Genomic DNA, 144,179 nt, shown 5'->3' on the forward strand with positions numbered 1-144,179 from the left:
TCATAGCTAGCGCGTCAATATGACACATTGAAGGGACGAAGCGTTAAGGGGGGGGGGGCGTCTAGATGGACAAATATATTTATTGGATATTCCAAGGCAAACACGTTGCGACGCGTGATGATGGACAAATCGAAAATTGAAAAAGAAATCGAACAAGTCGGGCAAGACCACGGTAATGCCCTCACTTCGCGATAAACTTACATCACCGATTATTATGAGGTCCGTGCAGCGTTGCCAGATGTCTGATAATAGTTCTTTTTAGTGTTGTAAGTCGGAAGATTTTCCGTATTTTTCCGAAAAAAATTAAAAAAGTTTTAATTCCATGATTAGTTTACTATTGTTTGCAAATTTAAATAAAGCGGTATTTTCGCCTCATTTTTTCGAATCTTAAAGTAAAACTAAAACTCTAGACTAGTTTAAACTGATTTGCGGAAAATTTTCCGCATTTTATTTTTTCGGAAAATTAACAACACTAGTTATTTTTATAAAGAAACGTGGCATTATTGTTAAATGTGGCTCTTACGTCACAGTCTTACTTTTACATGTCTACGAGCGCGCGCTACAGTCGCCAGAGGAATATAGCTTATTCTAGCGCGCGTGCAAATCGCTCGTGCGAAAAATATACTAATGAAGCTGTGTTTAGTGACGTAAGAGAAACATTTTGACAAGTTGGGCAAGACCACTTTTTATTTTATAAAATCAACTATTGAGCCCTCGGTACGATATACGATAAAATACGATCCAAGGTACGATCCGTGTAACAACTGTTTTCTTTAGAGCGGAAATCTTTATATCTGTAAATATAATAATAATCAGCTAGGCTAATACCCAAGGCACCATCTTAGGCCCAAGTCATCTAGCAACTTTTAAAGCCATTAATTCAGGTGGCCGGGTTACAACGCGTAGGAGGGTGGTGGCATGCCTTTCATGCAACGCGAGCCAACAGCTCCCTACACCAGGGCCGTCTTAAGGCATGGGCTAAGTGGGCTACAGCCCAGGGCCTCCAGCCAGATTGGGGGCCCCGGAAAGGCCATCCATACCGACTCTACTCTAGGTATAAGGGATTAGTTAATTAAATATTATTTATACTCATTTAATATTATGTATCTATTAGTTACGTCTAAAGTAATTTGAAAAATCTTATTTTCAGTAGGACTATGTTATACTTTTGAAATTAAAAACTTTGGTTTGATTATTGTGTAGTAGAATTTAGACAACGGACATACAAAGGCTGACCGTTGGGGATCGCAAAGGTCTTAAGAAATAATTTAGCCCATGGCCCCAAAAGGTCTTAAGACGGCCCTACCCTACACTCACTATTGCTAAGGTTATCTCCCAGATTCCGGACTCCCACTTCCAAAAATGCTCTGTGGTTTTGTGGGGGCGTGATAATTGTCACCACGAATCGGAAATATTTACAAAATATTTTCCCAAGTGTTTCGTCGTACATAAAGGTGAGTAAACGACATAAAAGGTTATAAAAGTAATGATAATAATAAAAATAATCAGCTAGGCTAATACCCAAGGCACCACTTTAGTCATCAAGTGACTTTTAAAGCCATTACTTCAAGTGGCCGGGTTACAACGCGTAGGAGGGTGGTGGCAAGCCCTTCATGCCACACGAGCCTACAGTTCCCTACACTCACTATTGCCGTTAACCCCAACAAGTTTTTATGGAAGGGGGGTAGGCTTTTGGGCTTTATTAACCTGTTTCCAGCCTTCTTAATCTAATACGATTCAAATCAAATCTTTATACGATAGATCCAAATCAAATCTTTATGCAATAGATCCAAATCAAATCTTTAGACGATAGATCCAAATCAAATCTATATACGATAGATCCAAATCAAATCTTTATGCAATAGATCCAAATCAAATCTTTAGACGATAGATCCAAATCAAATCTATATACGATAGATCCAAATCAAATCTTTATACGATAGATCCAAATCAAATCTATATACGATAGATCCAAATCAAATAAATATACGATAGATCCAAATCAAATCTTTAGACGATAGATCCAAATCAAATCTTTAGACGATAGATCCAAATCAAATCTATATACGATAGATCCAAATCAAATCTTTAGACGATAGATCCAAATCAAATCTATATACGATAGATCCAAATCAAATAAATATACGATAGATCCAAATCAAATCTTGATTCGTACGATAGATCCAAATCAAATCTGTATACGATAATCCAGCGCTTGTAAGCTGGCATCCCTGGGTCCGTCAATATAACACGACCACAACTGGCACCATTTCAACACCTCCGTAATACGAAGAGGCGACCGGGAGAGTGTCAGCGAGAGAAGCTTGGAAAATTTTCATCATCTTTTCAGGAGGTAGCTCAGGGAGCGGCTGACAAAAACTCGATATATTGGATTTTGCTTTCTGATAGAAAAGACGGCAGAAAATTCTTTTTAATTTCTTTTCCCCGGCGTTCCCCGTTTGTATAAGGTGGCGCCAGTCCGAAATCAAATTCGATAGAGACTAGCTTGTTCGCTCTCTCTCTCTGAGCATTGGTCTTTAAGAGTATAGAAAACTTTCGGAACTACTGGGCACAAAAAGATGGCAGGGGATTTCGGAGAAGTACACGCGGAGGGTGGCTCCCCGGTAGAGGGTGGCTCCCCGCGGGACCCACGACGACCACCGCCGAAACACGCATTTCGTTTTTGGCGTATAACGGAATTTTCAAAAACTGTCCGTTCCACTCGAGAGTTCGGCGTCCTTGCGGGCAATATAGAAAAATACGTGCTATTCCCATATATTTTTCTCCTTATAAGCGATTTACGGAAGATCGAATTCGAATAAAAGATCTTTTCTACTTTTTCGGTTTATATTAAAAAATGGTACAATAACCCGGCGACGGACGAAACTCGAGAGGAAATTTGATGGAAAAGAAATTGCAAAATCTCCGGAGATTCCCAGATTTGTTTGGATGCCGTTTCTAGTCGTACACAAGGTTATGCCAAAATCCTTAGATCACGCACCCTGATCCCAGCCAAAAACATTCGTATTTTTACATTGAGCCATTGAACCAGGAGATTGAAAATCACGGGCACAACGGGAAAGACGGCTTCTCCTTGAACACCGGTGTTCCGCGTGTAGATCACTTTTACAGGCGCTTACACGCGTTTTTGGTTCGATTTAAGTACAAGATCTGGGGCGTGATTCTACTCTTATCGTTAGCTACTTAACGAAAATAATTATTCGTTAGCTAATATAATTTCAATGGAGCCAACGAAAATTTTCTTTCGTTAACTCCTAACGATAAGAGTAGAATCACGCCCCTGGGGTTCCCAAATGGGCGATATTTTATAAATAGCGATTTCGACCTGGAAAATGGTGATCTCCACTTTCAAATCTATGGTGTTAAATCTTACAATGATAAATAACCACAATAATTAGGGTTATCTTGACCTTGGAAATCTTTATCTAAAAATTTTTCTAAAATCATATAGTAAAAAATAACTACAATAATTATATCGATCTTAACCTCCACAATTCTGATATCTACCTTCAACATCTTTATCTAGAAAATATTATAAACTCTTTATTTCGAAAAAATTCTAAAATCTATATCTCGAAAATATTCTAAAATATTTATCTCGAAAAAATTCTAAAATCTCTATCTCGAAAATATTCTAAAATCTCTATCTCGAAAATATTCTAAAATCTCTATCTCGAAAATATTCTAAAATCTTTATCTCGAAAAAATTCTAAAATTTTTATCTCGAAAATATTCTAAAATCTCTATCTCGAAAATATTCTAAAATCTCTATCTCGAAAATATTCTAAAATCTTTATCTCGAAAATATTCTAAAATCTTTATCTCGAAAATATTCTAAAATCTCTATCTCGAAAATATTCTAAAATCTCTATCTCGAAAATATTCTAAAATCTCTATCTCGAAAATATTCTAAAATCTTTATCTCGAAAAAATTCTAAAATTTTTATCTCGAAAATATTCTAAAATCTCTATCTCGAAAATATTCTAAAATCTCTATCTCGAAAATATTCTAAAATCTTTATCTCGAAAATATTCTAAAATCTTTATCTCGAAAATATTCTAAAATCTCTATCTCGAAAATATTCTAAAATCTTTATCTCGAAAATATTCTAAAATCTTTATCTCGAAAACATTCTAAAATCTTCATTTCGAAAATATTTTAATATTTTTATTTAAAAAATATTTTAATATTTTATCTCGAAAATCTTCTAATATTTTTATCTCGAAAATATTTTAATATTTTTATTTAAAAAATATTTTAATATTTTTATCTCGAAAATCTTCTAATATTTTTATCTCGAAAATATTTTAATATTTTTATTTAAAAAATATTTTAATATTTTTATCTCGAAAATATTATAATATTTTTGGATCTCGAAAATATTATAATATTTTTTGATCTCGAAAACATTATAATATTTGGATCTCGAAAACATTATAATATTTGGATCTCGAAAATATTCTAAAATATTTTGATCTCGAAAACATTCCAAAATTTTATCTCGAATACATTCCACATTTTTTATCTTGAATCTTTATTTTGAAAACATTCTAAAATCTTTTAATAAAAAATAACTTGAATAATGAAGACATTCTTGACCTTGAGAAATAACAATTTTTAAAATTGGAAGCTTAGACCCCCTGTTTTAGACGCTTCATAAAGGAGGTTGGTTGTCATTAATCCACCACAATTCGTGATTTAAGTAAAATTTAGAGATAAATGAAAACTGTACTACAAAAGGCTGAAATCGATATTTGAACGGTGGTATGTACCGTCCTCTCGTTATAAATAAAACATTAGCTCTGACCAGATAGAAAGTCAGTTTCTGTCGGGGACGCCTTCCGTGGTCACCCCTCACCAAAAAGAGAAATAATGAAAACGCCCTCGCTGTCGTCCCTTTTTAACAATGTTATATCCATGCAGCGGTGGCCCTAGCGCGGTGCAATTCCACACTCGATCTAGCTCGGAGGTCTTCTTCTATTTGTTTACTGCCCCTGCTGTCCTGCCCCTGCCCCTGCCCCCATCACAAACACGAAAGGCCAAAATAAAGAAAGGGAATCCTCGGCGCACGTACAGCGCCATCGACGGATTCCCGGAAAACACTTTATTATTTTCCGCGAGGTGGTCTTCGCTTAGCGGCGGCGGGGTAAAGCCGGAAAGCCTTCCTAAAGGGAAAAATTCCAAATTCAATCAATGGGGAACTCCCGCAACTCAATTTAGCGTGTTTGCGGTATACGAAACGGGCGTCGTGGGCGACGCGAGCGCTCTAAAGCGATGCTCTCTTTTCCCGTCCTCCGAGCGACGCTCCTCGGCCTCCCGAGTCTACTTAATAAACATGCTAATGCTCCGACCGAAGGAGAGAAAAAAGGGGGAACATTTTCTCCTCTACAAGTCGATTTTCTTGACGTATTCACCGCGCAGTGAACCCCGAAGGTATTCGTACCTTCAGCCTACGCCGCCCGGTTCGCCCGATACGTCGTACCGTTTCCCAACAGCTCCGATCAAGCGCGGACGATAGCGCATTTCGCGAATACGAGCGACTTAGATCACGTTGAATCGACGCGGGTTCGGGAGCGGCCAAGCTTAAAGGTTAATAGCGAAGGATTGGGAGATTTTGAAAAGGAAGGGTGCGACCCTCCCCGCCTTTGTACAAACTGCACGGTGATTAACGTTCGTCGAGAGGCGGCGGACGTCTTGAACAAACCTATATATAGGCGTTCATTGTGCGCGCGGGTTAGATATTGGCTGCGAGGGAGGCGGTTATTAGTGTGCCGCTGGGATTAGATCTCGATCAAAAGGCGGCCGAAGAAAGCGGAGATCATTTGGTAAACAGCGCATTATTAAGTCGGACTTAAGGCGACCAGCGGAGCATTTATCAATGGAGAGTTATAAGGCACCGAAAGAGAGCGGAAAAAAGAGAATTACGCGGGAGGATTTAGCAATCCCTCTTCTCAACTGATTTCGAATTCATTTTGATTTAAATAGCGTCGTCGAATGTTTTCAACGCCAATTTTCGGGAGTGCTACTAGAAATCGGAGGCTGCTTTTAAAAGTATATTTTCTGACGATCTTTTCACTTTACAAAATCGTTCTTTATGATACATTTACCGTTTCTTATTAACGCTACGAGCGTAAGTAACGTAGTACGCGTAAGTATGACACTGAAAGATTTCACTTAATGACTGTCAGTCGCGGAGTGATTGCGTAAAACCGGTTAGTTTGATGACTAAAAATACGATATAGGTCTGAAATTGGAAAATAATTATACGCAAAAATCGAACGAAGGAGTCAATTTATGTTTCAATTCAATAATTTAACGTAATTAGTAACATAATATATTAAAATTAAGGCTCATTGTTTTTACTCAGAGCCCCCACTCAAATCTTCAATTTATTTATAGGAAAAATTGGATTATATTTCTGAAAATATAGGACTTTATAGGACTACTTTTTTAAATTATAAGATTTTATAGGACTATTTTTAAATTATAGGATTTTATAGGACTATATACGCCATTTCATTTACTAACTTTATGCATTTAAAACAAAATCTATATTTAGTGGAATAAATTTTTCATTTTCATTTAAAAAATAAAAACTATTTAATCATTTTATCACAAAAATATACTAGTAGCTAACCATATTAACAATAACAAAAGTATAGACTAGAATGACTTTGTATAAGAATTTATCCTATAGCTAAATCTAGCTATTTAACTGAGTGGCGGGATTTGAAATGGGCAAAATATCGAAATTATAGGATTTTTATACAACGTTTTGTGGATTTTGCTAAAAATATAGGATGTCATAGGACATTTTTGAAAATATAGGATTTTAAGAGAGATATAGGACCTCTGGGGACCCTGTAATTTACTTCTTAAAGGGTTTTCATTTTCATTAAGCCTTGGTTGACCCGTCAACGGAGATTTGTCAGATGCCAAGAATGCTAATGACTCCCGAAAAATTGTAAGACCTTAACCACTTTAGTATTTATACGGTCATTAGCGTTGGCAGAAGAGAGAGTGTCATACTTATGTTTATTACGTTACTTATGCTACGGGTTATATTGTTGGTTTACTAAAATCAGGGTTTATAGAATAAAATTGTAACAATTTAGAATTCTTAAATAATTGAAATGAAATAATAATAATATTAAAAATTTAATATTCCTAGGTTAGTAAGATTAAACCACAGGTTCCACCCGTATTTTTAGAGCTTTTTTCAAAATTCGGCAACGAATCTAGGGAGGGCGCCGCATTCGCTTCTCGCCATGACAGAGTGATAATCGACTTAATTAAATATTTTTCTATAAAATAAAATAAAATGAATTCCGTATATCCATAACCCAAAACTTACCGCATTAATCGACGTAATTATAAGGTAATAAAATAGGCCCACTTAAATATAATTTTAATAATCCACTTGAAAAGACCGGCCACTTATATTATTATAAGCAATTTGGTGAAAAGTGAAGTATTTACAAAAGGGGGTCCATCGTCTTGGACCATATTTATACGGCTAAGATTATTATATAACCCAATTAAATATCCATTATTTACGAGCCAAGTGCGGAAGGACGAACAAAAAGTGGAAAGATCTTCAGAATCATTTACAGCCTCGAACGAGGTAAAAAATAAAGAGCATCCACATATCAGATTAAAAGGGGAGAACATTTTTGTATCTTTTGCGGTACAGCAGCGAGAGGGTGGCGGGCGAGGTGGCGGCGGAGGTGGGAGAGCGGGTTGTCGATGGTCCTCCAGCGTTCTTCTTGAGAAATTTGATAAAAACACGCGTTTCCAACAACCGAGTGGCGAAAAGAATAGCGGAGTCCGACCATCGACCAAAGCGAGCCGGGAACTCTGAAGGAGAGACAAGGGCCTCCTAACCTTTTCGGTTTATTAAATGGTCCTTTTAACACCCCCCACCATCGGGAGGAGGGGCGTCACTGTTTACCCAGCAACCCCCCCCCCCACTCTAAGATAAGTTGGCCCCATTTAAGTGAAATTAAAGCCTTTGAGCGAACGCAATATTCTATTTAATATATTACTCGATACTCCAAAACGACAAATCCGGAGCGACGCTTATACGTGCCAAGAGCGAGAAACTACATTATACGGAACGGGACCGGGACAGTCGGAGAAGACGGGACCAGGCGTGGTACGGATTAGGTACGCTGGAAGGCTCCTTTAAAGACGTTCGTTTTCGGCGGAGAGTGTATAGGGTAGATAGCGGGCTCAGGTGATGCTACGAGGAGAAGCGGAGAGCTCGAGAAGCGCTTTCCGAATGCGACAAAAAGCTCTTCAGATTGTGAAAACGGCGCTTCAAGATCTCTCCGTTCGGTGCATACCCCTTTCAATTTACTTTTTCGCCGCTATCTTTTTACACGACGGTTCTTCGTTTATGCAAATATTTTTAGCGAAAGAAAGTTATTTTTAGCGCGACGGGAACGTACGGTTTGAAACACTACAGTATCAGACTTTCAAAAGCCGATAATTAAAGGTTTTGACAATAACGGATTCCTTTTCGAAGTAGTTTATTAACCAGTGCTTAATGAGAGGTACACAAATTGCTTTTAAGAAGTCGCTTAATACCCGAATTTATTTTTGTTTTTTGTAAAATTACAGAGTTGACTGATTTAAGTCGAGATTTACATTTTATTTTTAAATTATTGATTTAAATGTTGTAATGAATTTCAATGGACGAATAAAAAATTACAAAAAAATAGCAGGGTTCGTACAAAATTTCCGGAATGACATTTCCTGATATTTCTAGGTTTTCCCTGACCAAATTGACAAATTTTCCCTGACCATTTTGAAAAATATTTTCTTTCAAAAATTTGCCTGATTTTTTTGGGGTAATTTGAAAATTCCCTTAGATTTTGGGACCGTTTTTAAATTCCTTGACTTTTCCCTGACCTTTTGAATCATTTTCAAATTCTCTGACTTTTCCCAGACCTTTTGGAAACATTTTCAAATTCTCTGACTATTCCTAGTTTTCCAGGTCGTGTACGAATCCTGAATAGGTTCTAAACCAATTCCAACACAAACCAAACTAGGTAAAACTTAAATATTAAAATTTTATAACCTATATAACCTATAGAAGCAATGTATCCCATATATTTTTTAAAAGTCAATAAATGAAAAAAAAAAGAGAATTACATAAAAAACTATAAATTCGATTTTAATAAAAATATATGGAAACCGTTTACAAAATTTCATATTGAAAAATTTGACGTTTAGATCTACATAAACGAATATAGGCCTTGCGTGTAAATGAATATGAAGCTAAAAATATACAAGATGGTTAAAAAAATACCCCCTAACCAATTGAATATTCTCAAAATATTCCCATGGAGAGCGTACTTTTCGGTTAGGGGCGAGGGGGGGTATCCCCTCCTGTAAGCCTATAACACAACAGACAAGGCAGATTACCAGCGCCTTTGACAAAAAACGCGCCAGGAACCGTCACCAAAAGAGAACCGCTATTCTCATATTTTGATCGTCCGCGAAAATACTCGAAAATCAATCGATGCCCAGCGTAGAATAGACTAGATGGATCTCGGGAAATATAGTGGTCCGCATCTGGAGAAAGCGAGCCCGATATTTAAAGCGACAAAGAACGAAAATATAAAATCTCCTCGAGCCACTTGAAAAACAAAAGATTTCTTCCCGGGACACTTCACGGCCGAGACCGAAATCGCGACAAAGGGGTGCCACCCCGGAGGACCCACTTCGATATCCGACTAGAATTTCTTTTTTCTTTCGAGTGTCCGGTCCATCTGCAGCCGATATTTCACGCGGTTATAATCAATGGTCACACAGGGTGCCCCAGCAATAATATCATAAGGGGGTAGCCCCCAATCGCGTTACCCGGACGCCACAATGGAATGAAATGTGAAAAAACACTCGAAGATTTACCGTCCCGGCTAGAATATATTCCGTAAATATGAAAAAAACTTAAGCGAAGGTTGAGTAAGAATTTTAACCAACTATTTCGTCGATACGGCTGAAGCTCCGCCCCTTTTCCTTTTCGATGACGTGTTGACGCTTACTTTAAATCGCGTCTAATCGAGCTTTACAATTTTTTACGTTTTTCCCATCAATAGATTTACATTGTACATATAGTAAGGTTTCCAAGGACACTTTGAAAAATAAGTTTCGGGCTAACTTACAGGGATCGTTGGGATCGTATAAAAGCTTGGCGTACCACTAGATATCGAGTTTAGGTATCATTGGTAATGGCGGAGAAGGCTTTTTGCACTCAAAAATGCTTGTCGAATTATACCGGCATTTTACGATAGAATGATGGAACACGGTTTTTCAACTCAAAACTTGCTTGTCGCGATACGATAAAATGACCCGTTGAAACTGTCTTTAAAATGTCGGATTTACAAAAGTTGGTTGTTCGTAATAAACGTAATGTTTATAATTATAAATTTATCTTTATCACCGTTGGGCTAACGTTAAATCCTTTAAAATAAGTAAAATCGGAGCTTGAGAATTATTTAAAAAAACAAACCTCGGAAAAAAATCCATTAGATTTAAGCTCGTAAAAACCCTAAACCCAACGCGTACCCGCCCTCTACAACGCTTCATCTTCGCACGCGGATAAAACGCTAGTTTGGAAGAGAGAACGGCTTTCGTTAGGGAAAAGCAACGGGAGTCTGGATTTATTCCGCATCGGGTCTCGAGTGTTTGAACGAGAAAAGAATTATAAGTATTTTCGATAGTCCATTAAAAGGTTGTCGAGGATATTCTCCACATACACTCATTCGGATGGGGTTGCGGAAAGAACAACTTCGCGAAGATATACCGTCGCCATTGTTACTTTACGGCTATACGTTACTTTTGAGAAATTTCCAGCTTCAAGACGCCGAAACATATTCGTCTATTTTTAACCTAAAAACGCCTGTAGAAGTATTCTAAGCGCAGCGCGCCAGAGCTATACGTAAGTGCCAACAAAGGGGGCCTGCTGGCCAATTCGAGAAACAAATAACAATAGATTTCCGATGCCAAAATTGCGATTGTTTTTTTTTCATATTTCTTGAGATTTATCCAATAATTATCCAGAATTCTCAAATATTCCGATATTAGAATGATGTGGATCCAACATTTATAAGGATTTCTCGAACATTCCTATATTTCAATGTGTATCCAACATTTATCTGGTTTGCACAAATATTCTGATTTATCAATTTAATTTTTCCAACATTTATCCGGATTTCTCAAATATTCTGATTTATCAATTTAATTTTTCCAACATTTATCCGGATTTCTCAAATATTCTGATTTACCAATTTAATTTTTCCAACATTTGTCCGGATTTCTCAAATATTCTGATTTATCAATTTAATTTTTCCAACATTTATCCGGATTTCTCAAATATTCTGATTTATCAATTTAATTTTTCCAACATTTATCCGGATTTCTCAAATATTCTGATTTACCAATTTAATTTTTCCAACATTTGTCCGGATTTCTCAAATATTCTGATTTATCAATTTAATTTTTCCAACATTTATCCGGATTTCTCAAATATTCTGATTTATCAATTTAATTTTTCCAACATTTATCCGGATTTCTCAAATATTCTGATTTACCAATTTAATTTTTCCAACATTTGTCCGGATTTCTCAAATATTCTGATTTATCAATTTAATTTTTCCAACATTTATCCGGATTTCTCAAATATTCTGATTAATCAATTTAATTTTTCCAACATTTATCTGGTTTGTATCCAACATTTATCTGGTTTGCACAGATATTCCTATATTTCAATGTGAATCCAATATTTATAAGGATTTCTCAAATATTCCTATATTTCAATGTGTATCCCACATTTCTCCGGATTTCTCAAATATTCCGATATCCAATATTTATCTGTATTTCTCAAATATTCCTATATTTCAATGTGTATCCAATATTTATCTGTATTTCTCAAATATTCCGATATTTTTCTAATTTCCCATATTTCTCAAATATTCCGATATTTTTCTAATTTCCCATATTTCTCAAATATTCCTATATTTCAATGTGTATCCAACATTTATCCGGATTTCTCAAATATTCCGATATCCAATATTATGTGTATTTCTCAAATATTCCGATATTTTTCTAATTTCCCATATTTCTCAAATATTCCGATATTTTTCTAATTTCCCATATTTGTCCGGATTCTCAAATATTATTATATTTCTCCAATTGCCCATATTTCTCCACATTTCTAAAATAGTCCGATATTTCTCAAATTTCCAATTTTCTTGTAGATTTCGAGATTCCTGAAGTGACTAGCGCATTCGCAACGGCCGATCAAAAAGGTACAAATAGGAAATAAGCTTATAAAATCAAAGTGAATTAAAACTCTAAATAATGGGTGAAAGTGTTTTTAATAAAAACAAAATTTCGAGAGAATCGAAACATTTTGCTTCGTAAAAAAACGTAAAATACAATTCACGATTTGAGATGGCCCTTTAGATATTTTAAAGGGAATGAACAATTATCTTCGAATAATGATTTCATCAAAAGTATAATCGAAATTTTCCGGGCAATCGCGACGACACTGAGTTCATAAAATTCAGAATATACCCGCTTATATAAAAAACAGTCTGTCATCTTTGCCGTCGCGTTTGTTATTATACAATTATTTCATACATAGAAATTACGGTTGAACCGTATATTAAAATAAAAAAAGTGCTTCTTAACGACGATTCTGGTAGTGTGACTGGTACGAGTTGCCTCCACTCTAATTACATCATGGTACGAATAAATAAAAACAATTTTGCATTGAAAAATAATACGAAAATAGAACCAAATTAAAATTTCAAAGTGAATGTAGGTTATAACGTATTTAGGTAACCAAGAACGTAGAAGTCTACCTTCCAGGTCCACTACTATGATCTACTACCTAAGCCCCCCCCTCAAAAGGAAATCCGTATTTTTACTAATTGTATAGCGCCATCTCGTATCGATCCTAAGAAAGTTTTCATTTATTTTTGGAGAAAATTTGCACAATTTGTTGGGATAAATTTAAATTTGAGTCCTATTTTAGTTTGCGCAACTTTAAATTAACACTTAAACGATTTATTTAACCATAAAAATAAAAAATAGTTGACTTATTTTTAATTATTGCGGCAGGAAAACAATTTGAAAACAAATCCCTGGCAATTTTCTGACCTACGTAGTAATGATTTTTATACGTTCTCAGTAACCTAAATACGTTTTTGATAATAAAAGGCTTAAATATCTCCTTGTGGTACTACGTATGGATTAACGCGAGACGTTTAACGACAGCTTACCCCAAAACCTTGTCTTTGTTGTCCGCTGGAGTAGCCACCCTGTTGTTGTCTATGAGAACCTTGTTGTTGCTGTTGCTGTTGACCGCCTCTGTAGCCACTATGCGATCCTCCTCCTCCTCCGCCACCACCGCGACCCTGTCCCTGTCCGTGTCCGTGTCCCTGTTGAGGACCCCATCGTCCCGCATTCGCGTTATAATTCCCTTGACTGGACAGATTAAAGTTGTAACGAATTATTTGAACGTTGAAAGTTGAAATGGACTTACTAGTAAAGATCGCTGGCAGCTACGGGCGCCCTTCCGTACTGCTGGTATCCACCGAAATCTGAAAACATTTAAAATAAACGTCAATAAGTCTTCTTCATTTAACATAGGACCAAGTAGCGGGCACAGCTTATAAGTTCATAATCTGCTAAAAGCCAACGGAATCTCAAAAAAAAAAAAAATTATACGTCAATACGCCTTTTCAATTTAACTAATAGCCACGTATCGGCCAAAGCGAGAAGTTCATAAGCGGATGAATTTTCAGAGTTGCCACGGTTTTTTCTCATTTAAATTCCCTGAAAATCTCCGGATATTTTCGCTGATTTATGTTGTGCCAAGATTTGGTATTTCGTCACCTATATTTTAGAAAACGTTTCCTCTTTGCAGACGAAATTAAATTCTCCGACTTTTAGACTAATTTTTAAAATTCCCCGACTTTAGACTATTTTTTTAAATTCCCCGACTTTTAGACTAATTTTAAAATTCCCAGACTTTTAGACTATTTTTTTAAATTCCCCGACTTTTAAGACTAATTTTTAAAATTCCCCGACTTTTAAGACTAATTTTTAAAATTTCCTGACTTTGACTAATTTTTAATATTCCCTGACTTTTAAACTAATTTTTAAAATTCCCTGACCTTTAGACTAATTTTTTAAAATTCCCTGACTTTTAAACTAATTTTTTAAAATTCGCTGACTTTGAGACTGATTTTGTTAAGTTCCCTGATTTTTATACCCATATTCAAATTCCCTGACTTTTCCAGGAATTCCAAGTTTTCCGGGTACCGTGGCAACCCTGATTTTCGTCTGCTAAGCGGTCAATTTTCCATTAAAATACGCAAAGTTACCGCTTACCAGACGAATATCCATCAGTTGATTAATATCCCGCGTAGCTCAATGTAATCTGAAAAGCCCAATTAACAGTCTTCCAATTGAAGCCGAAATTCCGTGACGTATTCGAGGCAACTTTGACCGCGTTCGAGAATGATACGTTCGGGAATCGCGGCATCCGGCGAGCATTAAGCCAAGAAGAGAATCCGCGGAGAAAGAGAGAATGGCGGGCCCCGATATAAAAACAAACGAAGCCGATGAGAGAACGGGACCACCCAAGCGAGACGGTAAGCGCGGCCTAAGCTTGATCAAATCCCCCGCCAGGATTCCCATAGGTGCGCGCCTGATGCCCCTACCCTATGTATGTACTCTGGCTCTGGCCAGGAAGCCGGGGAGCGAGCGACTGGCTTAAGAGCAATACAAACAGACAACTGACGACAACAGATTTTCGCCGGGCTCGTATTTATTTATACGGCGGGCCGACCTGACATCGCGAGGAACCCCAACTTATATATATCGGCGAAACATCAAAAGGCTAGACGAATATACCTGGGCTGTAATGATTACGGCGTCTTCATTAAGGTATCGTACGGAACACCAAATCACCTGGAAGGGCTCAAATGAGACGCCGACGCGTGTACTAATTAATTTCCCACTTTTTGATACTTTGCGCGGGCCACGAACTCTGCTAGTTTCGGTATAGTGGCGTCTATTTATAAACTTATTTTCATAGAAAGCCGTAGAGAACTACGGAATAACAAAAAGGGTTGCCATAATATTTTCAGTTCCAAATTCCCCGACTTTTTACCCGACCATTTCTAGAGATTTTCCCTGATCAAAATTAGGCAATTTTTCCTGTTTCTAAAATTAATTTACTCCGACTTTTATTTTAATATGGAGGTTATGTTTTATATTTAAATATGAAGGTTATATTTTATATTTTAATACTAAGGTTATATTTCATATTTTAATACTAAGGTTATATTTTATATTTTAATACTAAGGTTACATTTTATATTTTAATACTAAGGTTATATTTTATATTTTAATATGAAGGTTATATTTTATATTTAAATATGAAGGTTATATTTTATATTTAAATATGAAGGTTATATTTTATATTTTAATATGAAGGATATGTTTTATATTTTAATATGAAGGTTATGTTTTTTATTTTAATATGGAGGTTATGTTTTATATTTAAATATGAAGGTTATATTTTATATTTTAATACTAAGGTTATATTTTATATTTTAATACTAAGGTTATATTTTATATTTTAATACTAAGGTTATATTTTATATTTTAAGGTTATATTTTATATTTTAATATGAAGGTTATATTTTATATTTTAATACTAAGGTTATATTTTATATTTTAATACTAAGGTTATATTTTATATTTTAATACTAAGGTTATATTTTATATTTTAATACTAAGGTTATATTTTATATTTTAATACTAAGGTTATATTTTATATTTTAATACTAAGGTTATATTTTATATTTTAATACTAAGGTTATATTTTATATTTTAATACTAATGTTATATTTTATATTTTAATATGAAGGTTATGTTTTATATTTTAATACTAAGGTTATGTTTTATATTTTAATACTAAGGTTATATTTTATATTTTAATACTAAGGTTATATTTTATATTTTAATACTAAGGTTATATTTTATATTTTAATACTAAGGTTATATTTTATATTTTAAGGTTATATTTTATATTTTAAGGTTATATTTTATATTTTAAGGTTATATTTTATATTTTAATATGAAGGTTATATTTTATATTTTAATATGAAGGTTATATTTTATATTTTAATATGAAGGTTATATTTTATATTTTAATATGAAGGTTATATTTTATATTTTAATACTAAGGTTATATTTTATATTTTAATACTAAGGTTATATTTTATATTTTAATACTAAGGTTATATTTTATATTTTAATACTAATGTTATTTTTTATATTTTAATATGAAGGTTATGTTTTATATTTTAATATGAAGGTTTAAAATATAACCAGAACTAAATAATAACCTCTGAATTTGTTGCAGAATATCCGATCTATCGGTTGTAGGTGGGATTCAAGGCGAAATAACGTAACCGCGAATTTTAATCTTTCTAATGTAATCAGAGGCGCGGGGTGGGTGGGGCGGCTTTTTAATATAACGGGAGATATAGCCGATATTATTTAATAATCTAAAAACTCGTTGAATAAAGGTCTAATATCAGACGCCGGTTGGTTGGTTGGTTGGTTAGAGACGCCGAATATTCTCGAGTGGACAAGCCGCGGATCAGAACATCTGCAGGGAGGGCTGACTTGGAGAGCCCACTCGAAAACGCGAACACCCCGAAACCCGCGCGCCACCCATCGCGCCCCCGACTGAGGTTACCCGGTAATGGCGACCAAGACGAGGATATGGTAAAGTCGGCGCGGGTCAAGAGTGGACCACGCTAGCGAAGGCGCACTCGGAATGGTACCATTTCTCTCTCTCAAATAGATGACGGAGTGTTCCTTTCTGGGCCCCTGGTGGAGAACGCCACTGTTTGACGATGTCCTATAACAATTGGGCGAATATGTCTAGGCGCAGTTTTACAGCCCAGAAGGCAAGCCCGTGTTATTATTCTAGCTGGCCAGCCTCCGAAATGCATCGCACGCTGGCACGGGCGATTTATTAAAGTTTATACGGCGGTCACTCTATTGATTGCAGGCCCACCACGAGCCCGATTCGGAAAGAACCGGCGAAAGTAAGTGTTACGTAATAAAATTTCTTATTATTTTCTAGCGCAGGAATGACCGGAGGAATGAATCGCGAGTCTTATAGGATAGATATAAGACACGTAATACGAAAAATAAAGGAAAATTAACGGAAAAATATAGGAAGAAAATTAACGGAAAAATATAGGAAGAAATTGATAGGAAAAAATGATAACAAACAATTAGGAAAAAAATTATCGGAAAAACTGAAAATAAAATAGGCAAAATAAAGGAAAATGCAGCAAGAAATATAAGTAGAAAATTATAGGAAAATAATATAGAAAGAAAATTATAGGAAAATAATATAGAAAGAAAATTATAGGAAAATAATATAGAAAGAAAATTATAGGAAAATAATATAGAAAGAAAATTATAGGAAAATAATATAAAGAAAATTGTAGGTAAATAATATAGAAAGAAAATTATATGAAAATAATATAAAGAAAATTGTAGGTAAATAATATAGAAAGAAAATTATATGAAAATAATATAAAGAAAATTGTAGGTAAATAATATAGAAAGAAAATTATAGAAAAAAATTAGGAAAAAATGATAACAAAAAATTAGGAAAAAATGATAACAAAAAATTAGGAAGAAAATTATCGGAAAAAATTAGGAGAAAAATTATAACAAAAAAAGAAGAAAATTATAGGAAAGAAATAGGAAAAAAATTATAGGAAAATATAGGAAAGAAATAGGAAGAAAATTATAGGAAAATATAGGAAAGAAATAGGAAGAAAATTATAGGAAAATATAGGAAACAAAATAGACGAAAACGAACACGAAATAGCCGAAATAAAGGAAAATATGAGAAACTAAATAGGAAAAAGGAAAATACAGGAAAATACAAAATAGGAAGGAAGAATATATAGGAAAATTAGGGGAAACCAAATATTAAAAAAGAAAATATAGGAAAATTACGGAAAACTAAATAGGAAAAATAAAATATGGGAAACATAATAGGAAAAAGGAAAATATAGAAAATTAGGGGAAACAAAATAGGAAAAATCAAAAGTAAAGGTAGCACAAAAAGTACCGAGGTCGTAGTGCAGAACAACCAATAAGAAAAGTAGCAGTAATGCAATGTGACATGTCCTTGAGATCAAGATAAAATTTAAGGCAAGATACGTATAATACGTACAATTCGTAGAAAATAATGGGACAGTAGATGAAATTACAGCAATTTAGAGCAAAATATTTTAAATATATTCAGGGTTCATACAGCTATTGGCCACCTGATTTCCCAAATAAATCCAGATTTTTCCACGGATATTTCCCTGATTTTTCCAGGTGCCAAATAAAATAAAGCTAAGATTTACAGAGTAACTCATTTCATGATTGTCATTTAAGTTAAATTGGTTCAGAAGAAATAAAGTCAAATCTTTAATAAGAAAAGCTTATTGATGTAAATTTGTATTAATTAGCGCAAACTTTCGGAACCCTCATAAATATCCCTGATTTTTTACTAAAAAATTGGAATTTCCCTAATTTTTTTTTTTTTTTTTTTTACAAAAAATTGGAATTTCCCTGATTTTTTAAATAAAAAATTGGAATTTCTCTGATTTTTTAAACTAAAAATTGGAATTTCCCCATTTTCACTAAAAAATTGGAATTTCCCCGATTTTTTAACTAAAAATTGGAATTTCCCTGATTTTTTAATACTAAAAAATTGGAATTTCCCTGATATTTCCAGGTTTTCAAGGTTTTCCAGGTCTGTACGAACCCTATTTCAAGATAAACAGGCTGAGAAATATAGCATTTATTTTCCAGCGAATGAACTAACACAAGAACCCTTTTTCACTCCTAGTTCGGAATATCGAAGTTATTTGTGACGAAGCGATCGAGGTCCGTGTTTGTATTCCGAAGTAGCGCGGCGGCCTAATGGATCGGAACGAATCGACCACCCAAAAAGAGGCGAATAAAGAAGCGCTCATTTCGAACGCGACATTAAGAGAGTCCGCGAATACACCGGCGCCCATTGTGCATATTCTCCGCAGCTGCGAGGGTGGAACGGACGAAAGGGGTCAGTCCGTTTGACCGTTCATCAACGACACGCGCAGAGAAGGGGTAGAAGATCATCGTTCAAATAAAGCGCGAGGATTCACTAGAAAGAGAGAGTGCCCAGAAGGAATGGAGGGCCAAGTTATTTTCACGCCCGCTCGAGTCTTTATTTCCATTATTCGGCCATTATTTCCCATTGACCACTGCAGCGGACTCAAGGGGTTTTGAATACCACGCGCGGGGGTGCAGACACGCTGGACGTAAGGGGTCGTCCCTATAAGTTACCTCTCACCCTAAATTGATACTTTCCTATTTAATCCGCGACTAATTTATTTATTCAACCTTATTACCGTAATCTCCGATTTGGTTCAAACCCGGGTGGTAAGTAGACCTTCGTGTAACTTGAAAATTCCTAAAAGGGTGGACAAGAATTGGCTTTCATTTTGCCATGGCAACCAAAAATGTTTTTCACAACTTAAAAACTGATTTTCTCTATGAAAATTAACATGGGAAAATCGAAGATTTTAAGGGTCCCCCCCTAACAATATTTTTCAAAAAATTAAAAAAGGTTCATCAATTAGATACATAATTCAGATCATGGCTAAATCTGGTACATTTGGACCAATATACGTCAATTTTGGTAAATATGGGAAAATATACATATATTGGGTAAATACGAGTAACCATTTTTTAAGTTGTTAAAAACATTTTTGGTTGCCATGGCAAAACTAAAGCCCATTCTTGTCCACCCTTTTAGGGATTTTCAAGCTACCACCCGAGTTTGAACAAAATTGGAGATAAACATATCGGGTAGTCTCCTTGTCAGTTGAGTTGCGGGTCAGCCGCGGGACGGTCAGTGTTGAAAATAGGCGGTTTCTTTTCGCTTGTTCCGGGATTTCGGAGTAGGGTAAGAAGAGTAAGGCTATGACGTCATTTTACTCCGATTCCGTGGTGGCGAATAGTTTGAAACGGAGTCCAAAATGGCTGCCTGTGGCCTTTTTATCAGATAAATTCTGGCTAGTTGACGACAACATCCAATTTACTCCTTTACACTTCCTTTTCGGAAGGAGTAAAAAGAGTACCCCAAATACTCCGGAACAAGCGAATAGTTTATGGGAACAGCCGAATAAAACGTTTTAGGGTAAAAAGAGCACGCTTTTAGTCCGAGAACAGTCGAATAAAACGTTTTAGAGTAAAAAGAGTACACTTTTAATCCGAGAACAGGCGAATAACACATTTTAGGGTAAAAAGAGTAAGTCCGAGAACAGTCGAATAAAACGTTTTAGAGTAAAAAGAGTACACTTTTAATCCTAGAACAGGCGAATAACACATTTTAGGGTAAAAAGAGTACACTTTAAGTTCAAAAACAGGCGAATAAAACGTTTTAGAGTAAAAAGAGTACACATTTAATCCGAGAACAGGCGAAACGAAACCACCTTTCTATCAAAAACTATAACGAGAAATGCCTATCCAAGATCAAATTTAAATTTACTTACAATTAACTTAACTATAAAGTCCCTTTACGACCAGGAAAAAAAACGCCAGTTCGAAATAGATGGATGGAAAAGGCGTCTATGCTAATATAATAGTCACTCTATAGAAGACGGAGAACGGAGAAAGATATAAAGTGATACATTCCACAGTCCATTAGGTCGAAAATCGGTGGACAATGGCCCCGTTCGCGTCAAAGAGAGCGGACCCTGGAGAGAGAAAAAAAATCTATCTTTTTGGGGAAAAGGTCCGCGCGGGCAAACAGCGCCTCGTCACGTGTCAATTTCTGACAGTCCTGTCAGAAAATGGCCGGTTGCCTCCGCGTTGATGCAGACCAAACAACCCACAAACTTCCAACCGTGAAAACCTTTCAATAGCCATTGATAGGCGAGCCCGTAAAAAGGGTGCCAAAAAGTGACAAAGTTGCTTATATCTCTCTATAGATTCGCTAATCGGCCTAGTTACTTTCGCGCCAATCCTATAGACGGCTCAGAACGGAATCCGACGCGTACGTTGAAACGTAGATTAACTTGTAAAAGTCTCCGAGGATAAAAACCTTTTTCTAACCCAATTTTAAATCGCTTTACCTTTTCACGGAGCACGTGCGAAATCACTCGCGTAAAGCAGCTGCGCGATATTCCGAATATTCAACGACCCTAACTGCTATACACTGACTCACATTTGACCAGAGAGAAGATTTAGATTTGCTCTATAGTTTTTTCAGATTCAAATTCCTTGACCTTTCCTAGCCCATTGTTCTAGATATTTTACCTGACATTTTTAAGTCATATTAGTAATCGTTTACCATTTGCAACCAAAAAATAATTCCGTGGCCTTTCACTAAGTTGTGTACAAGTTCTTAACATTTCCTGACTTTTCCCTGAGTTTTGTAAAAGTTCTTAAAATTTCCTGAGTTTTGTAAAAGTTCTTAAAATTTCCTGAGTTTTGTAAAAGCTCTTAAAATTTCCTGGCTTTTGTAAAAGTTCCTAAAATTTCCTGGCTTTTGTAAAAGTTCCTAAAATTTCCTGGATTTTGTAAAAGTTCCTAAAATTTCCTGGCTTTTGTAAAAGTTCCTAAAATTTCCTGGCTTTTGTAAAAGTTCTTAAAATTTCCTGGCTCTTGTAAAAGTTCTTAAAATTTCCTGAGTTTTCCCTGAGTTTTGTAAAAGTTCTTAAAATTTCCTGAGTTTTGTAAAAGTTCTTAAAATTTCCTGAGTTTTGTAAAAGCTCTTAAAATTTCCTGGCTTTTGTAAAAGTTCCTAAAATTTCCTGGCTTTTGTAAAAGTTCCTAAAATTTCCTGGATTTTGTAAAAGTTCCTAAAATTTCCTGGATTTTGTAAAAGTTCCTAAAATTTCCTGGCTTTTGTAAAAGTTCCTAAAATTTCCTGGCTTTTGTAAAAGTTCTTAAAATTTCCTGGCTCTTGTAAAAGTTCTTAAAATTTCCTGAGTTTTCCCTGAGTTTTGTAAAAGTTCTTAAAATTTCCTGAGTTTTGTAAAAGCTCTTAAAATTTCCTGGCTTTTGTAAAAGTTCCTAAAATTTCCTGGCTTTTGTAAAAGTTCCTAAAATTTCCTGGCTTTTGTAAAAGTTCCTAAAATTTCCTGGCTTTTGTAAAAGTTCCTAAAATTTCCTGGCTTTTGTAAAAGTTCCTAAAATTTCCTGGCTTTTGTAAAAGTTCCTAAAATTTCCTGGCTCTTGTAAAAGTTCTTAAAATTTCCTGGCTTTTGTAAAAGTTCCTAAAATTTCCTGGCTTTTGTAAAAGTTCTTAAAATTTCCTGGCTTTCGTAAAAGTGGTTAAAATTTCCTGGCTTTTGTAAAAGTTCTTAAAATTCCCTAACTTTTCCCTGATTTTTTTTCTAGTTCTTAAAGTTTAAATTCATTATCAAATTATCTGATTTTTCTATGTATCTTGATCTTCAAAATGTTAAAACTGAAGATATACTAAAATAATAGTAATAACAACAATAAATATGACAATTAGCAAAATGTTATCACTAAACTGATTTTCAGAGCTTTTGCGCAATCTAGGTTTAGTTCAAAGCACAGAGCCCCCTAGTGGCTAAATATACTACTAACAAGTCCAAGTCGGAGCTTTTGGTACCCCTCAGATTGTTTCACAGGGAGTACGTCATAAGAAACAGACTTTTTAAATACCGTAAGTCTAGAGCAGATGGCGCCAACAGTTTGATAAGTCAAAATTTGAAATTACCTAAAAACTGCCAGAAATATTAATTTTCTCTCTCCGAATTTAAATTTTATCGTATTTACATAAAATACCGCTTAAATAAAGTTTTTTTAAAATAATAAACCGGCAAAGTATTTATTAGCTTCGTACCACAAAATGTAAATAGGCGCCATCTAGTATAAATAAACGCATTAAATTCGAACCTCTAATGGCTTAGCTATAACAGCTTGTTTATCCCCGTTACACGCAATTTGTAGATAGTTGATTTTATAAAATAAAAGGTGCTCTTGTCCAACTTGTTAAAAGGTTGCTTTTACGTCACAAAATACAGCTTTATTAGTATTCTCTTCGCACGAGCGATTTGCACGTGCGTTTGAAAATGCTATATTCCTCGCGAGTGTAGCGCGCGCTCGTAGACTTGTAAAAGTAATAGACTGTGACGTAAGAGCAACATTTAAACAAGAAGTACCCGTTACTTTATAAAAATAACTATTCTATTATTACAGCAGGTGCATGTCGGAAAATTTTCCAGATAATGACCGAGACCTTTTTTCCCGTAAATATTCCTATTTTTCCGAAAAAAATAAAATAAATTTAATAGTTGATTTTATAAAATGTCTTTACGCTTGCCCAACTTGTTGAAATGTTGCCCTGGAATAGTTCAGCCAAAGCCTAAGAATGAGTTCATAAGCTCTTTAGTGGGAGAGAAAACGGATCCGCAGCTGAAGCGGGGAGGCAACATTTCAACAAGATGGCCAAGGTTATTTTATTAAAAGAACTATTCCATGATTAGTCTAAAATATTGTTTGCAAATTTAAATAAAGCGGAATTTTCGCCTCATATTTTCGAATCTAAAAGTAAAACTAAACCTCTAGAATAGTTTAAAATGATTAACAATGTATTAATGTTTACTGTTATTAGACATTTTATATCGATAAAAACATTAAAAACGCTTAAAAAGTAATTTATGTTTCAATTTTTTATTTTTCCGATTTTCGGAAAAGTTTCAGCCTTTTTTTGTAAAATTAACAACTCTGGTTTTTTAGGTCAAATAAATTCAATAAGAACGGTATAAAACAGCGTCGAACAAACAAAAAAATAGCTTGTTTCTCTATCCTTTCGATATATTTTCAATTGGACAATTACGGGAATAGGAATTGTCTCTGGGTCGAACTACGAGAAGGAGAAATAGTAAAAGGAGCGCTCCTTTTAATAATCCGTGGATGCAGTTCATTACTCGAGCGAGTGCTCCGTCGAGTGCTGCCCCGAAAGGGATCCAATTTCGCGACACATTCCACCTCCAAAAAACCGAAGAAGAGAGGCGGAGAGTCTGTCGGCGCAGCGCGAGCCGACGGCGCGTGTCAAAGGAATCGGCTAACAAGAGGCCGCGACATCCGGCGCCGTAGGAGAAGCCCGATTCTATATAGCGTCCCAAAAGTCGGACAAGAATGTCGGATAGCGAGGATAAATTGGCTGGATCTCGTTATACCGCGCGGGAACCACTTCAAATTGGGCACTAACTCCGTACTCTTCACTGATGATTCATTACAATTGAAAAAAAGGCCTTTTGTATTATACGTTGAATGAAATAAAAAATATAATATAATCGCGTTATTATTTTTCGGAGGTCCGACGAATAGAGCACGTATTTGCCGGACCAAAGTGGCCATTGGGGTTGGTGGGGTGGCTTCCCGATGAACACGATCTTTTTCCCATCCATCTGTGTTTATCCACGTTCACGGTGACATTTGAATGAATTTAGCGGGATTGTAGGACCAACCATCCCCTTCTCGTTTGCTTACTATTTTTTTGAGAGGAAAACCGGGTTGGGTTGGATGTACCCCGGGCGGGATAAACCCCGTTGGTGTTCCCTCCGCCTAAATAAACAGCTCTAACTTGACTGATAGGTGTTCTTTCCCACAGGTATAACATTACTTTATTTTTTATTGGCAATTCTCAGACTTTTCCAGAGAAGCGTCAATAAAGAGAAAGTTCGCCCAAATAACAAGGTGGTCTCTATATAGTTAACCGACATTGAAGCATCATTTAAGAAGCCTATTTTTCGCGTGTTGTTGAAAACTATTCGCTAGTTTTGGAGTAATTTTTAGGAAACAACGAGCAACTTCAAAATACAGTTTGGCTGTTATTGTATGGAAGAAGTTGGTAGTTTGGGGTAAAAGGTGTACTATTTTCGTCCCAAAGCGAACGGATAATTTTGGCCTTTGGACTACATACATAATAATAATGATAATAATAAGCACCACCTTTTGCCCAAGTTATCTAGCCTTTAATACAGATGGCCGGGTAACAATGTGTAGGAGGGGGGTGGCAAGCCCTTTATTCCACGCGAACCAACAGCTCCCTACACTCACTATTACCGTTAACCTCTACAAGTTTTAGTTAAAAGAACTCGATACCACGGTGGATCTAATTACAATTAAAATTCCAATCAAATCGGTTCACTTTTACTACGCCTACAACGCTGACAAATATTTCGGCATTTAAGATAGTGATAACTAAATTATTTATGTAAAAGAATACTCGACTTTTACACAATTAAAAATACTTTATTACAATAAAGCACTACATGTTTCGACGTGCTTTATTGTAATAAAGTATTTTTAATTGTGTAAAAGTCGAGTATTCTTTTAAATATCTATATACACAAGAAAAAACGCCATTTTCAATTTGACTAAATTATTATTATGTAAATTATTGGAAATATAATTGAGCATTTCCTGTTAACAGGGTTCATACAGCTATTGGAAACCCGATTTCCCTGATATTTTTAGGTTTTCCCACGAATATTTCCCCGAATTTCCCAGGTGCAAGATAAAATTAAACTAAGATTTACAGAGTAACTCATTTAATGATTGTCATTTAAGTTAAATTGGTTCAATATTATCATATAAAAGAATCTTTAGTAAGAAAAACTTATCAGGGTTGCCACATGTCGTTTTTTCTCATTCAAATTCCCTGACTTTTCCAGGTTTTCCCTGACTATCTCCGGTTATTTTCCCTGACTTATTTTGTGGCAAAACTTTGTATTTGTTTACTCTAAATTTTAGTAAAGGTTTCCTAATTAAATTCCCTGACATTTCCCTGATTTTTAGACAAATTCTTAAACTTCCCCGACTTTTCCCCGATTTTTAGACCCATATTCAAATTCCCTGACTATTCCAGGAGTTCCAGGTCTGTATGAACCCTGGATAAATAAGGGGGGAAAGTTCTACTTACAATTAAAATTTAACGGACTTAATTAGCGCGCAAAAACGAATATTAAAAAAATCTGACAAATTAAATTCGTTTTTCAGTAAAAATAAGTAAACGGAAAAAAAAACGTACCGGTTACAAAATGGGATGGAATTAAGAGGGAATTATAGCGGATAATTTTCCCCGCGTAATCCGACAAAATTCGGGTGAATATTTGGGTTAGCGGCGTTGGTCTTCTCCGCTTCGCCAATGACGTCCCATTTCTGGTTTGTGGGAGGAGCTCCGATCAAGGGCCGACACGTCACGCCTCCGACGCTCCCCATTGGTCGAGAGCGGCGGCACCGATTGAAAAGGGGAATCAACCGGGATCCGCTAAGGGGGGGGGGGAGGCGTTGGAGAGAGGAATAAAAGAGGGAGAGGGAAACGACGCGTCCCCCCTTCTCGCCGACATTGTTGATGTTCGCGAGATTAATGAAAAAAATTAGATCTTGTGATAGCAAAGAGTAATTATGAATTCGAGGGAAACAAAAGCTAAGATATTTTTTTATATCTCTGAATTTTAATAAAAACGTCGAGATAATGAATACAGACCAAACCAATCAAACCTAACAGCGGCCGTACAGCGTCAAATCTAATTAGTATCAAGCTAATTATCCAACCCTCACTGCCTACGACATTGGTTCATTCCAATGATTATTGTAAGTACTAGCGCTACTCCTTATGGGGGGAAAAATTATTTAAAACGATTGAAGAAATTGAATTGGTTTTAAGAGGGTTTTTGACTCTCAAATAAGCAAACATTTTCTTTATACTTTTAGTTCTTTTTCTCAAAGAGCTGTAGTCTACCAAAATATAACTGTGTTATCCAGGAACATTTACCCAATGGGGCACAATGATCACTGTGCCCAGGGAACTACATAAGGTTCGAAGGGAACTATACTGAAGGTTCGAAGGGAACTATACTGAAGGTTCGAAGGGAACTATACTGAAGGTTCGAAGGGAACTATACTGAAGGTTCGAAGGGAACTACTGAAGGTTCGAAGGGAACTACTGAAGGTTCGAAGGGAACTACTGAAGGTTCGAAGGGAACTACTGAAGGTTCGAAGGGAACTACTGAAGGTTCGAAGGGAACTACTGAAGGTTCGAAGGGAACTACTGAAGGTTCGAAGGGAACTACTGAAGGTTCGAAGGGAACTACTGAAGGTTCGAAGGGAACTACTGAAGGTTCGAAGGGAACTACTAAAGGTTCGAAGGGAACTACTGAAGGTTCGAAGGGAACTACTGAAGGTTCGAAGGGAACTACTGAAGGTTCGAAGGGAACTACTGAAGGTTCGAAGGGAACTACTGAAGGTTCGAAGGGAACTACTGAAGGTTCGAAGGGAACTACTGAAGGTTCGAAGGGAACTACTGAAGGTTCGAAAAAACCTAAAAACGTTTGAGCATGAAAAAATTCAATAAAATAATTTCTTCTTAGAAATACGGCCTACGAAAGTCTTAAAACGACACTGGGGTTACCAACACATTGCAAAGTATATTTCTTTACGGTAATTTATCTATGGCATTTGAAATACCATATAAACCTACGTCATAATATTTATATTTGGTAACACAAACACAAAAAAAATTACTTAAAAAATAGGCGCGCAGAAAATCAAAGACTACGGCGTACATTCAACCATCTTCGCAAAAAATGGCAAGCCAATTATAAGAGTAGAAAAGAAAAGGGATATCAGTTAACACTCAACGCCTTACTAAGTACGTTCCCCGAAGAATATTAGCCCTTCGAGTCGATAAAAGGAGTCGACTGTACTCGCCCCTTCCATCTTCGCAACGCTACATTCTAAACCATTCCATCCGCGCTGCTCTCGACGAATATTCTAAAACTTCCTATTAGTAGGGAAAATTTCCAAAATACAAGATGGGCTTCTATGGTCCTTAGAAACGCGGGGAGAGGAATCGGCCCCTTTATGCTAAAAAAAAGGGGTAAAAAACCCTAAAGTACGTGAAAAAAAGATGGAACTCCATGCAAGCTCTGTCGCGCGCCGAAGGACCCCAGTCAGATTTATCGCATATTGCAGCCGAGTTTCGTGTACTCAAATACTTTAAAAAAAAAGAATTCGGGAGGGGGGAGGTAGGAGGGATTATATAAAAATGGATGCAGTAGATGAATAAAAGAGGAGAAAAAATTACGCCTTGACGAGAGGTCTTATCCAGTCTTCTTTAAGAAGAAGCACGTCCTCCAAAGACGACAATCCGATTTAATGAGCATTTTTTCTGCCTCTTTGAGAACATTTTTTTTTAATCTATATAAGTCAGTCACTCTTAGGGTTTTTATATCCGGAGCTAGAGTCGTTTTTATGCGCCTAGGCTCTCGGCTTGCCCGCAGCGCGGAAAGGGGAGGATGTCTGTACGGGACTTTAATTTTTAGATTTGAAAGAGGTCGAGGATAAGAGATCCAAAAGGGATTTTATACTTCAGCTCGTAAAAGTACCGCGGGGGGAGTGAGTGCGCCCCGAAGACATTTTCACGATCTTTTCTGGAAAGGAACGACTATGCGGAGAAAATCGATTATAGAAGAATATGTAACTGCTCTTAGTCAGTTTTTCCGGAAATTATATTTTAGGTATATTTAAGGAGTTGGCCACATATTTTTAAATTCTTCCCAGATTTTCCCTTATTTTAAGTCAACATTTGGGCAAATTTCATCGTTTATTTAATTTAACGTTTTCATTTGCAACCAAAATTTAATTCCCTGAATTTTCCCTAGTTCTTAAAATTCCCTGAATTTTCCCTAGTTCTTAAAATTCCCCGAATTTTCCCTAGTTCTTAAAATTCCCTGAATTTTCCCTAGTTCTTAAAATTCCCTGAATTTTCCCTAGTTCTTAAAATTCCCTGAATTTTCCCTAGTTCTTAAAATTCCCTGAATTTTTCACAGGTTTCCTCTGACCATTTATAAAGATTTTTCCCTTATTTTAAGCCAAAATTGGGCAATTTTCATCATTTATTTTACTCAACGTTTTCATTTGCAACCAAAATTGAACTCCCTGAATTTTTCCTGACGTATTTATTAGATAATAAAATTCCCTAACATTTCCCCAGGTTTCCTCTGACCATTTATAAAGATTTTTCCCTTATTTTAAGTCAACATTTGGGCAATTTTCATCCTTTATTTAATTTAACGTTTTCATTTGCAACCAAAATTGAATTCTCTGAATTTTCCCTAGTTCTTAAAATTCCCCGAAATTTTTACCAGGTTTCCTCAGACCATTTGCAAAGATTTTTTCCTTATTTTAAGCCAACAACGTTTTCATTTGGCACCAAAATGGAATTCCCTGAATTTTCCATAGTTCTTAAAATTCCCTGACTTTTTAACCCCATTTTGTAAAATTCCCCGACTTTTTTAGCCCCATTTTGTCAAATTCCCTGACTTTTTTTAGCCCCATTTTGTCAAATTCCCTGACTTTTTTTAGCCCCATTTTGTCAAATTCCCTGACTTTTTAGCCCCATTTTGTCAAATTCCCTGACTTTTTTAGCCCCATTTTGTCAAATTCCCCGACTTTTTTAGCCCCATTTTGTCAAATTCCCCGACTTTTTTAGCCCCATTTTGTCAAATTCCCTGACTTTTTTAGCCCCATTTTGTCAAATTCCCCGACTTTTTTAGCCCCATTTTGTCAAATTCCCCGACTTTTTTAGCCCCATTTTGTCAAATTCCCCGACTTTTTTAGCCCCATTTTGTCAAATTCCCTGACTTTTCCAGGTTCTCCAGATAGTGAGTCAATCCTAAAATTACCTTAAGCAAGGTCAACAAAGAAAAGTTCAACAACATTTATAAGAAAAATAAATAAATACCATATATTTATTTTGGTAAAATAAAGTTAATTATATTATAATTTCTGTTGAAATTACAAAGTGGTTTTAAATTTAAAAATAATTTGGTTTAAATATTGTCTAATAGGATGGAAATTTTTTGGCTTGACACGATAACAAACGTAATTTTGTATTGCCATCTGTTTCAAACAATGAAGTAAAAAGGGTAAAGTAGTAAAATTTCTTAAAAAATAGAATAATAGATTAATTATAGCATAAGTACAAAATAACAATTAGCATGACACTTCCTACTGCTTTAATGCTAATTTTCTAACCGAACCTTTTTCGGCACTGATACTCTCTTCAAGCTGTGACTTACCGTTTGGGATGACTACTTTTTTATAAAAATTTAAGCCTAATATCAGAGAGCACGTTCTGGAGTCGCGAGGGGCTTTGGCTTTGTTTTGAAGCCCGCGTGCGAATCACGCGTGATAAAAAAGGATGAGCACGTGGCGCCTAGAAAAACTTAATTTTTATCATTTTAGCCTAATATTCCGCCTATCTATCGGAAACCAGATATTTCGGCTTAGCGGAAGTCTCGCGCATTTTAGACACTAGAGGGCTGATAAAACATCTTGTTTACGCCATAACTATGAAAATCAGTTTGGTTGTAAATCTCGTAAACTGTCATACTTATTGTTATTACGTTACTTATGATTATAGGAAGTTATTGAAAATATATAACCGGTTTGAGTCTATTTGATCGATTCCCAAATGATCAAACGGGTCCCATTTGATCGAATTGCATTTGATCGAATGGCATTTGATCGAACGAAATTTGATCGAAAGCTACTGTAGGGTAAAACTACTAGTTTTTGGAAGTAAATCGAAAAGGCAACGGTGCATACGCGCCTACGGCTCGCGTACATCAACCTAACCTTACCTAACCTAACCTGACCCAATTTATATATATCAAAAACAACGGGCCGTTATCGTCGATGTCATAAAAAATTCCATCATATAGTGTATAAAGTAAAAATCTCTTCATCTTTGTGGCTTAATACAGTTAAAGCAATGAATTATTCCATCATTATACCTTCTGCACTTAAGCAATGAATTATTCCATCATTATACCTTCTGCACTTAAGCAATGAATTATTCCATCATTATACCTTCTGCACTTAAGCAATGAATTATTCCATCATTATTCCTTCTGCACTTCATATTGACATTCGGTAAAATAAAAACATACCAACTGGTACTATAAATACTTTTGAATTCGATCATTTGAAGGTTCGATCTTATGAAACAAATGACAAATGGGATTCGATCAAATGGAATTTCGATCAATTGCAACGTATAATGATCGACTGTCGATCACATACTTTTCGATCAAATGGACCAACACCATATAACCAAATACCTAATCAGTACTTTAAAAACGACATTGATATTTTTAAACAAACGCGTTTTCTATTTTAATAACTCCTATATTGTAACGAGACGAAATTCCGGTGCACCCCGTTACAATGGCTAATCATTAATTAACGTTCGAGTGGCAACGACGGCACCCACTCAACATAAAAGGTAGCGCCCGAGAATCTACTCTCCAAATCTCCATCCTTTAGATAAGCGCTCAAGGCTAACTCCCCATCAGACTAACTATTACAAAATCACGTCCAATACTATATCCGTAAAACAGACTTCACCCTATCTCTTTAGGATAATAGACAAATACCTACAGACTTTACCCTATCTCTTTAGGATACTATATAACTACGTACAGACTTTACCCTATCTCTTTACAGTAACTATAGGTCTACGTACAGACTTTACCCTATCTCTTTACAGTAAGTATAGGATACTAGATAACTACGTGATATTATGGTACGTAACAATTAATTACCCGATGGCAACCATAGACCGAAAATAACCTAGCGTTAGAAAAAAGCAAGTATATATTTTTTCGGAGGCGTAGACGCGTGCCTTTTAGAAGAGCGGGAGCCCTATCCGTCCCCGCTGCCACCGACGCTGGATATCAGCCTCTTGAGATCCGCCGTACGGTGGTCGTCGGGGTCCGGGTGATTCCTCTTTGTGGAAGGCCCTCTTTCCACTTCCGCGAGTCACAAGGGAGTACATGGGGTTGCTAGCCACATCGGTAGCTAGCAACGGCATGCTTTCGACAAAACACCGATCCGATATAGCCCCCCCCCCCGTTCCCAGCTTGTGCTTCCACCCCCCCCCCCCCCGAGGAAAGCGTCCCCAATTTTTTAGGCTTTCATTTTTTACATTTCTCATTTCCGATTAAATTAAATAATTTTTTCCTCCAAATATTTTTAGAAACAAATATTAGAAAATGAAGCTTGGAATCTTCATGGGTGACGATTCGGTATTAGACCAAAATGTGTAATATTTTTCGTGTACAGAATGACCACCGAATTAATGGCTTGATGACTTAGGCCTAAGGTGGTGCCTTGGGTATTAGCCTAGCTGATTATTATTATTATGAATATTATTATTATTATTATATTTTAAGATCCTTTAAAGGAATTATAGGAAATTTAACAGTGAAATATAGGTAAATATAGCAGTTAGTGTTGTTAATTTTACAAAAAATAAAATGCGGAAAAAGTTTCAGAAAATTTTCCGTAATTCGGAAAAATTAAAAATTTAAACAAATTACTTTTTAAAGGTTTTTAATTTTTTTTAAACTTTTATCGATATAAAATATCTAATAACAGTAAACATACTACAAAACATTAATAGTGTTACGTTGTTAATCAGTTTATTTAAACTAGTCTAGAGGTTTAGTATTACTTTTAGATTCGAAAAAATGAGGCGAAAATTCCGCTTTATTTCAATTTGCAAAAATATTAGACTAATCATGGAATTAAAAACGTTTTTGATTTTTTTTCGGAAAAATACGGAACATTTTCCGACTTACAAGAAAATGAAGCGTGGAATCTTCATGGATTCGGTATTATTCCAAAATAGGTAATATTTTTCGTGTACAGGGTGACCACCGTATATTTTGAAATCCTTTAAAAGAATTATAGGATATTTAACAGTGAAATACAGGTCAATATAGTAGTGTTGTAAGTCGAAAATTTTTCCGCGGAAAATGACCGATACCTTTTTTCCGAAAAATTTTCCGTATTTTCCCGAAAAAATCAAAAACGTTTGAATACCATGATTAGTCTAATATTGTTTGCAAATTTAAATAAAGCGGAATTTTCGCAATTTTTTTTCGAATCTGAAAGTAAAACTAAACCTCTAGACTAGTTTAAACTGATTAACAATGTAACACTATTAATGTTTTGTAGTATTTTTACTGTTATTAGATATTTTATATCGGTAAAAAGATAAAAACATTAAAAGCCCTTAAAATTTAGGTAGGAAATTTGGATAAAAAGGAAAATGTAGGAAGGAAATTGGGATAAAAAGGAAAACGCAGGAAGGAAATTGGAATAAAAATGGAAAATGTAGGAAGGAAATTAGGATAAAAAAGGAAAACGTAGGAAGGAAATTGGGATAAAAAGGAAAAGGTAGGAAGGAAATTGGGATAAAAAGGAAAAGGTAGGAAGGAAATTGGGATAAAAAGGAAAAGGTAGGAAGGAAATTGGGATAAAAAGGAAAAGGTAGGAAGGAAATTTGGCTAAAAAGGAAAATGTAGGAAGGAAATTGGGAGAAAAAGGAAAATGTAGGAAGGAAATTGGGATAAAAAGGGAAAACGTAGGAAGGAAATTGGGATAAAAAAAGGAAAAACCGAAAAAATATATAAACAAATTAAAAGTAAAAACCATCTTTATTATAAAATTATTGATTAAAAATATCACCTGATGATGTAGTAGTGTCCATATTTTATTCACTATGCAAAAGTGGTTATTAGAAAATCATTCATAGGGTAAAATATCAACTATTTTAATTTCTTCAGACTTTTGAGTTGAAATATAGGGACTTATAGGAAATGTAATGAAATTATAGGATAAAAAGTAAGGACTTTAAATTATAGGATAAAAAAGTAAGGACTTTAAATTATAGGAAAAAAATAGGAAATATAGGAACTGTGTAGGGAATAGAGTGATTAAAAATAGAAGTGATCCAATAAAGAGATTTTTAGGTCTGCCACGTGATTGGCGATAAAGAGGGAGGGGGTTAGAAATATAAGTAAGCTTATTAAGAAAGAGGGATTTACTACTATTATTACTACTAGCGACGTAGCCAGCAATTAAAGGTTTGCCTCGAAACGGGGCATGCTAATTGCCGAGGCGCGTAATACGGAGGAGGAGAGTTTGCTGCAGGATGCTCTGGATTAAGGGAACCGTGCAGGGGCCAGCCAGCGCGGCAGGCCGCCGAAATTCGCGGGGGATTAGATTACGGCCGGAGGAGGGGCGGACGCTGGGGGGCAAACTGTCCCCGGCCGACCCGATAATTGCGCCCCATCAGAGCATTGTTCCGCCGCGCGCTACTAAGCCTTTGTTAATTCTCCGTACGTGATCTACAAAGACCTTCCTGTTTGGTGTACTCCATCGAATAAACCGTGTTCGACGTACAAATAATAACATTAATTGAGAGCCTTTTATTTCATTCCAAAATAACGGCACTATATTACGATTTCTTGGTGCCATTAGTTAAAGTATAAGTTACACCATATGTAACATAATCACTCATAAGTATGCCATAAAAGCATTTTCGTTAATGAAACCTTGTTCACGGGGATATGACGTAAATTACGTCACTTACAACTCCGTGACGAAATAGGCGTCATCAACTTTACTGATGGGAAACGGAAGTTAGTGAGAATTCCTCGCGCGTTTCTGGCTTTGCCCGTGTCAAGTTTAGCTCGTGCCTCGCGATCACGTGATTTCATTTCCACGGTAACCTTTTCAATAGCGCAAGGATTTTAAGCATTTTTGCATTTTTGGGTCCGCTCAATGTATGTTCCGCGTGAAACAAGGTCTCATTGAATTTTTTTCAATGGAAATGTTATACAGAGGCATACTTATGAGTAATTATGTTACATATGGTTACACTAATTTAATTTTACTGAATTTTTGCCATGGCAACCGAAAATGTTTTTGACCACTTGAAACAAAAAAAATCTCCATTTCCTTATTTTACCCCAAAAATGTTCCACTTTACCCAAACTTGATGAAATTTACCTAAATGTGGTCCAAATTACCCATTTCGTGATTTAAAAAATAATATAAAAATTTTCACCGAGAAAATCCCATGCTTTTTTAAATGTAGATTGTTTGGTTGCCATGGCAAATCGAATGGGTAGTGCAACGTCTCCTTTCGGGAAATTTCATATCTCATATAGGTATACTTTACAACCGGCTTTGAACAAAATCGGCAATAAACACCTCGGGTACTCCCCTTGTTAGAGCAATTGAAAATTTAAGACTTCCTAATTCGAGTTAAAATTAGACGGATTTATATGAATTCTTTAAAATGAATTTTTCTGTATAGATCAAACTGTCCTGTAGTTATATTAATAATAATAATTTTGGTAAGTTTTAACTTAATAATTAATTTGATATAATTAGTTTAAAAATGTGAGCGTAGTTCGAATAGAACTTACAGACAAATCTAGGTAGGGAACCCATTGTTATTGCATTTAATAGATCTTCGAAGCTTTTAGTGATTAAAATATTTTTGATATAGATTCAGAAATTAATCGAGCTGTTAAAATTAATTTTCCGATAATTTTAAGTACCCAAGAGATGGCGTTGCGTATACCTTTTTAGTTGAAAATGAGATTTTGGTAAAATAGAAGGTTTCTTGGTAAAATGCAGTATGTTTTTCTCTCGGAGAGTCGGAGTTGAATCCCCGTCTTTTCGACGGGGGTCAAGGGTGTGTCGAAACAGGGACTCAGTTTAAGTCTGTTTGAATGCCAGTTTTGGCCAATGAAATGAAAAGAAACTTCCTATGAAAATTAGTTTCAGGTGATAGTGTTACAATGACTAAAGTTATAATGGAAATCTGAAAATTATTTTTTATCAAGGTTGCCACTTTTTTTAAATTTTTAATAAAAATCAAATAATTTTTTTTGATTTTATTGATTTTTATACAAATAATGGCTCTTTTCCTGTATAATTAACGGATATTTAACTTTTATCAGTTAGCCTATTTTGAATTAAATCAAATCCTAATTAAATTTAATTACTATTTAATATTTGAGTTGACTCATATTTTCTATGTATTTATTAAGAATCTACTTTGTGCCATATTTTATTCATTCATTTAAATACATTGTGTGACTTAAATCAATAAAATCGCTTGATTTAAATCAGACAACCCTGTTTTTAATACGTTTTTCGTGTTGATTTACGCTTAGATTTCGAGATTTTGAAGATTTCTAAAATATTTATTCTGCAGAGTATACAGGATTTAAATGGGATCTCAGCGACACCTAGCTCTATATAATATAATATAATATAATATAATATATAGAATACAATATTGAACATAAATATATATAATATATATATACAATATTGAACATAAATATATATAATTATATATATATACAATATTGAACATAAATATATATAATAATATATATATACAATATTGAACATAAATATATATAATAATATATATATACAATATTGAACATAAATATATATAATAATATATATATACAATATTGAACATAAATATATATAATATAATATAACATAATATAATATAATACAATATTGAACATAAATATATATAATATATCATATCATATCAATATTGAACATAAATATATAATATAATATATCATATCAATATTGAACATAAATATATAATACTAATATATATAAAACTAAATTACTCGTTTTAACTCGTAAGAAAACAAGATTTACATATTTTTCTGTAACAAACAGACATTGGATATTGAGATCGAAATAGGTCAACCGATACAATATTAGAATCCACAATTTGAGTGACTATAGAGCACCGTTATGACTCGATACTCGCAGTAACAAAAATATCCGTACTGAGCCGGTATAGGTCAACGGAGACAGTATTAAAATACACCATTTTTATGGCAATAGACCACCATTATGACTCGACAACCGCGGAAACTTTTGAATAGAAGACCACCGTCGCAAATAAGGTATAAATATTGGGAATCTCGGGTGGATGACTTCTTTCGATTCCAAATTGGCTCATCTCGAGCGGAGACAGGGACCGGGACAGGGGGGTGAAAAAGGGGGGAGAATCAACGGGAACTGATTATCGGGGCTGACAAAGAAGAACGATAAAAAGTGGGAAGAATCAAGAGCGCGGGTGTTACGGGGGTACCTTCTCCGATAAGGTCTATTCGAAAGGGGCACCCGCTGTAACGGGGTCAAGCTGATTATTTCACCCTAAAGTGACCTTTAAACGCGCTTGGCCGGTCAGCGACTAAAGATAACACGAAATAGCCAGGATCGGAGGAAAAACATCCCTTTTATTGAAAGAGGGAACCGTGGTCCGAGTATTATTGTATAGAAGAAACATAATATTATTGCAATTTTCCTGTCTGTCGTACTTCTCTTTTGTCGCTATGGAATGATAGAAACGCGATACGCCAAAGGCTCCCGGCCAATATTGCCAAACATATATAGGAATTATCGGATCAATATCTTATCATTATAGCAGAATTGACACTATGACTTTACCAGGTTTTCCCTGCCCATATTAAATCCTTTTAACTGACCAATTTACAAGATAAATATCTATATTGCGATCAGCTTACCCATAAAACGATTTGGAAATATAATAAATAGCATTTTTCATATTAAAAGGGCTTAGAAAACAAGGATAAAATATACATATTTAAAATTTTAATATCAAAGGATAAGAAAAAAAGAAAGAAAACGAAATTTATTTTTATTAGTTCTTAAATTTCCCCAACTTTTCCCTTATTTTATTTTACTAGTTCTAAAAATTTCCTAACATTTCCCGGATTCTTAGATAAATTTTCTAATTCCCTGACTTTTCCCGGATTCTTAGATAAATTTTCTAATTCCCTGACTTTTCCCGGATTATTAGAATTTTTTCCTAATTCCCTGACGTTTCCCGGATTATTAGAATTTTTTCCTAATTCCCTGACTTTTCCCAGTACCGTGTATAGGAAAACTATATGAATAAATTAGCGATTTATAGGTGTTTTATGACAAAATTTACCCTTTATAGGTGTTTTATGACAAAATTTACCCTTTATAGGTGTTTTATGACAAAATTTACCCTTTATAGGAGTTTTATGACAAAATTTACCCTTTATAGGAGTTTTATGACAAAATTTACCCTTTATAGGAGTTTTATGACAAAATTTACCCTTTATAGGAGTTTTATGACAAAATTTACCCTTTATAGGAGTTTTATGACAAAATTTACCCTTTATAGGAGTTTTATGACAAAATTTACCCTTTATAGGAGTTTTACATGATTAAATTACCGATTTGTACGAGTTTTATAGATTTAAAATATAGAAATATACAGATTTTATAGAATATATAGTTTTATATCAGAAAAAATTACCAGACGAAACATATTTACTGTTGATGTACAATCGTTTTAGAATTTTATAACACAAGCTCAAAACATAGTAAATATAGGATTTTAAAGAAGCATTTAAGAATTATAGGAAACTAAGGATAAAAATTTGAATTATAGGAAACTAAGGATACAAATTTGAATTATAGGATTTTAAAGGAGCATTTCAGAATTATAGGATTTTAAAGGAGCATTTCAGAATTATAGGATTTTAAAGGAGCATTTCTGAATTATAGGATTTTAAAGGAGCATTTCTGAATTATAGGATTTTAAAGGAGCATTTCAGAATTATAGGAAACTAAGGATTAAAATTTGAATTATAGGATTTTAAAGGAGCATTTCAGAATTATAGGATTTTAAAGGAGCATTTCAGAATTATAGGAAACTAAGGATAAAAATTTGAATTATAGGATTTTAAAGGAGCAATTAAGAATTATAGGAAATTAAGGATAAAAATTTTATTTATAGGATTTTAAAGGAGCATTTCAGAATTATAGGAAACTAAGGATAAAAATTTTGATTATAGGATTTTAAAGGAGCATTTAAGAATTATAGGAAACTAAGGATAAAAATTTTATTTATAGGATTTTAAAGGACCATTTCAGTATTATAGGAAACTAAGGATAAAAATTTGAATTATAGGATTTTAAAGGAGCATTTCAGAATTATAGGATTTTAAAGGAGCATTTCAGAATTATAGGAAACTAAGGATAAAAATTTGAATTATAGGATTTTAAAGGAGCATTTCAGAATTATAGGATTTTAAAGGAGCATTTCAGAATAATAGGAAACTAAGGATAAAAATTTGAATTATAGGATTTTAAAGGAGCAATTAAGAATTATAGGAAACTAAGGATAAAAATTTTATTTATAGGATTTTAAAGGAGCATTTCAGAATTATAGGAAACTAAGGATAAAAATTTTGATTATAGGATTTTAAAGGAGCATTTAAGAATTATAGGAAACTAAGGATAAAAATTTTATTTATAGGATTTTAAAGGACCATTTCAGTATTATAGGAAACTAAGGATAAAAATTTGAATTATAGGATTTTAAAGGAGCATTTCAGAATTATAGGAAACTAAGGATAAAAATTTGAATTATAGGATTTTAAAGGAGCATTTCAGAATTATAGGATTTTAAAGGAGCATTTCAGAATTATAGGAAACTAAGGATAAAAATTTGAATTATAGGATTTTAAAGGAGCATTTCAGAATTATAGGAAACTAAGGATACAAATTTGAATTATAGGATTTTAAAGGAACATTTCAGAATTATAGGATTTTAAAGGAGCATTTCAGAATTATAGGAAACTAAGGATTAAAATTTGAATTATAGGATTTTAAAGGAGCATTTCAGAATTATAGGATTTAAAAGGAGCATTTCAGAATTATAGGATTTAAAAGGGGCATTTTAGAATTATAGGATTTTAAAGGAGCATTTCAGAATTATAGGAAACTAAGGATAAAAATTTGAATTATAGAATTTTAAAGGAGCATTTCAGAATTGTAGGATCGCTGGAGAAGCCCCGGTAAATATAGAATAATTCAATACGCGTTTTGTCCCAAATTCTCAATTTAATGTTAGATCGAAGGCGTGATATTAGATCTAGTTGCGGCGTATTGGTCGAGCAAAACGAGCCATTGTTTGTTTAAATTGGTGCGCGGTGAGGCGAGCGTATTATCATAATTAGAAACGCGGCAAAGAGTCGGCCTATCGAGCCAAAGCGTAAATACGACTGCCATCAAGAAGACGCGCCAATCTAGGCGTTAAACTAGAGTACATCCACCCGAGCCCGCTGCGGGGGTAAAGTATACGGCAGTCCACGCCGTACACCTTCGACCAAAGTGTCAGGTGAAATCAACGGCTAAACCTTTACAACGAGTAAACAGGGTCTCCCCGGTGGAGCGACAGATCTGACAAGATGATCAGGAGAGAGAGGCAGAGGGGTAGCTTTTAATCAGGCTTATTCTAATGGGATCAAACATGGCGCGCGCCGAGCCCTGCCCTATACCAGCCGGGGGAGGCTTTAACTTAGCCCGAAACAACGGTTCATTAAATCAAAATTACCAAAGCCCTCCCCCCGCCCAACCATTTTATAGGCCTCGCCGCCAAACCTCCAGTTATCGATCCCACGGTACAACAGACGCCCCCTGGTGGAGGCAGAGAGAACATCCTTACATAATCAAACCCGCGGGCCAGAATTTTCTCAAATCTCATTACACGCGTTGAGTAGAACCTTGCGCTATTGTACAATGCTAGAAAGAAAAAAATGACGTGGATATTCCGTCTTCACGCGATAAATAAAATTCCATAAAGAACAAGATGTCACGGACATATAAGTACACACAATCCTAACCATGTATTAACTATATTTTAAATATTAAATTTAAATTTGAACAAATTTTCAATCATCTTGTACATTAACTTAATAAACCCAAGAGGAATTTTATCGAAAATTAATTTTTCGAATTTATTTGGTTTTGGAAATAAAGTAGCGAAACACGAACATTTTAATTTTTAGACAAACCGAATTTTTCGAGTTACCTGGTTTTGGAAATAAGGTAACGAAATGCGAACGAATTAGATGGCGCCTGTATCAATTGGCTCGAAATTTAAATATCCCAATAGTGCATACGTGGGGTTTCTTGAATTGGCCAGAAATAAAAATAAATAAAACTTATTACAGGGTTCGTACAAAATTTACGGAATAAAGTTCCCTGAAATTTCCAGGTGTTCCCTGACCAAATTGCGTAATTTTCCCTGACCATTTGTATAGTATAAATGAATGGTTTGAGGTAAAAATCTTGAAAAATATTTTCTTTCAAAAATTTATTTACCTGATTTTTTGGGGGTCAATTTAAAATTCTCTTACTTTTTGGGACAATTTTCAAATTCCTTGACTTTTTCCTGACATTTTGGAATCATTTCCAAATTCCCTGACCTTTTGGAAACCTTTTAAAATTCCTTGACTTTTCCCTGACCTTTTGGAAACATTTTCAAATTTCCAGGTTTTCCAGGTCGTGTACGAACCCTGTATTACCCTAACTGGTAAGGAGTTATGTACGATACGGCGGCATCGACGGCATCGGCTACACTGTACGTGAAACTAATATACACAAATCCCTTAGATTGCGCGTAAAAAATAATTTTCGCCTTAGGAAATGGGACAACGAGAAATAACGGATATTTCGAATCATCTCGCCTCGAGGCATTTTTATTTCGGGAGCTTCTCTATTTGGTCAAACGGTTAAAGAAAACTACAACCCGGATCTATAGCGAGCCAAAAGAAATCGGTGGCATTTTTGAACATTCCGAAATATTGAAAAGAGCCCAACGAAACCCCCCGCGGTATCGCCAACACTTTCTATCGGCGGGTTAGATAAAAAGGATCATCTTTATCGAAATCCCCCCAAATCCAAGATTTCTTTCAACGGGGGACTGCCCCCCGCTGTGGGTTACCCCATATTTCGTTCGCTTTTATGAAGCCCCCGCTAAGCCTTTAACCAAAGCGATTTCAATGGGAAGCCTAGGAATTACGTAAAGCTGACGCTTGCTCGTATAAACGCGGGAAGACATATAAGGATTTCAAAATGGTGAAGGTATGATATCGCTGAAAAATCTGATACATCAGTTTTCTTTCAACGAATACGCAAACTAAGAGAACCAATAAAGTTTAAGTGTGAGTTGCACGAAATTTCAAAGCTACGTTCGTTGAAAGATCAGTATTTAAATATATAAACAGAAAACTTTTCGTAAAAATTGGTTGAACGGATAAGGAGTTATTTTGATGAAGAATTTGAACTAAATTTAGATTCACAAATTGGGACTAGTCATTCTCCCAAAGAATACACAAATTTAACCTAACTTCTATATAATGTAAAGTTGTAAGCCACGTAGGTTTTGGGATTTTTCGGTAAGTACTGCTGACGAAAGGGAAAGTTAAACCATATCCAGAGTTGCCAGATGTACGATCCGGATCGTATTTGTACGATAATTGAACCCGCGGTACGATATATGATTTGAAGGCTGGATCGTACGGCAAAAATACGATCCAAAGTACGATCCGTGTAAAACTGTTTTTTTTAGAGCCGAAACCTTTATTTATCTTTAAATATTGCATCTCTAGCAAAAGGTTATCTCCCAGATTCCAGACTCCCACTTCCAAATACGATCTTGCGGTTTGGTCGGGGCGTGATCATTGTCGCCATGAATCGGAAATATCCACAAAATATTTTCTCACGTTTTTTTCTTACATAAAAGAGAACGAAATTATACGTCATAATAGGTTTATCAAACTGTTTTTTTTTATCTTTAAACATCTTTTGGGCTTAAGCGACTTGTTGAAAGATCCTTCTTTATCTAGTACGATCCAAATCGAAACTCGGTACGATAATAAAGCGCTTGGAATCTGGCAACCCTGACCATATCATTGGTACTCCCCAAAAGCTAAGAATTCCACGTAGAAGCTAGGTGAGTCAATCATTAGTGCATATTTCAAAATGCGTTTTAATAACTTCACGCTAATAGATGTTAAGCCCGCGCTAGTAAAACGTGTAGGGAGAACGTGTACGAGTGAAGATGTAGCGTCATTTGGGGCAGACTGTTTATTCAACACTTCTTTTAGGCCTAAGATGCGTCGCATTCGGAAGCAAATCTCCTGTATTACTCTAGATAAAATTTCATTTTCTAACGGATTTTCGTACAATGAAACACTTTAAAATAGCAAATTTCCGTTGCTTTTACCAATTTGGATCCTTAAACTAGATTTACACTCTACACGGGGAGCAAATAAAAAAATTGGTAGTTGAAATAAAAAGAGTTCAAAGCGGAAGTGAACCCCCGATTAGGCACGTTCTAAACACACGCGGGAGAGTCGAGGGGCGAGACGCGGACCTCCGACAGTCTCGACGGAGCGCACTCGAAAACTCAGCAAGTCGAAAAAACGCGATAGGCCAGCAACTTTTATTGGAAAAAGAACACTGGCTTTCTCTCCGCATTCTCGCGGAATAGAAACGGCTCTATTTATTACGTCTGATTCGCGTGTCCGTTATACGGAGGAAGAAAAGGGATCAGCCTGCCCGGATCTGTCCGCAGCGGGAGGATAAGGATCAAACGTCGTGCGGGACACGTGTTGGCACGCGACATTTTTGTCTATTGAGTCGATTCCCGCTGAGATAGTTGTTCGCTAGTCTACATCCCGACTCATCCCCCAAAAACGGTTTCGGACCGTTTTATCAGTAATTTTTAATACCAAACTAACCCCCCCAACCGTAGGAAAGTTTAGTAATTTCCACAATCGTATTTTATCTACATAGAGAACCTTAAACGTAAAAACTTTGGTTACGAGGACGTAGGCTTTCAAAGCTGGTTAATACCCTAAGAATACAAAATGTCATAGAATATATACCAAAATTTACATTTACGTATCGTTTGATAATTTAAAAAGTTTTCACTTCATGCGTCCTATTTGGACCATCCTGATTAGACTATAATAACTAGAAGGGGGTGTGGCGATCTTGGCGCCATCTGTGGCGTCAATATTTTTGATCTAACATTTGACTTATCATTGCACAACACAAAAATTTACAACAAATGGAAAAGAATAGCAGACATAGAAGTCGTTTTAAGAGACTGATTTTTCGAGGGTCTAGGCATGGAAAATCTAATAGCCGCGTCTCCCCTTTCCCTGATCAAACAACAGCGAGAGACGGGGCATCCGCAGTAATAGGCGAATAATGGGGCCCACTTTCAAAAGGAAAACAGACTTGACCTACTATCGTCGCAGATATTGTTTTTAGGAAAGTCTTCCCAACTACCATAAAAAATTTCAAAGTTAATAAGCTGAAAGTCTTCCGAAACATTTTGTTTGAAGTTGTTGAGAGCTACGCAAAGCGTAGTACTGGCTATATTGGCCAGACAATGACAATAATAATAGGCTCCCATAATATAAAAGAACTCAAGTGTTTCAAGGAGAGGAAGTCACTTGACATGAAAGGGGAGGATTGGGGCAGGGGCCTACTGCTACAAACAAACTTTTTCCACTACGAAGCGGATAAAAGAAGGCAATAATTGCCCGTATCCTGACAGAGAGAGAGAGCCCTTGAATTGGGCTTTTGTTAACCTCGATCAAATTGAGACATTGAAAAAAGTTGAATAAGTAGTGTAACAGTTACCAGGGCTTAACTTAGTGGGCAATTCTGGTAGTTTTGAAACTAGGATTTGCAGTTCTAAAATCGGATTTGGGCAGTGCTGTTTATCGTTAATTTATCGCAAAAAAGTATGAAAAATTTCAAATAGCTGTTTACCTCATGGGAGATGTCGCAGTCGATGGATCTTTCCGACAAACAGCCAATTTTGCAGTACTAAATTACTTATTTACAGCCCTTTCTTCTCTCATAATTTTGTTAAAATATTTGCCTGCTACAAATTCTGAATTCCAACTGCTTTTATAGCTCATTTAATTATGTTTTGTGGGTTTAATTTGTAATTTTTTTTGAACAGTTCTAAAAAATCCTTATTTTGGCCCCTGACAGTTACGCAATAGCATAAAACCCATTTTAAGTTATCACCAATTGTATTAATTAATAATGGAATATATAATCTTATATTTCCCACTCCTCTTGACTAAATTAATAAACACAAAAATCTAAGACTCACCAAAAGATCGCTGAGTTTGAAACATCTCTGGTCTAGCGTTATAGCCGCTATTTCTCCCATAACCTTGGACAGGAGGAGCAATTTCGTTATGTTGGTTCATCCCTCTACTAAAATTAGATAGTATGCAAGATTAAACACTTTGAAAGTAATAGATAAATAGTGGAAATTATTGGTTACAGCTAACGAGTCTAAAAGTTTGGAGTATCTGTGGACTACAAAAGATTATTTATGTGGTTCCATATCAACAAAATTTTCATTACTTAAGAGCAGGGGCGGGCCGAGTGGCCGCCCTGGTCGTCATTGGCGAGTTAGGGTCTAGGGGTGCCAAAATATCATTTTTCTATTTAATTTAAGCTTATTGGCAGCGCCAAATTTTCACTTGCCCTGGACGCAATTTTGGCTAGCTACAGCCCTGCTTAAGAGAATTCTAACCATAAATAGAACTAGAGCCTAAGCCATAGTACTTAGAAGAATGAAATATACTGATAAATTTGACTGCAATTTGCTTCAGGGTTGAGAAGCCCTAGCAAAACCAACATTTTCCAAAGAAATTGTATTAATGATTGATATATTATACTCCAATTTTCTGTGTCCTGATATATCGAGTGAGGCACGTTGTCTCGATTGCGCCATTCCAATTTGAGGCCTCCAGTTGTTATTGTTGCGGAAATTGTTTCCATATCCTCTATTATTTGAATCATAATCACCAGGCTTTAAGACTTTTGTAGGCTCTCTACACAGAATAACCAAAATTGGAAAAATATGGTTATTTACGTAATATGCAAAATATATAAAGAAACCTACTTTGCCCCTGGTAGGCGTTTAGCAGGGTAAATAAATTCATCAGCATAGATAGGATCACGAAATTTGACACTGAAATGACAAAGTTATTTCACAGCATGAAATAAAAATGTATTTATTTTAAAACTAGAAATAACTAAAAATTTTCTTGACAAAATCCTGCTAAAAATTACAAAATTGAACCAGCACTGTTATGTTAATTTGGTAAAGTTATGTCCAACTTTGATGATAAGATGTTAAACTAGTTCCAAAATCAAGTAGCTCAAAACAAAATTGTGATTTAAAAAAACAAAAAAAAAAACAATAAATGCGAAATTATTTATTTATTTTTGTTGTGTCAAAAAAAAAAATAAATAAATAAATCCATGGAAGTCAATTTACCTAGTTTTGGAAATAATGCAACAAAATTAAAAACTAACATGGAAGTATGGTGGGCAATATTAAAATGAAACATGTTTGTGTGTCTAATTATGCAAGAAAACAAGAACCACCGTTGCAATAAAGAACACGGTCGAAGAGGTAAAAAAGACCAACAATGTTTGGTTAAACTAAAATACATTTATTAAATTAAACTGATACGCGGTACTTCGGCTGATAGGCCTTCAAGGCGAAATTACAAGTTAAGACTAACTAACGGAATGTTTTAAAAATAAAAACAAGCGACATGAGAAAAGAAAAACATGAAAACCACACGTACGTGACACTCAAAAATAAACCTACTATTCCTTTTTAGTAGGTTTATTTATGAGTGTCCCGAGGTTGTATTTGTAGTGTTTTTAATTTATCGCGTTGTGTGTTTTAATTTTAAAAGCATTTATCGCGTTGTGTGTTTTAATTTTAAAAGCATTTTGTTAGTTTGTCTTAACTTATAATTTCGCCTTGAAGGCCTATCAGCCGACGTACTGCGTATCAGCTTAATTTAATAAATATATTTTAGTTTCCCCAAACGTCGTTTGTCTTTTTTACCTCTTCGAACGTGCTCAATATTATAATTATGGTTGTATTCAACAACCAAAATCATAAAATAATACTAGACTTCTGAATCCTTAAACGCTAAAATGTTTAAGAGCCATTTCATATTAGTTAATAAAAATGGGGGCTAACAAGGATTTTAGTTCTACAACCTTATGTACATTAAGAAAAACCTGCTTGTTGAACAAGTTAGTTTGATATCATTCTGATGATGCAACCAAAAGAATCAACTATTTTATTTATAATTGAATATGAATAAGGTTAACATAATAATTTTTTTTAAGACTATAAAGAATTGCTATTTTAAATAAAATATGCTTACCATACAGTGGAATTATCGTACAGAGGGTCCAGCCCTTTAACTGGACTATCAAGCATTCTATAAAAATTTAAATTGTAATTAACTTGAATTATAAAATTTACAAGACAAGGTTTTATCAGGAATCCATAATGCTACTTGGAATAAAGCCCATAACCCCTATGGTATTTTGTGAAAGAATTGGGTGGGTTGTGGTTAAATGAATTAAAACTCTGCGAAGTTTTGATTGGCTAATGAAAGAGTAAGGATTTCATCTAGCTATGACCACCAACAAAGAAATAGATTCAAGAATCTTCTTCACAATATATACTATTAGATCATTAATTCAAGTATTTAGACGGGTCAATAAGCTACGAATTTGAGCCAGGGCTAAATCTATCTCTCTAAAATCAGCAAAAAAAAAGTGAGAGGGTCTCGGGTATTATTATTATTGATGAGTGGGGAGAAGAGCTAAAGATATGCCCATTTGCGCACTTCGACCCCAAAACATTATGACTTAAACAGTCCAATATCCAACACAAAATGGATAATCCACTTGGAAGGCATGTTATAGAAATCAGAGGTTTCCAACTGATGCATGCCAAGATGCTAGAACCTTTGGGCCGCGTAATAATCACACCTAGGGTACGTTCAGCAGAACTCATCGGACTCACCGATTACTAATCGGTGACATCGGTTTCCTACTGTACGCTTTGTAGCGTTTCCGGTTTTGACATCACGATAGTCATCGGTTACTCACCGAAGTCATCGGCTGGAGGAGTCGGTTTTTCCGATGACTGACGTCATTTCTGACGTAAAACTACTATAAAAGCTACGGCATTTTAAAAAACACCGATGACTGAATAAAAGCGTTCATCAACCTCCGACGTCATTATGACGAAAAAGCTCATCGGTGGAAAATATCAAATCCATCGGGTTTTTTTCCGTTGACTGCTGCTGAACGTAGCCCTACTAAGTACACGAGAGTATGTTTCCTCCTCAACCAGACAAGCCCTACAGATTGAATCAACATGGATTCCAATCAAGTAAAGATGTCTGTTAAGTAGGCAGTGGCCTGTTAGTAGGCCCACGACCAGCCTAATGTTGGATTTAGAAGGAGAGCAACTCCTTTACTCTTTGCCTAGAGGGGCCCATCCATCTCAAGCCAAAGCTTGAGTCACAGAATTAGAGATGAGGCGGCCCACTATTCTAGAGGGGATAGGAATGGCAGGTTCAGGACCAAAGAACCCAACCTCTGCCCCCTTCTTGGCTAAGACGTCGGCCTTCTCATTACTATAGAACCCCCGATGGCCAGGAACCCAATAGAGCTGTACTTTATTGTTGGTGCCTGGCTCCGAGAGGAGATTCAAACAGCTATAAATCAGATTAGAAGGGTTTAGGGTATCTTACTGCATGTCCTGACTGTTAATTTTTTGGGATAATAGTTGCAAATAGCTTTCTGGATTCTTGGTTGTATTAAAACACTTACTCTCCTGGTCCAACTACTTCTTCACTTAATAAAGCAATTCCAGCCATTCCATTAAAATAATTTGTACCTAGTTCGAATGTTTTGGCTTTGTTATTGGGGCTTTCATATAACGCAGCCAGAAAATCATAACCACTATGGAGCATTCGAATGTACAATCTGTCATCACCACGAGTATTTCTCCTCACTAAACAATAGTTGCATTTTTAGGATTGCTCTTTAAGTAATGCTATTATTAGATACTCACTTTCTTCACTTGTTAATGTATCGTATACATCTTTTAATGCGTTTAATAATCTTCGTTCATCAACAAATGGCAATAGCGCTACACCTTGCCAAGCAAATTTTTTACCATTTAAGTCAATTTTAAAATCAACTGGGTAAAAGTCAATGATGGGTGAATCCTGGTAATTAAAGTTGAAAGATTAGGGATTTTGGGCAATTTAAAGAGATAAAGAAACTTACTGGTTCATCCATTAAATTACCAAAGCATTCTGGTATATGTTGTTTACTCGCGGCTGGGAATACACCCATCAACTGCTCCATGGGGTTAAACTAATGACAAAAACAACGAGATATATTAAGTAAAGTATTCCTATTCATAACGTGGAAACGCCAAGCTTTAAACGGTAGCATGAATGCAAAGTCGATCAAGGAAATGCCAAGCCTTAAGCAGTAGAATGAATGTGAAGGCGATTAAATTTAATTTTATGATATTTAACTAAAATTTTTTGTAAATATTTATTAGAGACTAAATGTTATTTGAAATGCAAATAAGCCGATATTCAGAAGCTTGGCGCTTTCATTTTAAGAATGGTATCAGCCTTACAGGAACTGTTCCTTTTTCAAAGTCGCAATTTAAATCTCCAATATTTACAAAGTCTGATGCAAATGGTGCGTAATGATAAGGAAAAAACCACTTCCAAGATGCGCAACCCTGAGGGAAAATAAAACGTGGTTTATACATAACGATTTTAAAGTTGAAATGTAATTTTTTCAACTGTATTGACCATTGCATACTTGATAATAATACCGCAACACCCAGCAGAGCCCTAACACGTAAGCCGCAGCCTATAGAGAGATTAGATTTCATATGAAATACATAATGATGCAATTTCATCAAATAACTTACAACTTTATGTCTGAAGTCATAATTATCTGGATCAACTTCAAACTTTGATTCGTAATATCTTTCTTTAAACCCATCCTCCCATAACCTTACTTCGTCCAAAGGTTCTTCTTCACTATCGCTGTCTCCCGCTTGATCAGCACTTTTACGTTTATTTCCTTTATTACCATCTTTCTGATTCGACTTGTCAGAGATTTTATCCTGAAAAATAATGATAATTTATTACAAAAACCATAAAAAATAATATGATTAGTTACTTCTTTCAACATGGCCCTCAATGCATCAGCAGCGTCCAAATTTCCCCTGTGTTCCATTCCTTGCTTTCTCATTTGATAAGCTTCTTGTCGAGCATTTACAATTGGACCAGAGCCACTTCTCACATCCTAATGTAAAATTCCGTTAATACGAAAGCAAAAATGACAAGTTGTTTTCATTATGCGTGAAACTCACTCTCGGTGCAAATTGGCCGTCAGGTGTCCAAGCTGGTTTCTCTGCCATTTTCTCCAACTTTAATCTTTTTTTCTTCTCCTTGTTACGTGCTCTAAAGTTAAGCTATGAACAAAGTTTTATAAGCTTCAAGTAAAAAATTAAATAAATGACAAGCATACTTCATTTTGTTGCCTTCTTTTGAATATTTCATCTTCGACTTCTCCCAAATCAGTCATAATCAACTGCACTCTACTTAAATTAACTAATCCACTATTAGTTAAGTAACCCTAAAACAAAATTTGAATTAAAACTTAGCTTAAGTTACCATATCAGTAAAAAATTATTGTACCCCTGTTCTATAGACGCATTTCTTGTATAAATTAACCAATCTGTCAATTGCTCCTTCGCGAATTTCCAAAGACGGAAGATGAGGTAAAAAGTCATTTCCCACAAAAAAACACATGAAAACCCAATCATCGATACATCTCTGCAAATAAACCTCATTTAATACGTATTAAAACCAAAATAAAAAAATTATTTCAATTACTTCAAAATCATATGGAAATGGTAAATTAGGCATAGCCAAATCTCTTTCCAAATATTCTCTTAAAACACACAGTCGTATGAAGATAAAATCAGTTTCAGCTGCCATAGGTTTTTCCAATTCATCAAACTGATACAGAAGGTTAATATACTTATAAGTTTGGAAGACATTTAGCAGAAATAGAGAAATACCTCTCCTTGTTTTTCTTTAGCTAACCCGTCGCAGTTCTTCAGTTCATGACCTAATTGACCGCAAAGATCACAAGGTCTGGGTTGATTTGGTTTGAATTCTTCCCTTATAATGGTGAAATTTGGTTCATGCGTTGCCAGTCCTAACATAATAAGATCGGCTAAAAAAAACAACTATATTATAGCATAATTTCTTTTAAAAATATGTAATTTACTGTATGAATTACCATCTGCTCCACATAAACAATGATGTGTATTGGGATCATGATCGGGATTTGCTGTTTATAGAAAAATTAAATAAATTTTTAGTTGTATAAAGATAATATATGAATAGTGTTAATAAAACATACATCTTTGTTTCCGAATGAAATCCATAATGTGTTGAAAAAATAAAAAATAATAAATTATACTTAATAATCTTATGAAATAAGTTAAAAACACCTTACGCTAATGAATTAAAAATACAATATAAGTAAAAACACAATAATATTGCGTAAGTCGTCACAAAGTTGTGCCAAAACTAGTTGGCCTAATAAACCGTTTACTTACGCAATATTATTGTGTTTTTACTTATATTGTATAATAATCTTAATCTTATTAATAAAATTATAAATTATATTTATCTTGTGTTCGCCTTCTCCGGGAACATTAGCATCTGACAATATAACAATAATGTTTTTCCATCCAGGATCATTGTTCAGTCGGTCATGAATGTAATAATGGAGGCATTTTGCCAGTCTGTCCATAAATGGTGTACCCTAAAAATACAAATTAAGTGTAAGTGCGTTTATTCTAAAGGTAATTACGTTAACCAACAGGAGTGATGCAGTTGCTGTCAAAATGTTCTTCTTTAGGTTTCTCTTGGGGTACATTAGCTCCTCTAGATTGCAGACTTTCTCTAATTTCTTTTATAGCATCTGCCTTTTCAGCAACTTCTTTAGAAGCTCTAAAACGGCGAGATCTCTGCTGGTTCATTTTAGCTCTGGGAGCCTAACATTAAAACAAAATAACCTCTTATATTGTGCAAACTGGAATGAAATAGGTATAAATCTTACCACTCCATCTATTGCCATGTACAACAGTCTCCTTGGACGAACAATGCTAAAAATTCTGTCAATATATTCAAAAATCAACACCATCATCTCATCTTCATTTTTTGGAGCTGGCCTATAATTTTCAGGAAAGTTAAATATTTAAATTTTTTTGATTTTGTTAGTAATTTTGTCATAATACTTGTTTTCAGGATGGCAACACGGATGGATAATGCCATTCATATCCAAATATAAATTGTCAAACTCTACATTATTGATATTCGGTTGAGAAGAATCAACAGGAATCTTCTGACCATTAATGATTTTTGGCTTTAAATAATGAGACAAGATAATTAAAATATGATGATAGATAAACAGTTTTATGGCACAGAAGCGGTAACTCAGAAATATTTTTTTAAGACGATTGTAATAAGCCTTGGACAAACTTACTTTTTCTTCCTCACAATGAACAACTATCGATGGATATTTTCGACTTAACCATCGGAAAAAAGCCGGAACACCCATCCTTACGAATGAATTTAATGATAAATACTTATAATCAGTTGATTTTTAAATTAAATTTGTTAAAAGATTTAAAATTTTAATCCACACACGATTGCCACCAGTCTCAACGTTTAAGCAACTGAGAAGCAGACGACAGCAGTACTTTCAGACCATTGAATTTGAAATTTCCAAATCGGCGTATAGCGGACCAACTATTAGTTATCACCATAGAAATCTCATAGGTAACTAGAATGCTGCCGCCTACGGCCGAGCTTGACGCCAGTTCGCCTTGAACCTTCAGCCAATGAGAGGCCGTAGAGTGGTTCCGCCAAGGAGGATAATAATCCTCCTTGGATCCGCTACTATAGCGGGAGATAGGTGACGTCATTCTCTCTGGTGACATTAAATTCTTGGCAGAACCACTCTTTGAGCTCTGATTGGCTGAGATCTGGCTATCGTCTGCCACGGCGTTTGGCCCACTTTCCAGTTACACGGCAGCATTCTAGTTACCTATGAGATTTCTATGGTTATCACACAACTTATAGAGCTGTCCCTCGCCCACGGTAAACAGCTACAAATTGCCTTCCTGGACATCCAAAAGGCATATGATACCGTAGACAGGAAACAACTCTGGGAATGTATGAAGAATAAAGGGATACCTCTCGCTCTTATAAGAGCCATCTCGGCCTTATACGCGAAATGCTACTATTTCTATACCATCGGCCAAGTAACAACCCCAGCGTTTGAAAGTCGGGTAGGATTACGACAAGGATGCCCACTCTCCCCGGTGCTATTATAATATTCATAGATGAACTGGCCTCCAGCCTTTTGGAGAGGAACGTCGGCGCAACTATCGGTAAAGAAAACTATAAACTAATGATCACGTGCCTTATGTATGCAGACGACATTGCTCTTTTCGCGAACAATGTTCAGGACATGCAGAAACTCTTAGACACCTGCACGGAATTCGCTACCCATACGGGTCTGTCTTTCAGCCTACCAAAATCAGTAATCCTTGTTATCGGGGGGGGGGGGGGGGGGGGCAAGCAACATACCACGCTATACCTACAATCAGCCGAACTGAAGTATGTCGATAGTTTTCAGTACCTAGGGGTTACCTTCAACTCTAATGCAAACTATATGGATCTAATCGAGGTAATACTCATTAAACGGTGTAACAAGTTAAGATGGGCAGTTCGAAATATGGCGGAAAAGTCGTACAACAAATACACAATAGGAAGACTCTTATGGAAAGTCGTCGCAGTGCCGGCGTTAACGTATGGGAACGAGGTACTCTGTTTCTCCCCACGCCTTGGTTGAGTACTAGAGAGAACCCAGTTTGAAGTGGGGAAGACAGCCCTCAACGCAGGTGCTTTTGCTGCAAAAGCCGCAGTCCAAGGGGAGATGGGCTGGTCGACCATGATAGACAGAGAGGCCCGTAGCAAATTATGTTACGGTGGTCGCCTGAAATTCTTACCTGACTCGAGCCTCCCTAAACAAATGCACGACTTTATAAGGCAGAACAGGCTGGAAACTAGCTGGACAAAAAGATTTGCGCAAATGGACAAAGTGGCCGGAATTGGTACAAAAAGAGGCGCCCTCACCACTTACGAGGACTGGCAAACGACAGTTAACAGTGAGGCACAAGACCACGCTGAAACGAAATGGCGAGCAGATGTGCGATCAAAACGAAGCCTGGAGCTCTACTCAGTGAAAAAAAACCCCGGAAAGAGGGTTGTTATAGGGGTACATGGAGCAGTGGGTTCTTATTCCAGGCCAGGACAGGCTCTCTCCTCACTAGCCACAGAAAGTCGGAATTGTTCAATTCCTCCCCTCACTGCCGCCTCTGTGGCGCGACGAGGGAAAATCTGAGACATGTATTACTCGAATGCCCAGAAACAGCAGTGAAGGACGACGCGGTAGAGTGGCGAAAGGCAAATTTATACACAGACTTGAAACATCTTTAAGGCCTAGAAGCGGCTGACGCGCCTAACTAGAACCGCTCGGTAATCTGCTCGATTCTAATTACGTGGCAAAAGAGAAAACTTACTATAAATTCGGGACACCCGGCCGCAGGTACTACAGTTACCACAGTGGCCATTTGACCATTTGAACAATCTAATAATTTAACAATTTGACAATTTAACACTGGAACACTGCACGTTGTTTGGGATATATGAACTACCCGAATTTTTGTATTATTTGCTAGGTTACTTTATTATATTAATAGTTTATTATCTTACTAGTCTGTCCATTTTGTCCCATCCTTTGGATGTATTGAATATATTATTGTATTTTGATAGCTGTGCTCACTTTTTGTAGAGCCGCCCTGTTTTAAAAGGGTGTCATCCTGACGGCTTAAATAAAACCTTTAAACCTTTAAACCTTTAAAAAAGAGCAGTGTCGAAAACTCGAAATAACAAGATTAGTTTTCCTACCGACGCAATATTTAATGAACATCAAACTGATACTTTCTAAATTAGTATTAGGTCATAAGAAACTATTACCTCAATTTATTTTCTTTAAAATAAATTTAAATCATTAATTAAAATTAAAAGTACAAATTACGATTGAAGAGCAACTTTTGGAATTTTTGCGGGGTAGGCGTGGTTGAAGTGACGTAAAGAGTTGACAGCGTTTCTGATTCAACAGCTATCGAGATCGTTGTGGCTAATGAACGCCACGTTTTTTGGGTTTGTCGTAAATTTTTCCTCCACAATTTTTAGCTAAGTTTCTAGTTCTTTCAACACATAGAAATCTCATAGGTAACTAGAATGCTGCCGCCTACGGCCGAGCTTGACGCCAGTTCGCCTTGAACCTTCAGCCAATGAGAGGCCGTAGAGTGGTTCCGCCAAGGAGGATAATAATAATAATAACTTCTAACCTTGTCCATTAAATTTTGTGTTTTATTTTTCCTATTTGTCAGCCAAATTCAAATTGACCTTATCCGATAATACTTGGAAAATGTAAGTTGCTGTTGATACACTATACATAAAATTAGAAAATACATTAAATACACATTGCAATGGTTGCACTAAACCTTTCTACTCAATAAAGATTCAAAGCACGATGGGTAAGGTTAGCATTCGTAACGGCTTAGCGAATAGAGTCGGTTTCTAAGGACGGAAGTTCCCAGTGATGAAAGCTCATGACGGTTGCTGGCGGAGATTTCCAAAGTCTAAAGCAATGTCACAAATAATTGGAATTTTCCCGTTGGCCTTTGATTTTCCAATTGAGAAAATTTTATTGGAGGAGACTACCAATCTTGGTGCCATGAGTAATAATTCCTTTTAGTTTACAGCCATAGAAATAGAAATGAGACTAGAACCACTAGAATCCGGTAATCTCAAGGAAAACGGGCAAGCTAGAAGGCTGCCACGAGAGTGCTACTAATCCACGCAGCAGTGCGCTATCTATTAAAATAAATTTAAACTTTCAATTTTTTAAAATAGATGGCGTGCTCCCACAAAGAATACTGGTGATTCCACTCACATGGCAGCCTTCTAACTCGTAACTTAATCTAATCGTGCTTCTAGACTCATTTTTATTTATTTGTTACTGGTTTACAGCATTTTGGGTTTTTATATATTTTTGACTTTTGAACTTGGCGGCTATTTCTACCTTCGGAAAAAATTTTAGATAAAGGGGGTGGAAACACTGCTTGCCTGCAGCGCCTCCAGTGATATTTCTTTGTGAAACCTCTACACGGCGTGACGGCCATTTTAAGGTGCACGTGGAAGACGAAAGTAGGCATTCTTTGGTTATTCTCCTAATTTAACTTATAAGGAATAATTTTTATGAAAATTTCGTTATTATTACAGATCCATCATGCAGATTTTCGTCAAAACCCTCACGGGTAAAACAATAACCCTTGAGGTTGAGCCGAGCGATACTATTGAAAATGTAAAAGCTAAAATTCAGGATAAAGAAGGGATCCCTCCCGACCAGCAAAGGCTTATTTTTGCTGGCAAACAGTTGGAAGATGGCAGAACCTTATCCGATTACAACATTCAGAAGGAATCGACTTTACACTTGGTGTTGAGATTGAGAGGAGGAGCGAAGAAACGCAAGAAGAAGAATTACACCACACCCAAGAAGAACAAGCATAAGAAGAAGAAGGTTAAGCTTGCTGTACTCAAGTTCTATAAAGTTGATGAAAATGGAAAGATAACTAGGTTACGAAGGGAATGTCCAAGTGAAGAATGTGGTGCCGGAGTTTTCATGGCATCCCATTTTGATAGGCAATATTGCGGAAAATGTTGCCTTACCTATGTTTACAACAAGCCTGAAGATAAATAGTTGGGACATTTTGTGTACATGGAAATTAATAAAAATCTGTTCCATTGATGATAAATTTGACTTTTATTTAACAACACATTTAAGAACATTTTTACAGCGTAAATGGGTAATTTAGGCATTGCTTTGATTAGGGTTATCAAAATCAATAAGCCCACCAAATATAAGCTCCAGTGCCGCATGCACATCACCACTAGTAATTTCCAGGGCCCTTAAACTTGTAGCATCGTTACTAATGCCCATATCTCTTAGCTGTTGAAGCTGGCTCTGAAAATATAATTATTAATTGAAAATAAACACTAATTAGTCACAATTTTTTATACTTGTAAACTCTGAGGTTGGGCTACAACTCCCAATGCTTGTTGAACTGCCTGGCTAAACATTTCACTAGTGATAAAAGATCTGGGTGTTGAGGGAGGTGTTTGAAGTTGACCAGGTGAAGGTGGAATTTGAGACGAAGAGCTCCCGTTAGTTCTTGATCCTGTTGCCCCGCTTGCAACACTAGCTAAAGCCGAAGCTAACTGTGTAGGAGTGATTGGGCTAGGTGTTGAAAGACCACCAAAACTCATTCCTCCACTGTCGGGTTGGGCATCCATCTCATCATCATCACTCAAATTGTCTAGCGAGTAAGATATAATTGGTGGTCCTGAACTGGAAGCTAGTGAAAGACTCGTATTGTTTCTGCTTGATGCTGCCGATGTTTCTTCATGGAATGCGGCTGCAACTGGTGTGGCTGCATCTGCTAAACAAGGATGCTGCTCCAATATTCTGCCAAAAGTAATTAAAAATCAGTGCCAGCGATGCATTAACCATTTAAAAGAAATTTTACACACTTTTCCATTTGTGTTGGATCAGCTAAGAGCATTAACATTTCTGGATCTTGTAAAATTGCTGAAAAATGAAAGAACAATTTTAGTAATTTGACTACAGACTTTACATTAAGCAAAATTTAGATATGACCTTGCGCAACTGGATCATCAGCTAAACCAGGTGTTGCAGCCACAATATTTTCCATAACTTCAGGTTTATTGAGCATTTGTAGCTAAAAAATTGCAGATATATTAGAAATTTAATGCAAATTTATACGCTAATGAAATTCGTACAGTGCTATGAAATGAAGGATTTAACTGGGCTGTTTTCAGTGCAATGAATAGTTGATGTATTTCAGCTTGATTTGGTGGACCAGATTGTCTCGGTGATGGAGTTAAAATAACGTGTTTTGGAAAAACGTAAAGAGTCATTCCAGGTTGAATTCCACAATTTTCCAGCGTATCTTCCATTTTTAAACATTTCCCAAGGAAAACAAGTTCTTCGGTTTTAACGTTAAAAAATAATTAATATTTTCTACTCAGTATGCCCTATGAAAAGTATAATAATTAGCCAATTCACCTATTTCACTGGGAGATTTGTTGAGTGTTTTGGAAACCTCTTCTTTAAAAGATTCTACATTACTCTGTAAATTTACAGACTGAAGTTTATGCCTTTCAAATTTTGAACCTAATTCTGATTTATTTAATTTATTTATTAAATATAAATAAACCATCATTGCCAAACTGTGTTACACCAAATCGATTGAACTAATACGCAACTTTAGGTACGCAATGACAAGTCAATCAATGATGAAAGTGTGATATCTGGGAAACTCTTCTCCTCTCTTCACATAGATGGCGATACGGTCTCTACAACGTATGGTCTGGCTTTTTCCAGCATCCCAGCTTTCATATTCCTAGATCCCAGCCAACCTAGGAGGATGGAAATACGCAGTATTATATTCCTAGAGGGGGGGGGGGGGGGGGGGGGTGTGAGTTTCGCGTTTGCTCGAAGACCTATTTAGTCCAGTGGATTTAAATTAAAAAAGGGGTGTACCTAGAACAAATTGCAATAGAATTTTTCTCTTTTGCAATGTGTTCCTAATATCGGTCTGAACCGTCCCTTAAAAATCCCCATGAATCCCCCCATGGGGAAGTGGTCAAAACTGGTCACAAGTGGTCAAGCTAGATTTTATTTGGAAAATACGGTGGGGGGGAGTTTAAAAATTTATCCCGACTTCATGCTTTGAGATAAAAGGCTGAAATTTGGCGAATATACTTCACAGTTATAGGGGATAATTACTGGAGAAAAATAATTACCGCCGCCATCTTGGATTCAAGATGGCGGACGCAAGTTCTTCGTAAATCACGGAATATCTAAGCAAAAAAACATCATAACGTTGGAAAATACCCTCGACATTGTATATTATCTATATTTCCGGTGTATCACGAGCTTGCGCAGTAATAATATTATACCGCTGTTTTTATAATCCAATATGGCGACCGTTTTACCCTAGAATATCGAAAATCGCAATTGTGACTGGGACGATTTATGCCGAGTTTGGGCTTATTCTAAAGGAAATTTCATTCTCTAAGCATTCCCGTCAAGATAAACACTATTTATTTAAAAAGATAAGAAACGTGAAATTAATTAAATCGAATTTCATAGACACCTCAGGTTTAAAGCCGCAGCCTGTGACGTAACTACTGTAAAGTTTCTTAATTATTACCCTCGGCAGTCGGCACGTGTTAATTTTTGCAGCCATGCCGATGTGTTCAATTTATTATCCCTGTTTATATGGAGAGAAACCATCTCCACATCCCAAACAAAACGTAAACCAATAATCCTTTAAAAAAAAAACCCACAAAAACAAAACGATCAGGCGACGTCGACTGACGGAACGTGATTGGCTTAAGCGCTCACGCGATTGTCTTAGCGGTCGCGCGCGAGCGTTTTTCCTTTACCGCTCTTTAGTGTATTCGATTTTTATGGAAATAGATGTACTCTTTTAGTTCTTAAAAGTTACATAATTTAAGTAAGTGAAACTTGTAATGTCAAGTGAAAGTTTATGCGCCATCTGTAAGAAAAGAGCTCCGGAAGACCAGAATTCCACAGTTTTCCTACAAGAAAAAGGTGCGGAAACAATAAATAATTTCAGCAAAATACGAAAAGTTGATGTCACTGTTTCTCCCGGCTCTCGCGTCCATGTGAGCTGCCGGAAAAAATTCACCGACAAGAGGACAAAGACAGACTCTCGTGAAAATGGCAGCCCGACGAAGCCAAGTATCGTTTGCGGTCGTAGACTTTTGTATGGCGAGTACGACTCGAAAAACGACTGTCTCTTTTGCGGTACTTTTGTTGCTTTTACTACAAAGTATAAACCTTTCGATGAAGCCCAAAAGGTTAGAACTGATTCATTTGCAAACGCGATAAAAGATACGTGTCGTCAAAGAGGGGACGAATGGTCTTTTGTGGTACTAGGACGAGTGGAGTACTTCTTGTCGGACCTCCACGCTGCTGACTGCGTTTACCATAAGTCATGCAGTGGGAATTTCAGAACTGGGAAGCAAGTTCCGAGACAATACCGCGTAGAACCGCTCCGGAAAAGCTTTCCTGTTGGAAGACCTGAGAACGAGGAGCAAAGGGAGGCTTTCCTTAAAACGTGCGCGTATCTTGAGGAGAACGAAGACGAAACTATTTCGGTCGGCGATCTATGTTCTAAGATGGAGGAATACCTGCACTGCAGTACTAGCTCAGCCTACTCGCGGAAATATATGAAGCTAAAGTTGTCCGAGTACTTTCAAGACGACTTAATAATTTCCGAAATTGATGGAAAATCGAATGTGATAACTCTATCTCAAAGCTCGGCTAAGATTTTGAGACTGTATTACGACAAACCCAAAGACGTCGACATAAATTTACAGAAAATTCTTGTTATCGAAGCTGCGGCTAAGATAATAAAAAACGATATTAAAATGATTCAAATGACCAAAGACGAATACCCCACGACGAAGACGCTAAATATTGAAGAGGGACTGCAGTTCATTCCAGACACACTGAAACTACTCTTGAAGAAAGTTTTCACCGACAAAACAGATGACCTGAAAGTTGCGGCGATTGGACAGTCCATAGTTCAGATTTCTCGTCCCCGGCTGGTGATGGCGCCTTTCCAGATAGGATTATCCGTTCAGCTACACCACCACTTCCGTTCGAAGTACCTCATTGACACTCTAAACGGATTAGGATTTGCCTCATCCTACGATGAAGTTCGAAGATTTGAAAGGAATGCAGCAGTTACATCGTCAACAACGTTACAAATACCCAGTGGTGCTTCCGTGGTAATGGCCGCTGATAATGTAGACCACAATACTTGCACTTTGGATGGAAAAAATACAATTCACGCGATGGGAATGATAGCGGCTATCACACCTGGACGAATGGGTCGTGAAATAGTAAAAAGAAAATCTTTCGAGAAGTCAGATTTGTCTGAAGTTGGAGCTGTGCCTGTGCATGAATATACAGCGAATATTGGAAGTCTTAGGAACGTTACATTTAAAAAACTTTCACCTCTATTTCCAACAAACAACTCGGTCGATATATTATGGCAGGTATCTTGGCATTTGAACCCCAGTCGCCCCAACTGGTCCGGAATGATGGAACTAATATACTCACGAAACGATATTTCAATCGATAAGTCAGCTGTTAAGTTTCTGCCGATAATAGATTTGAAGCCTAGTGACATGACCTGCATTTTATCGACATTGATGTTTTTATCCGATCTAGCGAAGAAAAATAACATTCCCACTGTCGTAACGTTTGATCAACCTTTATTTTGGAAAGGATCGAAAATCAAATTGGAGTACCAAGAGCTAAATCAGGTGTGTCTCTTACTGGGAAACTTCCACACTATCATGAACCTTCTTGGCGCTATAGGTTCGATAATGGCAGGTTCAGGAATTAGAGAACTTCTCGAAGAAATTTATGCCGAAAACGCGGTTACCCACATGTTAAGCGGAAAGGCATATTCAAGATCCGTTCGTGGGTATATAATTCTTGACGCTGCGCTCAGTACGCTGATAGTTGAAAGAACGTATCCAAAATGCGACGACCAAAGCACAACGCATCCCCAACTGGTAGCGATTACCGAAACGTATAACGACGTTTTATCGGGAGCTATGGATTTCAATGATCTAACTGTATCGGAGCCTTTCATCCTTGTGAAAAAGGCGTTGGACTCAACTAGAGAAGAGCTTCGACAGCTATCAAAAACGTGTAATCTTTGGCTCGAGTTTCAAAAAACTGTAGGGACAATAAGGAAACTTATAACAGCGGATAGAACGAATAACTTTGAAATGCACCTCGAAGGCATAGGGGAAGCATTGCCAGTTTTTGCATCAGCGGGGCATACTAACTACGCAAAGTCAGCGTATCTTCACCTTCAGAACATGCTACAACTTGAGAAAACGCACCCTGAAATTTACGCTAAATTTATAAAAGGGAATCACGTTGTCCGACGCACAGAAAAGAAGTGGGCTGGTATCCCACCTGACCTACTCATCGAGCAAACCCTTATGAAGTCGATGAAAGATACTGGTGGACTTACTCGCGGCAGTGGAATGAGCGAAGCTCAAAGAGCCGTTTGGCTGTTGTCCATGCCTATTTGTTCCGAGTATAATCTAGCAATGCAAGACCTAACTCGCATTTCGTACGAATCGAGTGAACAGCACAAAGAACTATCGAGCTCTCGGATACTCCGAGACAAATCCGACACGGAGAAGGTGCTAGAAAGGTTACGAGGTATATCTCCGTACACCGAAGACCCATCCCTTCGCAATATCGCCACTGGTGTGACGGCGGAAGAGGGAGTGAACGTTGATGATTTTCGAAAGCACGGTGCACAGCTAATAGAAAACATGACTGGCAAGGAAATATTTTCCTTTACTCAGAAACGAAGTGATAAAATCAAAACCCTCACCTCTGCTTCAAGCGCAAAACTAGAAAATGGCCAAGAAACAATCGATACGGCCATGCTCTTTCAGAGAATTTACGTCCTAGCAACGTCGTCTGAAGTAGACTTGAAAGATTTGATGACGTATGAATTGTGTTCGTACCCACCTTCGTTATTTGAGAAAACGAATATGTTACGAAAAGCGGATAAATCACAACTGGCTAAGGTTATTTACGAATATGCCTCGTTGAGTGGAAGAAAAAACGACCAACTATCACTGAAAAGATACGTTTTAGACGGCGGTTCGCTTATTTATAGGGTTTTTTGGAAAAAATGTAGTTCCTACGACAAAATTGCCAGCTCGTACGCGTCTTTTGTATCTCGGTTATATGGTCAAGCTACAGTCGTTTTCGATGGATACGATTCGGGTCCGACAATAAAAGACATGACCCATAATCGGAGATCGTCGAATATTAGCCAGACGGTTAATTTTACACCAAATATGCGTTTCACTGGGAAAAAGGAATCGTTTTTATCTAATCCGTCAAACAAACAGAGAATTATATATCTCATTGCTAAACACTTGGAAGAAATCGGATGCTCCGTATTTCACTCCAAAGGCGACGCTGACGTCGACATTGTTTTGAAATGCGTCGAGTCGTCAACTTCTGCAGAAACAATTTTAATTGGAGAAGACACCGACCTACTGGTTTTGTTGTTGCATTGGGCCAAACAATCGAACCACAAAATATATTTTCGTAGTGATATAACTCGTACTATGGGAGGCCAACAGAACAAAGAAATTTTACAATGTATGTTATTTCTTCACGCGTTTACCGGATGCGATACCACCTCTAAGATATTTAGCATAAGCAAACAGTCATGCTTCCGTAAGCTTAGAGAGGACGAGAAATTCCTTCAACTTGCTGCGCAATTTTCAACTTCAGAATTATCGCAAATAGAAGCCGCCGAACTTGGTTGTAAGATTATGGTCTATCTGTTTGGTGGTAAATCAACCGATACTCTAACAAACTGTCGTTACAATGCCTTTGTTTCCAAAGTTTCCTCTACAAGTTCATTTGTGAAACCCGAGAGACTTCCCCCAACCGAATCTGCCACGAAGTACCACAGCCTTAGAGTCTACTATCAACTATTTGTATGGAAACTAAACGACCAAAATCTGGACCCCTGTGATTGGGGATGGATATTAGAGGGTGGCCTCTATCTTCCAAAAACGATGGACTTACCACCAGCTCCAAATTCCTTACTAAAAGTAGTACGCTGCAAATGTATCAAGGGGTGCTCCAATATGAGTTGTGGATGCAAAAGACGAGGCTTTAATTGTTCGTCTGCCTGCGGACCTTGCCAATCGACTAATTGCGAAAACTCATTAAAACCGGATATTGAACTCTCTGATACCGAAATAATTTAAGTTTTAAAATGTTTTAAATAAATTATTTACGTTAATTCCACGTTTCTTATCGTTTTAAATAAATAGTGTTTATCTTGACGGGAACGCTTAGAGAATGTAATTTCCTTTAGAATAAGCCCAAACTCGGCATAAATCGTCCCAGTCACAATTGCGATTTTCGATATTCTAGGGTAAAACGGCCGGCCATATTGGATTTTAAAAACAGCGGTATAATTTTATTTCTGCGCAAGCTCGTGATACACCAAAAATATAGATAATATACAATGTCGAGGGTATTTTCCCACGTTATGATGTTTTTTGCTTAGATATTCCGTGATTTACGAAGAACTTGCGTCCGCCATCTTGAATCCTAGATGGCGGCGGTAATTATTTTTGTTCAGTAATTATACCCTATAACTGTAAAGTATATTCACCAAATTTCAGCCTTTTATCTCAAAGCATGAAGTCGGGATAAACTTTTAAACTTTCCCCCACCGTATTTTCCAAATAAAATCTAGCTTGACCACTTGAGACCAGTTTTGACCACTTTCCCAAGGGGGGATTCATGGGGATTTTTAAGGGACGGTTCAGACCGATATTAGGAACACATTGCAAAAGAGAAAAATTCTATTGCAATTTGTTCTAGGTACAACTCTAAATCGACTGGACTAATTGGTACGAGTTATTAGTAAGTTTTTAATTTCTTCAAATTTGTTTAGGATTTATATAGCTATATTATCCCTTTTAATTATGGACTTATCTACTTTTTCGCGTATTTTATCATTATATTCCTAGAGCCAACGATCCCTTTATCTTTTACGAAAACGTTTCTAAATTACAGGGTTGCCAGCATTACAAACCTTGTGGGAGTTAAAAACCAAATATTTTTCGATTATTTATTTATTTATTTGAACGATAAACATCATTCTGTGGAACCGTTGCCGACTTGTATACAGACTTTGGAATAGATACAAAAGTAGTGTATTTCCAGTATTATGTACCGCGAATGAGATCATATGAGTGAGGAAAAAAAAGAATATTAAAATTATTTACAGATTGCGCGATAGGGACTAGAGAGAAAAAAAAGCGGGCAAATTTTAGTTATAAATGTTATGGTAAACAGGTTAATAAATACCAAAAAGAAAATAAAAAATTTCTAATACTTATGGAAATGGTCTATTAAAGAGGTCCGAAATTTGGAATAGTTTTTAAGGGAAACAATTTCTTCGGGCAAAGAGTTTATTTATTTATTTATATAGAAAGGAACTTTGCCAACCAAGCCGAATCCGGCTTATGCGCAGGCATTGACAGAAAGAAACAGTATAGTAAATTACCAATAAAGTAACAAAATAAAAAAGAAAATACATACAATTATATAAAAAATGAAATAATTAAAAAAAAACAAATTACAGGTACGTTAGACATACAGACTAGGGATGGGATGCGAGGTGGTCTGTTACAGCAGTTCTAAATTTATGATAGTCGTTTATTGCAACAATATCCTGCGGGAGCTTATTCCAATCGTTAATTACTGAATGGGCAAAACAATTAAGGCGTAAAGCCGTGTTGGCACGAGGTTTCTTAAGTTTAAGGGAATGACGTCTAGTGCGGTTATGTGTCTAGCGGAAAATAATCAGAGAAACCTAGATCTAATTTGTTGTTAAAAAATTTATGGAGCATGACCACTTGCGTTGCCCTTTAAGTTTGTGACGCGCTGAAACAGGTTGTAATTTAAGGGCTTTTAATCGGGCAGGAGCAGGTCGCGATGGAAATTTGGTAGCTAATTTAGTGAATTTATTTTGAGCCTTTTCCAGCGCCAACTGGTCGTTTATAACGGTGTGAGCAAATGAATTAAGTCGAGTGGTAGAGAGCTCGGGGCTTATTTAGTTTAAAGGAATGACCTCTTGCGCGCGAACCAACAGGTACAGTGAAGATTTAATTGACGGATTTTGAAATGACGTTTTAGCGCGCGACACTACAGGTACATGTCTTGGGCACACAGCCTTCTTTGCGTGCTTTTTTGACCATAACACGTAGAGGTATTTTCACGCGCAAAATGAATTTTAAAAGCCGTCAATTGAAGTCAAGAACCAGGTTGTTATAAAAAAATTTATGCAGCAAACTAAGGTTGTTAATTTTATGTCGAATTGTAACTGATTGTATTTTAAGAGATTTAAGGCGAGAGGGTACGGGAAGGGATTGATATTTGGTGAAGGACAACCCGTCATGCAAGTAGTTCTCAATCCACGCTAATGCCAGAGATCCTGGCAGTTATAGAGATGCGAAACTCCCTATACCCTAAGCAAACCAGTTTTTTTCAAATTTTTGCCGATCGCAGCGACGCCTGTACGTGGGGAGTAGTCGCAGAGATCCTAGGATTGTTACCGTTGTTTACAATTTTTGCGTCTCTCGGCTTGAAACGGGCGCTTCCTTCCGGCCGAAGGGCGGCGCTGATGCTTGCATTTTTTTGTCAGGTTTTCGACGGAGTTTCGCATCTCTATAACTGCCAGGATCTCTGCTAATGCGTCCTCCACGACACCAGCAGAGTGAAGAGCATCCAGAAGGCAAGAGTGAGGGATAGAGTCAAATGCCTTCGAGAAGCCCAAGTAAATGAAGGGAGCTCACATTGGGAAAAGGCAAGGTGGGGAAAAGGAACGAGATATATTTAAATAGAGAGGGAGGGTAAGAACGTTGGCTAAAGATTTGAGTAATAAAGGATGGACACCATCAGGTCCCGGGGATTTATTAGCATTGATCTTGGAAAGCAAGCGATAGATGTCGTGAGGTTCACATGTAAATTTCGATAGGGTAGGAAGAGTGGAGCTAGTCCTGGACTGAATGGGGGGTGCAGGAGTGAGTGATCGTTTCCGTATTGGGACAAATTGATCAATACTGGCATTTAATCGAATTAGAAAGGCAGACCAGGATTATTTATAGTTGGTAGTTCGGTAGTCTGCAACTTCTGTGTTATTGCTTATTGAAAATGACGTAACCGAAAGTCAACGTGAGACGTGTTGGCGTTTGATAATAGTGCTAATAGTCAGAGGCGTAATGAGGGGGGGGGGGGGGGCGCGCCCTAAGTATTACATGTGAAATGGATTTGTTGGATTATGTATTAAACTAATTTTTCTTGAAACTTGAAAAGTACACTTTTTCTTTTAAATAAAACAAATTAATGTGGTTTTCCAGAGGCAACGGGGGGTGGGGGGGACGTTATATTCCTTTAAAGGGAGTATGGACTTTCTTATTTATGGTGGATCAACGAATTTCTTACTTCTGCCACCAGGTTTAACTGACGCTAGAGAGCAATCGGCGCTAGTTACGTTAAAAACAAGTCGTAGCGTGTTTTAGCAGACCATTTTTTATTTAGTTGCTACTCACTTTAAAAATTAACTTTGCGAATGATATGATCATAACAAGCAAGGAGAACCAAAAAACGGCATATTTGCTCGTAGTCCTACCAAATTTATTTATTTTTGCAAGACTCAGATTTCGCCATCTATTGGGTTAAATTGAAACTATTAATCATTGAAACTTTCACAAATACCAAATTTTCGAAATTTCTAAATATACTTTTGGAAAATACTGTAACGATAATATTAAATCTAAAATGAGAATGTTTCATCATATAATACTGCCAACTAGACTACCCGAGGTGTAACTCATCGATTTTGTTTAAATTCAGGGATTAAGTAGACCTTCGTGTAACTTAAAAAACCCCAAAGGGAAAAAATGCGATGGGCTTTAGTTTTACCATGGCAACCGAAAACGTTTTTGACATCTAAAATATTATATTTATCTATGTAAATTAACATGGCTTATGAAATTCCTCAAAAAATTTTTAAACAAAGGTGGTTAAATTTGGGTAAATATCTAATTTCGGGTAAATATCTAATTTCGGGTAAATATCTAATTTTGGGTAAATATCTAATTTCGGGTAAATATCTAATTTCGGGTAAATATCTAATTTTGGGTAAATATCTAATTTCGGGTAAATATCTAATTTCGGGTAAATATCTAATTTTGGGTAAATATCTAATTTTGGATTAATATCTAATTTTGGGTAAATATCTATTTTTGGGTAAATATCTAATTTTGGGTAAATATCTAATTTTGGGTAAATATCTAATTTTGGGTAAATATCTAATTTTGGGTAAATATCTAATTTTGGGTAAATATCTAATTTTGGGTATTTAAAATTGGGTATTTAAATTTCAATAAGTATTTAAATTTGGGTATTTAAATTTCGATAAGTATTTAAATTTGGGTATTTAAATTTCGATAAGTATTTAAATTTGGGTAAAAAATTAAATTTGGGTATTTTAATTTGGGTAAATATTTTAATTTGGGTAAATATTTTAATTTGGGTAAATATTTTAATTTGGGTAAATATTTTAATTTGGGTAAATATTTTAATTTGGGTAAATATTTTAATTTGGGTAAATATTTTAATTTGGGTAAATAATTTAATTTGGGTAAATATCTTAATTCGGGTATATATATAAATTGTGTAAATATCTAAATTTTGGTAAACTTCTAAATTTGGCGTCATACCACGACAAATCGACCAAATGTTTTGGAATTTTCCACCCTACTTTTTAAGATTTGGATTAAAATTAGTCTTAGGGTTATTCTGGTCGATAAAGCCGAATAAATTTGCGTAAAAATCTAAATTCCAATGGGTAAGTTGGGTAAATTTACTATAAATATCTAAATTCCAATGGGTAAGTTGGGTAAATTTACTATAAATATCTAAATTCCAATGGGTAAGTTGGGTAAATTTACTATAAATATCTAAATTCAGGTAAATTGGGTAAATTCATATCAAATGTCTAAATTTTGGTAGATTGATCAGGTACTGTAAATTGGGTAAATTCATATCTAATAATAATAACTAATTAATTAATATAATATAATAATACTTTTAAATTGTGTTTCGTATTCCGTTCAAGAGATTGCGCTATGTTAAATATTATTAGTAGGTGAATTTTATTGTCTACCACTAATATTAATTAAAAGCTGGAAAATGCTTGTAAAAAATGTATTTTCTTAAAGATATTTTCTCACTTAAAAATTGAATTTAAAGTACCTCAACCACAGGGGCTGTTCACAAATTACGTAACGCAGAAAAACCACTTTTTGGACTCCCCCCTCCCCCTCGTAACAAAGAGTAACAAATGGAAAGACCCCTCTTCTTAAATTACGTAACAAATATCGAACCCCCCCCCTTAAATAATTATAGTACGTAACAACTAATATGCTGGTAATAAAGTACAATAAGATCAGGTACTAAATTTTGTTGTTTGTAATTTACATTTTAAATTACAACTGTATTTTTATGCAACACTTTATACCCATGTGTATGAAATTATTTTAAACGTGAGTAAACCAATGAAAATGCTTATGTTTTTAATAATTGCGACTGTTTCTGAAAGTGATGAAAATTTTATTCTACGATATTAAAAATAAGATGTGTTACGTAACATTTTAGTGAACCCCCCTCCCCCCTACCACGTTACGTAATTTGTGAACAGCCCCACAGTCATTCGTAATAACATCCATTTCTTCATTAAAAGGATCATGGCAACCCCGTTTTAAAAGATTTTACAACGTTTGGACAGAAAATAGCAAATTTTTCTATGTAAATTTACGTAATGATCGATTTTTCTGAGCGAGCTTGAGTGCAAAGTTCGTAAGTGGTGAGATCATGTTTTTTCTGTGCGTGTTCTTATTTGAAAATTGCGGCTTTCTCAAACGGATCAGATTATGGAGTTACTCGGATGTTTATTAATGTTAAACACTTAAAAAATGGTTCCAAAACGTAGGGAATTTGAAAATGGTTACAAAACGTCAGGGAATTTGAAAATGGTTCCAAAACGTCAGGGAATTTGAAAATGGTTACAAAACGTCAGGGAATTTGAAAATGGTTCCAAAACGTCAGGGAATTTGAAAATGGTTACAAAACGTCAGGGAATTTGAAAATGGTTACAAAACGTCAGGGAATTTGAAAATGGTTACAAAACGTCAGGGAATTTGAAAATGGTTACAAAACGTCAGGGAATTTGAAAATGGTTCCAAAACGTCAGGGAATTTGAAAATGGTTACAAAACGTCAGGGAATTTGAAAATGGTTCCAAAACGTCAGGGAATTTGAAAATGGTTACAAAACGTCAGGGAATTTGAAAATGGTTACAAAACGTCAGGGAATTTGAAAATGGTTACAAAACGTCAGGGAATTTGAAAATGGTTACAAAACGTCAGGGAATTTGAAAATGGTTCCAAAACGTCAGGGAATTTGAAAATGGTTACAAAACGTCAGGGAATTTGAAAATGGTTCCAAAACGTCAGGGAATTTGAAAATGGTTACAAAACGTCAGGGAATTTGAAAATGGTTACAAAACGTCAGGGAATTTGAAAATGGTTACAAAACGTCAGGGAATTTGAAAATGGTTACAAAACGTCAGGGAATTTGAAAATGGTTCCAAAACGTCAGGGAATTTGAAAATGGTTACAAAACGTCAGGGAATTTGAAAATGGTTACCAAACGTCAGGGAATTTGAAAATGGTTACAAAACGTCAGGGAATTTGAAAATGGTTACAAAACGTCAGGGAATTTGAAAATGGTTCCAAAACGTCAGGGAATTTGAAAATGGTTCCAAAACGTCAGGGAATTTGAAAATGGTTACAAAACGTCAGGGAATTTGAAAATGGTTCCAAAACGTCAGGGAATTTGAAAATGGTTACAAAACGTCAGGGAATTTGAAAATGGTTACCAAACGTCAGGGAATTTGAAAATGGTTACAAAACGTCAGGGAATTTGAAAATGGTTACAAAACGTCAGGGAATTTGAAAATGGTTCCAAAACGTCAGGGAATTTGAAAATGGTTACAAAACGTCAGGGAATTTGAAAATGGTTACCAAACGTCAGGGAATTTGAAAATGGTTACAAAACGTCAGGGAATTTGAAAATGGTTACAAAACGTCAGGGAATTTGAAAATGGTTCCAAAACGTCAGGGAATTTGAAAATGGTTACAAAACGTCAGGGAATTTGAAAATGGTTCCAAAACGTCAGGGAATTTGAAAATGGTTACAAAACGTCAGGGAATTTGAAAATGGTTACAAAACGTCAGGGAATTTGAAAATGGTTACAAAACGTCAGGGAGTTTGAAAATGGTTACAAAACGTCAGGGAATTTGAAAATGGTTACAAAACGTCAGGGAATTTGAAAATGGTTACAAAACGTCAGGGAATTTGAAAATGGTTACAAAACGTCAGGGAATTTGAAAATGGTTACAAAACGTCAGGGAATTTGAAAATGGTTCCAAAACGTCAGGGAATTTGAAAATGGTTACAAAACGTCAGGGAATTTGAAAATGGTTACCAAACGTCAGGGAATTTGAAAATGGTTACAAAACGTCAGGGAATTTGAAAATGGTTACAAAACGTCAGGGAATTTGAAAATGGTTCCAAAACGTCAGGGAATTTGAAAATGGTTCCAAAACGTCAGGGAATTTGAAAATGGTTACAAAACGTCAGGGAATTTGAAAATGGTTACAAAACGTCAGGGAATTTGAAAATGGTTACAAAACGTCAGGGAATTTGAAAATGGTTACAAAACGTCAGGGAATTTGAAAATGGTTCCAAAACGTCAGGAAATTTGAAAATGGTTCCAAAACGTCAGGGAATTTGAAAATGGTTACAAAACGTCAGGGAATTTGAAAATGGTTACAAAACGTCAGGGAATTTGAAAATGGTTACAAAACGTCAGGGAATTTGAAAATGGTTCCAAAACGTCAGGAAATTTGAAAATGGTTACAAAACGTCAGGGAATTTGAAAATGGTTACAAAACGTCAGGGAATTTGAAAATGGTTCCAAAACGTCAGGAAATTTGAAAATGGTTCCAAAACGTCAGGGAATTTGAAAATGGTTACAAAACGTCAGGGAATTTGAAAATGGTTACAAAACGTCAGGGAATTTGAAAATGGTTACAAAACGTCAGGGAATTTGAAAATGGTTCCAAAACGTCAGGAAATTTGAAAATGGTTACAAAACGTCAGGGAATTTGAAAATGGTTACAAAACGTCAGGGAATTTGAAAATGGTTCCAAAACGTCAGGGAATTTGAAAATGGTTCCAAAACGTCAGGGAATTTGAAAATGGTTCCAAAACGTCAGGGAATTTGAAAATGGTTACAAAACGTCAGGGAATTTGAAAATGGTTACAAAACGTCAGGGAATTTGAAAATGGTTCCAAAACGTCAGGGAATTTGAAAATGGTTCCAAAACGTCAGGGAATTTGAAAATGGTTCCAAAACGTCAGGGAATTTGAAAATGGTTCCAAAACGTCAGGGAATTTGAAAATGGTTACAAAACGTCAGGGAATTTGAAAATGGTTACAAAACGTCAGGGAATTTGAAAATGGTTACAAAACGTCAGGGAATTTGAAAATGGTTCCAAAACGTCAGGAAATTTAAAAATGGTTACAAAACGTCAGGTAATTTGAAAATGGTTACAAAACGTCAGGGAATTTGAAAATGGTTCCAAAACGTCAGGGAATTTGAAAATGGTTACAAAACGTCAGGGAATTTGAAAATGGTTACAAAACGTCAGGGAATTTGAAAATGGTTCCAAAACGTCAGGAAATTTAAAAATGGTTACAAAACGTCAGGGAATTTGAAAATGGTTCCAAAACGTCAGGGAATTTGAAAATGGTTCCAAAACGTCAGGGAATTTGAAAATGGTTACAAAACGTCAGGGAATTTGAAAATGGTTCCAAAACGTCAGGGAATTTGAAAATGGTTACAAAACGTCAGAGAATTTGAAAATGGTTACAAAACGTCAGGGAATTTGAAAATGGTTACAAAACGTCAGGGAATTTGAAAATGGTTACAAAACGTCAGGGAATTTGAAAATGGTTACAAAACGTCAGGGAATTTGAAAATGGTTACAAAACGTCAGGGAATTTGAAAATGGTTCCAAAACGTCAGGGAATTTGAAAATGGTTACAAAACGTCAGGGAATTTGAAAATGGTTACAAAACGTCAGGGAATTTGAAAATGGTTACAAAACGTCAGGAAATTTAAAAATGGTTACAAAACGTCAGGGAATTTGAAAATGGTTCCAAAACGTCAGGGAATTTGAAAATGGTTCCAAAACGTCCGGGAATTTGAAAATGGTTACAAAACGTCAGGGAATTTGAAAATGGTTACAAAACGTCAGGGAATTTGAAAATGGTTACAAAACGTCAGGGAATTTGAAAATGGTTCCAAAACGTCAGGGAATTTGAAAATGGTTACAAAACGTCAGGGAATTTGAAAATGGTTACAAAACGTCAGGGAATTTGAAAATGGTTCCAAAACGTCAGGGAATTTGAAAATGGTTACAAAACGTCAGGGAATTTGAAAATGGTTACAAAACGTCAGGGAATTTGAAAATGGTTCCAAAACGTCAGGGAATTTGAAAATGGTTACAAAACGTCAGGGAATTTGAAAATGGTTACAAAACGTCAGGGAATTTGAAAATGGTTACAAAACGTCAGGGAATTTGAAAATGGTTACAAAACCTAAGGGAATTTGAAAATGGTTACAAAACGTCAGGAAATTTAAAAATGGTTACAAAACGTCAGGAAATTTGAAAACGGTTCTAAAACGTCAAGAAATTTAAAAACGGTTCTAAAACGTCAGGAATTTTGAAAATGGTTACAAAACGTCAGGAAATTTAAAAATGGTTACAAAAAACTAACTAGGTGAACCACCCACGGGTTCTAGCCTTTAACCATATTATCTGCTGACTGCGCTAAAACAAGATTTGACCTTTAAATTTTCATACGTAAAAAGTTTAGACTTTAAAAACTATTAATATACTCTTCCGCTTAAGCTGAGCTTATAAATTTCAATGAACATGTATTGGTGGTTCTGTGGTAGAACACTCGCCTGTCATGCAGGAGGGCTCGGGTTCAAATCCCGCCTGAAGCGATCGCAAATTGATACTAAGACGAATACCGTAAACAATTGGTGGAAACCCTGCCATTTGGACGTTGAGACGTTTATCGTAACCCTCAGCACTCGGTCCGTCCCAAAAGTCAATAAGAAGAAGTTGGAGAGCAAAGACGCATATGCAAATTCAACACTTACAACCGCCATATCAAACAAACTCAACATTCTTACACTACAAATTCCCATTACAACTGAGCCGAAACCGACGTTAACGAAAAAAACAACCAAACGGCACCCTACGCAACCGCAACTTTACCCGTTAACGCTCACCGTCAGACGGTGGTTTTGCCAACCTTTAAACACGATTTCACGACTTTTCACCGGTAACGCGTATTGGACTTTGCCCCCGGTAACGCGTTCGCAGAATATAGACACACACACACACAGACAGACAGACACACACAAGACACGATGATTGTAAAACCCCTCCTAAGGGACATAGTCCCCTCGGAGAGGTAAAAATCTACGCCTTTAGTTTTGAATTCTTATTGCGTTGCATCAAATTATATTTGCAATTTCCAAAAAAAAAAAATATATTACATCTTTGATGTTTTTTACTTTAAAAAAATAGGTGGGAAGTTACATATATAGCCATTTGGGGTGAGAGCTTACCCCCCTCGGCTCGGGCTGGAGATGAGTTTGCCCCCCCCCCTAAAATTCTATTCGCTACGCCCCTGCTGGTATGGATCATTTTTTCAGATAGAAACAAAAGCGTGTCATTTATTAGAAGGAGATTTTTGTAGGCGCTAAACTAATTAAAAGATTTAATCAATTTAACACCACAAAGCCAGGGTTAATTAGATGCGTAGCGGGTTTTTTTTTATCTCGATCAATATTTGGATTGCGGTGTAATGACCACGAAGCGCAATTTGCAACAAAGGATATTTATATAGTATTGATCAGAAAAATGACTTCATCAACACTTCGAAAAGCCTCGCGAACACACGAGAGGGGACAACCACATCCCGAAATAACATCGATCTAGTGCGGGATTCAGGCTTTTAGGGGCCCTAGGCACACCATTGCATTTGGGGTCCCGGTCTAAAGCTCAAATTTCCCGACCGGATATTACCAGGCAACTATACACTCTTTTACGAAGTCGGCCATTTCATTTAAAATAGTACAGGCAAGAGCGCCTGCACGTGCTCATCAGCTCGAGACGTCGCGCGCACTTGACCGCGTGAAGCGGCCTTTCATGCACTATTTGAAATCAGACCTGTAATAAAATGGCAGCTCTCACAAATAAGGATATAAAAGAGTGTATATATTAAAATTCTGGACAAAACGGTTAAATTACGTAAGTCTTAATGTACTTACCGCTACATATAAGCTATCCTAGCTTCGTGGTTGTTTTTATTGCAAATAAATGAAATAAAAATAAAAATAAAAATAAAAATAAATAAATAAAACGAGCAAAAACGTTCGACTGTAAACCACGCCCGTTTCTAACAAACGTTGGACATTCCAAGTGTATGCATATATGATATCCTGATATTACCAATTACCAATTTATGAAATTCCATCGCCCTATATTGACTCTAAAAATAATTGTCCCCGTATCTGGGTAATATGATTTTATTAACCGCTTTTGGGTTGGTAAAAATGTTTTGAAATTATTACCCTTGACCGAGTCCAAATGGATAAAATTCTGTATTGGGAAATGGTCGTAATTCCTTACAAAGTTTAGAAATAATCTAATTTTGACGTCTCAAATTTCCCCAGAGGCATTTTATTTGTATTAAAGTTTACCTGGGTACCATAAGTAACATAATATCCTATAAGTATGACACTTTCTATTATTTTAACGCTAATTTTCTTCAACCTATAAATGGACTGAGTAGTGTATTATCGTGCTTCAGTGGCGTAGACAAGCGGAGGGTTTCCGTGTCCAAACCACATCCCTTGGATGTAACTTTGACTGTACTAAAATTTCACCCCCTTCTCGACCCCTCTCACGTATTTTACATAGTTTGAACCCCTCCCTTGAAGGATTTCTGGCTACGCCACTGCCGTTCTTAGTAGTAATAAATTTTGCAATGGGCATTATTAGACACACTAGGGGGCTGAAATAATGTTACTTATGTTGTTACCTTTGTTGGTTTACCTGGAAAAGCACTTTAAAGGGTATATCATTATATGTCCTCTAGCATTTCTATCGGCCCAAACGGTTAAAATATTTTCGACTCTCTCTTATGGCTTTTGACATTTTCGACACGCGTTTCTTAATAAAAGCGCATGGGAAAGTAGACTGAAATTCACCGAAATTGAAGTCTCCAAGTGTGTGGAGTGCTATGTAATTAATCGATTTTGAATCCCTAAAGACTGTTAGGTTATATTTGAAGTAGGATAAATAATATAGTGCTGATTGAATAATAATATGGATAATATTTTATATTTATTATTTATTATTTATTATTTATTATTTATTATTTATTATTTATTATTTATTATTTATTATTTATTATTTATTATTTATTATTTATTATTTATATTTTATATATATACTAGCTGAGAAGCCTGGCCTCCGGCCGTGCTTTCAGCTAGTTGAGTAAATTGGGGTTTAGAAAACGGGAACAAAATACACTTTACATTAAATATGCAAATTAAATTATTTTTAAATAGGAAATAGGAATTTTTTTAAATTGCAAACGTTTAATAGTGCAAAATATCATATCTTGTAACATATATTTGATTTCTTTGATTAGTTTAAGATGTAATTATGATAAAGCTTTTTTGTACACAATATTTTTAGTTTCTCCGTTTGGAGTAAGTATGTACAGGTTATTTGCAGCTCCAACTCTTGAGCACGCCACATAATGCATGGGTTTTCTAAATTAATTCCCGCAGTTTTAAGTGACTGTCCTTGCGCTTTATTAATTGTCATTGCGAAGCTAAGATTGATTGGAAATTGCAGGCGTTTAAAATCAAATGAAATAAATTAAGATAGGAGGCTCACTAATCAGGTTGACTACTGAAATAAATTAAGATAGGAGGCTCACTAATCAGGTTGACTACTGAAATAAATTAAGATAGGAGGCTCACTAATCAGGTTGACTACTGAAATAAATTAAGATAGGAGGCTCACTAATCAGGTTGACTACTGAAATAAATTAAGATAGGAGGCTCACTAATCAGGCTGACTACTGAAATAAATTAAGATAGGAGGCTCACTAATCAGGCTGACTACTGAAATAAATTAAGATAGGAGGCTCACTAATCAGGTTAACTACTGAAATAAATTAAGATAGGAGGCTCACTAATCAGGCTGACTACTGAAATAAATTAAGATAGGAGGCTCACTAATCAGGCTGACTACTGAAATAAATTAAGATAGGAGGCTCACTAATCAGGTTGACTACTGAAATAAATTAAGATAGGAGGCTCACTAATCAGGCTGACTACTGAAATAAATTAAGATAGGAGGCTCACTAATCAGGTTGACTACTGAAATAAATTAAGATAGGAGGCTCACTAATCAGGCTGACTACTGAAATAAATTAAGATAGGAGGCTCACTAATCAGGCTGACTACTGAAATAAATTAAGATAGGAGGCTCACTAATCAGGTTGACTACTGAAATAAATTAAGATAGGAGGCTCACTAATCAGGTTGACTACTGAAATAAATTAAGATAGGAGGCTCACTAATCAGGCTGACTACTGAAATAAATTAAGATAGGAGGCTCACTAATCAGGCTGACTACTGAAATAAATTAAGATAGGAGGCTCACTAATCAGGTTGACTACTGAAATAAATTAAGATAGGAGGCTCACTAATCAGGCTGACTACTGAAATAAATTAAGATAGGAGGCTCACTAATCAGGTTGACTACTGAAATAAATTAAGATAGGAGGCTCACTAATCAGGTTGACTACTGAAATAAATTAAGATAGGAGGCTCACTAATCAGGCTGACTACTGAAATAAATTAAGATAGGAGGCTCACTAATCAGGCTGACTACTGAAATAAATTAAGATAGGAGGCTCACTAATCAGGTTGACTACTGAAATAAATTAAGATAGGAGGCTCACTAATCAGGTTGACTACTGAAATAAATTAAGATAGGAGGCTCACTAATCAGGTTGACTACTGAAATAAATTAAGATAGGAGGCTCACTAATCAGGTTGACTACTGAAATAAATTAAGATAGGAGGCTCACTAATCAGGCTGACTACTGAAATAAATTAAGATAGGAGGCTCACTAATCAGGCTGACTACTGAAATAAATTAAGATAGGAGGCTCACTAATCAGGCTGACTACTGAAATAAATTAAGATAGGAGGCTCACTAATCAGGTTGACTACTGAAATAAATTAAGATAGGAGGCTCACTAATCAGGCTGACTACTGAAATAAATTAAGATAGGAGGCTCACTAATCAGGTTGACTACTGAAATAAATTAAGATAGGAGGCTCACTAATCAGGCTGACTACTGAAATAAATTAAGATAGGAGGCTCACTAATCAGGTTGACTACTGAAATAAATTAAGATAGGAGGCTCACTAATCAGGTTGACTACTGAAATAAATTAAGATAGGAGGCTCACTAATCAGGTTGACTACTGAAATAAATTAAGATAGGAGGCTCACTAATCAGGTTGACTACTGAAATAAATTAAGATAGGAGGCTCACTAATCAGGTTGACTACTGAAATAAATTAAGATAGGAGGCTCACTAATCAGGTTGACTACTGAAATAAATTAAGATAGGAGGCTCACTAATCAGGCTGACTACTGAAATAAATTAAGATAGGAGGCTCACTAATCAGGCTGACTACTGAAATAAATTAAGATAGGAGGCTCACTAATCAGGCTGACTACTGAAATAAATTAAGATAGGAGGCTCACTAATCAGGTTGACTACTGAAATAAATTAAGATAGGAGGCTCACTAATCAGGTTGACTACTGAAATAAATTAAGATAGGAGGCTCACTAATCAGGCTGACTACTGAAATAAATTAAGATAGGAGGCTCACTAATCAGGCTGACTACTGAAATAAATTAAGATAGGAGGCTCACTAATCAGGCTGACTACTGAAATAAATTTAGATAGGAGGCTCACTAATCAGGTTGACTACTGAAATAAATTAAGATAGGAGGCTCACTAATCAGGTTGACTACTGAAATAAATTAAGATAGGAGGCTCACTAATCAGGCTGACTACTGAAATAAATTAAGATAGGAGGCTCACTAATCAGGCTGACTACTGAAATAAATTAAGATAGGAGGCTCACTAATCAGGCTGACTACTGAAATAAATTAAGATAGGAGGCTCACTAATCAGGTTGACTACTGAAATAAATTAAGATAGGAGGCTCACTAATCAGGCTGACTACTGAAATAAATTAAGATAGGAGGCTCACTAATCAGGTTGACTACTGAAATAAATTAAGATAGGAGGCTCACTAATCAGGCTGACTACTGAAATAAATTAAGATAGGAGGCTCACTAATCAGGCTGACTACTGAAATAAATTAAGATAGGAGGCTCACTAATCAGGTTGACTACTGAAATAAATTAAGATAGGAGGCTCACTAATCAGGTTGACTACTGAAATAAATTAAGATAGGAGGCTCACTAATCAGGCTGACTACTGAAATAAATTAAGATAGGAGGCTCACTAATCAGGCTGACTACTGAAATAAATTAAGATAGGAGGCTCACTAATCAGGTTGACTACTGAAATAAATTAAGATAGGAGGCTCACTAATCAGGCTGACTACTGAAATAAATTAAGATAGGAGGCTCACTAATCAGGTTGACTACTGAAATAAATTAAGATAGGAGGCTCACTAATCAGGTTGACTACTGAAATAAATTAAGATAGGAGGCTCACTAATCAGGCTGACTACTGAAATAAATTAAGATAGGAGGCTCACTAATCAGGCTGACTACTGAAATAAATTAAGATAGGAGGCTCACTAATCAGGTTGACTACTGAAATAAATTAAGATAGGAGGCTCACTAATCAGGTTGACTACTGAAATAAATTAAGATAGGAGGCTCACTAATCAGGTTGACTACTGAAATAAATTAAGATAGGAGGCTCACTAATCAGGTTGACTACTGAAATAAATTAAGATAGGAGGCTCACTAATCAGGCTGACTACTGAAATAAATTAAGATAGGAGGCTCACTAATCAGGCTGACTACTGAAATAAATTAAGATAGGAGGCTCACTAATCAGGCTGACTACTGAAATAAATTAAGATAGGAGGCTCACTAATCAGGTTGACTACTGAAATAAATTAAGATAGGAGGCTCACTAATCAGGCTGACTACTGAAATAAATTAAGATAGGAGGCTCACTAATCAGGTTGACTACTGAAATAAATTAAGATAGGAGGCTCACTAATCAGGCTGACTACTGAAATAAATTAAGATAGGAATCTCACTAATCAGGTTGACTACTGAAATAAATTAAGATAGGAGGCTCACTAATCAGGCTGACTACTGAAATAAATTAAGATAGGAGGCTCACTAATCAGGCTGACTACTGAAATAAATTAAGATAGGAGGCTCACTAATCAGGTTGACTACTGAAATAAATTAAGATAGGAGGCTCACTAATCAGGTTGACTACTGAAATAAATTAAGATAGGAGGCTCACTAATCAGGTTGACTACTGAAATAAATTAAGATAGGAGGCTCACTAATCAGGTTGACTACTGAAATAAATTAAGATAGGAGGCTCACTAATCAGGCTGACTACTGAAATAAATTAAGATAGGAGGCTCACTAATCAGGCTGACTACTGAAATAAATTAAGATAGGAGGCTCACTAATCAGGCTGACTACTGAAATAAATTAAGATAGGAGGCTCACTAATCAGGTTGACTACTGAAATAAATTAAGATAGGAGGCTCACTAATCAGGTTGACTACTGAAATAAATTAAGATAGGAGGCTCACTAATCAGGCTGACTACTGAAATAAATTAAGATAGGAGGCTCACTAATCAGGTTGACTACTAAAATAAATTAAGATAGGAGGCTCACTAATCAGGCTGACTACTGAAATAAATTAAGATAGGAGGCTCACTAATCAGGCTGACTACTGAAATAAATTAAGATAGGAGGCTCACTAATCAGGTTGACTACTGAAATAAATTAAGATAGGAGGCTCACTAATCAGGCTGACTACTGAAATAAATTAAGATAGGAGGCTCACTAATCAGGTTGACTACTGAAATAAATTAAGATAGGAGGCTCACTAATCAGGCTGACTACTGAAATAAATTAAGATAGGAGGCTCACTAATCAGGTTGACTACTGAAATAAATTAAGATAGGAGGCTCACTAATCAGGCTGACTACTGAAATAAATTAAGATAGGAGGCTCACTAATCAGGCTGACTACTGAAATAAATTAAGATAGGAGGCTCACTAATCAGGTTGACTACTGAAATAAATTAAGATAGGAGGCTCACTAATCAGGTTGACTACTGAAATAAATTAAGATAGGAGGCTCACTAATCAGGTTGACTACTGAAATAAATTAAGATAGGAGGCTCACTAATCAGGTTGACTACTGAAATAAATTAAGATAGGAGGCTCACTAATCAGGCTGACTACTGAAATAAATTAAGATAGGAGGCTCACTAATCAGGCTGACTACTGAAATAAATTAAGATAGGAGGCTCACTAATCAGGCTGACTACTGAAATAAATTAAGATAGGAGGCTCACTAATCAGGTTGACTACTGAAATAAATTAAGATAGGAGGCTCACTAATCAGGTTGACTACTGAAATAAATTAAGATAGGAGGCTCACTAATCAGGCTGACTACTGAAATAAATTAAGATAGGAGGCTCACTAATCAGGTTGACTACTAAAATAAATTAAGAGTGAGCCCCCGAATATAAAAAATGCCTATGTCCAACCCGGTTGTCGTGTCTTTATTATAAAGCTGTATCAGGTGTTTCTGTAAGAAAATATTATCCTTACTCGGGAAAAAACCGGTATCTTTGGAACGAGAACGAACAAACATCCATTTGTCTGCATCCGGCACTACGTATCGTTAGTAATGGTCATCATAAATCTAATGGAATGGAGATAAACTGACCGGAGCCATTCCATCATAGTCCTTTAGATATGGAAGAGGAAGCGCTCTTTCTCTGGCGATGGAATAAAACTTCCGGATTCAACGGGAAATGAAAAGCGATCCGCTTTATTAGTTTATTTCACTCCTGAAAACGTAACCGTAATGTTAGCGCGAACTGACAAGCCAAAGACGCGGAACGCGAAATTGAAATGGTGATTCTTTAACGTCGCTTGTCACCGAGGAAAAGTACTACGTAACATTCCCCGTCACCTGGAATTTCGTGTCCTGTATCCGAGAGCGATAAATTGGGTAAGTCGAAGGTATTAGCTTCCTGTGTACAAATGAATTTCAGCCGTGGGTATCTCCACGGTTTTTTTTTTCAATATAAGGGAAACTCCACACCTATCCTCTCTCCGATTACAAACTCTTCGTAGGTCGAAGTTAGGCCGTTCTATAGTATCACTTATTTCCATTCTTAAGAAAGGAAACCCCAAACCTTTTAATTCTCCAATTACTAATGATGGTGGCTAATTAGGGCCTTCACTTTTAATTTTTCTAGTATATTTCGTACAGTATAAACCTCTCGTTTATGTAGCTTACCAAGGAAAACTTGAAATAGCGAATGCATTTACAGTTTACACGTCTATAGAAACATTTGAACAAGGAAGAAGATCCTTTCACAGGGGTAATGCAGTTAAAGACCGATTTTTTAAATAATTGAATTCTTACTAGATGGCGCCAGCAAATTGAGACGTTCAAAATTTTTAATTTAGTTAAACAACGCAAAAAATATGAATTAATTCTTTTTATGTCCAATTTTCGTTTATAGTTTTTACACTATTAGGCTTTTCCATAAATTCGCTACGACGCAGTGGCGTAGCCAGAAATTCGTCAAGGGGGGGGGTCCAAGTATGTGAATGCAAATTTAGTACAGTCAAAGGTAGGCCCAAGGGGGGGGGTCTGGACCCGGAAACCACCCCCCTTGTCTACGCCACTGCTACGACGGTTCAACTTGTTCATCAGATAGTGCAGTCAAGCATTCATCAGCTTTTTTTACTGATGCGTTTTTTGTATAATATGTTGCGTACTTTGGTTCGTATTTTCACCACACACTTTTACCGATGAATTTGTTATACAGTAAGTTGACTATTCTGCGTTACTTACTGTGATGGTGATATTTTTGAGACATGATATTTTTTATCATTTTGAGGCTCTACGTTTCCCATTTCTGAAATTTAAAGGTTATTAAGGCTGTAGTTTTTTGGCTTTATTATTTCCTGAAAGATTTTGCTTAGAATAGATGAAAGTTTTCACTTATGTATGTTTTTAATTACTTTGATTATAACGCTTCGAACCGGTTTCTATGTAATTATTTCGTGGCTGTGGTAATAAATCTTACGTTGGTATTTTTGTAGCGTTGGTATTCTACACGCATTATGTACTTAACATAACAAAGGGTCCGAGGTGATTGTACGTATTCTGGTGTCCGGAAATCTTGTTTTATAATAAGTTAGTAAACATTTATTACTTTCCTGCCAAATACTTTAAATTTTCGAAATCTAGTTTAACCATAAGTCTATAATATTGTTCCGTAAGTTTGTCACTTTGGGGATTATTTTACTGAGAGCTAGTAACGGAGTGACGTCATCACCAGAAGAAAATCTCCCCTAGCGAGGTGCTGGCTACGTGAGACGAGGCAGCGAGTGGACGCGAAACTGCGACGAAGCCCGTAATGCAGTCTGTCTTGCGAAAAGCTCTCAGTAAAACTTTTGCATGTGAAGAATAGGAAGTGTCACACTTATGTAATATTATACACTTATGGTTTAACTGAAAGTGTAATAATGCTCAAAATGTTTATTTACATGTAAGGAATTTGTGAATCTGTCTGTAAAAAGAAAGATTATATAAGAATTTGGTGTCGAAACATATCGAAACATTAAAATAGTTATAACGATTTCCAAAATTTTAACACCATCGATGATCAAACGACAATCAAAATAATACAAAGGTTCAAACAATGTAAGTGAAGGAGGCGAATAAATTTAAATGTCGAGAAGTATTGGCCATATCGCTCAGCCCGAGCGACTAAGGTCAAGCTGTTACCACCATAAAACTTGGAACAGCGGGCATTGAAATCTTTCGTTTCGGATACCAGGAGGATACAGTTAGGAGCTGTAGGAAATTCCGGACGTCTCGTGGGAGGCATTAGGGCGAGGTATTATTTGAGTTTCTTTCGGCAAACTGCAAATCCCAGCTGGTGGCGAACTCTTTCGGCCGGCTCAAAGCCAATTTTGTCGACTTCCGAAGTTTTTTTCTGATGCCGAAAGAATCCTAGATCGCGGAGAAGAAAGGCTTCTTTTGTAGCTGACTTAGTAGTGGCGTTGCCAGCGGTCGTAAATCACCGTTTAACGTCTTTGCCAGTCGCAATTGCACCTAACCTCGACTCGAACGACCAAGAAAACGAGCCCAAACGCCACTAATACTTTCGCGCCATATTTCGAATAGGGCTTTCTACGATTTCATCTAACTATGACCGGAAATACCAAAAGCGACATAAGACCCAAAAGTGTGTCAGTATGGTATAATGTTTAATGAGAGTTTGTCTCGAAGTAAAAAGAGGGAGTGGGAGAGGGGGTTGAAAATACGTCATCAAAATTAGAAATTTTCTCCACTTCAACGCCGCCGAGTGAGGCGTTTTAGAACGTATGTCTACGGGAAAATAAATCGAAGAGAGAAAATTGCGGCAGACAGACTAAATATAACGTTGCTAGTACTTTTCCAACTAGTAGTTTATGTAGTCTATTGTGAGACTAGCTCTCAGTAAATATTTTAACGGGCGCGAAGGTAGAGTTGACACACTTTTGGGTCTTATGTCACTTTTGGAAATACGAATAACCAATTTATTCATCGATCATTTATAGCAGACTCGAAATATTTTTGGCGTTTTATCACTACGCGATAGCTCCTAAAAGTTGAAATTTTTGGCTGTACACTGTTAAGCCACTCCTTAAAAATGTGTAGGGGGAACTCGTAACGGTATAGACTGTACAGTGTTAAGTTACGTTTACACTCTTACAAGTTTTGTCTATACGTTTTCTAGAACACGCTGAACTTATCTACTGTGTAAATTGAACAGTTATATGTTGATAGGTTCCTATAAAATATTTTGATTTGTACAAAATATATGATATCGTGTAAAATATTTTTATAGTAAAAATAATAACTTGGCTAAGATCAAAGTGTAGTATCTTTTAGCGTGTTCTTGTGGCGCAGAAGCTGTTTTCCGTATAGGTTCTCTAGGTAGGGCGGGCTTAAAGGGACACTGTGTCTTTGAATTTCAGTTATTTCTAGCGTTAATCTCCAGAATTTTATTGATCGTACCTGCTATCACGAGGAGAAAGCTTTACAACTTGTTCAATGACAGTTTTCGTCTACCACCTAGCGTTAAAAAAATAAAAATTCCAAAACCGTGAAAAATGTCACGAAATTTAATAATAACAACGATCTCCCTGGAGGGAGTACATCCTGAAAATTCCACATTTCTAGGTAATATAGTTTTTGAGAAAAATACCTGGGCCGATCAAATTAAAACACCCTGTATAGTGCTTTTATTCATAATAGAGTAAATATTATTTAGTCGTTAACAAATAACATGGCAAAGCCGCCAGTATATGAGTGTACGGAAAATGTTTCATGGTGAGAACATTTTATATTTCGCGAATATTGATTTGAGGCAATAAACTGAAAGTTCGGAAATTTCGTACGAAAGTACGTTAGAGGTGGTTTGCAGCTAAGCAATCCTTTTATAAAAATTTTTGACTTTTGAACGTTATATCTTGAAGCTACCGAGTTCTATAATAGGTGATTATGAAAAATATCGGTGGTCACGTGATTTGGTTAAGTACTACCAAGTTGAAAGTATCAAAATTGGCCCTTTTAGTAAATTCGTCTGGCTAGTTGGGCAAGGGTTAGCGAGATTTCTATAATTTCCTCATTGTTCAATCGAAAGGATTTTTCGTTTTTCGTTTTGAGAGAAGTTTGCAAAGTCGTTAAATTAAGGTAATTGATTTATTAAATGAAATATTTTAAAATTCTATCCAAATTGATTTTAATTCATTTTCAGGTTTAATCTAGATTTAAATCCTTATTATGAGTGTGGTCATTTATTTTACAGCCTTTACAATGTCAACTAAAATTGGGCTTGTTTCTTTATCAATACTTGGTCTAGAACTATAAGAAATAAAAAAAATATATAATAAATTTGTTAACTTTATGTATTTTTAATAATTTTAGAAAAATACTATCTTTTCAAACAATCAATCCATGGTTGGTGCTTTTAACTAAACGCGGACGATCGGGGCCTCGGTAGGTGCAGGCGAATTTAAGCAGCCGACGCTTTGTCAAAAAATAACCAACTCCCGTGAGCCTCTGCGCGCAATTCTTTTTCATAATCACCTATTGAATACTCGACGTAAAATAAAATGTATTTCAAGCATTAATCCTTTAAATAATTCAATATATTTCCGGTAAATCATTGAATTTAAAGAGTTCCGATAATAGACAGGTTAGTCTACCCCCTAAAACGACCTATTTAGCTCTTTCAGTTTGAGTAGCGCCACGCAGCGGACAACTTCATAAACTGAAGGATTTTCGATTTACTATTCTAAAGCAGGATTTTGGTTAGGGCAAACACACTATTGAAAAAATAAAAAGATTTGTACGTATGACTATTCGTTTCCCCCTAAAACACCAGTTTATGAGCTGGTCGCCAGGTAGTTCTATGCACTCTAAAAGAGGTTTTCTACCTGGGCTTGTAAAACATTTGGGATTAGTTATTATTTTTTTAGACTTGCAAAAATGTCGTAGTTACCAAAGTCGAGAAACCTATATACAAACATTAAAAGTGAGATAACGCAAAACGGCATTGAAGAGTACCGCTATAGAGTTTGTGTCGCGAAATCAATGATAAGCATTTTTCAAAATTTTGTGATAACTCTCACGCCACCTCATTTCCGTTTCTAAAATTTTAAACTCAAACTCATCTCCTCTAATCACCGTAAACTATCTTTTTATCTTATCTCCTCTCATCGAATTTCGCTAATTAATCTAACCTCGTGCACAGTCCCGCTAGTTTGGTTGAAAAATCTGATCTCATCTCACGCTCTTTTCCGGTTATGGAAGTCATAAAATATCTCCTTTCAATCTCCTCTCTCTGAAATGCATACTTTGTGAAACTCCTCTCCTATGAAGTTTTGCGCATCTCACCTCCTCTCAGATTCTCACACGGTTCTCACAGGGGTAGAACGACGACCATCACTGGCCGGTGGCCACATTAGATTTACTGTATTTAAATTCTTTATAGCCTTCTAACGTCAGCATATTATGTAATTGTACGTTTGGGCTTTGTTATTAGCCAAAGTTACGTAATTATTTCCAAGAAGGTCATGTTTTTATATTTCCTTGGTTTTGGTTTTCTTACATCTAAACTCAAACTCACCTCCTCTCACCACCGCAAACTAACTTTTTAGCTGATCTCCTCTCATCGCATTTCACTAATTAAATTAACCTCGCTCACACTCCAAATACATTGTTTGAAAAATATTATTTCCACTCACTCTCCTCTCACTTAAATTCATAGCTTGGAAACTCATCTCACGCTCCTCTCCATTGCTCTCACTGATCTCACGGTGAGAGGAGAGTGCCCATCACTGCGAGAAAAGCTTTAGCAGAAAATCCTAAGTCGAGCTAGAGATAGATTACAATATTCTTCTGACCTTACATCCAAATTCGAGCTATAAAGTCAATACGATCAAATAGAATAACATTTACACTGAATAAAAATCAATCAGCCTTTTCAGAATTCTCGCTGTACATAGGAAGCTTTTTGGCCCAATAACCTTTGTAAACTTATCTTAGTGAAACGTATTTGGAGAATGGATTTCTAAATAAGCTCCTTTTACAACGCAACGACCATTCGAAGCTTATATAAAGTTTCTGTAGATGTTTATTTTTTCCAAAAGACGGATTTTATAAATAGGTAAATACTCTTAGCCTTCCCCGAGCGCTTAAAGGCAATTTTCGAACTAAACATTTTTGGCTGGGACTGAACGTAAAACGTTGGTAGCTCTAAGGGTACTGGATTCGGAGATGATAACCTAATTTCCATTGTTTAATATTATTTCTACCTAGTGTTTTGGAAGATTGTCTTTAAATTTCAAAGAAAGGCTTATTTTAACATTCATATTTACAATCCAAAATATGATCTTAATAAGACGCTAGATGATAAAGGCCGTGATCAAAATACAAAAGTTATTTACATCAATTTATTAATTTCTACGTACTTTCCCTTTTAAACCTTTAAAGAGATAAAAATGAAGTACGTTTAAAATTACGATAAAAATATACATTCCGTAAGGACAAAAAAGAAAAATTAGGATGTTGGAATTATTATTTTAAAAAAAATCAAGAACTTTTGTCAAAGGCCTCAGTCCCACTATGGACGGTAAATAATATAAATAAAATTTCACCAGAAAGTTGAGCAGGAATATTACCATTTTCCGAGACTTTTCTATTGTCTCTTTCTATCTAGATTCCGTTGAATTTGATACAAAATAAAGTCTACCGTACCACGAATTTCCTGAAATTGTATTATATTAAATCGATAGACACATGAAGGGAACCGACAATGAGCGAAAGGAGCAAAACTTCAATCCCACGCGGAATTATAAACACAGAAACTTAAGCCATTAATTACAAATAACATTAGAAACTAAATTTTATCTCAGAGTTCCACGAATCAATTAACGAGTTTCAGCAATGCCACCTTCATTCTACATCGATTACGTAGGTAAATGTTGGAACTCCACCTTTCTATAAAATAAGCTAGGCTTGCTCAACTTGTTTATATGTAGCTCATTCGTCACGAAATGCGTAGAAGTTCAGTTCAGTTTATGCTTAAAAACAGGGTACCTCGTCGTATTTACTCTTATGTCCAGGGCTTTTCGTAGTAAAACGTCATTGATACGTCACCCGTGACGTTGCAGCAACATAAAAACAAGAAGGCCAATGTTACTTTATAGAAAGGCCGATTGTGCACCTGCAAAGTTATTGCTCCTAATCACAATGGCCGCGGACGATGGGAAATCGCCAATAAGCTAAACCTTGGAAAACCAAAGCCTTAAGAGTCGCGAACAGGCAGATGTAACCACGCCGTCCAAGTCGGGCTCATTTTCGGCTGCCGCCATCTGGTTTCAGAAGAGTGGAATATTGGTTCTTAGTTCTCTTTTCAGTATATAGATGTCTCCAGGCAATATTGACCCCGACTCGGAGGGCCGGACAGCTACTGATGTAACCGATCTCCACACCCGTTTTCTGTTCATGCAGTCTTTATTTCACCAAAGTCACGGTCACACTATCTAAATTTCATTGGGAAAAACTGGCAATCAAACCGAAATAAACTGAGATTTAAGGTCTGGTGCGATCACGGCTCAAGATTATACGATGATCCAGTGGTGACTTCTTTCAACCGATCCAGGCAGAGGCCATCCGCACCAGCGCAATAAGGGCACCTTGAAAAACCATCAGAAGCGTCGGCTGGGGTTTGGAGACGAAACCGGAAATGCCCGTCATCGTTTGTCCGTAACAGAGTCTCAACATATTCGACCTTTCTTGAAAGCAGACGTCCGCTTCCGGTCCGTCGCAATGGCAATCGTGAAGTTTCTGAGCTTCAAACGAAAACATTACAGACTTTGTATCGCGTATCCTATAATTCCAGTAAGGATCGTAGGTGAACTTACCATTGCGTTGGCGCATTAAAATGCTGATGGAATTATTACACCGACGAGAGCATTCAACGCCGGCGAACATACTCCTGCACAGTTGGCGGTAATAGTTCCAGGCGACGGTGCAGACTTCGTCGGCCGTGCACATCCATTCGGCCACACGGCAGGACACGGAGTCGTCGACGCTCACTCGGCCACTCTCGTTCGAGGGCTGCTCGTCGTAGCCTCCGTTCGGCCAACAGGAGGCGATCCGGTGGCGCACCGTGCGACAGTAAGGGTCGACGCCGCAGTCGCAGTGGACGTAATCGTAACCCTCCGCCGTCGTGGCCAGCGATATGGTCGCCTGTTGACACCTGACAAAGAAAGTTTGCATTTTTATTCTCTAAATGATGCAATTACAGCCTAAAGTACAAAGCAGCCATAATATCCCTTTAGTAGACCGACAATTTTTCAAAATTATACACTAATTTTTCCAATTCTCGAAGTCTTAATAGATGGCGCCGACAGTCTGAAACGTAGACATTTTAAATTATCTAAAATCCACGAAAAATAAAAATAATTTTGATTAGTAGTTATTTTTTCGTTTATAGTTTTTTCTTTATTAGAAATAGTTTTTTTTGTAATAAATTAGTAAGTATTTATTAAATTAATACCGTCTAGTGTAATTAAATGCATTAAAATAAAATATTTATGGGCTTTGACTTAAATGCTTTTTAACTGTAAGCAATTTGTAAATCGGCTTGCAGGCCGTTTCAATTTGCTCGATCAGGCTATTTTCTTCGAATCTATTTACTCTAGGAATTAAATTTTTTAGGGTATATGTAAGGGAACTCTTTTATTTTCTAAATTTCAGTAAAATTTCGTAATTTTAAAATCTTTTTCATTGGTAGTTGGCAGACAAAAAGTTTCAATGAGATAGCTGTAGCGCTTACTTCTAAACTTGCAAATAAATTGGTTCTGTTGAAATAGGCATATTTTTGAGGTCATGAGAAAAACAAGTTGGTACTACCCCAATTAAAGATTCATGATGAAAATGTTGATATATTATGTGATAGAATTCAACAAAACATTTTTATCCACTTCAAGGTTCGAAGATTTTATTGAAACACAATTTTCAAAGTTCAATGTGTGTGTTCTCACCATCGTCATTCAAGTAGTTTAGAACTTCAACAATACTGGTAATGTCAATTCTAGGTTAAGTGGCTAGGGGCATCAACTATCAAAACTACCACATTACCTCAACCCTCACTGCTGACCACCACCAAGATAAATTTAGATTAAACGTTTGGGCTGGTCTGGATGGTGATCGTATTATTGGCAATTTTATCTTCCAAAGAGTCTTGATGGACAGAGCTAAGCAATAAATTGAAATTGAAATTGAATACTTAGCCTTCCTTCAAAATGAAATTAACTGGGGTGTTGGATGACATGCCTTGGGCCAATTACAGACAACTTTGGTTCCAGCATGACGGTGCACCAGCACATCAACATCGTGACATATCTAACCACCAAGTTCGTTCAGTGATATATTGGCCAGAATGGTTCCTTGCAATGGTCTCCAAGATCCCCACATCTGTTATGGGCCTGGGAGAATCATTGCTTGCCGTAGTGTAACTCTGGATTTTCTATACAGGGTGTTCCAAAAGGTTATGCAATAATTTTAAGGAGTTGTAGTGGGTGAATTGAGAAATATGCCTGTTTTTCCCCCATTTTCCTACGATGAGTTAAAAGAGCGCCAGAGAGCTTCAAAGTGTGGCCTACTAGCCCTTGGAAGTAGGCTACAATAAGCGCAAAACTAAGCAGCAGGGAAATGGTTTTGGTTCGTGTGATAGGTAAAAAAGGACTTTGTAAACAAATCGAGGTAACAAGCGTAAAAAAGTAAACAGTATTTAAAGTCCCTGCTGCTTGGTTTTGTGCTTGTTGCAGCCTACTAAAGGAGGCCACACTTTGAAGCTCTCTGGTGCTCTTTTAACTCGTCGTAGGAAAATGGGAAAAACAGTCATACTTCTCAACTCACCCCTACAACTCCTTAAATTTTTGCATAACCTTTTGAAACACCCTGTATAGTGTTGAGACCTGTATTTCCGGCGAGGGAGGGATTATCGAGCCTAATTTTTAATTTTTATATTATTTGGTTTCAGTAAAATCTTCGAATCTTTGAATTTATAAATGTGTTGTTGAAACATGATACAGAACTTTAATTTGGGTAGTACCAACTTGTTTTTTCATGACGTAAAAAATAGTCGTATTTCAACAGAACCAATTTCAACTGTAGGTTTCAGAGTATACTCTACAACTTTCTCCTATGAACCTTTTGTCTACCACCTAGCGGCGAAAAATAAATTATCTAAAACTATGACATGTTTTCCCTCAAAAATAAATAAACCCTAAACATTTTCCAACTTCTGGGGTGAATAGTTTTTGAGAAAAATAGCCTGATCGAGCAAATTGAAGCACCCTGTATAACTGACTCGTTGTATATTCTGCGCCTTTCGCTCTTTGAAATATTAATGTTGTAATTTTCTTTATAAATAACTAAAGACGCGCTCCTAGTTTAATGAAGGCTTCCGTTGACCAACAAAAACGAGGATAAGATTCAGCTTGTTACTACCCATTTTCCATAATTCCGATGAAACGCCAATGACCATTTAAATAATTCAACATCATAGTTTAATCGAGCCATTTACTCGCAGTTGCGTATTCACTCACTATTGAAGAGCAACCCGTGGCTAACTCTTAAAGCCACTAATTAAATTTGCTTACAAGTGAACGCGTACCATTTTAAAGCTACGAATCCTTAAGTAATATAGTGGATAAGTATGACATGTTCTATTCTCTCAACGCCCAATTTTTTAATGACAATCAGTTTCGATAATAACAACATAATCATAGTCTGGCTAAAGAATCCTAGCACACCTCGAGGTGTCACTAGTTTTTGGAAATCCCAGGTAACCAAGCCCGAGAGGTCTCCGTCGCCAGCCTTTTTATTTACAGAACAGATAAGAGTATTTAAAATTAATTTCAAAAGCCATTTCTGTCTTTCAAAATAAACCATCTCCAGAGCATGCCCTTGAAAATAAACCATCTCCAGAGCATGCCCTTGAAAATCGCTTTCAAAAGTAAAAACTAAACTCTTAGTTTGACCAAGAATGTATTTATTTATATTTAGGAAGAATGATTATGTTGCGACAATCGCCGGGCACGTTGAACGCATTTCCCTTGTCTCGCGCGGGGGGAAAGACAAAACGTCACCGGCGTTTGATTTCCATCACGTTAGGTGACGTAAATTTTAAGCAGCCAATGAAATACCGGGACTGTTCGTTTTATTTTAAGCGGAGGAGCGTACTGGGGGGACCAACGGGTGGATTGAAAGAAAGGCTAAAAACCGTCTCGACATAGACATTCTCCCTAGGTATAAATAAATACATTCTTAGTTTGACCAAAATAATGATTGATTCGGAATAATAACGCTCGTTTTTGAAGGGATTTATTTTAGAATTCGCGTTCTGAAACTAACCTGGAAGTGATTCTTCCAACACGGAGAGTGACGAGTTTGCTATTCCCAAAATTCCGATTACGAAATCATTTGGCGACAGACTACCGTAATCTATTAACTGTCAGTTACTTATGATAAAGACCAAAGGCAAAAAAGTGTCTAGAGCGAATGATATTTACCCGTCGGAGCAATTGGCACTGTAACCGTAGAGTTCTTGTCGGCAACTGATTCGATAGGAATGTAGAGCCATTCCGCAAGCCATTCTGACGGTACATCTCGGGAGGAGCTGGTCGCACAGATCGGACGATTCTTGAGCCGCGCTTAAAACTGACCACAGCGGGAAGAGGACGGTCAAATAGCCCACGCTGGCCAACACCCGATTATTATACTCCATGAGTTATTAGCTTCGTCGTAGCCTCTCCGTTCGGTTGTCAAAGGTCACGCCATTGGATGAACCGAAGGACATCCTCTCCGAGATTCGACACACTGACTGACTCTCCCGCGAACGGGATATTCTCTCTATCACTCTCTCTCTCTGTCTCGGTTTCTCTTTCCCCAGAGCGCTGCTCCTCATTCCGCTCCGGAACCCAGCAACCAGGGGGGGGGGGGGGACGAAATATTGCATAAGGCTTTGATCCCCTCTTTATTCATTCATAACGTAAGATTCTAGGCGTTTATAGACTACCCTAAATTCAATCCAACGTAGCCTTCTCAAATCTTTAAAAATGACCAGTTCTGTTAAAGAAATTAATATAATAAAACATCTTTCTCTTGGGAATTATTTAAAAGGGGTCTACATATTCCGAAGCCAAGGGACTGGTGGGACAATTTGTAAAGGGGATGAGACAGGATCCACCGGGTCGATTAATTTCCAAAAATTGATTCAACCTCGAAGTTAACGTCCCTGATAATAGACTCGCCATATCTTGCCAGTCACTCCTTTTACCCACTGCCAGTGCCTGCAGTTCGAACAATAGAATCTTTGGCGCATTCTCCGATGTCTACGGATACAGGTAATAAAATCGTCCGTTTTATCGAAATCTGAATGAATTCGCGGAATTAATTATAAATGCCGTTTCAGAAAAATACCCTTTATATATAGTTGAATTGGGAACTAAAAACGTGACTAAAAATGATAGAAATTGAATAAAATGAATGAAATTTGGTTAAACAACCGGAATTTGGGTTAAATAAATGAAATTGATTAGAATCGTGTTGAATTAATTGTATTGATTAAAATGAACGAAATTGGATAAAGAGCAGTATTTACTTAAAATAAGTTTCGACTACAATCGTCTTAAATCTATTGAAATTGACTAGAAAAAATCTGTCAAACTACCAAAAGTAGATAAACTGAAGAAAACCTACCTACTCATCGGTTTTTGACCTTTTAACAATATATATAGTTTATAGCATGGGTGACGTAGCCCTACGTCACACTGGAATTACTCTATACCAATCCTGAATTTGTCGTGGAAGAAATCGCTGAATACATTAGTTCTATGGGAGATAATATTAAATTAGTACTCGGAATTGATTATTCATTATTACTATTAAGTTATAGTAGTTTTCGTTATTAATTAGTTTTTACAAAATTACAAATAAATCGATAACTTTTTAGTTTTAACTTTACCTTATTTTGTAGGTTTTCTTCAGTTTATCTACTTTTGGTCCTTCATCACTTTTGGTAGTTTGACAGATTTATTTTAGTCAATTTCAATTGATTTAAGAAGATTGTAGTCGAAACTTATTTATTTTATGTAAATACTGCTCTTTTTATCCAATTTCGTTCATTTTAGTCAATACAATTAATTCAACGCCATTCTAGTCAATTTCATTTATTTAACCCAAATTCCGGTTGTTTTACCTAATTTCATTGATTTTATTAAATTTTAATAATTTTAGCCACGTTTTTGGCTGTTTCACCCAAATTTTATCATTTTACCCAATTTTAGCCGATATTAGTTGGTTAAACACAATTTTATTAAATTTTATTAATTTTTGTCTATTTTACTCAATTTTATCATTTTTATCATTTTACCCCATTTTAGACGATATTAGTTGGTTTAACACGATTTTATCCAATTTTAAAAATTTTAGGTCATATCTTACCCAATTTTGGTCTTTTTACCAAATTTTGTTCTTTTTACCCAATTTTGGTCAATTTATCCAATTTTTGTCGATTTAAATTTTTTTTTAAATTTTGAAAATATTACTTTATTTATCAAATTCTTTGAAATTTTCTCAATTTTACCCAAATTCGATGAAGTTTACCCGAACTTGATGAATTTCAATCAAAACATTTAAAATTTAGGATTTTAGTTGAGATTTGATTTTTTTTTTTATTTTTCGAGAAAATCCCATGTTTTGTTAAATGTAGATTTTTTATTTTAAGTTGTCAAAAACATTTTTGGTTGCCATAGCAAAACGGAAGCCCAGCGTAACTTTTCCCTTGGTGAAAATTCATGTTACCTCAAGGTCTACATACCCCTGAGTTTCATCAAAATCGGTGATTAACACCTCGGGTACATTCCTCGTAAGTCCTAAAGCGAAGGGAACTAATAAAAGATAACTAACTATTCTTCCATGCAATAGGTTAAAAAAATCCAATTTCAACTAGCACTAGTTACGTTAAAAACTAGTGTTGTAAGTCGGAAAATTTTCCGGAAAATGACCGAGACCTCATTTCCGAATCTGAAAGTAAAACTAAACCTCTAGAATAGTTTAAACCTCGGTTTAAACTGATTAACAATATAACACTATTAATGTTTTGTAGTATATTTATATTAGATATTTTACATCGATAAAAAGTTAAAAACATTAAAAACCCTTAAAAAGTAATTTATGTTTAAATTTTTCCGCAATTCGGAAAATTTTCTGGAAATTTTTCCGCATTTTAATATCCCGGAAAATTAACAACGGTCAGAATACACACAATCCTTCTAATGTGTTAAGTTTGTTTGAGCTATTCACAGCAGCCTGCAACGCCGGTATCACAACCAATATATATCCACGGCCACACATAATTGTATTTACAATTATTTGTTACTTTTAGTCATACTTTGAAAGCATCGATCAGTGTCTTTCTTATTTTTTATTTCTGATCACACTTATTTGTTACTTCTGGTCATACGTTGCAAGCATCGCGTACTGCTCCGATAAGTGTCACACTTATTTGTTACTTCAGGTCATACGTTGTAAGCATCGCGTATTACTCCGATAAGTGTCACACTTCTTTGTTACTTCAGGTCATACGTTGTAAGAACAACGTATTACTCCGATAAGTGTCACGCTTATTTGTAACTTCAGGTCATACGTTGTAAGCATCGCGTATTACTCCGATAAGTGTCACACTTCTTTGTTACTTCAGGTCATACGTTGTAAGCATCGCGTATTACTCCGATAAGTGTCACACTTCTTTGTTACTTCAGGTCATACGTTGTAAGCACAACGTATTACTCCGATAAGTGTCACACTTCTTTGTTACTTCAGGTCATACGTTGTAAGCATCGCGTATTACTCCGATAAGTGGTCGGATAAGTGTCACACTTATTTGTTACTTTGGGTCATATTAAAACGGCCTAGAAAAATGCCATAGATAAATTCGCGTATAGTCTCTATAACCACGCGTATTTCCAATGTTGGAAGTTGAGGGGGTACGTATACGCTGTCCAAAAAACCTAACTTAGAATTAAACTTAAGCAACGTAATTGCAATTCTAGGTTATATGGAAACCACAGCTATTCAAAAATATAACTTTCATGAAAGCCGGACTTAAATTAATTAACGTTATGTAGATTTTTAGGCGAAAATATAAACAATCGAAAATTGGGGTCCCGTAAATTATCCTGAAAACTATACTTAAATTTAATATTTACTGATATAACCGAAGTTGTAGGTCCGCTGAATCCTTACCTATCCAATAATATTTTTTTAACGTTATCCGACTTAATTTTAAATAAAATATCTACCACATAAAGCGAAACCACCGAAAATAGTAAATTGGGCAAATGCCAAACTTCTAGGGCTCCGATTTGAAAACTTTATGAAAGGCTATCAATAGCGATGCATGTACATTCGAAGAAAATATCATTGACTCTTCTAGCCCTAACCGTTGAAGAGGTATGCGCGACACGGCGGCATCGGCGGCAACGGCTACACTGTACGTGAGACTAATACACACAAATCCTTAGGATTGTGTGTAAAAACGAATCGTAACGCGCATTGATGGACGATATTTAGGTTCAGAATATTCTCCTTGACTTGAACCAAAAAAATATCGGATACCCGAATTTTTATGAATAGTCTAGTGAAAATGTTACATCAATATTTTTGGACACGTAAGCTGATACCCTTGTGCTAGTTTGTCGAAGTTGCAATATTTTGGGACTCGCAAACTGAGACCCTTGTGCTAGTTTGGCGTAGCTGCATTATTTTTGGACTCGCAAACTGAGACCCCTCTGCTAGCTTGGCGTTCCACACACTGCACCCCTTTGTTCGGGGATAATTGAGTACGCCGGTTTTTGATCCCCAAAATATTTTCTACGAAAAGGATGTTTTCATTTCAACAGGCTTAAGATAAATATTTAAAATATCAAAAAGTTGTTTGACCCTCTCGCACTACGCTGCCAATAACATGTTTCAGTTTCAGTTTATTTGTAATTTTAGTATTATAAATACATCAAGTTTTTAGAGGGTGAAGTCAAAGGCGACTTATAACCCTCGTTAAATTGATGTTCATCTCAAAAATAAATTATTATATAAGAAACAAAATAAAACAAGTTGGCAAGCCAAAATATACCTCTCCTCGGAAGAATTGTCCCTAGTGGTATTAATTTCTCGAGATAACCCTTAAAGATATATCTCCGCAATTTAGAGTTATTTGTTAAAAATATTAACCCATTTCTATCCCGCCCGGTATAAAATTTTAATTATAATTAAAATAATTGAGACGAAACGACCAATTTTAATTTATTCAGAATATCATAAGTTAAGTAGTTACAACAGTAAGTTAGACGTACTATAACAATGCACAATTGAATTAAACCCTTTTACAGAACAAGTTTATCAGTTAAATATAATACGAAGCAAATTTTAATGAAATATCTACAGAGGCTTTTTGGAATTACTCGCTTACGAAATACTTGCCGCATCTTTAACGCTCATTTTATTTCAACACTCGCCCTTGATGAAGATACCGTAGATATCTGGTAGTGGACGACTCGTTCACTTCCTGTTGACGTTGTGACGCATACCACATGAAAAAGACCAATGCCGTCCAATTTCCAATATCATATAATGACTCGCACACCCAAGAAATCATTGACTGCGTTAGAAATCGTAGATATCCAAATATCCACACCAAATGTATTTACAAGAAGCAAAAACCTTACCATCAACAAAGCACAGAGAGCCACTTGACTAACCGCCAGCTTTTAAAGCAATTAACGTTAAATTATCTCCTTTGAATTAACAGAACTATATATAGGTCGTTAAGAAAGTGGACCACCCACAGGGTCTACCCTTTAACCCTCTAATCTCGGCTGACTGCGCTAAAACAAGATTTAACCTTTAAAAAATACCAGATTAGGCCTTCATAAATTCATTAATAAAAAAAGACTTTATTACCTATTATGCTTACGATGCCTGTCTTAATTTCAGTGAATCTAAGCAGCTATCGGTGGTTCTGTGGTAGAGCGCTCGACTGCCAAGCCGAATGGTCTGGGTTCGAAACCTGGGTGGCGCATTTGTTTTTAATCAATAGAGAAACGCTAAATTAGAATTTCTTCGATGCAATAATTTCAATTTCAATTCTATTTCAATTAAACCAAAATTTCGTACTCTATTAAATACGCTTCCGATAAAGCTGAAGGTCTAATTTTCAATAAGGCGTAACAAGTGTCGGTGGTTCTGTGGTAGAACGTCCGCCTGTCAATCAGGAGATCTCGGGTTCAAATCCCGCCCGATGCGATCGCAAATTGATACTAAGACGAATACCGTGTACAACTGGTGGAAACCCTGCCATTGGACGTTGAGAGGTAGCATTACACTCAGCACTCGGTCCGCCCCAAAGTCATTAAGAAGAAGTTGGAGAGAAAACGCCCATATAAACACAACAGACTCAACATGCACATCCATCAGAACACAAACACAACAAATTCAACACTCACAACCTACGCATAAACATTACAAAAACGTAATACACCAAACCGTCACGACGGTGAGCGAAAAAACACCATCCAAACCAAACCGCAAATGCATCCGTTAACGCTCACCGTCACACGGTGGTATTGCCAACCCTTTGAGAAACTGCGTACGCAGTGATTACACTTTGCGCCGAAAATGCGAACGCGTTCGCAGTCCTGACAGACAGACACACCCACAGACCCACCCACAGACAGACACGGTCGTTGTATAACCCCTCCTAGGGGACTTTGTCCCCTCGGAGAGGTAAAAATAAGTAATAACACGGAAAATTTAAAGGGAATAATGATAAAAAACTAACTTAACGGTTATCAACATTAAAAATAAAAGCTTTCGTTTTAACAATTTATCGGCGCTAATTCAACACCGACTGCCACTAACGTCCCAAAACCCGTAAAATAAAAATAGGGCGTGGTTAAATTTATTACAATGTGACTTACCACAACTATCACATCGAAAAAATAAGGTAATAAGCAAATATCCATACCAGTGATGGGCATTTTTATTAATAAGCGGCTTGTGTTCGACCATTTTTTAGTGGGGGAATTTTTGTTCGTCTCTTTTCGCTCATTTTGATCAGAAAATTTTCCCTTCTCTTTTTTCGCTCATTTTTGATCAGTTACATTTTCGCCCTTTTTTAGAGGTAAATTGTCCCTCCTCTTTTTCCGCTCATTTTAGAGATAAAATTTTTCCTCCTCTTTTTTCATTTATTTCGATCAGTTACATTTTAGCTCATTTTTGAGAGGTAAATTTTTTCCTCCTCTTTTTTAACTTATTTTCGATCAGTTACATTTTCGCCCTTTTTTAGAGGTAAATTGCCCCTCCTCTTTTTTCGCTCATTTTCGATCAGTTACATTTTCGCTAATTTTTGATCAGTTACATTTTCGCTCATTTTTGATCAGTGACATTTTCCCTCTTTTTTAGAGTTAAAATTTTCCCTCTACTTTTTTCGCTCATTTTTGATCACTTACATTTTGAAGAAACTGGGTTAACTTTTTCTTTTAAGTTAATTGCGAGAGTCCTACTCCAGAATCGCTAGCAACTGAAAACTAACGATTCATTTTCAATTCGTACTTACGAGTTACTCTTTACGGATTACTCTTATTATTTTAAATTAAAAGACTGGGTGAAAACCATAATTATTTATTAAAAAACATACAGAAGATGGAGTTACAAATTGAAGATGTTTCCTCGTCCAGATTTCGCTCAAAGTTTTTACAACCCTACACATTAAATTGAAACCAAACTAAATTTAAACTAAATTACATTACATTAAACTCATAAAACTTGTAGAGTGTTAACATATTTTCGCTCATTTTGAGAGGTAAAATTTACGCTCCATTATTTTTGCTCTATTTTGAGCGGCGGTAATTGCACTCCTCTCATTTTCGTTTTGCGCTCTTTTAAAAAGAAAGTTTACCGCTCACTTTCCTCTAAAATGACCAAAACCTCTGAAATTGAGGAGAGCGTGCCCATAAGCGGGGGTTATTTCAACAAGGAACGAAGTTAGTGGGAGTAATAATGGAATGGGGTTATTTGAAACTGCCTCAATCTACATTTTAAATTTTTATAGTTTAGATATGTACACTTATGATAATTATTATTCTAAATGTAGGTTATTAATAAAGAGCAACGGGAACTCAGGCGATCAGACGGGCGTACGCTAATATACGCTCAGATTTGCCTAAATATCGGATAAAGAAAGATTCTCAATGAGCATCAGAGGAAGAAAGAGCTGGTAAAGCTATTTGCACGCGATATATATATATTTATATCTTAGTTTATGATGGATGGTGGAAGCTAGAAGCAACAAACACAAGGAGAACGCAGCTAGCCTTTCAACACCCTAACGCAGTATTGTGTACAAATTTCATTGGACGAGCCTTTACGCTGTGCGTTTTACGGAACGGGGGAAGACAATTTCTGAATTTTCCCCTTCAGGCGCTAAAGCGTCTAACAGGAATCCATACCTCTACTTAGAATGCTTATCGCGGCTGATCAAAGAATATAAAGCCCCAGGAATGGAAGGATTCATATTATTGGCCGCGTGTTTTGGCCGAGCTAGAAACTTCCGGCAGAGCAATTTAGAGTAACCGGAAACGGTTACCGCAACCCGGTCTCTCTTTAAAAACGAGAGGCGCGAAAGTTCCACTAGACGGAGCTACACCTTCCATTCCTGGGGCTTTATATTCTTTGGGCTGATTTTCGTCTTGATGTGGCTGACGGGTTTTTTTTGACGTCACTATGTTAACTTAACAAACAACTACGTGAGAGGGAAGCGCGCTGAGAGGGGATTTTCTCTCTCGTAGGCGGAGCAAAAACCGTCAGACTGATCTTAAAATACGCGATACGGCAGGATAAGCATTCCAAGTAGAGGTATGGATTCCTGCGTCTACGACTTTTGACGGTTTGCGGTCTCCTAGTGTGGGGGGCTCCTATACCACACGAATTTTCCGTCCTCATTCGCGGCTCAACCAAAAACTATCACAACTTTTTGTACGCGAAAGAAGTCGAATTAGGTGTACCATATTGTTTTCGGGCTTCTTTTAAAGTGACAAGGCTTTCAGGCCTCAGCTAAATTTATGACCATTCAAGCCATTTTTTGCGCACTATTTGAGCTCTTAAAAATAGCGGTCGCCATACGGACCGCCAAAAACACGCTCTTCGTATTTAACTTTCTTTGGGAAGTCTTATAAAATAAGAGCCCGTAGCAAACCCGTGAAAGGATAGCTGAGAAATCGATTAGTTTTAACGCATTTTCCAATTTAGTTGCTAGATAAAAATAGGTCGAGTATGTAGACCATCATCGTTTCTATAGCAACGTATAGGATTATTGAATTTGTAGTTTATTTCAACTTCCAGAGTTAGGCAGAGTAACAAACACGATTAATATAACACCGGAAATTGAAAAATCGACGTGTCCAGTATTTTATGGACGTAAAAAGACTTAAAGTCCGTTGTTATTTCTGGCTGTAAAGTGGAAAGATGGTTTCTATCGTACTTTCCGATTTTAACCTGAAATACATAAAATTATCTTAGTTATAATATAAATATAGGCAAGATAACGAAACAGCGTCTGCTTAAGCGTCATGGTCCTACAGTCATAAAATTTAATTTATCACCAACAACTAATAGCGTCTGCTTTAGGCGCTACCTATCTAGGTTTCAATGACGAACCAAAGGGAGCGTAGCGATAGTATTCGGCCGCGAATATCTCTCAGAATAATTAATATCTTTGAAAAAAATAGCTTTTCCGAATCAAAAAAAACATACCCTATATATTAAATACTGTCTTCTGGGTTTAGTTATAAAATAACGGTATTGATGGCAATGTAAAAGTATAGACGTTATAGCAGAAGTAACATAATACAATAAGTAGGTCAATTACGATAAATTATCACCGGACTGGTTTTCAGAGCTTTTGCGCAATCTAGGTTTAGTTCTCAGCACAGAGCCCCCTAGTGTCGAAATATGCCTAAGGCGAAATATACTACTACCAAGGACGATAACACGCTACTCACGAGGAGACTACCCGAGGTGATAATCACCGATTTGGTTGAAACTAGGTGGGTATGTAGACCTTATGGTAACATGAAATTTCACCAAGGGAAAAATTGCAATGGGCATTAGTTTTGCCATGGTAACCGAAAATGTTTTTGACAACACAGTATGCCCCTGTGAAATATTTTTAAAAAAATTCAAAACAAAAAAAAATAGATCAAAATTGACAAATGAAATGAATTTTATGATATTTTGATGGATTTTGGTCAATTTGATCAAAATATGTAAAAATTGATCAATTGTTATTTTCAATGGGACAATATACAGACTGTGTTGTCAAAAACATTTTCGGTTGCCATGGGAAAACTAATGCCCATTGCAACTTTTCCCTTGGTGAAATTTCATACTACCATAAGGTCTACATACCCACCTAGTTTCAACCAAATCGGTGATTATCACCTCGGGTAGTCTCCTCGTCAGTTCGAGTGCAAGTCCAAGTCGGAGCTTGGCTAGAATGTCAGTGTCGAAAAAAGGTTCCACCAAGAAATTAGCATTGAAACAATAGAAAGTGCCATACTTATGGTATTATGTTACTTATGGTTATAGCAGAAAACAAAACATCGTCTGCTCAAACGTCGTAGGTCTGAAGCAGTGAAATTTAAGTGTTTCTCAGAATGGAAAATTCGGTCAGCGCGTACATCCGGTACAGTGACGAAGATTTAAACCCCAGCGTGATCGAAGGAGACGATGAACCACGTGTAAGGAACCGAGAGGGGTGGCTTATGCGGTAATCAGAAATGTCCGTCTTTGTTTCAAAGAAAGATTTTTCTCCTAGTTTAACAAGTGTTTAAAGGAGTCTTGGGATAGTGCGATGAATATGGGATACTTTCGGTATAGTTTGGATCATTTGGAAACGAAAATTATCCCCGGAGAATTTGGTTTCGTGGCCCAGCTAAACGTGAAATGGGCGCATGAGCGGTGGACCAATCAGCGGGTCAACTCGCTGTACAGTGTTTGGCAAAAATTAAATAATATAATTCAAATAATTGGTTGCTGAAGGAATTTAAGAAAATTTCCAATACTTACAGGAATATTTTCTAGTAAACGTTCGAAAAATTATCGATATCCACTTCCTTTTTTTTTGGAAAAAATGGCGTGTCAACATGCTAAAGCTTTTACCAATTGTATTTTTGTACCAAAGACGCGGGATTTGTTAAAAAACCAAGTCTGACCCTTCAACCACTTGTAGATAGTGTTTAAAGTAACTTATGAGCCGGGAGTGGTGGCGTACTCCTGTAATCCCAAGCATCTGGGAGGCAGAGTTTGTGGATGGACGTGTGAGGACGACCACCAATCCCCCAACGGGTGGTCGGAGTAACTCCGCCACGGGTGTCCCAACCCCTGTCCCCACGTTTCCCCTTCGTTGGCGTGGCCGTTACACATGTCTCAACCTGATTAATCAGGTGGACGGGCGGACTGAATTGTCTCACACGTTACAATCCCGAATAAAAAAAATAAGTTATGATTGTGACTTTTTTCCCATGTACTAACGTCACCAAGGGCTGTCGAATTAATTAAAAACAATAAAATTATAAAAGGTGTCAATACTGAAGCGATCATTTCGGTACTATGGGGACGGACATTGTTATAAAAGGTACTTGGGGTTATGCAGAGATAATTTTGAACGAGCAGACAGCTTTCATATATTCTATTTAAAACTCGGTTCGTAGGCGGCGATAATTATGACCAAAATTTGAACTACGCACGAAGCCTATTGGCATTGTCTAACGGGTGGGTCAGTAAAGTAGGAGCAAGCCAAGTACTTGGACCCTGGGGTTTTATCAATGTTTTGGCGCCCCTAGAAAAATTCCGCCCTAAAGGCACGTGCCTACTCTGCCTAATGGTTAATACGCCCCTGATAGTAAGGCAATATCCCCAAAATATTTTCTACGAAAAGGATGTTTTCATTTCATTTAAAATATCAAAAAGTTGTTTGACCCTCTCGCACTACGCTGCCAATAACATGTTTCAGTTTCAGTTTATTTGTAATTTTAGTATTATAAATACATCAAGTTTTTAGAGGGTGAAGTCAAAGGCGACTTATAGCCCTCGGTAAATTGAATGTTCATCTCAAAAATAAATTATTATATAAGAAACAAAATAAAACAAGTTGGCAAGCCAAAATATACCTTTCCTTGGAAGAATTGTCCCTAATGGTATTAATTTCTCGAGATAACTCTTAAAGATAGATCGCCGCAATTCAGAGTTATTTATTAAAAACGTAATCCCAGTTCTATCCCGCCCGGTATCAAATTTTAATTATAATTAAAATAATTGAGACTAAACAACCGAGTTTAATTTATTCAGAATAATATAAATTAAGTAGTTACAACAGCGAGTTAGACGTACTATAACAATGCACAATTGAATTTAACCCTTTTTACAGTACAAGTTTATCAGTTGAATATAATACGAAGCAAATTGTAATGAAAGAAATATCTACAGAGGGTATTTTCTCGCTTACGAAATACTTGCCGCATCATTAACGCTCATTTTATTTCAACACTCGCCCTTGATGAAGATACCGTAGAATAGCTATATTCGACATCTGGTAGTGGACGACTCGTAGACTTCCAGTTGACGTTGTGACACATACCGCATGAAAAAGACCAATGCCTCCAATTTCCAATATCATATAATGACTCGCACACCCAGGAAATCAATGGCTGCATTAGGAATCGTAGATGTCCAAATATCCACACCAATAAAAAAATTATTAACAAGAAGCGAAAAACTTACCATTCACAAAGCACAAAAAGCCACTTGACTAAACGACAGCTCGTAAATCAATAAATAACCGTAGACGGAATAGTTATGGCTCTTTATAAATAAAAACAAACAAACCCAATTGATGAACTGCATTAAGCATCTTAATCAGTCGAGAAAACGTTTAAAATAAATTACGAAGTAATGACGACCCAGTTAAAAACCAGACCAACATAAGTGTAAGCGCACGATGAATACAACTCGATAAAAATATACGACTGAAAAAACGAAATAGATTACAAAAAACTAACAAGTTCTACCCTTTAACTATCTTATCTGCTGACTGCGCTAAAACAAGATTTGACCTTTAAATTTTCATACGTAAAATATTTAGACTTTAACAAGGTCACAAAAGTTAAAAAACCAAGTTCAATAAACAATATATACAGATATTGTATTCATCCGTTTAGTAAAAACCCGCCTTATCATAATGGTTCCTTTACTTTCATATGCTCCCTAAGGAAGTCAATGGCTCGGTGGTGAACTATCCGCATTGAAACAATGTGACCCGAGTTCAAATCCTGATCACGTTCAAGTTTTACATTAAAATACTAAAATATTTAAATAAATATAAGATTAATATAATTTATAAATATTTAATTAAATATAAGACTAATATAATTTATAAATATTTAATTAAATATAAGATTAATATAATTTATAAATATTTAATTAAATATAAGACTAATATAATTTATAAATATTTAATTAAATATAAGATTAATATAATTATAAATATTTAATTAAATATAAGATTAATATAATTTATAAATTTATAAATATTTAATTAAATATAAGACTAATATAATTTATAAATATTTAATTAAATATAAGATTAATATAATTATAAATACTTAATTAAATATAAGATTAATATAATTTATAAATATTTAATTAAATATAAGATTAATATAATTTATAAATATTTAATTAAATATAAGATTAATATAATTTATAAATATTTAATTAAATATAAGATTAATATAATTTATAAATATTTAATTAAATATAAGATTAATATAATTTATAAATATTTAATTAAATATAAGATTAATATAATTTATAAATATTTAATTAAATATAAGATTAATATAATTTATAAATATTTAATTAAATATAAGATTAATATAATTTATAAATATTTAATTAAATATAAGATTAATATAATTTATAAATCTTTAAAATGATGTTGATTAAATTATAGTACCTAACCTTATAACTTCGTAAAGGACATTCGCCAAAGCGGTTTTCGAAAAACACCGCGGCTTTACATTTCAAAATGTAAAGCGAAAAAGTTAGAAATATAAAGCTTGGTTTCCACTAGCGCGCGTCATAATATTATTTTTTAACCAGCGTAAAAATGAAATAAAGAGCTAGTGGAACCCAAGGCTCGTATAAGCACTAAAATCCCTAAATGGCCATATACCTAGATTTGTATAAGCTCTAGAACAGACAACTTTTGAAAGACAGACTTAGAGAGAGACAAACGCATCCACCCCTAAAATAGCTCTCTTTAAAATCTGATGAGTGACGTCACTGGTCAGATCACCCGCTAGCTCTCTCTTCGCGTTTCGACTTTCTCTTCAACAAGTTCGCCAAGAAGGCGATGCTATTATTTCATTGCCAGGTGTCACACTTATTGGTTACTTCAGGTCATACGTTGTAAGCATCGCGTATTTTTCGGAGAAGTGTCACACTTATTTGTTACTTCAGGTCATACGTTGTAAGCATCGCGTATTACTCCGATAAGTGTCACACTTATTTGTTACTGCAGGTCATACGTTGTAAACATCGCGTATTACTCCGATAAGTGTCACACTTATTTGTTACTTCAGGTCATACGTTTTAAGCATCGCGTATTACTCCGATAAGTGTCACACTTATTTGTTACTTCAGGTCATACGTTGTAAGCATCGCGTATTACTCCGTTAACAGTCACACTTATTTGTTACTTCAAGTCATACGTTGTAAGCATCGCGTATTACTCCGATAAGTGTCACACTTATTTGTTACTTCAGGTCATACGTTGTACGCATCGCGTATTACTCCGATAAGTGTTACACTTATTTGTTACTTCAGGTCATACGTTGTACGCATCGCGTATTACTCCGATAAGTGTTACACTTATTTGTTACTTCAGGTCTTACGTTGTACGCATCGTTACACTTATTTGTTACTTTAGGTCATACGTTGTACGCATCGCGTATTACTCCGATAAGTGTTCCACTTTTTTGTTACTTCAGGTCTTACGTTGTACGCATCGCGTATTACTCCGATAAGTGTTAAACTTATTTATTACTTTTGGTCATACGCTGTAAGCATCGTCATCTATCAATTAGGTCTTCCAATCTCTAACAATTTTACATTAGAAGTTTTTTAAAGAACGCAGCATATTATATGGGATTTAAATTTCGCGATCAGGATGGTATTCCGCAAGACAAAAAATATTACATGGTATTCAAATTTTCGCGGGCAACATGGTATTTTGCGCCACCTATAAATTAGGTCTAGAAGTTTTAACGCCCGTTTGATAATCTAGAGGATGGCGTCAGTTTTGGAATCTGAGGGCCGTGTGTTCGAATCTCGGTGCCGATGGTTTTTTAAAAAATTGGCTCTTCTGATAAAATCCGGTAGGGGTCCTCCCTTGAGCCCCCCCCCCTCCCCTTTCCCTTTCGGCCCCAAAATCGGTCCTTCAGCTGGGGGCCGCGGCGGCGGCGGCGTGACCCTCTACAAAATTTCATTGCTTCCTATGTGAGGCAATGAAATAAAAACGAGTTCCAGAGATGCGCCCCCTTTGGCCGTTGCCTACTTTATTATAAAGGCCCGTGCAAGTCAAACGACAAGGGAAGCAAGGGCGTGCCAACGTTTTTAAATAGGCTGCGTCCGAAAAAATGTCTACAACTCTGCCCAAAATCTGCCCTAACAAAAATTAGCGGGGGCAGCGCCCCCTCTGTGAAATAGAAGCGGGGGCAAGTCGGCCCCGCTACCCAGGTGGTTGGCAACTTCGCACGCCCCTGAAGCGAGGTACATTTTAGTGACGCAATGACTTGTTTTTTTGCTTCTGTTTCTGGATGTAATAAGAGGTTTTCCTGAAGCTCGTTATGAAGTTGTTTGTAATTCCAGGGATTAAATTTCTAATCTGCTAATAAACTACATCCCAAGTTTTTATAACGCAACAGTTTGTAACGCCATTTTTTTGTGGTCCTTGACTCTTGAAACCTTGTCGTTACCTAGGCAACGATGTCCAGAATTGGTAAAATAAAAAGGCCCAGAAATAAATTGAAGAACTTTCGCGTGCGCGGGCCTTTGTAATAACGTAGGCAACGTTTACGCCGTTAATTAAAAAGTAGAGACGAAATTTAATCTCGGAGTTCCACGAATCAATTAGCGAGTTTCAGAAATGGCGTGTTCATCTACATCGATTAGGTAGGTACCAGTACGACAAGTACGAACAAATTTTAAAAAAGCGCCAGCTTTCATTTTATTAGTAAGCTACGTTGACTTTGCTTATTGAAACTGGCTTATTAGTAAGCATGTGCGAATATTTATTTTGGGTTTTCGGGTTGAGTATCGGGTATTAAAAATTTTGCTTTTCGAGTATCGAGTCGAGTATCTAAATTTTATCGGGTTTTCGAGTATTTAGGCTTAGATTAAAAAAGGGGTTTCGAGTACTCGAGTAGCCTCGGGTACTTGAGTAACTTCGAGTACTCGAAAAATTATGCTTAGCTAAAAATTATGATTCGAGTATTCAGTTCTAAATTTTATTAGGAAAAAACCAAGTTAACTTTCAAAACTGGTGAATTAACACTGAGTCATATTTAAAGCTTTTAAATATACTACACTACTGAGCCTAACTTTCCAAACTAAAATTAAACCACCTACAAAAGGTTCGTGACTAGTGATTAACAAGCTACCAAAAAGTAATGGGAGGTGAGGGAACTTTAAGTTATGGTTAGGCTTTTAATTTCAGTTTCATTTTGTACCTTTACTTGCTTTTAAAACAATATCCAATCAGGAAGAACCTAAGAATTTATTCTGACTCTTCGACCAATTGAAGGGTTTAAGGCCAAGCCAAAAAGATGTTTTTTTTTGGGAAAAAATCCATAAAACGTAACGGGTTTTTTTTTCGAATATCCCGCCGAAAACTCGCGGGTAGGGCCTTTGCAAAAATTGGCCTATCGGTATCGGGTACCCGAAAATCTAAGCCTATGCTTTGAGTTTAGACCCGAAACTTTTTCGGGTTTTTTTAATAACGATTTTCGGGTATCGAGTCGAGTACCCGACTCGATACTCGATCGAGTACTCGATTAAAATCGGGTACTCGCACATGCTTACTTATTAGTTAAGTGAGCTACTGACGATAGTCAACGGATGTCGAGTCTCTAATTACAACGTCGGCTTCTGACAATAGGCCTTTCTATAAAATAATCTACGCTTGCTGAACTGGTTTTTATGTAGCTCATTCGTCACGAAATGTGTAGAAGTTCAGTTCAGTTTATGCTTAAAAACAGGGTACCTCGTCGTATTTACTCTTATGTCCAGGGCTTTTCGTAGTAAAACGTCATCGATACGTCACCCGTGACGCAGCAGCATCATCGAAACAAAAAGGTCAATGTTACTTTATAGAAACGCCTATTGAAAACCTGCAAAGTTATTGCTCCTTATTACCGAATCACAATGGCCGTGGTCGACGGGAAATCAATATTAAACCAGAGCCAGGCCAGAAGAGTAGCGAACAGGTTCGGATGACTGTACCCTATTTCTACTTACAAGGAGACTACACCGATTTTGTTCACACTCGGGGGATTGGTAGACCTTCATGTAACTTGAAAAATCCTAAAGGGATTTTATTCAATGGGCAACGGTTTTGCCATGGCAACGAAATATGTTTTTGACAACATAAAATGGAAATCTTTCTAAAAAGTCCTATTTGTATTTTCCCATTGAAAATAACATTGGATTTTGACCGATTCCAAGGGTCTGTGAAACATTTTACAAAATTGAAAAAAGTTAAAATACCAAAATTATAAAACAATTGATAAAAATTGACGAAAAAAATCAAAATTGGTCACATTTTTATCAATTTAAAAAAAAAATTTCACCGGGAAATTGGTCAAAATTCCATGTTATTTTATGTTGTCAAAAACATTTTTCGTTGCCATGGCAAACCCGTTGCCCATTGAATAAAACCCCTTTATGATTTTTCAAGTTACATGAAGGTCTACCAATCCCCCGAGTTTGAACGAAATCGGTGTGTAACACCTCGGGTAGTCTCCTTGTTAGTTCTCTTTCCCGGATATAGAATAATAGATGTCACAAGGTAAACAATGACCCCAACCCGTTCACTGCTCCTGTAGCCTTTGTTTCTCCAAGGTTAATTATAGAGACGATTTCGCAACGACCGCGGCCATCCGTACCAGCGCAATTAGAGCGCCTTGCAAAATAATCACAAACGTCAGCTACGGTCCGGTGTCGAAATTGGAAATGCTCATCTTTGTTTGTCGGTAACCGAGTTTCAACATATTCGATCTTTCTTGAAAGCAGACAGGCCCTCGCAATGGCAATCGTAAAGTTTCTGCGCTTGAAACGAAAACATTATACAAACTTGGTATCACCATAAGTGGATAAAAAACCCATTGGCGTAGCTAGGGATTTTTCCTAGGGGTGGCCATAATCGGCCGGCCACGGCAAGGTGGTCACTGACTATCAGCGCATGCGTAACTTCCTAATTTTTACCTTCTTAGAATATGTACAGGTTTTGGAAAATAATTAGATAAGTAGCTAATTAAACTAATCAATTCTCAAAAACACGCACATGAACGGACTTTCTTCCGAATTCCGAATAACTATAAAGATTTCAAAATTATATTTTCCCATCTTATCCTACTTAGATACTTAGCATTATTGAGAACAAACACGGATTATATACAACGGTATATTAGTATTACCTAAACAAATTTTTATTTTATCTTCGGTGGTCGTTCACCCTACTACATAAGAAAAATATCGAACGCTCGAGGGAAACGATAGTTATAGTTTCACTTTGTATTATTTAATTTCAACCCTGGTTGGATCTTTCGATTTTAAACGGTTAATTCAGGTTGTTAAATTTGTTAACCAATTACAATATGTGTGTAATAAAAACAGAAAAAAAAGAACTTACGTTATAATCCGATTTCATTAGGGGTAATATTCAGACTGAACACACTCGGATAAATCGGACTTCTACGGTCTACCTCACGGTTATTGCTACGTTAGTAGCCGTCGGACTGATGAAGCAAAATTCGTATTTTATTTTTATTTTATTAAAAGCAAGATGGAACTGACGCTTCTTTTTTGTAGACTTGGTCATCCAGGACTTTGTTTTAGATCTTAAAAGATAAGATTCGCCCGGTTGGATTAGCCTATCGAAATCGCACGTTCTAGAATTTTCGAAATGAAAGTGAAAATAAAACCTATTACCTCTAACCTTTTTACTTTCCCAGAGACAAACAGAATGAGGAAGGGTATTTTTCTAGGGTGGGCCCAAAGCTTTTTAGGGTGGGCCCGGCCCACCCTGCCCCCCCCCCAGCTACGCCTATGAAAAAACCTAAGTATGACACTTGCTATTCACCTAATGCAAATTTTTTAATGATAGTCTGTTTTGCCAATGACAACGTAAACCATTACGTACCGACGGACCGACAACTTTCTATGAACGGCTCATAGTATTTGGAGGAAGCCTGGAAAATCGCCAATGGTCCGCCGGCAGCCTTTTCGACGGAGCCGCCAAGGTCTATTGAAAATTGAAATGCTTTCAAAAGTGTACATAACGCTTACTTTCGAAAATAATTATGAATTATTGAATCGGAAAATCAAAATAACTATTATAAACACTGACTCCATTTCAGAAGTTAGTTATTTCAAACCTAAACCGATGCAGTGGTGGAGTGGCCATAGAGTGAACCTGCCCGATGGCAGGTGGGCTCCTCAAACATGATAGCGTTATAGTTGACCCAGTCCGCCACTGAACGGATGTAGGCTCGTATTTCTCGCCATCCAACTAACCAACTATTTAGCCAACGGAAAGAGTAGGAACGGAAGAATTTCCGGTTCGGAAACTTCCTATTTCGCAATCACTCCATGACCGACTATCATTAACTGGATTTGTCCTGTGCCATACTTATCTTTATTATCCACTTATGGCATCACGTATTCTATATTCCCGTAAAGCTTTTTTCTCGCAGCAGCGCCTACTGTGATCGTAGTTGAACTGTCCATTGCTTGGCAAATGGAATTGTTGAATCGGCAATTGTCTGTAATTGGTGTAGTCGGGCCAGGGCGTTGCCCCGGTGTTTTTTTCAAAGGCAGGGCGCCGCCCCGCCTTGGTTTTTCCATTTTACCAGGGCACGCCCAGCCTCTTTTTTTCAACTTTCCAGGGCGCGCCTTGCTTCTATTTCGTAAACCATTTTTCTCGAATAAAGGATGTGTGAATTTATTATACATTTTTCCCGCAGGAAAATACCGTAACAATTTCAAATCGTTACCTAGGTACGGCCAGCTTCGATCACGCTAAAAAACGAAGTTGGACGTACATTTATAGCGGCCGGTACAGCCAACTTCGATTACGCGCGAAATCGTATCCAGGTAGCACCCCGGTTCTTTTTTTTAGGACTACACCACCGGTTAAAAACCGCGAAAAAATATAAATTTGGTTCGTAATTAGTTTTATCGTCTACAGTTTTTATTCCATAAAACATTGCTTACAAGATTTCTTATAAAAAATCCGTAAGTATTTATTAAATTGTGATTAAAAGCATTAAAGATTGAAGATCGGTCTATATCCGCCTTCCTTCCCGGGTAATTTCCTAAACGCCCTTCCTTTCGTATGAACTCCTCTCTTTAGCCGCGTTCACACTAGACACTTTGAAACCGTTTTAAAATGGTTTCGAAAGATCAAACTGAAAAATTTTGCTGTCGAATGTATTTATCGAATGGCTATTAATACAATCGACACCGAAAATGTTCAATTTTATCTTTCGAAACCATTTAAAAACGGTTCCAAAGTGTCTAGTGTGAACGCGGCTCTTGTGTATTCGGTTTATACGATTCAGCTCCTTACAAGCACGTAGATATAGAAAGTCTAAGGGGGGGGGGACGGGTTATAACGCATCCAGATGAAATCGCGAGCGCAGCGAGCGCGAAATTTTTCGTTCTGCTCTAGGCGCAGGGCGGCCCCGCTCCTATTAATATATTTAATATAATATTAAAATATTTTACTGTGCTGCGTTGCGGATATTTCAATTCATTTTTACGTCTTACTGTTTATTTCTTAATGTTGCGCTCCTTTCGTAAGAAAGGAATCGAGTCCTAAGGGGGGGGGGGGGTTGAACCCCCTAACCCCCCCCCCCTTATATACGTCCTTGGCTCCTTATAATCCGCTTTTAGACTTGGTAACAGGACCTGAAATCGAGGTCACTTTCCGGATTCCCGTTGAATGCCGAATGACCATTTAAATCATTCAAATCCAAAATTTCGACTTTAGAAAGTTAAAACGCAATTTACTCGTGGTTTACATATTTTAAAATGTTTACACAGTTAAGTGCCTTTGAATCCATTTGCTTACTAAAGAGAGAGTGTAGTCTTAAAGCGAGGAAACCTTAAAAAACGCAGATGAGTATGACTGTTATGACAGTCTGCTTAGCCAAGGAAAACATAAATCGTAACATAATTAAGGACTCTCTGATATCACCACTAGTGCTTCGAACTGCCAGGTTACGATGGTCAAAATATATATCTCCGGCCAACCTATTTCTTAGACGACCTTATTGAAAAAGTAAAATTAATCCTTACTTTGTGAAAAAAATATTAATCATAAAATCTAAACAAAAATGTTATTATCATAACGTCACCATAAGTAAAGGTCTACGATAGGGGCCCATGGTAAAGGCGTTGTCCTGGAGAGAAGAAAATGAACGGACGACGATAGGGCAGTAGCGACATCTTATTTTTCAAAATTTCTACATCTAAAATATTATCTTACTTGGTAGAGCAGCCACGCTCAGGTTGATAAATGCCACACAAAACGCGTCTAAATCTCACATTTGAAAAATAAATACCTTCAGAAACACAACCAGTTTAAGGTTCTGATAAATCATTTTGCAAAGACAAGTGTTAATTTTACGTTTTAAAACGATAAAATTGTGAATAAGCCTATATTGACTACGGTGCTAATGACTCGCGGCGAAGATTTCTCCCGCGTAGTTCTAAGTTTAACAAGTTTGCCAAGAAGGCGATAATATTATTTCGTGCCCGTATTCCATTTAAGCAGGTAGCAGAAAATCATGAATTAGTAATAAACCTTAAATTTGAGTGAAATAATACTTCATGCCATACACGGCTTCTATAAGAAAGTGCCACACTTATTTATTACTTTTGGCCAAACACGGCTTCGATAAGTAAGTGCCACACTTATATATTACTTCTGACCATACACGGCTTCGATAAGAAAGTGCCACTTATTAATTACTTCTGGCCAAACACGGCTTCGATAAGTAAGTACCACACTTATTTATTACTTCTGGCCATACACGACTTCGATAAGAAAGTGCCACACTTATATATTACTTCTGACCATACACGGCTTGTATAAGAAAGTGCCACACTTATTCATTACTTTTGGCCAAACACGGCTTCGATAAGTAAGTGCCACACTTTTTTATTACTTCTGACCATACACGGCTTCGATAAGAAAGTGTCACAGTAATTAATTACTTCTGGCCATACACGACTTCGATAAGAAAGTTCCACACCAGGCCTTTAAGGGGAAGCATTGTGAAAGTTTAAAAAACGTGACGTGTTTGCGCTTGTTAATCTAGAGTTCTATAGCTCGGATTACTAAGAACTCTTCGGTTTTGTAATCACGAGGTCTGGTTCTAAATAACCTTCGAACCGAATTTAGATATCGCTAATGGTTATTTAAATAATTGTACTTAAATTTGGATGAAATGCGCTTACAAGCTCTCACAAAACACCGTTTATCTCGTAAATGGCTAAATATAACTTCACGTGATCTTTTGTATCGTGATCAGCACAGTTCAAACTATAAATTGTTCGAAGGCAATTGGATTCCATCGTTTAGTTAATTATTAATTTAACTTGAAAAAGTACCTAAAATTAAATATATTTGGCTGAATTGTTTAAATACTTTGAAAGTCGATATTACTCTCAAATTTATAGTACATTTTACGAAACATGTATTCTTTCATGTGTAAAAATAATTATTCAATTATCTTAAATAGATATTTAAATAATGAGCATTAAACTTGAACAATAATGCTGATACATATCAACTTCGCGCCTGGTATTCTAGAAACCCGTTCACACTAGAGCTTTGGGAAAGGTTTTAAGTTCATCTGGAAGTTTCGATTTTAAATTTGTTCGAGGCGAATTTTAATCGAAGACTTGGTAAATTTTTTATATGATGACAAAATTAAGCAATATTTAACATATTTCGTCATCATTTTTAATATACTTCAGTACTACGAAAATCTTTTAGTTTCATACGCTTCGTAAATTTAACCTTACTTTATTGAATAGAAAAAAAAATTCCAAAAAAACTATTATATTTTGGTAACTAAACACATTATCTAAAAATATTAGAATTTGATAAGTTTTCCTATACTCGGATCTGCACGCGGGGGCTACCTAGAGGTTGTTTTCCAAACTAACGAGAAATAAAGAAAAAAAAATGTGTAGATGGCAGCTTGAAGGTTTTCGAAGAGGGATTTTTTTTTTAAATAGTGAATGGTACTACTATAGAAGCCTCACGGAGGTTTTTGGTAGTAAAGGTAGTAGAGTAGAAAAACGGACACACTTCTTTCCTCCCCCTGAAAACTATGACCCCTTCTTTGCCGGACCGCGATTAGCTACGCTTGTCCATCAAATCTACTCTTCCCTCCGCTTAGGCTTTCTTCATTTGCGTTATTTCATATTGGGCTCTCTACCAGCGCTCTAAAGCGTTCGCGCTACTCTCTCAAAACGTCCTTATTTCACCCGGTTTCCCAAATACACGATGCGATTTTTCGAGCGACCGCGACTCGCGGTCGTTTGTCCTTGAAAAAATCTTACCGTGTGTAGCGTTGTTGGGAGACCAAAGACGGCGATAGCGACCGTCGCTGGTCTTCCGACCAGGGCGGGAAATTTCAGCGATTTTGACGAGTCGCAAACAAAAATCTTCTCGTGTATGGGCTAGTCGGCAGACCAGCTAATGAAATTTTCTATTTTTTTTAAATATCTATTATTTATTTATTTTATTTATTTATTTATTTATTTATTAATCTAAGTAATATAAAATTATGTTTATATAATGTAAGTAATATAAAATTATGTTTATATAATGTGAGTAATATAAAATTATGTTTATATAATGTAAGTAATATGAAATTATGTTTATATAATGTGAGTAATATAAAATTATGTTTATATAATGTGAGTAATATAAAATTATTTTTATATAATGTAAGTAATATAAAATTATGTTTATATAATGTAAGTAATATAAAATTATGTTTATATAATGTAAGTAATATAAAATTATGTTTATATAAATTAAATGTAAGTAAAAGCCATTGTTTCGACCATTTTCGTTTTCCTTTTTTTTTTCATCTGTAGTAATAATCACGGCAAGCGCAATACAAGCTTTTCTTTTTTTGAATAAAATTGGTGCTGTAAAACACTGTAGTCCGTGCTCTACGTCGATTTTAGGAATCTGCCTAGGCTTTGTGTTTGGTAAAATTTTTCCATTTTCGAAACATCGGGGTTTTGCCGTGTGTGGCAAAAACCGACGAGCGATCGCGATCTCCCGGATCGTAGCGACAAGTCGCCCCCCAAAAAATCGCATCGTGTATAGGGCGCTTTAGAGTATACGCTACTTTCATAAACTAATCTGATAACTATTAAAGTTGTTGTCAGATCGTTTTGATAATTATACTGTAGCCGCGTTCACACTAGAGACTTTGGAAAAGTTTTGGAAAGGTTTCAAAAGCTACATTTTTAAAAATTTTATGTCAAGAGAATTTATCGTTTGCTTGTTAATCCAGCTGATACCAAAATTTTACAATTTGACTTTTTGAAACCGTTTCAAAGCGTTTCCAAAGTCTCTAGTGTGAACGCGGCCTAAGATTCTTAAACTTTTAATCGAATATTTCGATAATTTAACCCTATAGAAGTTGAATAAATGGTTTAATTCGACGTATAATTTGGAATGTTAATTCTAGTATTAATAAATATTTCTGAGAATGTCTGGGAGCGTTTTGTTACGTTTGGAATTTTTTAGTTACTTAATATTTAAAATTGTAACATCTTGTGGTCCCTGTCGTAAAAAGTAAGAGAGGTTAAAAGTAACGGAAGAGATACTTTCAAATGTTTCAATTAAGAAGGCCCTCGAGAAGACCACGGTATTTTATAGAAAGGTTGATAGCCAGCCCCATAAGAAAAGAGGGGCCGTGTAGTAGCGGATGACGCTTTGCTCAGGGTCGTAGCCAGCAAAAATTGCGCCCGGGGGTTAAAATTTGGCGCCCCCTAATAAAAGCAAAAAATGTTTGAAACCGATATTTTGGTGCTCCTAATGGTTACGCAGGTCAGTGACGCCCGGAGCGCATACCCCACTCGTACCTGTCTAGATACGGCCATGCTTGTGACGTCTTGCATTCATAATTGAAGCTAGCAGTGAAAATGGTAAATATCGGACAAAGTGATGCAATGAGAAGGAAAATAATATTAAATTTTGAAAAAAAAAACTTTTGGCAGTTATAAAGAAAGCTATCTTGCATAATTTGCTTATTAAATTAGCCATTTTACCGAAAATCATGAATTCAGTTTCTACGGTAGAATTAGCCCTAGAAAAAGTGAGGAAAATTATCAGCTCTTGAAAATCATAATATTGTATCAGTTTTTGGAGTTATACTTAGAAAAAATTTAATTTAAAACAGTAAGAAATTTAGAAATGAAAATGGTGTACCAAATTAATTGAAAATGGTGAGAAAAACATTATGAAGAAATGTGAATATTTTATTTGAAAAAGACCACATGATTTATTTTACAATTATAAAGGAAAACCCTAAATTTAAAGATAATATCAAATACAAAAACAAAGTTAAACAATACAAAAGCTGAAAATTATGTAACAGCAAATCTTATCAAGGAATTTGATTATTTTATTTGAAAAAAAAGACCACATGATTTATTTTAGTTATAGAGAAAAAAAACTTATATGCACTTGATTAAATTTAAAAAAAAGTAATATCAAATTGAGGAAACCAATAGAGAAAAACCTTATTTACACCTGATTAAATTTAAATTCACGAATAACATCAAATTGAGGAAACAAATTGTTAAGCAATACAAAAATTGTCAAATTGAAGCAGAGGAAGGCACACATACAAATCTCAGAAATTTATTAAATTACATAATGGGAAATTCATTTTAGAAAGTTGAGAATCATATATGGTATGCAGAACAAATTCAAAATTATTGAAAAGGATTGAAGCATTGGGATTACAAAGTAGAGCCAGAAATGTTAAAGTGGTAGCTACGTCTAGTTATATTATGAACCACAGTTCAATTATTACAAATTACTCGAATTAATGGACACATACGCTTTGCAAATGAGGCTTATTGTAGGGTCAAGTAAAATTATTCACGGTGAAATATTTCATTATTGTATCTACTTTCTGTTTAGTCGGCTCTTACCTCTGCTGAAATAAATTTCCTATGTTAAGCTTGTTTTCCACTAGCGCGTCATAATGTTATTTTCTTTACGCGCGTAAAAACGTTTGAAAGTTTCAAAGCTGAGAAACGCGTCGTTGCGCGCGCCAGTGGAAAACAAGCTTTAACAGAAGTGATTAAAATAGAAAGCAAACGCCGCTTGACTAAACCCGGTTTAATAAACCTCATCAGTAAAGGTTTAACACTACTTCAAGGAAAAATCAAGGATGGGTAAAGCTTGGGTCTATTTGAAAGATCATGTTTAAATATACTCCAAAATATAAGTCACAAAATTTTGTCTTTTTTTAATGATGATAAATTAATTTTTAAACGAGCGAAATTTACAAGCGCGTGATTACAGTCAACACACGTAACCACGTAAGAAAATGGCTCGTTTAAAAATTAATTTCTCGTCATTAAAAAAAAAGATTTAACGAAAATAAATTTACGACTGATATTTTTGAGTATATTTAAACATGATCTTTCAAATAGACCCAAGTTTTACCCATCCTGGACTTTTCCTTAAAATGCAAAACAAAAGAGACAGAGAAATGTGGAAAGCGGTGGAGATGCACAAATAAATAAATTGAAATAAATAACTGAGCTTTGAAACGCTGGTGTATACATACAGTAGATAATAACGAAGTAGTCGAACAAATGCCGTATTAAATAAATAATTACGTAAATAGGATATAAATGGGTAAATAAAAGTTTAAATACATATATGGCGGAGTTGATCGGACAACTAAATAAATAAATAAATAAATTAAATAAATAAATAAATAAATAAATAAATAAATAAATAAATAAATAAATATATATATATATATATATATATATTTATTTTTTAACTTTCGAAATATTCCGCTTAGGTCTTTTTGGAGTGGTTTCACCGTCAATTAAAGCTGTCGACTGGGCAGGTGTATTCTCGGATTTATCTCGTGTGCTAGCCCCCTGCACCGATTCAGAACATTCTGATTCAAACGCTGTGACCTTACTTTTTACTGATCTCTTTTTATTCTGTTTCGCGATTGCATCTAAAACATATTGGGGCTCTCTGAGGTCCATACTTCTTTTAAACCGGGAATCAACTATTTCTGGTAGCATACAATTCTTATAAAATGTTAATAATTTATCCTTAATTTTGGTCTCCCAAAAGTGGTCATCTTTCTCGATTTTTTCAATATGAATACCAATTTCCGTATATATGACAAAATAACAAAGTTTCCTTTTTGTGATGTGCAGTTGCCCTTGTACTTGAAAATAGTAATTGTCGTTTCTGTTTAATTTTAATGAATCGGTTTCCGCATCATATGTACAATAAAATTTTCTATGTTGGCGCGTTTTTTTAGCCTTCGCCTCTAAATTCAACTGGTCGATGTGATTGGGAATCTCAATAGGAGAAATAGAACGGTATGTAAACGGTGATTTTACTTCTACAATAGCGTCTTCCCCAACGATACCATCTGGTGATGCCCCTAAAACACCATACTCCAAATCTATAAAAATTCCACAATCTTGTACGTTCAAGTGATGGTCTTTTATTAGAATTTCTTTTGCTTTTTTCTCTCCTTCGTGACCATATGAAAACACATAATCCAAGTTTTGGGAAGGAGGTTTCGGATATAACAGACTCTCGACCGTTTTGCCGGTTTTGGTCGAGTTTTTCATTTTGCAGACACGGCCGAAATTAGACGCGGTGAGCCGATGTCTTCTTTCGTCCGACCATTCTGATGAGTCACTTTGGCGCCTTGAAATCAATTCTATGGCTTTCTGTTTCGCCGGTGTCACCCGCAGCTCTTCTAGTTTCAGTTTCGCTAACTCAGATATCGTCTCAGACGACATATCTGGTTTCATTGCATTCTCACCATAATGCGCCTTTCCGTTATCAATGGGGTTGGTTTTCGTATTACTGCTAACAAATAGTTTTTTTCTTTCAAAAAGAGTTCGTTTAGAGCGTTGAGCTATTTGTTTTTTCTGTAAAATTCTAATAGCTCTTCTTTTTAAAATAACGTTTGGGCTCCTACCCGTTATTTTTCTCAAAAATTGAATTTGATACTGCCCCGGCCCTCTGTTTTTATTCATAGCAGCCGACGCGATACGACTGGGAATTGCGCCTCTCTTTCCCATATCTTTCCGTTTACAACCTATATGTTTTCCTATTAATGACATCGTACTTTCGGCCTGATTACTCGTATCATTTGTTATTAATTTATCAGCTTTGTCGGCTATTTTAATGGCTGCGGCTGTAATATTTCGTCTGATCGGGGAAGGAACGTTTTCCCATTTACCGGTATTTTCTCCTTGTTTGTCGCAAAAACTCGAATCGCACTTCCTGTGATCACCAAAATAGTGCTTAGGCGCATTAACAATGTCTTTTTTCAAGGCAGGTACTGAATGGTCTGTTGAGGAATGTTTGGCGATCGCGATTCTAGTTCCCTTCGATATGCTTTTTATTAAAGCGTTATTTAAAATATTGCCGCATTTCTCTTTGTCTTTCTTTAAATTGTATAGGGCCTTAGTGTAATTTTTTATGACATGATTTGCGCATTCTCTTTTTGAAATTTTGTGCCCGTACACGTCTACTTTGCTTTGTAGCTCGTGCATGACGGACGAATCCCCATCCCCAATAAATACGCGATATTGCAATTTGTGCATCTCCATGCTCGCGTTAAAGCCCTTTTGAAGAATGTTAGCTTCCATGGCGCTAGAAGATCCATCCCAGTTTTTAAAACAGTTGTGCTTTGGTGGCTCATTGCCTCGTTTGACGTGGAATTCGCACAAAGCGCAAAATTTGTTTCTATAATCAATATATAAAATTTTGCCGGTTCTAGCGCCAATAATTACAGCGAAGCCCGAATTTGAATTATAATTATGACCGTAACTTCTTTTTATCCACCCCCCATCGACAATTACCGCTATGAAGCAAATATTGTCGTAAGGGGCTTCACAGTAGTTACCGGCTTCGGCCGCTAACCGGTACTCTTCCTCACCAGCTAACATTAACTCCTCGGCTAAAACCTTTTTCCACATTCCTCCAATCCTATTTTCAATTTGCGAATAACTCGATTCAGCCATAACGGGTACTCCAAGTACCGAAAATACTTCGTCGACGTTGGCAAATCCCGATCCCACACCCATAAAACCCATCACTACTTCGTCATTAATTGACAGCTCATTTTCGCCCTTTTCTTTTCTTTTTGTGACATTTTCGGCAATTTTATCCGAGCTAACTGTGAATATTTTTCGGCATTGATCACACTCGAAATATAAACGGGAATAAAGGCCAATGCGCTTTTCTTTTAGGTACTTAAAGTACCCGTTAGACTGATCAAAACATTTACCTTGGCGACCATTACAAAAAAAGTAGTGTCTGTCCATTTCCCTAATTTGCTGGATAAAATAAACTGGGTCAACGATTCTACGGCCAACAAGCGTTTCGCTATTTAGCCCAGAATCTTCAAACGAGGGGTAAATTGACCTTAAAAAACCTGGTGATTCGAAAGCTCTAGTTGCAATATCCTTCAAGAGTTGTGGGGTCGATTGCATACTTTCCTCTTGACTACACGTTGATTGCGACAGCTGGTCCTCTTCTTGGTTCAACGTTGATTGCGACAGCTTGTCCTCTTCTTGGTTCAACGTTGATTGTGACAGGTTTTCCTCTTCTTGGTTCAACGTTGATTGTGACAGGTTTTCCTCTTCTTGGTTCAACGTTGACTGGATGACCTCCTCTTGATTCAACGTTGACTGGATGACCTCCTCTTGATTCAACGTTGACTGGATGACCTCCTCTTGATTCAACTTTGGCTGGTGATCCTCTTGATTCCACTTTAAATCCTCGGTAATTTTATGGTGCCTAAAACATTCATTTGATTAATACTGAATATAGTGGTGGGCCACAAAAAAAAATCCATTTATGAATTAACTCCGTTAAATGTTTGGTTTTAAAAAAATTTGTGATAAAATGAATTCTCTTTTAAACCCAGTCAATACATTTTTTGATATCATAAGTAACATAAAACATATAAGTACGACACTAACCGACATCGGTTAAACTCTATTGAAAATTCAAGTTCTGGTAATTTTTTTTCATAATGGTACAATCCCATATATAAATGGTGTTAGGGTTTAAATAAATAATAATTGCATATACAGGGTTGTACAGACTATTTTAAGACGAAAATGTTCTATGGCATACATTATTTCTTAACTTAGAAACGGCCTAAATAAATAAAACACCTTAGAACATTTTCGTCTTAAATTAATCTGTAGATCCCGTAGACCAGCGGTTCCCAAAAGGTGTTCCACGGAACCCCAGGGTTCCGTGGAAGGGTCACAGGGGTTCCGATAATTTGCCAAGATTCTTTTTAGATAAGTAAAAAAAATGAGTTGGGGTTCCGGCAGAATTAGCTGGATAATTTAGGGTTCCATAGCAAAACAAAATTGGGAACCGCTGCCGTAGACGGTCGGTCCTACCACCATTTTGGAAACACCCTGTATGTTATATAACTAACATGAAATTATTAATGCGCAAAGACACTTACTTTGAGAGATTTGTTTCCCATTTGTCGCGAAAGGCTTTCTTCTTGGTGCGATTTGACATTGTTTTTTTCTTTCGTTGTCTTTCCATGACGACTCTTTTACGTGAGCTCTACTCTGTACTATTACGAGAACGCGAGAAAATGGTACGTGTGATACGTTATCGGTTTTATGCGTCGAAGTAAACCGAAATATGAGGGACCTCAAGCTAAAATTGGGAAATCCCCTTTTTCTTGGAAATATTTGGAGGCTTATAGAGTATTAGTGCTTTTGTTCAGGTCCTTAGTCTACTGTTAGGCGACTACTCGTCTTGCCTTACGGCCTTTACGGGGAGGAATAGAAAGTTTTGGAAGGGGTCCGAACAGATATGAGTGTGCATAAAGTAGTAGCCCATTATTTTTAAGCCGTCATTGGCGACGCCATTTAGATGTGAAAACCTCTGTGCCAACAAGAGTCGTGTCTTGTAGGCGCCAACTCTCTGCTGCAAGGTATCAGGGTTTTAGGGGTATTACAGAAATGAAACATCTCGGTCAAGCTTAGGATTATACCCCTTGAAGCACTGGTTGCTAAAAAGCGCCCCCCGCCCTCGTTTTGTTTCCCGAAATAAAGTGGCTGTAAAGTTTATCTCGCTCTGAATGGTTTTTTCATTTATTCAAGCCATTTTTTTCAAATTATTAAATTGACAATTACTTTTTGCAGTATAAAGGGAAATGCAAATTTATTCGAAATCGAAAAAGTAAACACTAAATACCTAATTCATTAAATTTAATTTTAGCTTAAGTTACCGATTTACCGATTTAATCAAATTATTACTGAAATATCTGGAAATATAAAGTAATTTCATGTTTTAAACTGCCAGGTTAGTTTGGTGGTTATAAATACGAGTGAAAATCGTGTTAGTCCTCAATAGGCGCGTGAGCATAATTGAGGGGGGGGGGCGTAAATTCACATTTTTAGCTGGCCTCTCTGCATTAGGACGGAACGTCCGTTTCCTTACATTCACCTGTATAATTTCAATGGCGGTCTCGTGGTTCAAAATGTCAAGATGATCCGTCCGAAGGTCTCACGAAACCTCTTTTCTCACGGGCTTCAGTGGCGTAAGCAAGAGGAGGGTTCAGTTTTCAATACTGGTTTTTATACCTATATTTTTTCGAATATTTGTATCAAGAATGTATTTATTTATACCTAGGGAGAATGTCTAGTATTTCGAGATGTTCTTTAGCGTTTCTCTCTGTTTACCCGTTGTCTTCCCCCCCCCCCAGCCCCCCCGGTACTTTTTTTCCGCTTAAAATAAATAAAATCATCCGGGTATTTCATTGGCTCCCGACGCAATGAAATTAAACGTAGGTGAAATTTTGTCTTGCCCTCCCCCCCCCCCCGTGAAACGGGAAAAAAGGCGTTGATTGTCGCCACATAATCATTGTTTCATCATTGATCTTAATTATTATTGTTGTTCATACTATATAAATACACTAGCTGGCAAGCCCCAGCTAGTTGAATTGATCGTATACTGTATAATTCGTAAAATCATTTACTGATATATTAAAGAGTAAAGATTTTGTATATCTACGACGATAACTATCCTACGGATGGCAAGACTGACTGTTGCACCCCCGGCCCCATAATAAACGTGATTAGATACTGCACCTTAAAATAATGAGTGAGATATGGATTAAATAGTTTCCTGACAACGGTTTGTAGGGTCAAATTGGCAGGATTGAATAAATAAGCGTTTTCTTTTATTTAGATTTCATCATTGATATATTAAAGATTTTGTATATCCACATATTTTATCATCTATGATACGACGATAATTATCGTAAGGCTGACGGCTCTGATCGCGGCAAAGTTACTTCACAGTATCGCGCAGTGCTGACAACGATCTGTGGGATCGAAATGGCACAATTTAATAAATGAATTCTATTCTGGCTTAGAAATAGGGAGATAACACTCCCGGTGGGCAGTCCTAGCATTAGCCATGGCGGCCATCTTGGTTGGAATTTTTTTTTAATAGGGAAAAGCATGGATGACGTCACAACATGTCGCACTGTTAGCTCCCTATAATCACTGGTATGTTAAAAACTAACTGTGTACCACTCTGAGAAACACTGTCAAAATATTTTCTCCATAATAGGGAGCTAACAGTGTGACGTAGGCCAACGTCACCTATGCTAAAACCTATAGATAAAAAATTTCCACCCAACATGGCGAGCGCGGGGCCAAATCGGTACCAAATTTCGGAAAGGGCATTTATTTACGATACCTAAGATGATTTATTTCTTCAAAAAATATAAGAGCACAATGTCATTCTAGAGTGACCAAAACGTCCCTTGAACTTTCAGCGGGAGGGTAACAGTTAGAGACATCATCTTGAACGGGGAAATTATATCTCGAAAAAAAAAACACGGGGCCTTCTACAAAAGTAAAATTAAACCTGAGGGTCAACGGTATACAGACCGTACTGATAGTGCAGAGCAAAAAGACGTATTGCGAAAGGCTAGAGAATCAACGCGTTGAGAGGGGGGTTCCAATTCATGCAGGCCACGCAAAGGGGGGGGGGGATAATCTGGAAAGGAAATTTTTCTCCTGTTTTCGAGTGTAGCCGCCCCCCCCCCCCCCGTTTTTGAAAAGGATATTTCTCGCAAAAACCGAATTTGAACTGACACGTTTACGATTTTGTTTAATTAAATAACTAAAAGCGTCATTTAAAATTTGAGACGGCTAAGTTGGAGAACGGGTATCGTAATTTGATATACCAAAATCAAATCTACTATATCAAGTCTCCAATGTCCAACGCGACGAATCGAAAATGACGAAAAAAGTTGGTCCAATGAAGACTACGAACGAAGGAAAATCTCTCCCTTATTATATAGTTACATTCTTGTTTGTATATATTAACAGTCACCAAAAATTCCGGACCAAATAATTGAATATAGCGGTGACAATTTAATTCATATCCAAATTTGGAAGTTATTTGTTGCATATACCGGTCCCAAAATAGAGAAAAATATAGTTGAACCAAAAACGTCATATACCTGTATAAAACCTCTTACTACCCACAAAATGTAATGAAAGCGGTGCCAACACTTTTTCGAAGAATTACTGTCGTCTATTGACGGTGAAAATTGACCGGAGTGGAGATCTCCCATGGAGCCAATACCCCCCCCCCCCCCCCCTACCACGCTATCCTCCGCCACGGGCCAAACAATAAAGTTCGTCCGATTCAGTCTGGCAACGGGTCACCTAGAAGCGATATTCTAGGTAACGTTCGATACGTCGTACAATCTTCCCTTTCCACGCCTTACCAGGTGAGCTGCAACAAGACCTCACCCCATAGAATTTATTTAGGGGGAAAACGGTTCCCACAACCATTCTATTTCGCTATATAAAATGCTACTAAACGTTTAAAAATATTGCAATAATAAAACGAAATAATTATGTTATTATTAAGTTAATATATTTTATAAATACGAATCTCACGAAGAATTCATGAATTTTGTAATTTTTTTCTACATTTTGCTAGCTTCAATATAATTATTTTGTAGATGGCGCTGTAAGATTGGAAGTACCTGCGAAAAGTGCAACGGTCAGCGCCATCTGCTGATTTATTTTGCTACTAATAGTTCAAAATGCTTCCCCTTAAACACGCTATCACCAGAGATCCTGGCAGTTATAGAGATGCGAAACTCCGTCGAAAACCTGACAAAAAAATGCAAGCATCAGCGCCGCCCTTCGGCCGGAAGGAAGCGCCCGTTTCAAGCCGAGAGACGCAAAAATTGTAAACAACGGCCGTTTTTTCACCGGTAGGTGTCACGCAAAATGTTTCAATAGAAAAGTTGTAGAGCATAGTCGAAAGTGTAAAAATAATTTTGGTTCGGTTGAAAAAGACCTATTTTTCACTGAGTTTGGAGGTCGGGGAAAAAACAAGTTGTACTAGCAGGCAATAGCCTTTAACGAATTGTAGGTAACATGCATTTCAGTTATAAGATTTCGAAAAATAAACAAATAATAATTAGCCCAAGTGACAAATGTTTTTTAATGACTTCTACAAAATGTTTTCAAAAATGCCACCTTCTGATGCAATGCACAAATATGCACGATGTTGCATATTTCGAAATGCTCCCCGAACCATTTCTGGAGTCACCCGGCGACAGGCTTCGATGATTCTTTGTCGTAAATCTTCAACGCTCGTCACAGGTGTTTGGTATACGTAGTCCTTTACGAATCCCCAAAGAAAAAAGTTGAGTGGTGTTTGATCAGGGGATCTTGCAGGCCAACGAACAGGACCAGTTCTTCCGATCCATCTTCCAAGAAACTCGTCGTTTAGATATGCAACCACGTCACGATATTGGTGAGGTGGCGCCCCATCTTGCTGGAACCCTCGGCCAGAGGAATGTCGTCCAACACGTTGGATATTTCATTTTGAAGGAACTCCAAGTAGTTTTGACCGTTCAGACGATTTGGCAGGAAGAACGGGCCAATAATTCTGTCACCTAACAGACCAGCCCACACATTTAAGCGAAACTGCACTTGGTGGCGGTGAGGAAATCCCCAGTGTGGATTCTCGTAGTCCCACATATGTTGGTTTTGACGGTTGAAAGGACCATCTCTTCCGAATGAACATTCGTCGGACATCAGTAGTTGATCGTGAAAATCCTAGTGTGCGTCAGCCATGAGGCAAAACCAATTGCAGAAGTCGAGTCGGCGCTGTCTATCACCGTCATGCAGTCCTTGGTGAAGTGTCGCTCGATAAGGATGAAAATGGTGTCTTTTGAGTGTTCTCCAAACGTAGTTTCGATCCAACCCTAAGCCAAAGCTGGCAGTCCTGACGCTCGCTTGAGGATAGGCGACGAAGTAGGCAAGTATGGTGTTTTCCATGTCGATGTCCTGGAGACCACGACCACGAAACCTCGGATTGATATTACCCCAGTTGTCGAAGTCGCGGACCACTCTAAGAACCGTCGTATGACTTGGTCTGCAATTGGGAAATCTTCGTCTAAATAACTGACTTACTAGAGTAGCATTACGACGACCTTCTCCGTAAAATAATTCTAGCATATGAGCGCGCTGATCTCGAGTGTAAAGAGGCATACTGGACAACAATCGGCCAAGCTGAGATAATGTTTTAACTTTGAAATGTAAACGCTTTAAATACTACTCGGACAATTGATATTTCACGTTAAACAAGTTGGCAAGCCAAAATATACCTCTCCTCGGAAGTATGGTCCCTAGTGGTTTTAATTTCTCGACACGACCCCCAAAGATATCTCCGCAATTCAGAGTTATTTACGAAAAACGTATTCTCGGTTCAAACCCTGCCCGGTATAAAATTTTAATTTTAATTTAAATAATTGAGACGAAACAATCGAGTTTAATTTATTCAGAATATTATAAATTAAGTAGTTACAACAGCGAGTTAGATTCACTAAAACAATGCACAATTGAATTTAACCCTTTTTACAGTACATGTTTATCAGTTGAATATAATACTAAGCAAATTTTAATGAAAGAAACATCTACAGATGGTATTTGTATTTTTCTCGCTTACGAAATACTTGCCGCATCTTTAACGCTCATTTTATTTCAACTTCCAGTTGACGTTGTGACACATACCGCATGAAAAAGACCAATGCCGTCCAATTTCCAATATCATATAATGACTCGCACATCCAAGAAATCTTTGACTGCGTTAGAAATCGTAGATATCCAAATATCCACACCAAATGTATTTACAAGAAGCAAAAACCTTACCATCAACAAAGCACAGAGAGCCACTTGACTAACCGCCAGCTCTTAATGCAATTAACGTTAAATTATCTCCTTTGAATTAACAGAACTATATATAGGTCGTTAAGAAAGTGGACCACCCACAGGGTCTACCCTTTAACCCTCTAATCTCGGCTGACTGCGCTAAAACAAGATTTAAACTTTAAAAAATACCAGATTAGGCCTTCATAAATTCATTAATAAAAAAAGACTTTATTACCTATTATGCTTACGATGCCTGTCTTAATTTCAATGAATCTAAGCAGCTATCGGTGGTTTTGTGGTAGAGCGCTCGACTGCCAAGCCGAATGGTCTGGGTTCGAAACCTGGGTGGCGCATTTGTTTTTAATCAATAGAGAAACGCTAAATTAGAATTTCTTCGATGCAATAATTTCAATTTCAATTCTATTTCAATTAAACCAAAATTTCCTACTCTATTAAATACGCTTCCAATAAAGCTGAAGGTCTAATTTTCAATAAGGCGTAACAAGTGTCGGTGGTTCTGTGGTAAAACGTCCGCCTGTCAATCAGGAGGTCTCGGGTTCAAATCCCGCCCGATGCGATCGCAAATTGATACTAAGACGAATACCGTGTACAACTGGTGGGAACCCTGCCATTGGACGTTGAGAGGTAGCATTACACTCAGCACTCGGTCCGTCCCAAAGTCATTAAGAAGAAGTTGGAGAGAAAACGCCCATATAAACACAACAGACTCAACATGCACAACCATCAGAACACAAACACAACAAATTCAACACTCACAACCTACGCATAAACATTACAAAAACGTAATACACCAAACCGTCACGACGGTGAGCGAAAAAACACCATCCAAACCAAACCGCAAATGCATCCGTTAACGCTCACCGTCACACGGTGGTTTTGCCAACCCTTTGAGAAACTGCGTACGCAGTGATTACACTTTGCACCGAAAATGCGAACGCGTTCGCAGTCCTGACAGACAGACAGACCCACCCACAGACAGACACGGTCGTTGTATAACCCCTCCTAGGGGACTTTGTCCCCTCGGAGAGGTAAAAACAACAAAAGAAAAATAAGCGTAATTTTTGGTCTACAAATCTTTGTTTGATGATCTTACTCGCAACCACGTCGAAATGGAAGACGCGGTCTTTGTCTACTTTGTCTAATTAGGTGTTGAACGTAATAATTTTCTTTAACAATAACTTTTTGCAGATCTGATTATTAACTACATAGCTGAAAGCATAAGTTCCCTAAAATAAATGTACATGTGTGTTGTGATTATGTACGATTATTTACGTTAAAGGCTATTGCCTGCTAGTACGACTTGTTTTTTCCCCGACCTCCAAACTCAGTGAAAAATAGGTCTTTTCCAACCGAACCAAAATTATTTTTACACTTTCGACTATGCCCTACAACTTTTCTATTGAAACATTTTGCGTGACACCTACCGGTGAAAAAATAAATTTTCCAAAACGGCACAAAATCGTTCGATTTTTCTGAAATTTAGTAACCATAGCCTTCCGTACCTAACAAATAAACCCTGAAAATTTCAGAACCCTAGCATAAATACAATTTTGAGAAAAATGGCCTGATCGAGCAAATTAACACACCCTGTATAATACCGTCTTTAAAACATGATTTTGATTGTTACAAATTTGCCATTCAAACCTCTAACAAGGAGACGACCCGAGGTGATAATCACCGATTTTGTTCAAAGTCGAGTATAATGTACACCTCCATGTAACTTGAAAAACCTGCGAGGAAAAAGTTGCGACGGACTTTCGTTTTGCCATGGCAACCGAAAACGTTTTTGACAACATGATTTGGAATTATTTCCATTGAAAATAACATGGGAATCTGAAGGATTTTAAGTGTCCCCAAATTGACCAAATTGCCTTTAAACTTGATTAAATTAAAATTTTTAAATCAATTTAAATGTATTTTTAACGGTTTTGAAATTTTAAAATTATTTAATTTTTTGAAAGGTTTCACAGGGAAGACCCTTAAAATCCTTCAGATTCCCCATGTTATTTTCAATGGAAAAATTACAAATCATGTTGTCAAAAACGTTTTCGGTTGCCATGGCAAAACGAAAGCCCGTCGCAACTTTTCCCTCGCAGATTTTTACCTCTCCGAGGGGACAAAGTCCCCTAGGAGGGGTTATACAACGACCGTGTCTGTCTGTGGGTGGGTCTGTGGGTGGGTCTGTGGGTGTGTCTGTCTGTCAGGACTGCGAACGCGTTCGCATTTTCGGTGCAAAGTGTAATCACTGCGTACGCAGTTTCTCAAAGGGTTGGCAAAACCACCGTGTGACGGTGAGCGTTAACGGATTCATTTGCGGTTTGGTTTGGATGGTGTTTTTCGCTCACCGTCGTGACGGCTTGGTGTTCTACGTTTTTGTAATGTTTATGCGTAGGTTGTGAGTGTTGAGTTGTTTGTGTTATGATGGTTGTGGATGTTAAGTCTGTTTGTGTTTATATGGGCGTTTTCTCTCCAACTTCTTCTTAATGACTTTGGGACGGACCGAGTGCTGAGTGTAATGCTACCTCTCAACGTTCAATGGCAGGGTTTCCACCAGTTGTACACGGTATTCGTCTTAGTATCAATTTGCGATCGCATCGGGCGGGATTTGAACCCGAGACCTCCTGATTGACAGGCGGACGTTCTACCACAGAACCACCGACACTTGTTACGCCTTATTGAAAATTAGACCTTCAGCTTTATCGGAAGCGTATTTAATAGAGTACGAAATTTTGGTTTAATTGAAACAGAATTGAAATTGAAATTATTGCATCGAAGAAATTCTAATTTAGCGTTTCTCTATTGATTAAAAACAAATGCGCCACCCAGGTTTCGAACCCAGACCATTCGGCTTGGCAGTCGAGCGCTCTACCACAGAACCACCGATAGCTGCTTAGATTCACTGAAATTAAGACAGGCATCGTAAGCATAATAGGTAATAAAGTCTTTTTTTATTAATGAATTTATGAAGGCCTAATCTGGTATTTTTTAAAGGTTAAATCTTGTTTTAGCGCAGTCAGCCGAGATTAGAGGGTTAAAGGGTAGACCCTGTGGGTGGTCCACTTTCTTAACGACCTATATATAGTTCTGTTAATTCAAAGGAGATAATTTAACGTTAATTGCTTTAAGAGCCGGCGGTTAGTAAATTGGCTCTCTGTGCTTTGTTGATGGTAAGGTTTTTGCTTCTTGTAAATACATTTGGTGTGGATATTTGGATATCTACGATTTCTTGGGTGTGCGAGTCATTATATGATATTGGAAATTGGACGGCATTGGTCTTTTTCATGTGGTATGCGTCACAACGTCAACAGGAAGTGAAAGAGTCGTCCACTACCAGATATCTACGGTATCTTCATCAAGGGCGAGTGTTGAAATAAAATGAGCGTTAAAGATGCGGCAAGTATTTCGTAAGCGAGTAATTCCAAAAAGCCTCTGTAGATATTTATTTCATTAAAATTTGCTTCGTATTATATTTAACTGATAAACTTGTTCTGTAAAAGGGTTTAATTCAATTGTGCATTGTTATAGTACGTCTAACTTACTGTTGTAACTACTTAACTTATGATATTCTGAATAAATTAAAATTGGTCGTTTCGTCTCAATTATTTTAATTATAATAAAAATTTTATACCGGGCGGGATAGAAATGGGTTAATATTTTTAACAAATAACTCTAAATTGCGGAGATATATCTTTAAGGGTTATCTCGAGAAATTAATACCACTAGGGACAATTCTTCCGAGGAGAGGTATATTTTGGCTTGCCAACTTGTTTAAGGTACATGGAGGTGTACATTATACCCGAGTTTGAACAAAATCGGTGATTATCACCTCGGGTCGTCTCCTTGTAAGTTCAAACCTTTAACGGTTTGTTCGGCCTTGGTAAGTTGGTTCTATAAAATCAAGATCAAATATTCACAACACCCTTGGAAATAACTATCTTTTTCGTCGCTAGAGTAAGGTAAAACGTAGGCCTCTACCAAAAACGCAGTGCATGCTGGGAGGGCTTAGGCCGAATTGATGGGGGAAGAGACTCAATGCTACAGATATGGGATTCCACACGTACGATAATTATCGCACAGTGCGATAATTTAATAGAAACTTTTAGGGGGTACTATAATTTTCATAGCGTACGATATCGTACCATTATTTCGATAATTATGCCTCAACGTACGATGTACGATATTTTTATTTAAAAACTTATAAACTTATTTTTTTACAGAAATTGTGATATTTCGTAATAGAAATTGTATTTCTTAATATCAATTTGTAGCTTTAAAACCAAAAACCAAGTACCTAAATCTTAAAGAAGATACGTAGTTTTGGTTTTAAGGCGACAAATTGTGCTATTTATGTTAAAATAGATTTATAAGTATAAATCTCCAAACTTTTTTAGACATTTTTAAACATATTAAGTTCAGTTTAAAATGATAATAGGTAGGTATATCGTTCATTTCCTGTAGTGCTTTGAAAAAAAATCATCTTAAAGTGTTGGTTGCACGAAAAATCGATAGTAATAAAATAAATGCGGGCTTGTTTTGAAGCCCAGGACGTTCTCTTTCCAAAAATGTCATTGTCGAAACAAATTTCCAAGCCTAAGTGTATTAACTTTGAGTCCGAAACTGACCTTTTTCGCTCCCCAAAATCCTGAAATTTTCGGCGAATTTTTCTCCTCCGTAGCACCTAGCACGAGCAATTTGGGGCAAATCAAAGCTGTAGTTTTATTCCTAAAATAGAAGGAACTGAAGTGGAGGGATTCTGTTTACGTGTAGAAGTTTTCAAACCAGAGGTTTTTAATCATAATATTAGGCTTATTATCGAAATAAAAAATATTTTTTTACGCTCGCGCTACGCGACGCGCGCGACCCGACGTTTTAAGAAGAATTTACAAGGAGCCTTCGGTTTCATATCGTTTTTCTACTACGTAGCCTTGTGTATGCCTATTTCAATTACTACTGCGTAGGACTTTTTCCTGGGTGTTAAATCAACCTGTTTTTAATCCCAGAAGTAAAGAAATGTACTACAGACAATTAGACAATGATACGCTTCGCATTTTCTGACGTCATGGGTGCCGAGAAGTCTGGAAATTCGCCGAAAAACTCGATTTAAACCATTTCGACTTCTTTTTATAATAATTCAAAGACCACTTAACCGATTTTGATGAAATTTTCTGTACTTGCTATAAAATGTTTGCTCTTTCTAATGAACCATTAATTAGCCATAGCTAAAATTTCGTGCAACCAACACTTTAATTCAACGCAATTAGCTATGAATTCAAAGTTAGCTCCAAAAGTAATATGCGATAATTTTCCAGGACAAACGACAATTTTTTGCCCTATGTAAGATAATTTCAGATTTTCGATCTGTAAATGCTGGATTATTTCGATAATTCTGCCTCAATCTTTAGATTTTTTTAAAAACCTACGAACGATTTATATTTTATTATTCATTTATATAACTTTTCTACTTAAAAATGAATGATATACATTTTCTGTACGCGTAGTCCTGAGTGTGAGTTTGTTACTCCTAGCTATTATCCGCATTTTTTAATACATTTTTAAACATATTAGTTTCAGTTAATAATGATAATAGACATTTTGTTTATTTCCCTGAAATAAAACTCCTGTAGTGCTTTAAAAAAAGCATCTAAATTCAACGCATTTATGTATGAATTAAAATTTAGCGCTAAAAAGAAATGTACGATAATTTTCCAGGAAAATCGATAATATTTTGGTCAACCTCTCTACTCCAAGATGAAACAGCCATCAGCCGGGTCGATTGTTCCCAAAAAGAGATTCAACCCGAAGTTAGCGTTCCCGAAAATAGACTTACATTATCTCGCAAAAGCCAATGTCACTCCCCTTTTGGCTGCTCAAATAACTGTCGTTCGAACAATAGAATTTCTCGGCGCGTTCCCCTCGGTCTGCCGGCCCCCCAGATACAGCTTATCAGATCCCCTTCCCCGTTCATCGAACTCAAAGGAATTCGTAGGAATACATTTTAAATTCCGTTTCGGAGAAATCCATTTTACATGGGCTACGTTGAGTAGCATATGCGTGCGCAAGCATTTAAAGCCGATCGGGCGAGCTTATTTTTTACGACCTTTTAAGCTCTTGCGCCCTCTATTCTTTTTTGTGAAACTTATTAAATAAAACGGCGCTCCCGTGTAGTTCCTTTTTTTCTCAATAGATGTAGATAGAAATTGTTATTTTTTTGAGTATAGTAGAGTATGTGACGAAGAAATTGTACTTTTTATTTTAAACTAGACTAAAAACCAATATACGATAAGTTAAGTTAGAAGAGACCACCTATGGACTGTGAGAAGGATGATAAAATACGCGAAAAAGTAGATTAGTCCATAATTAAAAGCCAGATTTCCCGCACGGTACTGATGAGTTCCAAATAGAACGAAACCGGTCTACCGTTGGAATTTCTGGCTATTTTATTTAGTTTTTTATGTAGTTTATTACTCGAAGATCTATTTGATCCGAGATTCGCTCGAAGACCTATCGGTACGAGTTATTAGTAAGTTTTTTAATTTCTTCAAATTTGTTTAGGATTTAGATATATTATCCCTTTTAATTATGGACTAATCTACTTTTTCGCGTATTTTATCATCCTTCTCACAGTCCATAGGTGGTCTATTCTAACTTAACTTATCGTATATACTATTCTCCACCACACTCCCCCCTTTTCGGCTTTCCGTTGCTATGCAACGCGTTTTTAAATTTTTAATGTTTAGGCTTAGTTTCTCTTTTCGATATAACAGTCGCCAGTCAGATTTCCCGCACGGTACTGATGAGTTCCAAATAGAACGAAACCGGTCTACCGTTGGAATTTCTGGCTATTTTTAGTTTTATTATCCCTTTTAATTATGGACTAATCTACTTTTTCGCGTATTTTAAAAACCAATAAAGTTTACAAAATTACATTGTCGCGTGTTGCGTTAACAAAGACGTTATAATTTTTAAAATTTGATTTTCATAATCCCATAATATCACATTTTTACTATATTAATAAAAAATCCGTCAAACCTTTTATTTTATCATTTTTAATCCAGGTATCTAGTTTTCGTGTTTGATTTATTACTAGCTTTCTACCTGTAGCCTTTTTAGACGTTCCTTTTTAAAATCGTTGACCGATTTACGTTTTCGATTTAACATATTTATTTCTACGTGCTTTTTCGCCAAGCAATGCGAAGCGGGTTCGGCCAAGGATAATATAGATAAAGATACAAAATTGCGAGACGAGCTACTACCTGGCTCGTGAAAGTAGTCACCCCGAGGGGTCCGTCACTTCGAGGAATCTCGTACGGACCTTGATTCCGTGATTCCGAATCTCAAGAATCAAATCAGCAATCTCTAGAATAGTCGAATCTTCGGAATCTTGGAATCCTACTCGAATCGATGAATCACATACGAATCACGGAATCTCGTGTGAATCACGGAATCTCGTGCGAATCTCGGAATCAAAGATTAATCACGGAATCTAAAATTGATCGCTGTCATAAGCCTCGGTCACACTTACAGCAACTGTCGAGTGTCGACTCTATCATTGCCACCTGTAATATGAAAAGGCCCCTGTTATTAGAGATGGCCATGAATCTATCTTATTCTTCGAAAAAAACCGACTTGAGTGGAGACCGCGGTGCCATCTATTAATGAAAAATGAAGTTAAATTTTAACGTCCACTTTGGATTTTATGATGTGTTCCGCGCGGACCGCGTTTCTCTCCCACCCCTGGCGAAAGGCGCCAGGGGCGGCGTTGCTATTCTGGTTGCTAGGTTTCTTCCGATGGTACAGCTTCCTTCCCCAGGATGTGTCGGGATGGAAGTGCTGGCTCTTAAGATCCGCTTTACCACTGGCTGGATTACGCTTTTTAACATCTATGACTCGGGTGGTGTAGCCTCCAGACAATTTTTCGACGATCTTCTCCTAGGAGTTGACACACCAGCTATTATCCTAGGCGCTTTCAACGTCCACAACACACTCTGGGGTAGTAGTTATACCGATCAGCAAGGCCGCTTCATCCTGAGTTGGCTAGAAGCCCAGGACCGTCTGGTCCTCCTCAACACTGGAGACGCCACCCGCCGCGCAACTCGGGGCCCAGAGACTGCCATAGGTCTGACTTTCGTAAGGTCCACATTGGCTCACTTTCTCCCCTGGACAGTCTTTAACCGAGGAACAAATGATAATCTCCCTATTTTTATAGGCGACCCAGCACACACTAAAAGTTCTACGGCAAGTGGTATGCATTGGCACTATCCAGCGGTGGACTGGAAACGTTTTAGAATCCTTTTGGATGACACACTGGAGGACGCTCCGTTATCTGGATACTCTGCAGAAAATCTTCTCCGCCTGACGGCCCTGGCTGCGATTCCTATCAAAAATGGTTGGGGGAGGCTCGTCTCCTCGTCAGCCTCCATGGTGGGATGAACGCTGTTCTAACAAGGCCAAGGAAGTCCGTCAGACCCGTCGCAGGGCCCAGCGGTCAGGCATCCTGTTGGACCAGAATGCTTACATAAGGGAGAAGGCTGTCTTTAAACGACTGATTAGTGACACGAAGCGTGCTAGTTGGAGGGCCTATTGCGACAAGCTACATACACACACGCCCCTGCCTGAAGTTTGGAACCAGGTTGGGTGGTTCAGAACAGGGATCCGCCCCAGAAAGCTCCTTCCACTCCATAATGGGGCTGAAATACTCACTGACCAGAAAAAGGTTGTGGAGTGTTTGGCATCCTCAGCTGGCGCTAACATACATCCCACGCCAATGGCCCATTCTCGGCAGAGGAACTATATGGGTTACGCAATACGGCTTTGGGCTGGACAACATTTCTAACCGTATTATCAAAAATACTACTCCCGCCTTAAGCAAGGGACTTCTGAGTTTCTACTACAGCCTGTGGGAGGCGGGCATCGTGCCGTCGAGGTGGAAGCAAGCCATCCTCCATCCGATCTTAAAGTCGGGCAAGTCCCCCACTTCTGCTGATTCCTACAAAGATATCTCTCTCCTCCGAACCTGGGAAAACGTTATGAGAAACTGGTACTGGGTCGTCTGGTTTGGTTCCTGGAGAAAAATCATGTTACCCCCAAGACCGATCGGATTTCCGGAAGGGTCGGCGGGCGACGGATAATGCATTCCGGTTGACTACGGCGGCACAGTGCGCCCTAGCAACCGAACAATTTTGTCTAGCGGTGTTCCTGGATCTATAAGACGCCTTCGGCGGTGTTCATCAACAAGCGCTCCTCTATTAGCTCCAACGTTGCGCCCTGGAGGGCAACCTTCTCAGCTGGGTGGAAAGCTTCTTAACAGATCGTACCTCCCAAGTGCGAGTCAACGGAGAGATATCGGCACCTTTTACGGTTAAGCAGGGCGTCCCTCAGGACAGCTCGGTAAGTCCCCTCCTCTTCAGAATCATGTCCCAGGGAAGTCGACCAAGGTGAACACACAGATGATATCACCGCCTGGATATGCGGTCGGAACTTTGTGCGTCTAAATACGACCATGCAGGTCACCCTGGACAATTTTTCGTCCTATAGCGTAAGTTGGGGCCTAAATTTCCAGCCGCTGAAATGCAAATACATGGTTCTATCCACGATCAAACAGATTCCGGGCGCTCTTCAACTTCAGCTAGGATGCAATATTATGTCGAGGGTGCGTCATACAGATATCTAGGGGTTACTATAGACGACAGTCTCTCATGGGCGGCCCAGATCGACGGACTGATCTCGACTTCTCTGGAACATCTCAATCTTATGCAGGCGGTTTCGGCAACTGGCTGGGGGGGGGGGGGCGGCAGGAGCAGTCCTTAGACTGCTTTATACCCATCTCATTCGCTCCAGGATGGATTATTCCAGCTCTCTCTATGCGTCGGCCACCTCCACTGTTCTTGCTAAGCTCGTCAAGGTTCAAAATGCCTTCAACGGCCATTGGCAGCGCTTCCACCATTGCACTTCAGACGCGATTTGTTGGACCTCCTCAACCTCACTCCGTGTGGCGCGGCAGACACTCCTGCTTGCACACCGGGCCCTTAACGGGGCAGAGTGTGCAATTACTGGTGGCTTTACCGGGGAGTCAGGGTCCGGCTCTTGTAACCCATAAGGGCGGTGGCGCACTGGGATATTTTAGCTCTGGTCAAATGATCCTATCTCCACCTCCAACTTCGGTCAGGTAGGGGCTGGAAACTGAGTTTTGGCTCAGGCTAACGGAGAGGGTCCGTGCAAACGGGCCGCCTCGGCAGATTGGGAAGCCTGCTGTGTGGCGGCGGGCCTCCGTATGAGGGCACGGCGGTCCTGTTTCCCGGTCTTTTGGATTCACACCGGGATCTCCGGTGCCGGCTGTGCCGGGTTACTTGGGCTGCTGTGTGCTCGTCGTTCCCCTTTAGGAGCTCTCTCCAAAGGGTTTGACTCTTTACCTCCATAGGTGGGGTGTCGGCTGCAATTGCTACAGTATCCACTCTTAATCCCACTGCTGTGTGCGAAGTGGGAAATGGTCCACCCATTGCTGCACCTTCTGATGGGTTGAGTGGCTTGCGTCAAAAGTGCGACCATCAGTAGTAGGGTACTACTACCCATGATGGTTAAGTCACCTGTCCGGGCTCGGTGGACGCTGGCTCGGTGGTATGCTCTCTGTTACTAGGTACACCGGGCTATAAATTCTGACACACTGCTAACTACACCTCCTTTTTGAGGGAAGGATTGTCTCCTATCGAGACTTTGGAACATCGCTTCCCGTTGGGACGTTTACCATTCCTCCTCAGGGCTTGGCGTTTGGCACAGGCTAACAACATGAGCTGGCTCTTCAATACCTCCCGTCACCATTTGTCTTTCAAGGATTCGCCATCCTGGCAACCACCTACCGCGACGATTCTCTCGACTTGGCTCACTACCGCTAAGGACGACAACAGTTCGGATATGCTGCGACATATTTTCCTCGCGGCTCTAGAACCTCATGGAAAGAACGCTACAGTCAGCTATACCAACGGCTCGTTGGCTGAGGGCTCGGGGGTGGCGGGTGCGGATTTCGTGATCCCGGCTATCAATGTCGGCGCGACGTGTCTTATGGATTCCGGTCATCCCATAAATAGGATCGAACTCTTCGCTATTCAAATGGCTTTGTCTTACGCGTCGGTCAACCTCCAAGGCACTGTGGTTATTTGCTCGGATTCGAAAAGCGCTCTCAAGCAGCTTCAATCTCGTTGTAAAATATTGTTTATACCCAGGTAGCACGAGCACGTGTATATTAGGTTGATATTTACTATTCATCGTTTATATTCCGTGTTGAGTAAAATATATACGTCGTTTCAACATGTTAAGTTAGTATATAAGACACTTATTCAGTCATGTGTTACGCTACACGTGTTTCCTACGTATAGATTTGGTTAATATATCACTAGATTGGCAGACAGGTAGTTTTTTCGTATATAAATAGTAGATAAATAACTAGGTTGGAAAAGTGTTAAGCTTTACGTTGTGCTTACGTAGATTTATGCCTGATTTACATGTGCTCCTGCTATACCGGATATAATTGCAAAATATATCAGTAGATTGGTAATTGAGGTGAGAGATAAGTGAGTCTGTATACCGATAAGGGGCACCTGCGGGCGGGGGAAACGGGCCCCTATAGGGGCCCCCTTTTGCGGCAATATTCGGCGGGGTCAAAAGGTTAGCTGATTTACGAGGTCAATAGGTTATCTGCCCCTATGGACACGATGCAAACAGCCGTTAAATAGGTGTGAAACGGACCCCCTATAGGGGCCCCATTTTGCGTACATTTTCGGCGGGGTCAAAAGGTTAGGTCAATAGGTTAGATGATTTACGATAGGTTATCTGCCCCTATTCCGCAGGTGGTGTGGACTGACACGATGTTATGCAAACAGCCGGCCAGTCATAGTTAATAGCTGGAGGCACCCCATTTTAGGTCAAAAGGTTAGCTGATTTACGATGTTAGGTCAATAGGTTATCTGCCCCTATGGACACGATGCAAACAGCCGTTAAATAGGTGTGAAACGGACCCCCTATAGGGGCCCCATTTTGCGTACATTTTCGGCAGGTCAATAGGTTAGGTCAATAGGTTAGATGATTTACGATAGGTTATCTGCCCCTATTCCGCAGGTGGTGTGGACTGACACGATGTTATGCAAACAGCCGGCCAGTCATAGTTAATAGCTGGAGGCACCCCATTTTAGGTCAAAAGGTTAGCTGATTTACGATGTTATAACCCATAAAACCCAAGGTGTTAACCCATTTTAGGTCAATAGGTTATCTATGGCGGTGACACGATGTTATGCAAACAGCCTACCCGTCATAGTGAATGTCGAGTTGGTTGGTTTTCGCCGACAAACACTTTCGGGCCCCCTAAGGGTAGCGTAAAATAGCGGGCGGTCATCGGTAAAAGTGTTTTGGGAAAAAAAGAGCAGAGTGTATACAAATTATAAGGTTTTATTTAGATATTCAAAGTTACAGTACATTAAGCGGATGAAAACGTTTAAAGATAAAACAATTTATTTTTAATATATTTATGGTTGGTAGATACCATATTAAACAAATTGTAAAAGTTAAATACACAAAACATATTTTGGTTGGCCACTGTTTCTTTAAAATCTTCAATAATTTTAAATGCTGTTACGTAATTGGACGCGTAGCGGACAACGGTATCATACCTTTCATGTTCATCCGATAGAAATAAATTGTTGGGTGCACATGGTTCTTTATACAATATTTCGTAAATTTTACGATAATTATCGGTTATAACGTAACCCATTAATTCAAAGAGTTTTTGGTTCACTTTAAGGAGTTGAATGTGCGAATTAATGAAATATTTGAGTCTGTCCAATTCTCGAGTTTCCGGCGCTTTGATTACGACCGACGCTTCGGATATCGTACTCTGCAAGGTTAATTCTTTTTGGTCAGACATGGCGGCGGTCACTAGCGCATCAGATAGCGGGAACGGTGATCGAAAGGGCAACCTTTGTGGATCATTTATTTGTTCCCAGTGCCCGTATAAATCGTCCCAGGCGCGCGAATACATCTCAAAGACCTGGTGTGTGATTTTATTGCATAGAGCTACAGATATATCGAGCTCAGACGTAAAACCCGTAGTAACGAAAAGCTCGGATGAAAGTGAATACCGAGGGTTAATGTTACGCTGAGTCGGATCAAATTTAGACATTTTAGTAGACCCAGGAACGTTATCTACACAGCTTCGTTTAGACATGATGCTCGAGAAACGGTTTGTAGTGTACTGCCGATGGATGACGGGGATGAATCCCTTATATAGCGATAATAATTTGATGACGTAATCAGGATGACGTAATGGGTTGACTCAATGACTCACGCGATTAGTCAAATTTTGCGGTGTTATGTGTATAGCGACGGCCATATTGGTAAACCAAAGAGATAGAAATTCTACAAGTCCCATTAAAAGTAAAATCAACGCGATTAGTAATGCGTTTTTAGGATTGTTCGCGATAAGGCGAGTAACGGGAAAGGCGGGATCGTCCCTATTCGGTAGGGCTGGTGGAATCATCTGACATGATGTTATGCAAACAGCCAGTAGCTATAAACCCGAGTAATGGGCCCCCTACGGCATCTGTCAAACACTTTTTTCCACGTGCGAGTGGTGTTATGAAATAAATCCAAATAGTTCAATGGGTCGAGCCTTTTGTGTATCAATTCATAACTATTTTCACCGACAAACACTTTCCCCGTGTAACATTATTTTCAATCACTTTTACGATGCGCAAAGCTATCCGTCTTACGGAATATCGGCCCTAAGGGGTAAAGGGTAGATAGAGGATGGCCCTTGCCCCCAGCGCGTAAAATAGACGCAGCGGGTGTCCCCTCTCGCTAGCTAAAAGTGTCGTTTTTACATCAGGTGTGGATTCTTCGCGCTAAAATGGTTATAACAAACGATTGTTCCCACCAAAAATGTAAAATCCATCTCCGCTGTTCTCGGATGAGGACGTAGCCATTTAAGTTTTTATCAATTTTTATATTTTTAGCTTGGCGATGTATTCCAAAATTAAATGGTAACCACGTATGCGTTACAATTTCAAGATGCAAGATACTCGAGAATGGTAAAATAGTCTATATTTAAAGTTAAAATGCGAAAACTATATTTGTATAGTCGAAATTTATTTTAACGTATTAAAATAAAAATTCATCTTTCTGACAAGAGTCTTACCCATCATACATACACCATCTAATCTGGAATCTATGTTTAACAATTGGAGGAATTCGTGTTTACGATAGGCTCTTTTTTAACGTAACTTAGTACATTAATTGAGTATTTTGAAATATTTTAATATCGGAATTTTTTTTGATGTATTAAAAGTAGAGTTAAGATGCTTTTATAGTATTTTCTATGTAT

At 36.8% G+C, this 144,179-nt stretch overlaps 4 protein-coding genes and 1 long non-coding RNA gene across 6 annotated transcripts in view; 2 read left to right on the top strand and 3 right to left on the bottom strand.

The window, feature by feature from the left end:
* Positions 1-12,386: 12,386 nt before the first annotated feature.
* On the bottom strand, positions 12,387-52,597 carry Rat1 (5'-3' exoribonuclease 2 Rat1). Its single transcript, XM_090181251.1, has 26 exons — positions 52,394-52,597; positions 52,146-52,273; positions 51,968-52,079; positions 51,729-51,902; positions 51,534-51,670; positions 51,263-51,288; positions 51,140-51,190; positions 50,916-51,073; positions 50,728-50,853; positions 50,530-50,667; positions 50,360-50,467; positions 50,202-50,303; positions 50,009-50,134; positions 49,755-49,952; positions 49,643-49,693; positions 49,452-49,559; positions 49,088-49,177; positions 48,870-49,026; positions 48,626-48,809; positions 47,161-47,217; positions 45,870-45,938; positions 45,643-45,798; positions 45,066-45,172; positions 13,578-13,635; positions 13,315-13,519; positions 12,387-12,761 (listed from the first exon to the last, which is right to left on the bottom strand). Exons 1-26 carry the CDS (start codon positions 52,466-52,468, stop codon positions 12,717-12,719), a joined length of 2,946 nt encoding a protein of 981 aa, XP_090037377.1. The 5' UTR covers positions 52,469-52,597; the 3' UTR covers positions 12,387-12,716.
* A 3,466-nt stretch (positions 52,598-56,063) lies between these two features.
* Positions 56,064-56,801, top strand: RpS27A (ribosomal protein S27A). Its single transcript, XM_090181638.1, has 2 exons — positions 56,064-56,193; positions 56,269-56,801. Exon 2 carries the CDS (start codon positions 56,276-56,278, stop codon positions 56,744-56,746), a length of 471 nt encoding a protein of 156 aa, XP_090037764.1. The 5' UTR covers positions 56,064-56,193; positions 56,269-56,275; the 3' UTR covers positions 56,747-56,801.
* On the bottom strand, positions 56,786-58,475 carry LOC149935150 (ubiquitin-like protein 7). Its single transcript, XM_090181637.1, has 6 exons — positions 58,133-58,475; positions 57,847-58,052; positions 57,704-57,785; positions 57,577-57,634; positions 57,067-57,511; positions 56,786-57,010 (listed from the first exon to the last, which is right to left on the bottom strand). The coding sequence occupies exons 1-6, from the start codon at positions 58,287-58,289 to the stop codon at positions 56,858-56,860; spliced, it is 1,101 nt and encodes a 366-aa protein (XP_090037763.1). The 5' UTR covers positions 58,290-58,475; the 3' UTR covers positions 56,786-56,857.
* Positions 58,476-88,395: 29,920 nt separating this feature from the next.
* On the bottom strand, positions 88,396-93,679 carry LOC149935151 (uncharacterized). Its single transcript, XM_090153055.1, has 3 exons — positions 93,406-93,679; positions 89,746-90,083; positions 88,396-89,673 (listed from the first exon to the last, which is right to left on the bottom strand). Exons 1-3 carry the CDS (start codon positions 93,618-93,620, stop codon positions 89,471-89,473), a joined length of 756 nt encoding a protein of 251 aa, XP_090009181.1. The 5' UTR covers positions 93,621-93,679; the 3' UTR covers positions 88,396-89,470.
* A 47,713-nt stretch (positions 93,680-141,392) lies between these two features.
* LOC149935152 (uncharacterized) overlaps positions 141,393-144,179 on the top strand; it is a 3,860-nt gene continuing 1,073 nt past the window's right edge. Inside the window, exons 1-2 of one of the 2 annotated variants that reach the window (XR_016482355.1) lie at positions 141,393-143,739; positions 143,812-143,886. This is a non-coding gene — a long non-coding RNA (uncharacterized LOC149935152). Of the gene's footprint in view, positions 143,887-144,179 lie in introns of both variants that reach the window. The other variant, XR_016482354.1, reaches the window with a different exon arrangement.

This window comes from Leiobunum rupestre, chromosome 7 (genome assembly GCF_980474605.1).
Source record: "Leiobunum rupestre chromosome 7, qqLeiRupe1.1.hap1, whole genome shotgun sequence".
NCBI classification, from domain to species: domain Eukaryota; kingdom Metazoa; phylum Arthropoda; class Arachnida; order Opiliones; family Sclerosomatidae; genus Leiobunum; species Leiobunum rupestre.

Coding starts and splice junctions, on each gene's coding strand:
- LOC149935151 (XM_090153055.1), bottom strand. CDS start 93,620: ATGGAGTATAATAATCGGGTGTTGGCCAGCGTGGGCTATTTGACCGTC. Junction 90,084..93,405: donor AGTGCCAATTGCTCCGACGG/GTAAATATCATT, acceptor TTTCTTTGTCAG/GTGTCAACAGGCGACCATAT. Junction 89,674..89,745: donor TTTAATGCGCCAACGCAATG/GTAAGTTCACCT, acceptor TTTCGTTTGAAG/CTCAGAAACTTCACGATTGC.
- RpS27A (XM_090181638.1), top strand. CDS start 56,276: ATGCAGATTTTCGTCAAAACCCTCACGGGTAAAACAATAACCCTTGAG.
- LOC149935150 (XM_090181637.1), bottom strand. CDS start 58,289: ATGATGGTTTATTTATATTTAATAAATAAATTAAATAAATCAGAATTA. Junction 57,786..57,846: donor ATCCTTCATTTCATAGCACT/GTACGAATTTCA, acceptor GCAATTTTTTAG/CTACAAATGCTCAATAAACC. Junction 57,011..57,066: donor CCCAACCTCAGAGTTTACAA/GTATAAAAAATT, acceptor TTATATTTTCAG/AGCCAGCTTCAACAGCTAAG.
- Rat1 (XM_090181251.1), bottom strand. CDS start 52,468: ATGGGTGTTCCGGCTTTTTTCCGATGGTTAAGTCGAAAATATCCATCG. Junction 51,289..51,533: donor GGAGAAGGCGAACACAAGAT/AAATATAATTTA, acceptor TTTTCAACACAT/TATGGATTTCATTCGGAAAC. Junction 51,074..51,139: donor TTGTTTATGTGGAGCAGATG/GTAATTCATACA, acceptor TGTTTTTTTTAG/CCGATCTTATTATGTTAGGA.